General features: G+C 34.7%; 3 protein-coding genes and 1 long non-coding RNA gene across 9 annotated transcripts; 2 read left to right on the top strand and 2 right to left on the bottom strand.

The window, feature by feature from the left end:
- Positions 1-2,736: 2,736 nt before the first annotated feature.
- Positions 2,737-9,878, top strand: LOC127864530 (uncharacterized). 4 transcript variants are annotated; one of them, XM_052404192.1, is made up of 4 exons: positions 2,737-2,891; positions 5,764-5,863; positions 6,372-6,485; positions 7,577-9,878. In XM_052404192.1, the coding sequence occupies exons 1-4, from the start codon at positions 2,887-2,889 to the stop codon at positions 9,683-9,685; spliced, it is 2,328 nt and encodes a 775-aa protein (XP_052260152.1). In that variant the 5' UTR covers positions 2,737-2,886; the 3' UTR covers positions 9,686-9,878. The 4 variants fall into 4 exon arrangements, with proteins under 4 accessions (XP_052260152.1, XP_052260153.1, XP_052260154.1 ...); XM_052404193.1 differs by having other exon boundaries at positions 2,737-2,899; XM_052404194.1 differs by having other exon boundaries at positions 2,758-2,802.
- Positions 9,879-37,315: 27,437 nt separating this feature from the next.
- LOC127864529 (uncharacterized) lies at positions 37,316-98,135 on the top strand. 3 transcript variants are annotated; one of them, XM_052404188.1, is made up of 7 exons: positions 37,316-37,608; positions 42,511-42,627; positions 84,447-85,168; positions 89,003-89,217; positions 89,530-89,750; positions 91,081-91,340; positions 91,594-98,135. In XM_052404188.1, the coding sequence occupies exons 2-7, from the start codon at positions 42,578-42,580 to the stop codon at positions 93,324-93,326; spliced, it is 3,201 nt and encodes a 1,066-aa protein (XP_052260148.1). In that variant the 5' UTR covers positions 37,316-37,608; positions 42,511-42,577; the 3' UTR covers positions 93,327-98,135. The 3 variants fall into 3 exon arrangements, with proteins under 3 accessions (XP_052260148.1, XP_052260147.1, XP_052260149.1); XM_052404187.1 differs by lacking the exons at positions 37,316-37,608; positions 42,511-42,627 and adding an exon at positions 69,936-70,219; XM_052404189.1 differs by lacking the exons at positions 37,316-37,608; positions 42,511-42,627 and adding an exon at positions 81,544-81,614.
- Positions 98,136-105,998: 7,863 nt separating this feature from the next.
- On the bottom strand, positions 105,999-121,022 carry LOC127864524 (zinc finger and BTB domain-containing protein 24-like). The gene is made up of 4 exons (XM_052404183.1): positions 120,992-121,022; positions 116,046-116,514; positions 110,136-110,261; positions 105,999-108,766 (listed from the first exon to the last, which is right to left on the bottom strand). The coding sequence occupies exons 2-4, from the start codon at positions 116,494-116,496 to the stop codon at positions 107,982-107,984; spliced, it is 1,362 nt and encodes a 453-aa protein (XP_052260143.1). The 5' UTR covers positions 116,497-116,514; positions 120,992-121,022; the 3' UTR covers positions 105,999-107,981.
- A 6,869-nt stretch (positions 121,023-127,891) lies between these two features.
- LOC127864526 (uncharacterized) lies at positions 127,892-140,842 on the bottom strand. Its single transcript, XR_008042068.1, has 4 exons — positions 140,682-140,842; positions 136,258-136,357; positions 133,396-133,509; positions 127,892-131,731 (listed from the first exon to the last, which is right to left on the bottom strand). It is a non-coding gene; the product is annotated as an uncharacterized LOC127864526 (long non-coding RNA).
- Between the last annotated feature and the right edge of the window lie 3,337 nt (positions 140,843-144,179).

The following is a 144,179-nucleotide window of genomic DNA, read 5'->3' as shown; positions in this document are numbered from 1 at the left end:
AACGTTTTAAGGCCGAGCTACGCCTCTGCATTTAAACTCGAGAATTAAAAAAAATGTCGGGTAGACTTATCCTTCCCGCAACAACCGTTTGAATTAAGTCAATGGAAATAATAATAAATAGTCCTATAGACTAATAAACACCAGCAGTTGAATTTTTAATGATTATTATCATAATGATTGGCATTTACAAATCAAATGTAGCAAATTTTACTAAGCGTTAACTTTATTTTTTTTCACAAAAAAAATCTACAATTCGCATGTTTCGAACCAAAACAATCACATATATGTGATACAATTTTCTAAATAAAGATTAATAACGTACGCTTTGTAAAAATATGCCATAATGTCCAACATATGTGAATGACCGAACATATAAAAATGGATGAAACTATTGGAGAGAATTTAAAGATACGTGTACATTACAATTTAATGTTTCTATTTTCGTTAACAATATAAATAGTAACTTGTATTTAGGCCGAGCTACGCCTCTGCATTGAAACTAAAACCAAACCAAATCGATTTTTAGTTGTTCGCTTGCGAGCAACTTAGTTTAGTACTACGCCTTGTAAGTCGGTTTGCTCTTAACTACGCTAAGAGCGATAAGCACCTCATCTGCATAATCTGAAGCTATTCATAGATGCGGGAAAATTAACACTTTTGCTGATAAACAAGTATAGTGTGATGTTTCGTAACCTCGTTCATATTGCATGCTTTTACAGCGGGTTAAATATGATATTTCTGGGATCCGTTCTTTTGTTCTCAACCGATAGCGGCGATGTTTTGTATTTACGGGTGTTAACAACGCAATAGTAGATGGTTAAGCTTGTTTATATTCACAGTTCTCAATTTATAAAACGTTGAAAATGAGTTCACCAATTACCTGACGTATAATACAGACAACCACAAAAATGCTTTATAATCGCTAAAGCCTGAATATGAAAACACAACTAAATGTAACAAGAAATATCTTTTTAAAAGGTAGTAAATGCTGACTTTGAAATAAAGTTTGCAATTTACGTTTCAAAAAAAATAAATTGAAAACAAACGTTTACCTATTGTGTGTTTTACTTGTAAGTCGCATATTCACCGCATGAAATGTGTGTTACCATTGTCAAACCACACATTAGTGTAAGTCGATAAAAATTATACTACGGGAGTGCACATCATATGTGTCCTCACATGTCTTATTATAAGCATATTTCTTCACCATCGAAATATATCGAATGTAAATATTTTATTTACATGCATTTTTCTTTCGACACATTATAATCACACTTTCATAGCCGCGTCATGCGAAAATGGGTATTATGCGTTTCGGACCAGCGTATCTTAAGCCCAACATGTGCATTTGCGCAGTCTGGTTAGAGGCGATGCTGTTAGCTATAAAATCACTCTATCTGTTATGGTCTCATTATATATCTACTGACCAGACTGAGAGATGCGCAGGCTGAGTAGGCTATATATATATGATGGGCGCATATGGAATAAGACCCATTTTCGCATGACGAGGGATCAATAAAAATCTCATTGCGAATTGTAAATGGCACATTTTAGCACAATGCTTTTCGACACAAAATTGAATTCAAAATAGCAAATTTGTAAATAAGGGCAGCCTATCAAGGCGTTCAGGAACGAATTTCCAGACGTGCTGACATAGTACGGCAAACATTTGTGGTTGGATAAGTAAACGATTTTCCTCTTATAGTGACACTATTCTATTTCGTTTATGTTTGTTTTCTCATCTTGAAAGCAAAACTTTGTTTATCGATAGTTATTTATATATTCCCTGTATGATTTAGCGAACGAGTGCTTACCCTCAGATTCTGCGAGATGGATTTTAACGCGTTATTGTTACTGGGCCACAATTTGTGTCGTTTGAACAATCAGAGAGAAGACCGGAATTCCTTACAATGAACAGTGCTACATCATTTGCGCTAGGCACAGACACAGTGATGTAGCCAAAGTTCAGAAGTTTTATCTCGAATCAGTCTATGAAATATTCGAAAATATTCATGCGTGTCTGATGGCGTTATGTAAAAGTCATTTGAGGTGAAAAGCTGGGTAAAACAGCTAAGCCGAAAAAGCGCATTAGTGCTCTTTACCTATTTTTAGGTCAGAGTTGTTGAAACCGCGTGAACTGCTCGGGTAACAAAAATGCATAAACAACAAATTACGGGTCAATGTGGCTGTCTTTATGACTACCTAATTCGTGAGTAAAAGGTATTGCTCGCAGATTTTTTTCTTATTTATTTTCATCAATGATCTTATTGTGTTTATTGTATTTGTATATGGTGTCAAAAATTAAATGTTTTGTACAGGAAATTTTCATCATGAAATTATATTCTTAGTGAGATAGGTATTCGATATTTCAACAATATTCATTTAATATGATGGTGATTGCAAATTGTGTTTATATTCAGTTCTCATTACCATTTTCATCATACTTTTTTTGCTTTCAGAACGTCAAAAAAGGGCCATGGTTTTGTTATTTTGTCTAAGTGATCTCTATGAAATAAATAGGACGATAAAAAGTGCTCACAAATCTCGATCCGTGCGTTATGAAACACTCTTCATAAATTTGAGGCGTGTGTTCATTTCAAACTTGCGATTAATTTTGAATAATGAGTTGCGTCTTAAATTATGCAATAGCGAACAACTTCAGTGCCTTCAGCGCTTTGATTAATTTAAATTCATGACGTATAAATTACGTCAATGGAAATACCCGCAACAATTTATAACAAATTACTTTCGATTTCGCTTTAGTTCACATAAATTGTCAAGTTACACTGAAGCCAATGAAAGGTTATCGTTTTTATTATAGTAAAAATATTATTGTTATTTAATTACTTGAAGACAAATACAATCAGGCATCATAACGTAGACGACATGTGGTAAAGTGGTAATTTTTTTATTATGAAACTTCTTGTGTTATCCTTGGTTTAAACATATTTTGTGTTATCCTTTACACGACAGTTAATCTAATCGTTATTAAAGCTTCTATATGTTATATGAGTATATTGTGTCCTCGATGTATATGAATAATCATTAAATCAGAATACATGTTGTAACCGTTGTTATTTGTTAATAATCAAATTTAGTTTGTTGCTTCTAAGCATGTTTATAGTGAGATTTGATCGCGTGTTTAAGTGTGTTTATTTATAACTATTCAAAATGAATTAACATTTAGATATCGTCTGTATTTATGACATTTGGTTTTGCATAATCTTCAACTTTATCATTGTCGTTTTCATTTCCATCGTCATCACCATAATCATCATTTATTCATTAAAATTGATGTTCCAAGCCAATATCAAAATTTAAATTTTATAAGATAAATCAGTTTCAAAAACCCATATCTTTAATCCATTTAAGAATATCTGACATTTAAATAATGAAATAAATTGTAAAACTATGTATCTTGAAACACCCCGGTTTAAATAGAAGAAAGCTAGGAAAAGCCATCATAATCATAACTAGAAGTGGCGCGGCAGAGGCCGACGTGTATCCCCACGCCGCAAAGATGTCATATTAAAAGTAAATTTTGGGTGGAAAAAAACAACGAAAAAAATTTGGGTACGAAAAAAATTTGGGGAACTTATAACAAAAATTTGACTAGATCAACAAATTTGGGTACGAAAAAAATGCGGGTACGAAAAAAATTTGGTACGAAAAAAATGGGTACGAAAAAAAATGGGGTACGAAGAAAATTTTGTTACGAAAAAAAATGTGGGTACGAACAATTTTGGGTACGATAAAAAATTGGGAAAAAAATTGGGTACGAAATAAAAACGGTGTACGAAACAAATTTGGAAACGAAAAAAAAAAATTTGGTACAAACAAAAAATTTGGGTACGAACACAAATGTGGGTACGAAAAAAAAATGAGTACTACGAAAAAAAATTGGGTACGAAAAAAATGTGGGTACTACGAAAAAAAATTTGGAACGAAACACAATCTGGGTACGAAAAAATGATTGGGTACGAAACAAAAATTTGGTACGAAAAAAAATTGGTAAGACAAATTTAGTGAACGAAAACAAATTGGGCGTACGGGGAAGTAGTTCCTCTCGATAAATTTGAACGAGGACGGGAACCAAGCTGCCTTTACCTTTATCGATGGCCCTGGGGTGGGTAATGTGGACATGTATGGTCGAGGCAGACCGTGTTTTCATAAGAGATGTTCAGTATTAATTTTCAGTCAATTGGTGAATACATGAAGAGGTTATGTTAAAACAAAATTGTGGGTGGGCGTGGTTGTCTACTATCTCCTCCTACACTATTAGCACTAGAACCTTGAAACTTACACATATTGTAGCTATGGGCATATGTGCGACGGTGCACTACTTGGGATTTTGATCTGACTCCTGGGTCAAAAGTTATTATCATGTGCGTCGCATGTTGTTAGTAAAATGAGTTTTTTACCCATTTTACCGATTTATTTACCCATAACTTTTGACCCAGGGGTCAGATCAAAAATCCAAATAGTGCACCGTCGCACATATGCTCAAAGCTACCATGTGTGTAAGTTTCAAGGTCCTAGTGCTAATAGTATAGGAGCAAATAGTGGCCAGGACAGACGGGCAGAAAGCGGAGATCAATGCAATATCCCCATGCTTTTAAAAGCATGGGAATAACTATATCTAGGGTCGTCGCGAATTTAGGTGAGTCGACGATACAATTATTAAAATAGTTAACACGTTGTCTTCTTCTCCTCTGTTTTATATAACATGAGTAATCTGAGCTCATGTGGTGCATTTGTAATTGTCTTTTTCCGGCGTTTTTCGTTCTAAGAGCGTCCTCCGTTCATACTTCGTGCGTCTTCAATATTCTCCCAGGAAACACTCTATTGCCCGCATTTATAGATCAGATCTTAATGACACTTGACAAGAACAATAGTCCCTTCAACTAGCTCACTAGTTGATTGTGAAACATTGTTAACAGAACATTTAATGATGATTGTGGTCTAAGTAGGAGATATCGTATCATGTGTTGTTTGTATTTTAACTATTACATTTCTTTAATGTTCCATCGCTGAGCTGTTTGTGGAACGGAGAAAACACGTTATGACACTTTGCCTTTATTGAAAGAGAATCGCTCGAACGTTTGAAAAATATGTTGATGAAAAGAATGATTAACAAAAAGTATCAATGGCACTATCAACAAATGTTGTGGCTGATTTTATAAAGTAACTAGAAAGTTATTTTCCACCGGCTCGTATTTATTAATACCGAACGTGAAAAACGTAGTTTTGAAAAGTTCTGAAGCGAACACAAGATATCAAGTATCAAAATCTATTGTGTATTTTCAGTTTGCGTAAACTGTATTTTAATATTAATATAAAATTGCATTAATATAAAAGTAAACGTCGATGTTCCCCAGTTAGGCTCTGTATGGCACAAACTCGAAACATTTAGCAGCAGGATAAGTTAAACTTGAAACTTGAAACTTGCTAATTTGATGAAACGCCTATTTATATAATTATATTCAATGGCGCTGTGCAAAGTATATATATGTACATAACACTGATAAAAAATAAGAGTGATTGATACTATTATGAAGCATTAATTAAAGGATTAATAATCTAAAATCGTGTGATATAAATACAAATGCTGTGAGAAACTTAAGCAATAAAACAATGCTGGCTACAATATTGAAACAGTTAGAAACAAAAACATGTACATTATATCTCAGTTCAATGCCATCGGTGCTTTATTTAAAGCGTTCGAACAATACAATATGCAAAAGTCATTATTGATATATTCAGGCTGGATAACATGGAGGAAGAACCAGATGCTATCAACAGGACAGTCAATTGTCTGGCGCCTATGCCGGCATTTCCTCAGGAAACAGGCACAAAGAACAAGGTTTGTGTTTTGTGATGGATACATACAAACCTGGTTCCTTTCTTAAAGACATATGGCTATTTTTACTTCTATAAAAGAAATGAATTATCATGTAATTTGTTGTGCAACATACTATGAACATAGCCGGTTTATGTTGACCATTTGGTTTGGAAAACAGTATACCAGTGCTTTAAATGTTAAGTAAATACATTAATTTCTAATAATGTGGCCAATTGAAACTTTACTTGACATTGATTATTAACAAATGTCTACGTTTGGTGAACGTGTTTTATAAATTTTTGAATTGAAAATGGATGCCATGTTTTAGAAAACAATAGGTCGTCATTTCGAATTGCTATGTTTAATGACCCCATTGAATCGAACAGACTCTATTTGCGGATTATACATTACAGTATATTACTTGGTTTGAATGGTTAACGTAGATTACAAAACATCATCCCTTTTATAGTATACTGATATGTTTCTTTATACTTCTTTACTTTTACATATACTGATATGTTTCTTTAAGGTACGTGTTCCCAATTCGAAACTCAATCTTGATGCTAGGAGATTTTGTATCAAAGTGGATCCACCGAGGTCGTCAAACAACAAACGTGGTCAACATCTTGTGATAAACTTGCTGGTAAAACACGATGGTTTTATATCGCTCAATTATAAAGCGTTTCAATTGCACTTATTACAGCGATACGAACTTTTGTATTTGATATTTATTACAAAGGTGTGCCCCTATACTTGAGTCGTCATATTTATTTTAAGGAAGACGTATTTGTGCATTTATCAGTAGTTGTTTTCAAAAATAAAAGTTTACCACATATGATGATTTTGAAGACAGGAACGGACTGACATACACACATGCAAGTTGTGAATCATATACGCTTTAGTGTGTTATTTTTGCAATAAAGACAACTTATGTAAAATTAAATTTTTGTTGTGTTGTAAATGACGCGAAATATGTTGACAGTGCTTTTTAGTGCAAAAATTGAAGGGCGTTGAGTACAAATTATTGGCATATTTGAAGTTTGTCATGAAATGCATTTTCTAGATAGATAAAGCGAAATACATTTAAGATCTCTCGATAACAAAACAGCAAACGCATTTAACCTAAAGAACGATTTTCAATGAAATGTGTACCTTCAGCAAGATTCGAACAATTTTCGTCCGAATTCCGAGTCCTTTCACTTGTCTATCCCTATTGTCTAGCTGCTACATGATTATTTTATTTAGTGTTAGTGATCCTAATGCAGCAAAACATAAAAAACAAAACCGAAACAACCTTAATTGTTCTATCGTTAAAGCATTATAATTTTAATGATTTGAAATGATGCTTAGCCATTAACAAACATGTGTTTTACGCATATGGCTATCATGTAGTGGTATTGTGCTCTTTGTACTCTGTTCTTGCTTCTTTTTAATATGTTACAAAAAGTTGGAGCATAGCCAATTCGTCAAATCGTTCAAAAAGGCCTTAACTCGTTTTAAGACATGCATAAGTTTGTATTTCGTTGTATTCATTTAAATCTCTGATGCATAAGTAAAATATTACGTTTAACGACCATGATTACTTTGTTTCAAAATATTAAAAAAAACAATATTTTATTCCGTGTATGATTGTTTAAATAATAACAACTGAATATTGATTGCGTATTTTTATAATGTTGATGATGATTTAATAATATTGACCTACAGAATGCTAATGTAATAGTTTACATCCAGATTCCAGAGCACTTCCTAGCATTGTCTATCCGGTTATCGGATCTTCTTGATGAGATTGGAGCCGGAAAATGCACTGTCATGGAGCGGAGAGAAACATATTTGCGGAGAGAGCGTATGATGACGACAGCAGCACAAATAACGGGAGGCACTGAGACATGTTTTCATTTCGGTAGCCAATCTGAAGGCACCACAACTCCCGGTCTCAATTCTGATATTGATTTCCTACATAGTGCCATACGTGTGAACATCATGACAGACTGGAGAGATTGGGAGTCTGGGATGAATAACCTTCTGATGCTTCGTGACGACATCACTCCACCTCAACAGTACTTGCTACAGGTCATACACAAATACACACCTGAACCGATGACCAGTATTGCCAATGACTTGCTTGTAAGGAAAGATTCTGGGCAAGTACTATTCAGCTCAGAAAGATGCAAGCAGGAATTAGAGTATAAAGCATCACACTTAGGGGTAACCAAAAATGGACCTTCTGTGAGTTTTATTCCCAACTGGGATATGGTATCGGCATTTCATGTCTGCAAACCTCTTCCTGAAATACATCACTGGATTGACAGATGTAGAGGTAGACATTGGCCGCCTGCCAAATTACTAGAGGCTGCACGACGATCTCCGTCTTTCCTGGTGCCTGCAGGACATCCAGACAGTGATTACAAGCGTGAAGAATGGCGCCTGTCTCCGAACCTTATTGAACGAATGTTGATGTTTAGTTTCAATATGACACAAATTAAATGTTACATTAGTCTAAAAATAATTAAAAAAGCCTTACTTAATAAAATAGTTGGGGATTCTATAACAAGTTTTCATTGTAAAACTTTAATGTTCTACACAATAGAGCGAACACACCCTTCTCTGTGGAAGGAGCATAACCTCATGTTTCTACTTTTACTTTGTTTACAAGTATTAAGAAAATGGCTGCGACTGGGAATCCTCCCTCATTATATCATAGAAGGAGTGAACTTGTTCGATGGGAAACTGTCTGTTGTGCAACAGAGACGCCTTTTACAGTACGTGAACTACTTGATAAAGAATGACTTGCAAGATTTATTTCATATAGATATAGATGAATTCGGATGTCGGTTACGAGCATGTGGAATACTGCGAATCGGACAAGCAGGAGCAAGAGAATTGGACCCTGTGAGGTTACGTTACGGTATCAGGTGTTTGCTTAAGTTCGAGTACTTTGAAAATTGTAGTTCAGTCTTAACAGAGAAAGTATATGCAATGCAGAGTTCGAATACAAACTTCCAGCAAGATATTCAATATAAATTACGAGCTGTTGTTGAAAACTCAACGAATGGCAAATTGACAACCGTTGCTTTCGACTTAATATATCACCTGTTTGCATTACTCAATTCAGTGCAGTCATCAACGAGTTCGCGACTACCGAATCCTGCTTTTATCGAAATAATACGCCGCTTCCGATATTCTTTAAAAACGGATGTCGTTTCTAGCGGCTTAAAGTTGGCGTCTGTGCTATACTGCTTTGGACATCTTCACGCGGCAATCAGAGTGTTAGAGGACGTGGAAAAGAAAGATCACATCAAGGTCAAGTCTGTGTGTGGAATGACAGAAATATATGGAGAAAGAGATCTCCAGGTATTTGCTAACATGATGTCAGATAGTTGTGACAACGTTCACAGTGAACCATCATTCGCATTCTGTGTCAGCTTTATTAGACAAGAAGCGCACTGCGCCCCATACATATTGCTGTTCGAAATGAATCGCGGTATGACTGAGGAGGAAGTGGCACAGAGACACCATCAAGAGAAACGATGGATGGACAGCGCTGAGGTGGATGCTCGTCCTTTCCTCCACTATCTACAGTTTCTAACGTATGGAGGGCTCGGTGAACGCAACAAACAGCTTCATGAATTTAAAAAACTCTGGTCTTGTATATTTGATCAAAGAAATTCAATCAACATGTATCACTTAGAGACAGCGCTTAATTTACTTGGTCACTGCTGTGAAATGGAAGGCGACTATCAAGGGGCGTTACTTTACTACGAGATGTCGTTGCGTGAAAGGCATACGAACAATGCTGCAAACTGGCACGTACAGCGTGCGCAGCGCATAATAAGCAATTAACAATGAATATGACAACTTTGAAGAGTGCAAACTGATAGCTAGACGTATGTGCTTACAAACACTCTGTTTTATCAGTTACTTCTTTTAGTTTAACATTGTTTTGTATGTAAAATTATGCAGCTCGTTTAACCAGCAAAGATGAAGTTCATGATTATTGTAAAGTAATTAAGTAAAGTATTAAAATTATACACTATACACGTTTTACTGCTTTGTTTACATTACAATATGAATTTATCATTTTTTTATGTTGATAAAGACAATTCTAAGTGAATGAATATTAAATTTGTTTAGAAAGAAAACCTGCACCACAACTTTCGTGTTTTGTTTAAAGCAATTATTGATCTAACCTGAATGTAACAAGTTCCAGATAATCTAGTCACTCCGTCATTTTCTCAACAATGTCGGTCTTACTAAAAAAACAACATTAAAATGACTTCATTCATGCATATAAACACATAAACCTCATTGTTACGCAAGTGACAGCTATATCTCGACACATAATACTCATGGTGACCTCATTTGTCCCTACACAACCAATTGGTGAATTATCAAGAGTTGTTCGACAGGACGTACTGTTTCATTTTGCGTGAACTCGTGCATACTCCCACCAAACATGTGCATAAATTTCGATTATTTTGCATATGACGTAACATCGTACATTCTTTCAGTATGTGTTCATCATTTCTACATTTTAGCTATTCACCGAACAGTCCGAGCATAATGTCGGCGTCTGCGTTTGCGGCTGCGTTATTCTCTGGAAAAGGTAAAGAAGCAACATCTCTATATCACCAATTCTTCCACAGGCATACAGTTATAGCGTCATAGATGTTTTCGCAAAAAATCTATTTGTATTTCATTATATAGCAAAGGCACATTGGACAGTATTTTTATGCAAACCTGTGAACAGATTTCAACATTATTTAACATATTTGAAAGCAAGATCGTAAATAAGAACCATGAAATTATGATGACACGGCATAATTCATTTTCCAGCCGAATGAATCAAACAATAAAGTTTCTAAAAAAATTCAGCTCATTTGTGTAATTCATATTGAATAGAAATAGGAAATTAAAATGTCAATATGATCAAAGGGACACAACTATACCAAACCAAAACACACATTTAAGCGAATGATTCAACGCAAACTGTAGTAAAAACGTATGTTATACCTCGGTCACACTGTCACGAACCAGAGCTACGAATGAGCTACAATTCAATCGTCTACGAATGACTACGAAATTGTCAAAATTCGTAGGCCGCTACGATTTTAGTACGCCGCTACGATTTTAGTACGGAGCACAACGAATCTACCATCAAAATGTTGGAAAACGAACAAGGACAGGTACGGACTGCTACTGAAAGACGCGATTTAGTAAGGAGCGCCACGAATCGGTACGATCAAACTACGAATCCGCTACGGTCTGGTACGATTAAGTACGATGCTTCGCGAATCAGTACGATCTAACAACGATCCGCTACTATCTAGTACGGGTAAGTACGAACTAGAACGGTCCGCTACGAAGCAGTGGGAATTGCGACGGACTGGTAAGGACAGGTAGGAACTAACTACGATTGAAAATTGCGCCCACAGCCTCTTGTATTGCCATACACAGAATGCCTCCCAAAAAGAGAACATGCCAGCGGCAGCAACAGCGCGTAACAGAAATAATGGAATCAGCCATGTCTGGGGAAGAGTCTACCTCCTCCATCCAAAACCAAGAGCCGGTTCGTCTTAAAAGCCAGTCTCTTATCCACCACCTCCTTTTTCTTCTCTGATCTGATAAAGTATGTAATTATTGATGTTCAAACATAGATTATGCTAAGGAAAGTATAATTAATTTTGTTTTTATTATGTCGGCTATTAATTTAGTAATTATTAAATCACGTAAAAGTAAGAGCAAGATTCAAAAGGCATATGAGGCAGACACTTACCTGCAAATAAAAAAAAATAAAAAAATGTATTACTAGTAAGTTCAAATTCTTATGTTTTCAAAATACGTAACCTTTAGCACAAAGCTATACTAGTTATACGATATTGAATCATTTTTACCTCTGTGATTATCGTCAAGCAGCTTGACTACGGCCTCTGCATTTTGTGCCACATCAATATCCAAGTTTAAAATTTTTATTGCAAACGCAATTTGCTGGCGGTTCATGATTGTGAACTCAACAAATGCAAGTACGGTTGCTTTATAATTTAAATGATGTATTTCAGTATTGTAGTGGACCATACATGTCCGTATTATTTCGTGCTGTAATGTAGTACATCGTACAAGATCGTGCAAATTCCTGCCTTTCCATACTGCAACGTACTAGAACCGTAGCTTTCCGTAGTATATCCGTGGAATAATCGTAGCTAATACGTAGCGTAACCGTACCGCTCCGTAGTTTTTCGTATCAATCCGTAGAAGTCCTTGAAAATCTCCGGGCCATCGAAAAGGTACGGACGACTTCGGTGTCGTAACGAACTAGTACAGATCAGTACGGTTTAGTACGGACGGCTACGGATACGCTACGATCGATAAATTCGTAGCAATTTTTTGAACATAATAACAATTTGTCAAGAGTCGCTACTGACATCCAAAAACTACTACGACTGATCACGGATCAAGTACGGAGAGACACGGTCCAGTAAGGATAGCTACGAACTGTGCCGAAAAGTATTCGTAGGTTATTCGTAGCTCTGATTCGTGACAGTGTGATCGAGGCATTATCAAATAAAATCAAATCAAATCAAATTCACACTAAAGGTTAAAAGCCAAACATGTGCAATGTGGATCTTATTAAAAATTACCGGCGATATTGACAATTGGCTCGACATGTTGCAAAAAAGCAGCATGTATTTGCTTTTACTTTTTACGATTGAATTTCAATGTGCGTGTCTGCTTGCAAGACAAGTACAATGTGTTCATCCGCTAAAAACCCAAGTTCGCTGTGTTCATCCGCTAGAAACCCAAGTACAATGTGTTCATCCGCTAGAAACCCAAGTACAATGTGTTCATCCGCTAAAAACCCAAGTGCAATGTGTTTATCCGCTAGAAACCCAAGTACAATGTGTTCATCCGCCAGAAACCCAAGTACAATGTGTTCATCCGCTAGAAACCCAAGTACAATGTGTTCATCCGCTAAAAACCCAAGTACAATGTGTTCATCCGCTAGGAACCCAAGTACAATGTGTTCATCCGCTAGAAACCCAAGTACAATGTGTTCATCCGCTAGAAACCCAGGTACATTGTGTTCATCCGCTAGATACCGAAGTACACTGTGCTAATCCGCCAGAAACACAAATACACTATGTTTGTTTTCTAGAAACTCAATGGCTATTTGTTATTCCACAAGAACAACAAGAACAGTGTCTTTATGCGCTATTAACACAGGTACAATTTTCATCCGCTAGAAAAACAAGTACAGTTTAGTATCAACTAGAAACACAAATACACTTTGTTCATGTTGAAGAAACACGATTATAATGTTTTATGCGCTGACAAAACACGTACAGTTTGTGTATCCGCTCCAAACACAAGAACAGATTCTTATGTGCTTGAAACACAAATAGAGTTTATTGGTTCGCTAAAAACATAAATATAATTTCTCTGCTACACAATAATGTGAACAATCTATTTAAAATAGTTTTATGAGTTATTCACATTTATAAAATACAAAAGTTTAGAGGGAAATAAGACCAATTTGACTATGCTTGGTACCAATCTAAAAGTGTAGATACATATTAACTGAACCTATCCTTGGAGTAAAAGTCTAAAGCTTAGACCGCTCGGCCATCCGTGCTCATACGATGAAAGACAATTTATACTTTATATAAGCAATCCTCGTAGTGTCACAAAATATTACGACAACAGAACTCTCCAAATTATTAAATCGTTTTGTGTTGCAACGCGTTATAATTTTCTGGTTTTTAAATCGTCAAAAGATGCATATAATGGGTATTTTAGAGCATGGCAAATGTTCAGTATTATAGGGGAGTGATTTTTCGTGGACTTCAAAACATCTTTTAGTTCATACCGCGCTGCACCGCCTCGTTACTACCTGGTCTTCCAAGTTCAAGGAGACAGTTGAAGAAGAGGTCCGACTATAAAGTACAGAGTACACGTTGGTATTTGCAGAGCCATCCGCAGAAGTTCCCATTTCCATCATTTCTTCAATGACTACTTTTGCTGATGATTTTCATCATTACATTTTAAAGAAAGGTAATTCTTATTCTGCCAGGTTGTATCGATACTCGTAGTTATATCCCTTGCCAGATAAGCTTCATTTGAGAAACAAGCGATTGGATCCGCAATAAATATAGCATGTGAAGACATTTGCTTTTATGTTTTCGGACACCTTTACCCAAGATAAGATATTTCATTCCCCTCGTTCAAATGTGTTTCATAAACCGAAGATTGTATGAGCAAATAAAACAGGAAAAACTGCGATAACGGCAAAAAAAAACTTCCCTCGCTGATCACGTTTGAAATACGATTTTAACATGTCACTCGCTGATCGTGCTGTAAACAAATAACGCAATTTGAGCCGACATTTTGGTAACGGGGTTTAATTAATGTGCGTGAAGGATCGTCCCAGATTAGCCTGTACAGTCAGCACAGGCTTATAAAGGGACGAGCCTTCCCGCCTTAAATGAATTTTCGGTTAGAACAGCGAAAAGTGTAGTCCGGGATTTTAAATTCGTGTTACTACCCGGAAAACTGGATGGAATGCTTGATAATACCATTTCATAAAAAAGGCGACAAAAGCGATGTTAATAATCATCGTGGTATTACACTTGTAAGCTGCTTGTCAAAGCTCTTTACTACAGTCATAAATTAACGCATCGATAAGTTTTGCAAGGAAAAAAACAGTATTTCGGACGCACAATTCGGATTTCGTAAAGGGCGTTCCACAGTAGATCCAATTTTTATTTAACATTCTCTTGTCCAGAAATATCTCAATGAAAATAAGAGGCTCTACGTCATATACGTGGACATGATGAAATGTTTTGATTCTATTTATAGAAATGCACTTTGGTTAAAAATGTTGAAAACAGGTATTGATGGAAAACTGCTAAGAATTGTTAAAGACATGTATCAAAATGTTAAATCTTGTGTCAAGGCATGTTCTACTTATTCTGAATATTTTAACTACGCTGTTGGTTTGAGAATGTCACCTCTTTTGTTTTCATTATTTGTCGAAGATTTAGAGCTTTATTTGCAGTGTAATATTGATGCAGGCTTAAGTATTGATGATTTAACTTTGATTTTGTTATTGTTCGCTGATGATATGGCTATTATAGGTAAAACTCCTGGAGAAACTCAGAGGCACTTAGATCTTTTGTTTTCATACTGTTGTTCATGGGGTTTGACTGTAAATACTACAAAAACAAAAATAATGTTTTTTTCGAAAACGCGGGGCACTATTTGCAAATGAAAAATGGACCTATAATAGCCAACCAATCGAAGCAGTTGATGATTTTAACTATCTAGGTACTGTTTTGAACTACACTGGGTACTTTTGTAAAAACATTGAACATCTTAATGGAAAGGCCTTGAAATACTTAAATGTTCTATTTTGTTAATGCAACCATTTTGATCTTTCGCTCAAAACATTTTGTCAACTATTCGATGCATTCGCATCGCCAATTTTTAATTGTTCATGTGAAGTTTGGGGTTAGACCAAATCCAAAGAATTAGAAAGACTACACCTTAAATTTTGTAAAAGATTATTAAGCGTTAGAAGTAATGCGTGTTCTGCTGCAGTGTACGGCGAACTGGGCAGATACCCACTGTATATTCACAGATACATAAGAATAATAAAATATTGGTTAAAATCAGAGACAGTGATAATATTATATTGAGAGTTGTGTATAGCGAGGCTCTAAAAGAATGTAGTAGTCGGAAGAAAAATTGGGTCACGAATGTAAAAACTCTCCTGAACGAATATGGATTTGCGTACATTTTTGAAAATTACCATTACCTTAATAATAATGCTTTTCTCTCTGAGTTTAAATGCAGAGTCAACATTGGTTTAACACACTTGAAAGTCAAGTTTTATTTTTGTACAAAGAATTTAAAATTTCATTTGAATATGAAAAATATTTAGATATCTTACCCAAAAGTCTCCGATTTTACTTTTGTATATTAAGAATGGCATGTCATTCATTTGGAATTTAAACGGGTAGGTTTAGCTAGGGAAATAAGATATTGTATTTGTTGTAACTCACGTGATATTGAAGATCAAGATCATTTTATTATAATCTGCCCATGTTATACAGATATGAGGAAAAATACATCAAATCTTATTATCTCAAACGGCCATCAGTATTTAAAACCTTAAGCCTTATGAGCACATGTAATAGGTGTTCTCATTAAGTTGTCTGTTTTTGTGAAAGAAGCTCTGATAACTAGGAAATCCATATTGAATGTTGTTTAAATATCAGCTGAAATGTTATGTTCCACGGGTTCGGTTGTGTGTTTGTTTATCTGATTGCTTGTTTGTTTTATGTATATAATCCTCTTAATGCAGTACCAGTACCTCCAACATCATGAGGTGCAATATAAATGCCTGCTTGTGTTTACACATTTAACGCATATGTGTTTGTATTATTATAATGATCCGTATCGTCTCTACTTTATTATTCACCTTTCACATTTCTCTATACGACTAAAGAAATTATTAATATTTACTCGTATACAGATGTGAAATATACGGGCCTGATTGTTTAATTTGTTGCCATAGTATAATTAATGTTATTTTAGCTTGTTGTAGACATTAAAAAAATGTGCACTGTCTATCAATATCAATATTATTAGCATATTCATCCACTTTATATGCGTAAGATAATCCACTCTCCATTTTGGTTAATTTTATATAAATATAAACAGCATGATAATCGATTGCCACCTGTCACAATATGTTTTAACATTGCGAGTGTTTCCAACCACTGTCATGTATTATGTAATACGTTATGTACACTAATAATTATTGTACACCCACTTTCTTTTTCACGTGACCTTTTGACATGTATAATATAACATGGCTAAGACAGACAATGTAGGCCTACAATGTACAAGTCGAAATAAAATTATGTTCTGTTCGGATAAGCCTGCGCGGACTGCATTAAGCCACGTTATCCCACGTTATCCCACGTTATCCCACGTTATTTTGTTCAACTTGATGTACACATAAACAACACTAAATTATATACCGAAAATGAGTTTAGCATAATGAATAAATAGAGGATATTTGTTGTTCCGATAGATTATCGGGATATTTGTTGTTTCCGATAGATTATCGGGATAATTGTAGTTTCCGATAGATTATCGGTATATTTGTATGTTTCCGATAGATTATCGGGATATTTGATTGTTTCCGATAGATTCTCGGTTTTTATATCATGAGTGATAAGACACATTAATATTTTCATGGGTGACGAAGCCACAAATTATTTTTTTCTACGATTACGAATGAGATAAAAACAGACACATGTTATATACCGTTAATGCCTTTTCCATCGTTTAACGGGTTATTTACATTTGTAAATAGTTAAACTGGAGCGTTTCATTGGACGTCATTTAAAAGTAAAAAAGTGAAACCTATTTAAACGTTTCACTCTTTTTATCATTGTTTAAAACGGTGAATGATCGCTATAAAATCACTGAAAATTACATTCCCACATAAAATCATTAATTGAAGAAGGTTTTATTTTTCGGTGTATTTTCATTAAAGGTCATATATATCTTTCTTTTATATTACCACAATTTAAATGGTAACACGATGTTATATAAAATCAACAAACTGTCTATTTGTAGAAAATGATTTATAGCATGTGCGACTATCGCTTGTGCGCCAGAACATTTCGGGCACATTAAAGGACCTTTTCACAGATTTTGGCATGTTTTGAAGTTTGTCATTAAATGTTTTATATAGATAAATGTTGACATTGGATATAAAAAGTTCCAGTAAAAAATCAAGAATAAAATTAAAAAAAGAAAAAAAAGGTAACCCTTAACAAAGCTCGAACTACTGACCCCTGGAATCCTGGAGTAAAAAGTCAACGACTTAGACCACTCGACCGTCCTTGCAGATACGATGTCTCATGTATTTTATACTTTACACAAGCAATCCTCTTAGTTTCACAAAATATAACGACAACAACAGAACTCTCGAAATTATTACTTCGTTTCGCGTTGCAACGCTTTTTAATTTTCGGGTTTTAAAATCGTCAAAAGATGCATATAATGGCTATTTTAGAGCATGGTAAATGTTTAGTATTCCTGTTTCCTCACAAATATCATGGCTAAAACGAAAATTTGCGAATCTGATTTTTTTTTTCATTTTTGTCAATTTACACAAACGTGAAAAGGCCCCTTTAAAGTTATAAAAATTACATGACATAATTACAAAAAAAGAAGAAATATTAATTTGTCAAAACGAAGCTCAGCGCTGTTGTTACAAATCAGTTATTTATAACTGCATCGTTGTCGCTAACACATTTTGATTATTCAATCTAACTTATTGTTTGTATTATATTTCAGATCGAATGTTTGAAGAAGTTAATTAAATTACAACTTCACCCCCGGAAACCCGATATGCTGCGAGAAGTTGGATGTTCTAGGAGAAGTTGCCGATAGATTTCGATGAATTTCGGTAGGGTAAATAAATCCAGTTCTATAATTGTTGAAAGGCATTTTTGAATTAAAATATATTTTGGTGTATGCGGAGGAGGTATTACCATGTACGTTGGAAAAATCCTGGTCATTAACATTCAGGATTTATTGAAATATGGCGATTTAAAGTCGATGATGCAGGGATTCGTCACATATTTAGCACTTCATTTACAAATATCTTTAAAGTCAACTTGAAGTCATGTATAATAGATCCAAATTTAGTTCACATTTATGAAAGTCTACCCATAATTGGAACTCTAGGCAGAAAATATTATTATAAATGTTTAGACGTATATGTATACCTGTTTGAATCAATTGCTTTTCATTTACAATGATTTTCAAACAATAAAAAAAAGATAACAATAAGCTGGAAATAAACTTAGCTCCAGAACGGATATAATTATAAAACCTCAAAGTTCAATGAAAATGATCTACAATGCATCAGAGTGGGCATAAATCAGCTGTAATAGTGAGCGTTTAAGTTAATAAATGAACTGCACTCATGTCATATCTGGACATCTTTGTACAGCACCATGTCATATCATTTTTTCATCAGCATGTTGAATGTAAAGTCGAATTTTTCCACCAATACTAATTTTTTTAAGAAACCCAGGCGGACATTGTTTAATGTAATTGTCGGTGCAAATTGTTTTTCACTGGCATGCATTTAAAGAAATTTGTAAATAAAGTGCTAAATATGGGACAAATCCCTGCATTGTCGACTTAAAATAGCCATATTACAATGAATCCTGAATATTAATAACCAGGAATTTTTGTAACATACATGGTAATACCTCCTTTGCATACACCAAAATATATTTTAATTCAAAAATGCCTTTAAACAATTATAGAACTGGATTTACTTACCCTACCATAATTTATCGAAATCTATAGGCAACTTCTCCTAGCACATCCAACTTATCACAGCATATCGAGTTTCCGGGGGTGTACTTGGCACTTAGCCAGTGGGAAATGTTTAAACATTCTGAGTGAAATGTTCAAACCCTATCGTGACATTCGAGCTAGGTTACACACGCGAAGTTGTGATACATATATATCTGCTAATAAACAACTCTTTGTTCTCATGCGTGACTTCATGCGCATAAGTATTATTACATCATTATCAATACAATAAACCAAACATTATTTTTTGACGATAAATAACGCTCACTCGAACAGCATGTAATATTTTACACTTCACATATCAGACATTAGGTAAGCATTAATTAAAACACTCAGTTTAACGAGAAATATTCTTAAATAATATCAATAGAATAATAACTTTAATATATAACGTTGATGAATATACCATATTGCCTACAAACTTTTGATCATCCATATAGTTCATTTACATTCTTTAAGATAATTGTTGATTTCGCAAATAAAAAACGAATCGATTATTTCTGAAATAAAGTAATTCAATCTGATTTTGAGCCGAGTATGTACAGTTGATCATGTTATTCACCACATGGATCGCTTTCTTTATACGTTTGCTTTCCTTATATCAATATGTTATGCACGTATGTATTCTGAAATTTAAATAGATATCCATATGCCCGGTTTATATTAAGTGCGTGTAGTTGTGTGCTTTTTTGTTCGTTCGTCATGTTGTTGGCTTTTCCGTGAGAGTGACTATTAGAGAACATGTACCGTACCTACAATTTTATAATACTGATGTTGTCAAGGGCAAACAATAACTTACACGCTTTTAGACACACACATTTAAGAACAGCTGATTTCTTTTGAGTTAACATTGTTTTAAAAAAGTGAAAGTTTGAAAGGTGAACCTGCTTACAAAAGTCGCTAACATAATGTATTACAACGCGAGACAAATGAGCATTCAGTCATTATGGAAATTAGTTAGCGTGCCGCCTGGTCAAACTGCCCGCAAGGAAAACCTCGATACTATTATTATTTATCTAAACATCCAATATCAGTTACCATTAATTCCGTCCATTTTGCATAAAGCAATTAAGCAATGCCGTAACGAATTCATATGAATTTTTTATTCGTTTAGATTTTATTCCGTATCTCCTCTGGGATGACGCGATCGTATTCCGCGATGTTTTTATTCGTGCGCTTTGTCAACTTGTCATAATGGCGGACGTAATCAATCTTTATCGCTAAAGTCAAAAGTTCAGGGTTATGTAAGATGTTATTCCTGAAAGAGATTACATTAATGGAATACATTATCGACGATAGCTGTTTCCCCAAATGATGATCCGAGGCATTTTAGATATGGAATAAATAAACGGAAAAATGGCTTTCCGGGGAATAATCGCGATATATTGACAAGATGGTTCACGCAATGCTGTGGACGAGAATGGTGTATTGCTCGATAAAATAATGAATCCCAATTATATGAACAGAAAAACAGGAACGCCTTTTAAAGCACTAACGCGTCATATTTATTGTTGTTGTTTTTTACACGCAGCCTCTTGACTTAAATTATAGTTGTTAAAATTACTGAAGGTGTTCATTTAATAACCGTTTGCCGTACTATCTCTTCTGTACTCGTATGCGCCAATTGGTAATAATTTGCAAAGAATCCAAAAATATATATATACTACTTGTACAGCTCATAAGCTAATAAATCCCAGTAATAAAAAAAGCATGCATAGACATATGAATATTGAATACAAGGATCTTATGTATTTTGGCTCGTTTTACATCTAACACGCGGATAAAAAATGGCGACAACGAGTAATTTGTTGTTTAATAGTTTCAATCATACATTTACTGGCAATTTTATTATATTTGTTTGTTTATTTTTTATTGTTTCGCCTAATTTGCAGCGATTTTTTTTGCCGAATTGAGAAAAGTACCGGTGTCCCCCAACTGGGAACCATTTAAATTAGGAAATCGGTGTATTTGATAGTTTGCTCACAAATACTTTGAACTTGCTAATTAAATGTTGGCAAGTCATCAATAGTATAAGAACTTAGGTTCAAGGCATAGAGCTATATAGGGATACTAACTAAATGTTGCATTTTATTAAAAAAAAAAAATTTGATTTTTTCGAAAACCTTCCATTGGGACTGTTAAACATACATTGGGATTTTTTTTCCAATTGAGAAAGGGCCGTTTTCCGGAACTTTAAAAAAATGCTGATTTGATTAAAGAGTGTAACACCGCCGTTTATATAGACCCCGTCATGTGCAACAGATATTTAATTGTGTTGATTGTATTTTCCTAATACCCGGAGTGTCCGATAAACATGCGTGTCCGAAATAATTGGCCATAAATTAATTACATGCACGATAAAACGTGCATAAGAATAACTTTGGCTGCCAAAATAATAGATCGTTAGCTGCTAATAACTGTTTGAACGGTGAAGAATTACATTATCCAATTGTTTTGCATAAATACCAAACTCGTTAGTGTCAAAATTGATGCATGGCGGCACATGTGCTGGAAACATTTCTTGTGGTCATTAAATTTTAGCCTGTATGCACTGGGTCGTCTGGCAAGCCTAGCTTATGTAAGACATCGCCAGCCCGTATGTTGCAGGGCAAGTTGGGATCTTTTTCTAACATTTCAGAGCGTTCATTTTCGTCATTAATATACGATTGATGGCCGATAAACATTGCCGACTGATCATCTACAGATGCGGACTCTCGTTTCTGCATACAAATGAAAGACTTTCGAACGAGCGTCTCGGTTATGATAAGTTGATAACAAGAAAAGCACGAACACCACTAAATAAGTGCATGATATGTACCTAATCAATGATTCGTTTCATATAACTTAATAAAATAAGAAAAAAAGTCTGATTACAGTTACTTTGATTTGAAATATGAGCCGTGCTCTGTGAAAAGGGGGTTAAATGCATATGCGTCAAGTGTCATCCCAGACTAGCCTGTTCAGTCCGCACAGGCTTATCAGGGACGACACTTTCCTCCTGAACTTGATTTTTGCTCAGAAGAGACTTTCTTGAAACGAAAAATATCATACAAGCGGAAAGTGACGTCACTGACTGGCCTGTGCGGACATTACATCAAACTCTGGGATGGCACTTCACGCAAATTTATTAAACCCCATTTTCACAGAGCACGGCCCATATGTTTTCATTGCAATAGTTCATCCAAGCCACAAATAAATAAGTTTGGAGTTATAAAAGTCTCGCAAAATAAAACACGTTGAACTGCAGGCATCACAATTACACCAACATTAGCATTTAATTCAAATGGACCTTTTCACGTTTTGGTAAATTTAAAAAATTGGAAAACAATGTTTCAGATTCGCAAGTTTTCGTTGTAGTTATGATATTTGCGATGATAGTAATAATGAACATTAACCATGCACTTTAATATTTGTTATATGCATCTGTTTACTAGTTTAAAGCCTGAAATTTATAAAGCGTTACAAACGCGAAACGATTAAATTATTTGGAGGGTTCTGTTGTAATCGGTATATTTTGTGACACTACGAGGATTGCTTGTATAAATACAACACACCCAGTGGCCGAGAAGTATATGTGAAAGTATTTTACTACAAGGGTCAGTGGTTCGATCCCCGATAATAATTACGTTTTTTTCTTTCATTAATTATAGTTATAGTTTTTTACTGAAGCTATTTTGTTCCAATGTTTTGCATTTATCAATTTATATCATTTACTTACAAAATTCAATACATGCCAGAATCTGTGAAAAGCTCTATAAAAAAGCAACGTTACTTTCACAAATAGACACTATTTGTCCCATGCGAATGATTAATTGCATTCATATAACGTTGCTCTTTTAAAAGGTAGATATTTTCGCAATGCGTTCATGTGTCGACGACATTTCTGGTAATAACGCTATCATATTATACATGGACTGAGACTTTAAATCAAATGTGCACTTTTTGACATATTTTTCCCCACAATTTCAAGTCTCTACATGTCAAATGTGACTATTCTCGCGTATTACTATTGGACAACGATTTTAAATATTGGCTTGCGTGAACGACAATGGCTTTATTAATGTTTCCCTTGCCACTAATCATTGCCTACAGAAATTAATTCGAGCTGTTTATCTGATTCTATAAATCAATGCCATTCGTTGGTAGAAAACAAAGGAAAATGTTTATCAAAACACTAATCAATGATTCGGACATTGAGTATCCGATGACCGGTGCAGTTTTACTTGTAACGCGGTTCGTTCATTAATTATTCATTTTAAATTGCATAATTTCGACATTTGATCGTTTAGGCGTAATCATGGATGTCCATTAGAGTCCAATATACTTTGCAACGGCTAAAGTGTGTTGGGAGTAACAATTCAAGTCGAGTTTTATCAGGGGAATTACAACTTAATGGTTAAAATAAATTGATCGGGAGGGCAAAGTGGTTACTTTTCTGCCTTGAATAATTGCCCAATAATTACTACAAAATCAAAATTGTCATGGCAAATAAGACTAACATGCTATTTGTTTTATCGCGTGTCGGATGAGAAAAAGTTGTAATTGTATGCATATCTTGTATTTGAGACGGAAAACAAAGTAGATTTAAAGATCTAATAGCTAGCATATCGTTGATATATCCCAATATATGTTGCATATTTTAAACCGAAACATTTGAAATCCACATTGATTACATTTTAATTGATAATGAATATAACAATATTCAATATTAAAATGGCTTTGTATTTCAATGTAAAAAGGATGTAATGCGTGTAACAGAAATACGAGCGGTCACGATGTATTAAGCGTCTTTATCTACAATATAAAACTTAGTTACTGTCATAAAGAATAAGATTTTAAAAAACATTAACACAGTATTATGAATATCTTTTACCACCTTAAATAATATAATAATTTTCTTATGTTTAATGCATGATTTGATTGAATTTACAAATCTACATAATGATGTTAGAGTTCTTTTCCAGTTTCATGAATTTAAACTTAAAAGGCGATGAAGCCAGTTTGCTTTTTATAAACAATATCTTTTAGTTCAATTTTATCAATGAACGATCGTTTTAATCCATATTCAGCTGGTATATGGATTCAAGAGGAGAGCTGCCCAATTTAATTTTTAGCGTTTAAATTAATGTATTATCATTTTACAATAAAACATGTGTAATTCGTGTAAATCTTTCTGTAAACAATGTTAGTTTAACAAACAAATGTTATGGTAAACTTATATCTTTTTTAGCAAAAAACTTATTCGATCAATTTTCAAACCACGTCCAACTTTGAAGCGCATCTCTACTGACGCCGTGTCGCGGAGGAACACAGGGTTACATTCGCCCCGCGCGCTATTTTGCGAGACAGCTGCTTTTCGGATGATAACTGCGCCATATGGTTAATGTTTTAAGATGCGTCAAGCAAAGTATAACTAACGTTCAATAATGATGAGTTGAACTTTTGCCCCTCGGGTCAGAAAACACCATGACCTTTGTAAAATATTAATAACAGCTCTTTTTCTTGTAATTTGAAGCGCGTTGTCTGGTCAGTGTGCCCTGCCGGGTGAAAAACTTCAGCTTTTGTGAGCGCTTTAGTGTTTTATTGCTATTCCACAGGGACTCGGGGAAGCGTGGTTTCTCTGGTGGTAGAACGGTATCAAAGAAAACGAAATGACATTTATTAGCCAAAGAGACTTGCCTTACAATGAGTCCATGGGTTATGAAAGTGTGACTTATTTTGTTCAATTGTATATAATTAAGCGTTGACGGTGTACAGGCGATACGTAAATAGATGACTATTTGAGTCGTGTTCTGAGAAAACTGGGCGCAATGCATATGCGTAAAGTGTCGTCCCAGATTAGCCTGTGCAGTCCGCACAGGCTAATCAGGGACGACACTTTCCGCCTATGAAGAGACTTCATTTTAACGAAAAATGTAATAAAAGCGGAACGTGTCGTCCCTGATTAGCCTGTGCGGACTGCACTTTAAGCAAATGCATTATGCACAGTTTTTTCAGAACACGACTCATTTTAAAACACATAACCCATTAAACCTTCTCAGCGTATAGGTCAGTTTCGAGAAACATTATGTTTAAGATCCATTAAGCAGTGCGCATGCTGAATTTAAATGATCATTCAAACATCTTACAAATTAAGTTTGTTTGTGAAGAAACGGCGATATTTTTCATGACTGCTTGAAATTCGAATCACTCTTTTATATTTGTACTATGCATGCCTATGGTATTACATGTTTCCTTTTAAATTTTCTGGGATTCTCCAAAACAACACACCATAGATTTGTATATGCAAAACCCTTCTAAAACTGTTTTGCTAAACTATTTTAGCCTCGCTTTAGGAAAACGGGGCCCGCAGGGGTCCATCAAGGGACGGTACGTAAAGCCTAAACAGGATTTTATTTATAAGAAAGACTTCCTTTTTTAAATCATTAAAAGCGGAAAGTCTCTGATAAGTCCTTTGTGGACAACACATGCTAATCTGGGACAACACATTACGCATATGCATTAAACCCCCATTTTCACAAAGCGACACTCAGTTATTTGACACAAATATGATGGTGAGAAACATATGTCCATAATCAATTAAATTGGCCAAACAGGCAGAGCTCTTTTATCATACCATAACATTACGATTATGATGGCCGCCAGTGGAAAAATCGATTCTTCGGAACACACCTTTGAAACCGCAAGCAACTGTGTTAATAAAAAAATCTCAAAACATGTTAAATTTCTATTGAAAAATGTATACCTTATACGACGACATTGTACGAACATGTATATCTGTATACTGCTTCAAAATATGTTCATACATTCATCGAAATATTTCGAATCTGATCGAAAAGTGGAACTGTTTCATTAACTGTATGTGTGTTAATTGTTTTATTATGTATAATAACCGAAATGCCTTTTTTAAAAGTTTTAAACAGTTTTTGGTCCAAAAAAAATTCATTATTTGATCTGCATCTTCTCGTAGATCATTGTTTTATACCAGCACTGCGAGTATTTGCATATAGTTCACCTATGAAACATGCAATATTTAATATTATGCACAAGACTATTGCCAAGCAATATATGTCCCCTACCCTTGTCAGAATATTTGTTTGTTTGTTGCCATAGCAACCAGAACATTTTTGACGTAGGGACGAAATTAAAGGACGTGCATAGAGTCAATATTGCCATCTATTCATGATTCAAGTTTCATGAAAAAAAATATTAAGAACTTTAAAATTTATCGCAGGACACACGGACTGACGGACACACAGAGCGCAAACCATAAGTCCCCTCCGGTGAAACCGGTAGGGGACAATAAATTTAATTGACATATTACCGCTTATGTTCATAACTTTATGAAACAACGCAAGTTTTTCCCCTAATAAATCGCCAGCCATGTTCAGCTAAATCGCCCGCATTTTAGTGCTTCCCGTTTTCAAACCTCTTCCCGGAAATCGCCATGCCCCTGTGAACTTCAAGGGATTTGGGAAGACGAGTACGCACGCGATCTCGCTATAATCGCCTTTGACTGGTTGCGATGTTTCGATAAATTCGAAGACTAATGCCGCTGAAAACGCGATGCCAGCTGGTGGAAATTGCGTAACCGCTCTGAACATGTGTCGTCAGAGGTCACATTGATGTCAGAAAAAAATGCTGTATGTTTTCGCCGGGAATCATGAAGCCATTGCGAAATAACTGATGCCGATATAAAAAATGATAATACTGCTGATAAAATAATGGTAGTAGTAAAAGGTGGTGGTGGTGGTGGTGGTGGTGGTGGTGGTGGTGGTGGTGGTGGTGGTGGTGGTGGTGGTGGTGGTGGTGGTGGTGGTGGAAGTTGTGGTGGTGGTGGTGGTGGTGGTGGTGGTGGTGGTGGTGGTGGTGGTGGTGGTGGTGGTGATGGTGATGGTGGTTGTGGTGGTGGTGGTGGTGGTTGTAGTGGTGGTGGTGGTGATGGCAGCAGCAGCAGCAGCAGTAGTAGAAGTAGCAGCAGCAGAGCAGTAGAAGTAGAGTTAGTTGCTGATGTACATCTTTAACAAATACAAGGCTATTTCATATTTGTATTTGTATAACGTTATTTTTTCGTTATCATTTGATAAAATGTCATCCAGCGGGCTTCAATAACATTGGTAGTAGCAGTAGCAGCAGCAGCAGTAGTGGTGGTGGTGTTTGTTCCTGATATACATTTTAATACAATGCTATTTCAAATTTGTATAACATAATTTCGTACTCATTTGACAAAATGTCATTCCAGCAAATTTCAATAACAGTGTTCATTTAATCAGCCACAAATGAGATGTTTCTTTATTTCTTAGTTTCTGTATTTGTTAGTTAGCGAAATGGCGGGTATGATTTGATTATTGATGGTCATAAAACAAGCTACGAGATATGATATTATACATAAAACAGAGATGACAAGAGAACATCGATAATGAACGTATGTCGCTTCATTAAATACAGTTTTGATTTCGCAAAACTAATTAGAGACTGAACAAATACATGTACTTTCGATGAGAATTAAGCTTCGAGAAATAGTAAATTGTCAGGGGTATTTTACCTATTGCCATTTGGTTTCTGCATGATTTTTTTCGGAATTTACGATTGATTTAATTGTGTTATCCTACAAGGGCCGTCGGAAGCTGCCAATTCTTGGGGCCGCCGCTTGTTGCATCACTTCAGACGTTTCAGAGATAAGTTCATGTATAACGTACCTCTTGAAAAATATTGAACTATAATTGAATTATTGAAATAAAGACATACGTTTTACAATTTGACAATACTATAGGTGTATATCTTTCATAACTCGGGATACAAATTAGATTAAATAGCTGTAAAAATTTAACTTAGCAAATGTGTTTGAACCTTTTGTATGTGGTCCTCTAAATTGTGCCTCTTAATAAAGTCAATGAATAACGGCTTTTAATTTCTTACTGTATATGGTGTTCGCCTAGCCCCCATGTTCGAGAGATCGCGGATTCAAGAAACATCCCAGGTTCGATTCCCATCCTGGAAGAGTGTTCAAGATTTTCTAAAAGAAAACGACTAGTTTTAATAGGCAACATATTCGAATTTTTGGATGGTGTCCCGGTGCTTAAGACCTCTTTACTTAGATGACACTGGTTCTGTTTTCGCACCCATCCTCTCCTTTTCGATAACAAAAGACCACGCTTACATTGTAAAATATCACTAATTATCTAGGATTCGTTGGTAAGAGTTCTCCCAGATCTCCGGCACGAAAGAACTTCAAAAAAGTAAATGACAATTATTTTTGATTGACGTTTCGGCACACACACACTGGAGCAACTGTGTGTATTCAGACGTGTATGAGGTCCTTTCAGGAGTGCCGGGACACACTTCGTTCACGTAATGACGCATCCGGCGCGGAGGGACCATACACATCTTGAAATACACACACACACACAACGTACTCTCGTAGAACGGATAATGCTAAAAATAGTGGGCCGCGGCTCCTGTCGTTACTATTGCTCGATTGGTCTTTGTCGGCTCGGGTACTACTTAAATGAACTTCGGGAACGGATAATAATATATTTGAACGTACCCGGGAATTCTAACGCTTAATTTGTCGTTGTCGGCTTAACAAAATAATTATGTTCATATGTATGTCAATATTTTGTAAAATAACCTCAATATTATTGAAACTCATACCCAAAACGCATATTAAGGCAGGTTTTGTTCAAAGATAATTTTGTGTTCGTATTCCGTAGCGCGATTTACGACATCGGATTTAGGGCGAGAATATAACTCGGGTACAGTCTAATTGGCCAGGCACGTTGTAGTATATTTTCCGTAAGCGGGGTACATTAAAGTATACTTTAGAGTACCTGTGGTACTTTTAAATAGTACCCGAGACGAAAATGATCAATCGAGCGTCACTCATCTCACACGATATTTTACGCACATGCATTAAGCCCAGTTTTCCCAGAACAAGGCTCATATTTATATTGATCTTTATTTTCAATTAAAGCCATGCCTTCGCTTGAATGAATTTAAGTGTATGCAACGGCTTTTCAAACTGGACAAAGCGCATTACTCATAGTTTTACCTCTAGTTGATAAACGGTAATTCGTATATTAAATCAGAAATGTATGCAAACTATAAATTACATGCCGTCTAATCCTGTAAGAAAGAAGCCGACAAAGTTTAAGTATTGCCTAACCTTTAAAGGAACCTTTTCACAGATTTTGGAATGTATCGAAGTTTGTCATTTAATGCTTTATATTGAATAATGAAAACATAAGATCTAAAAAGCTCCAGTAAAAAAACGAGAATAAAATTAAAGAAAGAAAAAAAAGTAAAGAAAAAAATCCACTGGGCTCGAACGACTGTACCCTGGAGTAAAAGTCTAACGCTTAGGCCACTCGGCAATCCGTGTTCATATAATGAATGATGTATTTTATATTTTATATAAGCAATACTCGTAGTGTCACAAAATATAACGACAACAACAGAACTCGCCAAAGTTTTTAATCGTTTCGCGTTGGAACGCTTTATAATGTTTGGGTTTTTTAATCGACAAAAGATGCATATAATGGATATTTTAGAGCATAGTAAATGTTCAGTATAACTGTTTATCACAAATATCATTAATTAAACGAAAATTTGCGAATCTGTAACATTTTTTTAATTTTGACAATTTGCGAAAACGTGAAAAAGGTCTCTTTAAAATAAAAAAGTAGTTCGTGTGATTGCGCGAAGAGACATAAATTACAAACGTTAGAATACCCCAGCAAGTCTAAAACACCAAATTACAATGCGTATGGATACATGTTTTAGATAAACTATATCGAAATGTCATAAATCAATGCTTGAAAGATTCTTAATTTGAATCAAATCGATTTTCGGCCCTTATCAACGTTCCATTAGCCAAACAAATAGCATGCAGAGGTCACGACGTTAAAAATAACGCAAAACATATTGGTTGTTGTGTTTTCGCTGATAAGGACGGCTATATTTTATGTCAACTGACACGTTGCCGATACGGCCTCGACTCAATTATGAGCGTCAACTGACCGGTCCACACTGTGGTCACTGAAAGTTTGTAGTCAACTTCTCTGCTATTTTCGATATTTTAAGATCTTAGGTCGCACACCATGGCAAAAACATATACTTCATATATAGAGTACCCCACCGTGGAAGTGGTGAACATATACTTCATATATAGAGTACCCCACCGTGGAAGTGGTGCATGATATACTTCATATATAGAGAACCCCACCATGGAAGTGGTGAACATATACTACATATATAGAGAACCCCACCGTGGAAGTGGTGCAAACATATTCTTCATATATAGAGTACCCACCGTGTATACTTCATATATAGAGTACCCCACCGTGAAAGTGGTGCATGATATACTTCATATATAGAGTACCCCACCGTGGAAGTGGTGAACATATACTTCATATATAGAGTACCCCACCGTGGAAGTTGTGCATGATATACTTCATATATAGAGTACCCCACCGTGGAAGTGGTGCATGACATATACTTCATATATAGAGTACCCCACCGTGGAAGTGGTGCATGATATACTTCATATATAGAGTACCCCACCGTGGAAATGGTGCATGATCACGGTTTTTGCAGTTTACTTTAAAAAATATATGTCTGTGCATTCTATTCCCATGACTCTAAAATAAAGTCTTATTTTGTGAACTATAACTCGAAAAAAATATCCTAAACAATTCACTATCATGTACCGTAGGTTGTACTAAAATACGCAAAACTTCTTTTGCTATCACGATAGATATTGGTTTCATGGTAATTAATTTAAAAATGGAAATTGATCATAAATTAATAAAAACAATTATATATGCTGTTTATACACAAATAATGTGCGGACATGGACACCGGCTCTGCAGATAAATATGTCGTTTTGAGTGACGCCGACCTAATGTAGTGTGCAGTATTCCACGGCATGGAATACATTTTCCACGTCAGTGAACATTGGAAGAGCGAGCCTGTCTTTGGCAGAAACTATTACTGGTTCTTTCAACAAGCTAACAAGAAAATACATTTTATGCTCGATTCTAACATAAACCTAAACATGGTTTCGCTTAAAAACGGGACCTTTTCACGTTTTGGTAAATTGACAAAATTGAAAAAAAAAAGAGTTTCAGATTTGCAAATTTTCGTTGTAGCTATGGTATTTGCGACAAAACCGCAATACTGAACGTTTACCATGCTCTAAAATATCCATTATATACATCTTTTAACGATGTACAAAGCTGAAAATTATAAAGCGTTACAAACGCGAAACGATATAATAATTAGGAGAGTTCTGTTGTTATCGTTATAGTTTGTGATATTACGAGGATTTCTTAAATAGTTTATAAAATACACCAATAATTGTATGAGTACAGTTGGCCGAGTGGTTAAAGTGTTTGACTTACTCCAATGGTCAGTGGTTTGAACTCATTTGTGGGTAACTTTTTTCTTCCTTTACTTTTATTCACGTTTTTACTGAGCTGTTTAGTTCAAAGGTTTACATTTATCAAAGTCAAAGCATTTAATAAAGCAAATTTCAATACATGCCAATATCTGTGAAAATGTCCCTTTACATTAAGAGCTATACTTCACAATGGTTTGTTGCTGCTCGGTTCTTTTGTTCCGTTGGTAGCTTAAAGCAACAGTTGTAGTCTTATGAGCCTCGCTCTGGGAACACTGGACTTAATGCATGAGCGGTAAGTGTCGTCCCAGATTAGCAAGTGCAGTCCACCTGGACTTAATGCATGAGCGGTAAGTGTCGTCCCAGATTAGCACGTGCAGTCCGCCTGGACTTAATGCATGAGCGGTAAGTGTCGTCCCAGATTAGCACGTGCAGTCCGCTCAGCGGTAAGTGTCGTCCCAGATTAGCACGTGCAGTCCGCTCAGAATATTCAGGGACGACACTATCGCCTTAATCGGATATTCGCTAAGAAAAGACTACCTGTAAGGGGAGCATATCATAAAAGCGTTAAATGCACAGTCCATTACGACTGCACAGGCTAATCCGGGATGACATTTAAGCACATGCATTAAGCCGAAATTTTCCACTTCGGGGCTTTTTTAAATACAGAAAGATCAGCGAGTCACTTGTTAGAATCTGAAGAAAAATCCTTAGCCTGCGGACTGCACAGGCTAATCTGGGACGACACTTAACTAACATGCATTAAACCCCATTTTCACAGAGCGCGGCCCATATAAAGTATGTTTTCACATAGTATAGCGGTTGAATCCAGTTGTGAACTATGTTTGCCAATTGGTGACCATTTACTTTGAGTGTCTCGTGGAATACATTTGTCACATCTGCAATGAAGCGCGGCACAAAAACCGGCCACTCGAACAATTAATGTGTTTGATGGAATAACTCAGTATTTATTGCTAAAACAAAGACATCCTCAATGATAATAGGGCTATTAATACTCGCTCTTTGCACTTTTCAACTTTTCAACTGAATCTGCAATTCAATTGAGTTCAAATCTTTACATGATAAAGCATATTCGAAGGTCACCGATTTGTACGCAAAATGCGGCCTACACGTGCGAAATGTAACGTCGGTGCGTCGTTCATTTTTCTGTTCTGTTTGATAAAAAGCATTTTAATTAATTTTTTTTACATACTTAACTACCTTTTTATTGAACTTCCTTTGACCCGACAAAATGTTCACGGTGATGATGATGATGATGATTGATGATGATGATTATGATTGATGATAATAATAATGATGACAACGAGGAAGAATATGATTTGGGATGAAAAAAATGATGATGATTATGATAAGGAGGAGGATCGATGAAGAAGAAGAAGAGGAAGAAGAAGAGGAAGAGGAAGAATAAGAAGAAGAAGAAGAAGAAGAAGATGATGATGATGATGAGGAGGAGGAGGATGATTATGATGATGATGATGATGATGATGATGATGATGATGATGATGATGATGATGATGACGACGAAGAAGAAGAAGAAGAAGAAGAAGAAGAAGAAGACGAAGAAGAAGAAGAAGAAGAAGAAGAAGAAGAAGAAGAAGAAGATGATGATGATGATTATGATGATCTGCATCGAATAAATTCCACAATCTTATAACCATGTACTTATGCCGCCCTCTGAGGAAAACGGGGCTTAGTGCATGTGCATATAGAGTTATCCCAGATGAGCTTGTACAATCATCACAGGCTAATCAGGGCCGACACTTTCCGATTTTTATGAAATTTTTCATTTAAAGGAAGTCGCTTTTACACGAAAATCCAGTCTGTGTGGACTGCACAGGCTTATCTGGTACGACCATTTTTGAACATGCATTAAGTCCTGTTTTCCCAGAGCGAGGCTCATTTTAATGCTAGGTCTACTTTTGCGCGTAAGTTGAAATGACGTCCTTTCATTTTGTTTTCCTTAAACCAGGTTTTTCTAGAACATATGAAGCCAGTGTGTGTTTGTAGCACCACTTTTGCAAACATTAAGGTTATAAATCTGGACACCAACGTGTTCGCCCACACAAAATGACAAGCCCAATTAAAAAACAGGCTAAACGTTCTTTAACAGTGCACAACCACAAATTCTACAAATGAGCCGCGTTCTGGGAAAACTGGGCTTAATGCATGTGCATTAAATTGTCGTTACTGAGGAGCCTGTGTGGACTGCACAGGCTTATCTGGTACGACAGTTTATGCACATGCATTAAACCCAGTTTTCACAGAAGGCGGTTCATTAGCAGAGGCTTGTCAGGGACGACACTGGACGCTTGCAAGGAATATTCCGTTATAAGGAAGTGTCGTCACGCATTTGCCTGCGCGTTTAGTATACATTCTACGACATTTTTCATGTTTCATGAGACAACCTTCTTAAAACGATAAACAGGAGTTTATTGTTCTTAAGACATCATATAAAAATTCTGAATGACAAAGGTCATCGTCTTTTATAAAAAACAAAGAGGATGGTATTTTTATTGCAAAAAAAAATCATATGATAGCTGTAAACAGAAAATGGGATCAACTGTTTTACTGTCTACGATGCCTACGCATATTGATAGCTGTAAACAGAAAATGGGATCAACTGTTTTACTGCCTACGTTGCCTACGCATATTATCACATGTTCCATAAATATCTTCTTGCATAATCAATCTACTTCTTGACCGACCTTCAAAATAAAACATTAATTTTAGGTACCATGCTCGAAACATAAGGTTCGGTATAAAATGGTGGATTTGTCTTTATTTTACAAATGCTTTTGTTCTATAGTGATGTGTCTATTTGAAGATTGTTATTTTGAATGTTTTATTAAAATAAAACATAAGTAATAAATAAGTAAATGATAGTTTTTAGCCGATGCTTCTAAAACAAACACGTATTAAGAAAGACGCACATATATTTTAACAGTTCAAAAAGATGTCAGATGGGGCGACTTTAAGGATTAAGATATTATTTTATATACGACGTTCCTTGAGACACAGCAAATAAAGATATCCCTAAAGTAGAATGTGTACACATACAACATATATTTTAATGACAAGCCATGCACGACTGTATTAAACAACAACGAGGCTTCTTGTCTCCCAGATTGAGATCCCAGAGGTATGTTAACAAAATAATCACCCTTTAATAGTCAGGGGTGAAAAGGGGTCAACTACACAGCCCCTTTTTGCGCTTTTCCATCAACTGCGAAGCAGGTGGGACCCCTAGATGTCAGTTTGATATCATAACTCGTCGGGGTCACAGGGATCTAGGGGTCATCCCCTTATAACAGCTTTTTGCACAAAAGGGGCACGCGACGTTTTTTTATATTTCCCCACTTCTAATTGGTGCGCAAAACACCATCGAGTCGTTGGGAATGCACTGACACCGCAACGCGGGGTCAAATCAATAAAAAGGTCACACTGGCCCCTTGAGGGTCCGATGGGGCGTGGTAAGTCATGAAAGGGATGATGCATTGCGTTTTGTAAGGGCCAGAAGTTGGGCCGAAGTGTTCTCAATTGAGCGGAGAGTTATAATTATCATATCGGTTTCAAATCGGGGTTTCACTGATTCCCCAATACTAGGACTAGATATCGCGAATTATGTGATTATCTGTGGCTATGACAAGTTGGCATGTTTGCTGGTTGATCTGTGGAAAAAACAACAACAATATTAGTAGTGGAAAAGCAACCCGAAAATTTTTTAATTAATAAAAAAGATATCGTCGATTGTTTTTTTTTTCAATATCAAATATTTTAGCGAGTTTCTGTTGTTGTTTTACAAATAAATGTGTACACACATTTCGTTTGGCATGCCATGTTAACGATATAAAATATATGTGTGTTTTCTGTCGAATGTCGATTTGTTTGTATTGTGAACTATTTCCTATAATATATCATTACCGTTATACCGTTATACATATTCGGCATTGTTGCGTTTTTATAGGTCTTTTTCATATTTGTTTCGAAAATTCGTATACATGTAGTTCTCTCCTGGTGTTCATGATTTATTATTATTATTTAACATTCATTCATTAAACAGAAGTAATAATCATTCACTGCTCACTATTCTTAAAATGGACGATTTCTAAATATTCCACAGTATGCGAAATTCACACTAGCCCTAAGGGTTTTGGCTAGTGAAAATCCATTCGAGCTAGTGGTAATTAAAATTTTTATATTGTAGGGCTAGTAAGAAATTTAACTTTTTATATATGTGTATAAGAATTTGGGCTATTACTTGAAAATCTGAATTTCGAACACTGATTCCACAAAGTTTACACATATTTTAAAATTGTCCATGGGAGGTTAAAGGGATTGTCTTATTTTTTTAATGTTGGGAGAAATCAAGCTTCGCTTGCAGAAGAAAGCTTTACTGTCAAGTCATTCCCTTACTTGGCTAATAATAATTATTTTAAGATGAAAAAAATAAAAGCAATACCTTTTAAAAAACAGTTCTCAACCTAAGTGTTAACACCGTTAATCAGTGACTTAAAAACATGTTAGTGATATAAAAATATTAGACAGTGCATGCCGCATGTTGATTGTCAAATCCGGCCCCCAAATTCCCTATGAAAGGGGCGTCAAGATGAAGGGCTGTATCTGAGATTAAAGCCACGCTTACGTGTCGCCCTCTGACCCCACCCCTGACCCCTAACTGACCAGCGGGGTCGCATATACTCACTTGTGAGTAGACACCCGTGATTGCGATAGACGCAAGGAGTAACCCCCCGCCCCCCGTACAACAAGCTTCATTATCAGTTTCATCCTACTACTACTACTACAACTACTACAACAACAACAACAGCAACAACAACAACAACAACAACAACAACTACTACTACTACTACTACTACTTCTACTTCTACTACAACTACTACTACTACTACTACTACTACTACTACTACTACTACTAATAATAATAATCATCATCATCATCATCAAAACGTCTTTAAAAAAAAGATAGTTCGACTATGTGTACATAGATCTATGTCACAATCTATGTACATAGTCGAACTATCTTTTTTTTAAGAAGACGTTTTGTTAGAAGATTTTTATTGATTTAGTATGTGTATGCATTATAATAAACAACGGGTAACAAAAAATAAATAAATAAATAAAACATTGCCATCGAGCGCCTATGTAAGCACGCGCCAGTGTTAACCATGTAAATATCACAAATGCCCGTGTTTTCACGGTGAAATATGTGTAAGAGCCGCGCACATGGAAAACAGGGCTTAATGCATGTGCGTAAAGTAATGTGGAAAAATAACCGAACCCATTTATGATTAATACGTATATGATGATCATTACTACGACGAAGGCAAAATACAAATCATTCACAGAGAGTAGAGCGTAGTTTTATGAAGTATGATTTTTTTTATAGACTAATTTATAAGTAGAAATACACGAAAACTACGCCATCTTGGAAGTAAGTTCCAACTGACCTCACTTAAACATATTAAGCATGTTAAAGACAAGTGATTGTCACCAAAAATGTCCATACTGATAAATTGACACTCATAATTCCATTGTTTGTACAGTTTCAGTTTGATTCTATCACGTCATATACTTTAATAAGTTACGCCCCTTAGTTGTCGATATGCCTTTGCGGGAATGTGGCCATAAAAAAATGGAACGACCAAAAGAAGGAATGGCGAATACCGTTGCATATTCTGCTATGTCCATGGGCGTCCGCACATAGGGGCAAATGGGGTCAACTGACCCCCCTGGAAAATTGATGAGCGAAAAAGATAGTTGAATATGGAAAAATCTATACGTGTACAATTATGATTCCTGAATTGAACAATAACAGTAGGGTTAGCTGAAATAATTCGCGTTCAGAATAAATCTGAACCAAGAGTCTGCCAAAGAAAAAATCATCAAAAGACTTAAGGCGGCAATTTATATTGACTACAGTAGGGTAAGAATGACCCCTGGTTAGTTTCACACGAACATCAACTCTCATGTATATGTAAACAAGTCATGGATGCGGTTATTGCACAATTTATTATTATTAACTCTCAAAACATTGTTTCAAACATGATTCATGTTTCAAACATGATTCATTCGTGCGGAGAAGTCAATTTATTAACAATCAACATTTATTCAATCCCTAAATAGGAAGTGAAGGCGATGTGGGTCTCTGCTGAATTTCTCGATTATTTTCTTAATAAAAATACTCCTGTCAGTGTTGATCCGATCCCTTTGAACTTCATCATGCATAATCCTGAGAGCCTGTCGTCGGACATGGTGGATCTTAGCCATGTCTTGACTCGTCTCAACGTGCTAAATGATCGTTCCACCGTACAAGTGGTGGGGGCAGGGTTAATAATATGATCATCACCTAACGCACGCCGGAAACAAATCCGTTTTTTGACATAGTCAACAAAATCTTACTCATTCTGTTTGATGGATATCTTCTTGTTCCTGTTGTACCATGACAAAGCGTCTTGTTCAAAATTATTGATTTGATAAAATTCGTCGATGGTTAGGACTGAATCTTTATAGTCTGATCAATTGAAATTTTGATGCGGTACGGATGGAGTTGATATAACATGAACGCAGTCATATTAGATTATGAAAATCTGCTTCCTTGAGACTGGATCAGTGAGTCCATGTACGGAATATAAATCGTGCGTCTATATTATTCTTCACTGGTTCCACCAACATTTTCTCGGTCACTTGACGGCCACATTGCCGTGGTATTGTCATTATAACACCAATATCCTTGGCTGTTTTTAATGCCGGACCGAATATATCCTCCGCGAAAATCGAATCCGCATTTTCTAGATGATCGGTAAACATCGATGTCAGGTTTTCAACGTGTTTTTTTACACAGATTATGTCTTATTGAACAGCCTGAAGTACTTGCGTTATGGGCTCTAAAATGGACGAATATTTGGCTATTATGTGGAGCGTTATCACAAATGTCACTGTTCCACTTGCCGTCCATAGCTGATGTGTAGTCTGTCGTCCTTTTGTATTCTGTTCGTTTTGCGTTATATATTTTAACTGACGACGTATTTCGATGAAATGGTTAGCAAAGATTCGTATGCTTTTTTACTTTGCAGTCCACCTTGTTTCGCTCTACAATGGTGTGTTCGGAACTAGCCGTCTTCTCTTAGAGTTCTCTCTGAAATACTTAATGTTTGCTGTCACAGTCCCTATGTGCGTCAGAAATTGTATTTAGATTCTACATGAGAAAAGTCACTATGATCAAAGGAGAGAAAAATAGGTATCACCTACGCCAATACAGTCAATTTATCAATTCCAAATACTAACTTGTAACCTTCCAGATATACTTCATGATGCACCATTATCTGGCCTTATTCTCAAAATTTTCTACGCCTACGGCTGCACAAAGGGGGAGAAAACCCCCCTTTACCCCCCCTAGGAAAATTCCTGCGGACGCCCATGGCTATGTCGAGACTGTAACTTTGTTTTTCCTAATGATATTTTAAAATGTCTTCTCTTTTCAATGGGAAGAAGGTCTTCGTGTATATATTTTGGGAAGAAATAACTCTTAAATAGTTGATTTGTGAATTTGAAAAGTTGTAAGTTTTACTGTAGAGAAAAACTGCCTGGTTTTGCAGATTTTTTTTTATCAGGAAGAGGCCTTTAATTCCCTGCTAATGGCCACCATTAGGAGATGGAATTGTTTGTGTAAAATCAGCCTCTCTGTCTCAGAGGTCAAGGTCACTCAAAGGTTAAATTTTACCTTAAAACTGTGAGCTTTGCCGGGCTGAAACTTTCTCATTCATCATTCAATTTAAAAACAACTTAACTCAAATAACTACCATGAGAAGACTGAAGCATGTATTATCAATCTCATTACCTCGAAGGTCAAGGTCACACTTGGAGGTCAACAGTCAAAGTTTGCCATAAAGAACCTTTTTGTGACAATAGTGGTGGTTGGAATGTTGGGCTATTTGTCTCCGCTACCGACACATGTTTAGTTTCTTTCTTTATGTGTGTCTTTTCCAGAACATGCCATGTATTGTATCGTTAAACACTGTTTGCGGCTTGACATTTTCTAGTTGCTCATATACTTCTCATAGGTACAGGATTGTCATCTAGAGTGCACATTGTTTGTGCAAAAATGTGTAAGCTTTTTGAAAGCAAGATTATGGAAGGGCATGCAATGTAGAGGCCATCTTAACTTGAAATTCTATGATTAATGATGGGCTTATGAGATATGTCCCTCTTTGTAGTGTGATTTCTTGGCATATTTTTTTCCAAAGGGCTATGATGAAGTTATGTCCGTTTTTCCAAGCAGGGGGGAATCATGACAAGGGATTGACATTCATGTCTTTTTTTCAGGCTATGTATGAGGGATTGACTTTCATGAGTTTAACAAACTGATGTTTCTAAGTGTTGAAGTTCTCAGTTTTTTTTAAACCTTCCTAACCCCACAAAAGCAATCTTTTCATTGAATGTCCTTTGGCCAGCCCAGCATAGGCCCACAGAGTAATCAGTCCAACTGACCACTGCAGTTTATACTCTAACTGACCAATGGTCAAGCAACAACATCTTAATGCCTCATAAAAGTGACCATCAATGAAAATAAAGAAATCTGAGAAGTGAATTGAACCAGGATTGGGAATTAGATAAGCAGATCTGAATGATGACTGTTAAAATGTTCATTATGTAAAATAAAATTAATAAATCAAGAATCAAGCTGCGATTTATTTATAATATTTCAATTACATCCATTTTAATAAAAACATTGGGACAATATGTGTTCTCTTTTTTGTTGGATGTATATTTGATACCAAATAAGATAATCAATATGTAAGTATCATTCTGTTATTTTATATTTCAATTAAAAAGTACATAAAAAAACAACAACAGCAAAACAATTTGTAAATCAATTAAATTATATTGTGATAAACATATATAAAGTAAATCTTTTTTTAAATGCCCAAATTGCTGTTTTTTGTAATATATGCCATTACTGAAGAAAATATTTAAAAAAATCATGTTATTTCTTCTTATTATAATAATTATACAATAATTGCACTATTTGGTTATTTAATTATATATTTATAAAGACAAAACTACAATTTTGCCTAAAATGTTCTAATATCAATTATGCAGAAGGGTAGTGGCTGAATTGATTTACTGATGCCAGTAAAATGTAAAGATCTTTTATTGAAATGCAAAAACTTTTATTTTTAATTATTCTTATTGAAATTAAGGTATATTTAATATATTTTGCATTGTCAATTTAGTCTTGCATTTCAATAATTTGCAATTCTCAATTATAAATTTGCAAATTTGAGAATTAAAAAAAATGTGTTTGTGAAATTGCTATATATTAAATGTTTATAAAACACTGTATTATGTGAATTTGGAATACAACATTTAATTTCATGTTCTGGAATGGATATATTTTTTGTAGTATTATGTCTATAATTTTGGTATAATAAGCAATTTTATTGATTTATTTATGAACAGGGATGGTATTTTTTTTATAATTTTGACTATTTTAAAACTATGTTCATGCACGCAGTGACTCGGTTTCATTTTTTGAGGATTTTATAAAAGATCAAATTAAACATAAAGTTTTTAACTAAAATCAATTTAATACTATGCATATATATATTATGCAAGTGTCTATTTATACTTAAAATTTGTCCAAATTGATAAATACAATAGATACAACTGCATATGATGCTGTTTATAAAAAACAACAGTTTATTCCAAGATTGATCTCTTATTCATCATCACAAAAGTGTTTTACAAGAAGTTTCCTCACTCACTTCAGTTAAATACATTTGAAATGTGAATCAAATTAAAGGTCAAGAATTAACTTAATTTGATATAGATTTAACCATTTACCACTTAGATACCTACTTTTACGCATTTGTAGTCCCTAAGAAAGATAAATTTAATTAAAGACCTTTCTTACTAGATAAATGTTTTAAAGCCTTCATATCCAACCCTGAGATATTTAGGAGCAGCAAACAGCATAAAACCTGAACAGAATGCGAGTTACTCACAGGCTGTTCTGGTTTTATGCTGTTTGCCATTTTCACTTCGCTTCTGAGAGGGAAAGGGTTAAACCCCAAGAAAATTTATCTAAGTTGTAGACTATTGCAAACGCATTCATAGACAAACCTCTTTGGACCTTTTGGAGAAAAGACAATAAAACAATTAATATATAATATGAATACACAAGATATGCAAACAAGCTAAATAACATATATACTTACAAATATAAAAGAAAATCAAATATTGTTTCATTCAATTAAAACAGTTAATATTATGAAGCAGTTGAAACTGCACTATTATGGATTGGTTTAAATAAAAAATACACAGCCACCAATTATGGAAGTCTGAACTGCCAAATAGATCTATTAAGCTCAAAAGATTTTGTGTCTCAAAGACCTTGCCACCGTTCAAATCCCTGGGAACGCAACCTACTATATAATCATTTTAAAATTGTATATATAAATTGTTCCAAATACTGTATATACAGTAAAGACATATTTTTCCTTTTTTTCCTCAAAAAATATCAAAAATCTGTGAACAAAATCCTTTTAAGGCTTTACCACTAAGATACGTCTTTTCACGCATTTGTAGTCCCTTATAGAAAGCAATATTTAACTTAATACCTTTCTTACTAGATTCAAGTTTTTGAGGCTTCATCTCCAAACCTTCGGTACTGATGAGCAGCAAACAGCAATAAAACCTGAACAGACTGCGAGTTACTCGCAGGCTGTTCTGGTTTTATGCTGTTTGCACATAGCCATTTTGACTTTGCTTCTAAGTGGGAAAGGGTTAAGGCATTAAGACATGGTTGCATTCCAATGTGTTGCAGATTCCTGTTTGCCGTCTTGCCAGTTGTGGTTGCAGCCTCAGTGGAGAGGTGACCGGTTCAAGCAGCCATGTGTTCCGTGGACTACGCCCCACACTACAGACCCTTCCAACGCAGCAGGTGAGAATAGTTTAAAACGATTTGAACTTTGCTTTGGGAAAATAGAGCTTAATGCATATAAGTGTCATCCCAGATTAGCCTGTGCAGTGTCATCCCAGATTAGCCTGTGCAGTGTCATCCCAGATTAGCCTGTGCAGTGTCATCCCAGATTAGCCTGTGCAGTGTCATCCCAGATTAGCCTGTGCAGTGTCATCCCAGATTAGCCTGTGCAATGTCATCCCAGATTAGCCTGTGCAGTGTCATCCCAGATTAGCCTGTGCAGTGTCATCCCAGATTAGCCTGTGCAGTGTCATCCCAGATTAGCCTGTGCAGTGTCATCCCAGAATAGCCTGTGCAGTGTCATCCCAGATTAGCCTGTGCAGTGTCATCCCAGATTAGCCTGTGCAGTCTGCCCAGGCTCATCAGATATGACACTTTCTCCTTTTTTTGGTTTAAACAAGGTCTTTCTTAAGCAAGTTTAATCAGAACGTTATGTCCCTGATTAGCCTGTTGGGACAGCAGAGGCTAATCTAGGACGGCACTTTATGCACATACTTTAAGCCCTGTTTTCCCAGACCGCGGTACATTTGTTTTAACTAGATTGCATCTATAACTTCTTCCCTTAGTGAGACATAACAGTTAATTTGCAGAGTAAGATCAATAGCTGGTGTTTTTAGGGAGGGTCATGAAGACGCTATTATAGAGGGGCTTTAACCTGGGACATCCTGTTGCTAGGCAAATACCATATCCAGTAAACTACTGTGCAAGTTCTGGCACACTTGACTTGTTAGATTACTGGTACACATTACTTGTGAGATCTCTGGTACACTTTACTTGTGAGATAACTGATAAACTTTACTTGTGAGATAACTGGTACACTTAATGTGTAAGATAACTGATACACTTTACCTGTGAGACTACTAGTACACTTTACTTGTGAGATAACTGATAAACTTTACTTGTGAGATAACTGGTACACTTAATGTGTAAGATAACTGATACACTTTACTTGTGAGATTACTAGTACACTTTACTTGTGAGATAACTGGTACACTTAACATGTGAGATAACTTATACACTTTACTTGTGAGATCTCTGGTACACTTTATTTGTGAGATAACTGATACACTTTACTTGTGAGATAACTGATACACTTTACTTGTGAGATTACTAGTACACTTTACTTGTGAGATAACTGGTTCACTTATTGTGTGAGATAACTGATACACTTTACTTGTGAGATAACTGGTACACTTTATTTGTGAGATAACTGGTACACTTTACTTGTGAGATCTCTGGTACACTTTACTTGTGAGATTGCACTGAACTTTGCAATTGTACTTTGTTTAACATTCTTAGCTCGACTATTATATATGAAATATATATAGCAGAGCTCTCCTACTCACCCCGGCATCTGCGTGCAAATGTTAAAGTTTTCGTACTACCCCAAATATTTTCTTTGTCCCTTGACATATTGCTTTCATATTTTTCATACTTGTTTACCAACATGACCCCAACCTATGAACAAGAGCCGACAACTCTATCAAGCATTTTGTCATAATTATGGACCCTTTTCCACTTGGAATATGCAGCAAATGTTAAAGTTTTCGTACAACCCCATTTATTTTCGTTTTCCCTTGAGATATTGCTTTCATATTTTGCAAACTTGTTTACCAACATCACCCCAACCTATACACAAGAGCAGACAACTCTATCAAGCATTTTGTCATAATTTTTGCCCCTTTTATGCTTAGAATATGCATATTATTGACAAATCTATGTTAAAGTTTGCGTACTACCCCAAATATTTCCTATATCCTTTGACATATTGCTTTTATATGTTGCATACTTGTTAACCAACATGACCTCAACCTATAAACAAGAGCAGACCACTGTATCAAGCATTTTTACATAATTATGGCCCCTTTTACACTCAGATTATTGAACATTTTGCTTAAATTGCCATAATTTATTTATTTATGATCACATTTTATTATTACTTTGACAAAACAGCATTTACCTGAATACCACAATGGATTCCACCCAAACAATACCCCACGCCCCTACCCAGACTCCCTTCCCCCCCCTCCCCCCGCAACCTCCCCCCCATTTTTTTTAAACATCATCTAATAAATTACCCCACCCCACATTATACCCCCCTCACCCCACCCCTTCCCCCCCATCCCTCCCTACCCCCCCCCATTTTTTTTAAACATCATCTAATAAATTACCACACCCCACATTATTACCCCCTCTCACTCCCCCCCCCACCGCCCCCCCCGCCCCCCCCCCCCCCCCCAAAAAAAAATAAAATAAAATATTTTTGAAAGATCGTCTCATAAATTATTGAATATGAACAATTTCCCCATGATGGCTTACGTTATAATGTCAACCACTCGAATAGTCGAGTGCGCTGTCCTCTGACAGCTTTTGTTTCTTTAAGACTAAATAATGATAAAGGTACGATTCACCTATTGTGACAGACACTGCTCATACATAATATAATCACAGGAAATGATTTCCAGTTCCAATTCACAAGCGGTTTACCAATTCACACAGACTGTTAAGGGACAACCCTTTCCACCCAGACTGGATTTTCGCTAAAAGACTTCCTTTTAACAAAAGATTCCTAAAAAGCACATGCATTAAGCCCCATTTTCCAAGAACAAGGCTTGTATTGCTATAATTAACACTCCTTGGGTATTGTAACATTTGTTATGGTGATGACTGCGATTATTTGTGTTCTTTAAAGTTGAACTTTTAAAACAGTTTTTTCTTAGATTGAAATCTGGATTTTTCTCTCTTATAATGGATTGATTTACTATAACTGTCAAGGACACTGCTTATACATAATTTAATCGCAGGATATGATTTTGAATTCCAAGTGACAAGTGGTTTTCCGCAAGACAATTTGAACAAATAGGGGCACAAAAATGTTTCCAATCCAAGTGCCCCCCCCCTCCCGGTCCCATTCCTGAAATGGTGGAGAAAAAACACCACTCTGACAATCTGGTCAACTGATCCATTCTTTGGGTGATCACTATCTGTTTTACTCCATGATTGCATTCCCGGACATTTAAAGAATTTAATCAATCTTTTTTCCCAGCCCCTCGTCTTCAATCAGGAAAACTAATTTTGTTTAATTGCTGCACATCAGTCAGGCTGCTGGTTGCACTGGTCAGTAGATTGGTCAAAGTGACCCCTTGACCCTTGGACATTCAAAGACTGACCACTAAAAATTAATATCTGGCCCTTTTATTCCTGGACAGATGATACATTAGCTGTTTTAGTCTTGTCCTGGTCCTTTTGTTGGCCACTGTGCATATTGAGATTGGACAGATGTATTGATCAGTGCCCGATTTTTATTTGTATTCAATGGAGCATCCCATGTTACAATTTTTTAACAAGATCAAGATGCAAACAAAGCCAGAATTCTCCAGTTACATTTTCGGACTGCAATTTACGATGAATCACATATATTTTGTTGAAATTGTTTAAAAAATCATTAATATTGTTATGAACTAAATTTTCCATTGCTCATGCCCAGAATTCAGACTCTGAGTTTCTAAATTGTTTTTCCACGTGAACATTAGTAATAAAGGATTGATAATTATCTTGTTCGCGTATTCTTTGCGTATAAAAATATTTGTGTACTTTAGGACAAGTTTTATCGACTGGCCTCTTGAACATAATGCTGACACTAAATTTATTTTTATAATAACAGAAAACATGTATCTTATAATAATAATAATAAATAATAATAATAATAATAATAAATTATAATAATAATAATGATATTTAGATTATTATTAAATAATTGCTTTTAAATGATAAACTAAATTTATTTTGTTGCAGTTTAAAGCCACACACCTTGAAATGAAATACATGGCATAGTAAATTCAAGTATAAATAGGAAACAAATTTTAACTATGCCAATAAGAATATATCTGGTGGTAACAAGGTAGAAATCCGTCTCTTTTGCGCTTTTAAACTTAAAAACAATCGCGTTTGTCGAAAATGGACGTATACGTCTAGAAATCCTACTTTCGGTTTTTATAAACTTACCGTTTGAAAAATCATAAATTACTTGCTAACTAGGCTATAGATTTAATTTTATATATCTCAATTAGAAAATATCTTGTGGTTACACGGTAGAAATCCGTCTTTTTTGGTCTGTATAACTTAAAAATAATCACGTTTGTCGAAATGGACAAATACGTATAGAAATCCTACTTTCGATTTTATAATTTAAAACAAATAATAAATTACTTGCTAACTAGGCTATAGATTTAATGACAATTTTGCACACTTTCACATTGCATCTATATGTATTGATTAACATGCACTTCATTTCAAGGTGTGTGGTCTTAGATGTGACCACGAGCCCCTGCTCCATTCCCAAACAATTTGATAAAAAAAGAAAAAATAATGACTTAGTTTTTATTAAGAGATTAGACTTATTGGTGCACCTTTATGAATAGGTCACTGAGGTGGATGAGAATTGATCCCCAAAACAATAAATAAGCGTCCATTTTTATTGAATAATTAATGGTCAGTTGCAACTTCACTGTAAATTGTTGCTCTTTTGGCTCCACTGTCAATTGGCTCTGGACAAACAAAACAGTTGGGTTGGCTGAAGAACAAAAAGATATTGATAATCAGAAATCAATAAGAAGTGCCCCGAAGTAGATTGTTGTAATTTTGCTCTCAACACCAGTTGCAGTTTTGTAATTAGTTACTAGGATGGCAGGATGGTTTAATTGTTTGTGATGAGGGAATATGATTTAATTAGCCCTTACCTAGCTAGACCAGCTTACCTATCGGGGACATCTGTCCTCGGCCTGCTGTCAATCTTAAAGGGACTTGTTCACAGACTTTTGTGTATTGGAAAAAATATTTGATTATTTTACTAACAAAACTGTAATGTTTGGGAAAGTTTACTCTCGTTTTATTTTAAAAGTATTAAATTATTTTACTAACAAAACTGTAATTTTTGGGACAATTTTGAATGATTATTATATTGCGGAAAAGATAAAGTAAACAAATGTGGCTGGCCAAGACCATGAACCTATGATCTCTCAAAGTAAAAACAAAATGCATTTCCACTACACCGCGTAGGCTTACACCTTGAAGGGCAGTTAAAACCCAGCGTGGGAAATACTCTTTTTTTTCAACATTATCATTATCATTAAACAAAGGCTTTATTATTTTTTAAAATTACAATTGATGACACATTAAAATCAATAAACAAACGTATATTAAAAACATTTTTTTGTAAACAGTGTTTTTTTACTGGTTTAAAAAAATGTATACAATCTTGTTTGAATTGATTACAATGTTTTTGAAAATAGTAATTTGGCCAAACTGTGAACAAGTACCTTTAAAGATAAGTCAGGATGGTTCAAGAGCCAAGATCAATATATTTTCTGCAATGACACAAAATAGCTTTACCAGTCGATTTGCAGCTTTTGTGACACAACCCCACTTCAAAGAGCGGCGATCAATTTTCATCAAATTTATAGATAAACAGTGAAAAGTGGACATTAAAACATGACCTAAGGGTGTTTTTTAAAACGAAAACTTGGTGTACAAACATGTTATGTCTGTTTAATTATATGACAGCTGTTTTGCCCATTCATACTTGCCGATAGGTTGGTCAATATGTTTGCAGTGTTTAATAGTGTTTGCCTCAAGAATGAATGAGCTTTAACGTCATACACATCAGAAAAAACTTTGCCCTTGGTTGAGTCATTGATGAAAAGTCAGGTTTAAGTTTACGTTGAATTTTTTGATGGTTTGGAAAATATTCATGTAAATAAATGTTATAAATATAAAAAATTATGTACACATTTTACATGATGGTTGTTGAAAATTAATTTGGACAGAGAACAAAATATAAAGCATTTTAGGAAAACGACCCAAATGTTTCCCATTTGCTTAATATGACTACGCCCTGCCCCCCCCCCCACCCCCCAACTTTTATTGATACACGTACCTGTTGAACAGTGAGTTAATATATGCTTGTATGGTATCTCTGTTTTGTAATAATTTTATGACAGTAATAGCCTCTATGTCAGAGCTGCCTTATGGTACCTCAGCTCTTGAAAGACAATGATATCACATAATGCCCTTTACCCAAAAAACTGACACCCCAACATGAGAAGAACATGATAAAATAGAGTTCTTCAATATTTAAATTGAACAAATATTTACAACACATATTTTTTTATTGTTGTTATTAATTGTCAATAAACAGTTGTTGCTTATTTAGTACCGTAATTAATAATGATTATCTAAAAATATCTTTTTAATTCATGTGGAATACATGATTAGTGCATGTAAGCCTGAGCGACCATTGCAAACTCTGTTAACTCTTTCAGTGCGGGAACCGAATTTTGAAGGCCTTTGCAAACAGTTTGGATCCAGATGAGACGCCACAGAACGTGGCGTCTCATCTGGGTCCAAACTGTTTGCTATTCTGATAGTATTCTTTGAAAAAAAATCGAAGAAAATGCTAATTTTAGAAATTCAGCAGACGACATTTAAGCAGACGACAAATTTCCCAGCATGCAAAGGGTTAAAAATGGCGCTTCATACATTTGCATACAGGCTAATCTGGGAATACTTTACTCCACAAATGCATTAAGCCCTGTTTTGCCACAGTGCCTTTTATATCCATGGTGATTCATGCACACTGGACAAATGCTTGCATGTCGATATCTAATACCAGGCCTTAAAACAGCATCAGTGCATCATAATTAATTACGATGACATCCAGTCCATCTTTTACCCACCAAAGTGGCTTGAAGGCTTTGTGGTAATAGGAGCGGAATCACCAAAGGGACCCAAAGAGACGAGTCTGGAGGAAAGAAGAAATGAGCATCACTTCACTGTAATTGATTACATTGATTTGAAGAACCCTCTTTTTTTTAATTGTTGCTATGGAAACAAAACTGACCAGTGTCCACTGTAATTAGCAGAAAACATTCTGTTTGGGCTTTGCACACCAAGTTAGACAGGAAAATAAATGAAGTTGTGACCAGAAAAATAAATTAACTAAATCAACCCCTGGGTCTCTCTATTGATTGCGCTGGTTGGGCAGGATTATAAAGATGTTGTTTTTCACAGGCTGGTCATTATCATGTCTGGTGGTCAGTGAATAAATGGTGGCTTCTGAAGGGAAAGTACTGTAACATATAGTTTGCTTTCTTTTCTGTAATTAACATGTTTTATTAAGAAATTGTGGGATTGTGCTGGTGGTTGTATTTTCATTATAGACATAAATATACAAGTATTCATAGAATCACTGAGTTATGCGCTATTTAAAGTAGATCAAGCCATGAAAATACTCAAAATCAACAAATATTTTGTAAAATATTTCGTAAAATAAAGTTAATCCATACAAAATCAGTGTTCCATATAGCAATAACCAAAATTTAAACGCTAGATGTGGTATGGTAATATAGATTAAATGACATACAAAATGTTCCTTTCTATTTTCTAGCTCACCTGAGCACAACGTGCTCATGGTGAGCTTTCGTGATCACCTTTTGTCCGTCGTGCGTCGTCCATCTTCCAGCATCAACATTTGCTTTGTTAACACTCTAGAGGCCACATTTATTGTCCAATCTTCATGAAATTTGGTCAGAAGATTGGTCTCAATTATATTTTGAATGAGTTCGAAAATGGTTACGTTTGCTTGAAAAACATGGCTTTCAAGGGGCGGGGCATTTTTTTCTTATATGGCTCTATTTGGCTATAGTAAAATCTCGTTAACACTCTAGAGGCCACATTAATAGTCCGATCTTCATGAAACTCAGTCAGAAGATTCATCCCATTAATATCTTGGACGAATTCAAAATGATACTGAATGGGTGAAAAACATGGCCACCACAGGGGCGGGGCATTTTTTCTAATATGGCTTTAATAAAACCTTGTTAACACTCTAGAGGTCACATTTATTTTCCGATCATCATGTAATTTGGTCAGAAGATTTGTCCCAATGATATCTTGGATGAGTTCAAAAACGGTCTTGGTTGCTTTAAAAACATGGCCACCAGGGGGCGGAGCATTTTTCCTTATATGGCTATATATGGCTATAGTAAAACCTTGTTAACACTCTAGAGGCCACATTATTGTCCAATGTTCATGAAATTTGGTCAGAAGATTGGTCTCATTGATATCTTGGATGAGTTTGAAAATAATTATGTTTGCTTGAAAAACATAGCTTCCAAGGGGCGGGGCATTTTTCCTTATATGGTTATAGTAAAATCTTGTTAACACTCTAGAGGCCACATTTACTGTTCGATCTTCATGAAACTTGGTCAGAAGATTCATCACGATAATATCTTGAATGAGTTAAAAAATGATGCCAAATGGTTGAAAAACATGGCCACCACGGGGGCGGGGCATTTTTTCTTATGTGGCTTTAGTAAAACCTTGTTAGCACTTTAGAGGTCACATTTATTTTCCAATCATCATGAAACTTGGTCAGAAGATTTGTCCCCATGATATCTTGGATGAGTTCGAAAATGGTCTTGGTTGCTTTAAAAACATGGCCACCAGGGGGCAGGGCATTTTTCCTTATATGGCTATATGTGGCTATAGTAAAACCTTTTTAACATTCTAGAGGCCACATTTATTGTCCAATGTTCATGAAATTTGGTCAGAAGATTGTTCTCAATGATATCTTCGATGAGTTTGAAAATAATTATGTTTGCTTGAAAAACATGGCTTCTATGGGGCGGGGCATTTTTCCTTATATGGCTTTAGTAAAATCTTGTTAACACTCTAGAGGCCACATTTACTATCCGATCTTCATGAAACTTGGTCAGAAGATTCATCCCGATAATATCTTGGAAAATTTTAAAAAAAGATGCCGGTTGGTTGAAAAACATGGCTGCCAGGGGACGGGGGATGTTTCCTTATATGGCTATTGTAAAACCTTGTTTAAACAGTCTAGAGGTTACATTTATTTTCTGATCTTCATGAAACTTGGTCAGAAGATTTGTCCCAATAATATCTTGTCTAGGTGAGCGTCTTTGGGCTTTTCAGGCCCTCTTGTTTGTGTATTTATGTAGATTTAAAGTACTAGATTTAGATTAAAATGTTTTTATCCATAAAGAGGGGTTTTATTAAAATAATTTATTTTGTGTGATTTTCCATGCAATATTGTTTATAATTCAGTCATTTCAAGCATTATTTGAAACAAATTAAAACCTGTGAAACAAAGAGTTCAATTGCAGCAGAAAGAAGAAAACATTAAAAGAAGAATAAAATGTTGCTCCCTTGGATGTCCCTACCTCCTACCTAAAAGTGACGCTTCCACATTCTGGGAAAACTGTGCATAATGCATGTGCATAAAATGTCATCCCTGATGAGCCTGTGCAATTTGCACAGGCTATTAAGGGACAACACTTTTCGCATTAATTGAATTTTTGCTAAGAAGAGACTTCATTTAAATGAAAAATGTCATAAAAGCGGAAAGTGTCATCCCTGATTAGCCTGCCTGGATTGCACAGGCTAATCTGGGACGACACTTTACGCACATGCATTATGCTCGGTTTTTCAGAACATAACTCATAATTATGTCAATAATATTTTTGCCTTGCTCTGGGAAAATGGGGCTTAATGAATGTGCGAACTGCGCAGGCTAATCTGAGACGACCCTTTACACGCATGCATGAAATACCCTTTTCACAAATTTAAATGCCTCTCATTTAAATTTATTCATTTCAATAATTATCATAAACAAAGCGCTCTTTACATTTATTCATACCACGATATTGATGTCTGTCTGATGCAATCCATATATATTTTTTTTTTATCACGTCAACAGGAAGTTGGTTAACCTTGCCCATCTTTTATTCTAAGTCTCACCTTTTTTTATACATAACAATTGGGCAGTAACCTGTTATTCTTAACATATATCTGTATCAGAAGAGTAATTTTAGCTCGCTTACATAACCTTTGTTTGAAAGGGAACTTTTGACGAAATTAAAAAAAAAAAATTCAGATTTGAAATGTTTTGTCGCAGTTATGTTTTGTGCAAGGAAAAAAGCAAAACTGTCTGAACATTTACCATGCTCTAAAATATGTGCGTCTTTTAATGATCTAAAAACCTGAAAATAATAAAGTGTTACGAACGCGAAACGATTGTATAATTTGGAAAGTTCTGTTATTATCGTTGTATTTTGTGACATTACGAGAATTGTATATATAAAGTATAAAATACATTATGTACCATGTCAGCACAAATTCCCAAGTGGTTTGAGCACTAGACTTTTACTTCAAAGGTCAGTGGTATGAGCCCAGGTGTGGAGTACTTTTTTTTTTTTTTTTTAAATTTAATTTTTCTTTTATACTGGAACTCTTTAGTTCTGATATTTACATTTATCAATATAAAGCATTTAATGACAACTTTCAAAATGCAAAATCTGTGAAAAGATGCCTTTAAGAGTTTGTGACAAGACGTTCTGCTTGTCCCGGGACATTCGTGTGACTCATGTCCCTTGTAAACACTTTACCACTTACAAACCTACTTTTACGCATTTGTAGTCCTTTATAAAGTCTAATTTAATTAAATACCTTTCTTACAAAATTCAAGTTTTAATGGCTTCATTTTCAACTCTTAGATACTGATGAGCAGCAAACAGCACAAAACCTGGACAGACTGCGAGTAATGCGCATGCTGTTCTGGTTTTATGCTGTTTGCACATAGCCATTTTCACTTTGCTTCTGAGTGGGAAAGGGTTAAAGGCTATAAATACATGTAGTAATCTTTAATAGCAATATACCACATCTTGTTGTGTTCACATTTTCTCCACACAATTTTTCATTACCCAACTGTTTCTCTGGTAAAGTAACTATATTATCAGGAGTAAGGCAGGTTTTTTTATATTCATGGTCTATAAAAAAGTAGTTCCTACAGAAGCACAGGGTTTGAGGCAGCCAATAAAAACACATCATGGTGTAATGTTGTGTTTTGTTATTGGATAGAAATACAGCAGAGCCTTCTGTCATTTGTGGAAACTCTCACATCACTCTTACTGTGTGAATTTGGAATGAGACACAAAACTTGGAATGGACCTCATTGTGGTGATTTCCTCAAACAAAACTATTCATTCCTTTTTCTGAATGTATTTTTGTAATATTGTTTCCATAATTTAAGTAAAGAAAGCATTTTTCCACAAAGGTATCACACCAGTAATTATATGGTATCACACCAGTAATTATATGGTATCACACCAGTAATTATATGGTATCACACCAGTAATTATATGGTATCACACCAGTAATTATATGTGTTATCATTTTAACTGTAATTTTAAACTGTGGTCATGCATGCATGAAAATCATGTTTTAATTTTTGTGTATTTTCAAATAAATCCAATATACCATCCAGTTTTGTAGTAAAATCAATTAAAACGATGCAATTATATATGCAAGTGTCTATTTTATGTATTTTTTGTCAAAATAAGTAAATACAAAAGGTAAAACTGCATTCATTGCATTGATGAAATCAAAGCGCTGAAGGCACTGAAGATGTTCGCTATTGCATAATTTAACACGCAATTCATTTTTCAAAATCAATCGCAAGTTTGAAATGAACACACGCCATTCAACTTAAAAAAGTGTGTGTCATAGCGCACGGGTGAGTTTTGTGTGAACTTTTTATCATCCTTATTATTTCATAGAAATAACTAAGACAAAATAAAAACAGCATGCTTTTTTGGAAGTTCTGAAAGCAAAGAAAGTATGATGAAAATGGTAATGAGAACTTAATATAAAGAAAATTTGCAGTCACCATCATATTAAAGGAATATTTTTTCTAATATCAAATGACTATCTCACCAAGAATATAAATTCATAATGAAAGTTCCGTGTACAAAACTTTTGATTTTGACACCATATACAAATTCAAAATATACAATAATCTTCGTATCTTGTATATGGAGGAATAAAAGTATATAAACATTGCTGTTTATGCTTTACTTGTTACCCGAGCAGTTCACACGGTGTCAACAACGCTAACATAAACATAGGTATAGAGCACTAATGCGCTTTTAGGCGAAGCTGTTTCAGTTTTCATCTTAGTGACTTTAACATAACGCCAACAGACACGCATGAATATTTTCGAATATTTAATAAGCTGATTCGAGATACAACCTCTGAATTTTTGCTACATCACTGCGTATGTGCTCAATTCAAAGGATGTAGCACTGTTCAGTGTAAGAAATTCCGGACTACTCTCTGTATGCTCAAACGACACAAATTGTGGCCCTGTTACAATTACGCGTTACAATCCATCTCGCAGAATTTCAATTTCGCCTCCAAGATGAGAAAACAATCATTAGCGAAATAGTATAGTGTCACAATAAGAGAAAATCGTTTAATTATCATACCACAATGTTTGCCGTACTTGGTCAGCACGTCTGGAAATCATTCCTTAATGCGTCGATAGGCTGCCATTATTAACAAGTTTGCTATTTTGAATTCAATTTTGTATCAAAAAGCATTGTTTTTAAAGGTGGGATTTTCAATTCGCAATGAGATTTGTTATGACCCTCGTCATGCGAAAATGGGTCTTATTCCATATGCGCCCTTCATATAAATAGCCCACTCAGCTATCCCTCCTTCTGGTAAGGAGAAACATAACATATTGAGTGATTTTAAAGCGAACAGCGTCGCCTATGGCCTGACTGCGCAAGAGCACATGTTGGGTTTAACAAACGCTTGCCGAAACGCATAAGACCCATTTTCGCATGACGGCGCTATTGACGTGTGATTTAAATGTGACGAAAGAAAACTGCGTTTAAATCAAATATAAACATACGATATATTTCGATAATGAAGAAAGATACTCATAACAAGGTATATGAGGACACATATGAAGTGCTCTCCCGTAGTATATTTTTTATTTACTCACACTAATGTGTGGTTTGACAATGCTAACACACATTTCATGCGGTGAATATGCAGTTTACAAGTGAAAAACACAACACAATAGTTTAACTTTTGTTTAATTGTATTCAATTATTTAGAAAAGTAAATTGCTAACTTTATTTCAAAGTCGGCGTATACGCCGACTACATTTTTAAAAGACATGTATTGTTATAAATATATTTAATATAATATATTTAGTTGTTTTCGGTTTTAGCGATTATAAAGCATTTTCGAGGTTGCCTATAGTATGCCTGAGTAATTGATGAGCTCATATCCAACTGTCAATGTATTGAGAACTGTGAATATAAACAAGCTAACCCTTCTACTAAGCTTCTACTATTGCGTTGCTAGCACCCGTAAATACAAAAGATCGCCGCTATGTGTTGAGAACCAAGAACGCTTTCCAGAAATACCCGATGTAGTAGCTTCAACGAGGTTATGAAACAGGTCATTCGTATTATTATTATAAATTATTTGTTATATTCGGGTTAAGCGATTATGATTTTTTTTAGTCTATCATATCGCTGAAGTTATTGTTGAACTTATGTTCAACGTTTTATAAATTGAGAATATAAATAAGCGTCAACTTTTTCCCAAATCTCTCAATTTACGACCTGTACTACGTCATTGAGTTGTATGTGAGAGCGTAACCTATTGCGTTGTTATCGCCCGTAAACTTTCCTTTGTTTATTGACAGGCGCATCTATTAATAGCCTCATATCATGAATGCCAAAACACCCCGCGAAAAAGAACCACGTGACCAAATAGGACGCTAAACGCAAATACCATGCGACTACGACTTTAATTATGTAAGAACGCTCCGCAATTCCTCTGAAGCCGGGGCCTTGTGATTGCTTTTACGTAAAGAATTGACCTCTAACTGAAGTAAGCAAAGGAAACGCAGCACCTAATTGACCCATTCCTTCTATGTGCGAAGGCAGATTGAATTTTACTAATGTATGGTTTGCCTATTATAACACACATTATAATGCGGTAAATATGCGACTAAAAGTAAAAAACACTATAATTAAACTTTTGTTTTTAATTAAGTTATTTAGAAACCAAAATTCCAAACCTTATTTCAAAACAGCAAGACTACATTTTTTAGAGAATATTCTTGTTATATTTAAATGTTTTTTAACAGTTTCAGCGATAATGAATAATTTTTATGTTGTCTATCGTATCCCGGTAATAGTTGTTGAACTCGTGGTCAACGTGTTATTAATTGAGACCTGTGAATATAAACAAGCGTAACCTTATACTAGTGCGTAATTCTCACCCGGACTCCCCTTTGTTTATCGCCAGCCTCAGATTTATGAATGAGATGAGCGAAAATACTACGTCATGCAGACGCAGCAGAAAGTGGACTATTTTAATCATTCATAAACAATCTCCTCCGCGACACGTGCAATACGATCATTGTTTTTTTTATTCTTTTCTATAAAACACCATTCGAAACTATTGCATTTAACACGATATTAATATAATGTTTCCATTTGTGAATAAACATAATTGGAGAACTCAAACCTCTTGCATAAATTATACAACTCTTTCTTCGCGCGTAGTGTAAGCGGGAATTGGGCTAATCATACCCAGGCCGTATCGACCTGAATTTTACATCAAGCACATTAGACGGTCGCTAAAGCGACCATCTAAAAACACAAGAATGATTGATGTCTTATTCCAACGTCACATAATGTATTTCTCGCCAGCAATAAGTGAATGAGTTGGATGGGTACATTCACAACAAAAAACAACAGCAAGGATGCAACAATTTATATTACAATATAAAGGAATATTAAAACAACATTATTAAAAGTGTAATGTTTGACATTACAGATTATATTGTAAGTTTTCCTTATTGTAAACAACAAATTAAAAGTTTAAGTATAATAACTTATTGTTGTACAACAAATAGTTCAAGGCAGAATTTCATGTAAAATGTTCAACTTCATGTGTTGAATATGTGTATAATGTGTGATTTATTGGTCAAACGTCAATCCAATAAGAGGATAGGCTTTAAAAACGTACAATAACCCCCCAAAATATGCGGACCTACAAAACATGTCCATTTTGCCAAGGCCAATTTAGATATGATCACAAAAACGCAAGGAAATCACTTTTTTGTTACAGTTTTTTGTTGGTAATTCATTTTGCACCGATTTTTTACCCCCTAGGCTACGAAAATAGTAATATACTAATACAGACATGATGGTTTCGAGTTACAGAACAAATGACCAGGAGTATTGAGCACATAATTGCTGGGCTGATAAGGAAATTGACAAATTATTTGGATGGAGATCAGATAATGAAAAAGAGCTTTTGTTACTTTGTGAATGATGTAACTTTTTGATAAAAACATCAGACGGTGGAGATTCAGACAAATTGACTGAGCATTGATCTGACAGCTAATTAGAGCTGGAAACAGGTGTGAACTTTTTGCATGCTGTCGTCTGCTAAAATGTCGTCTGCTAAATTTCTAAAATTAGCATTTTCTTCAATTTTTTCAAAGAATACTATAAGAATAGCAAACAGTTTGGATCCTGATGAGATGCCACGTTCTGTTGCGTCTCATCTGGATCCAAACTGTTTGCAAAGGCCTTCAAAATTCGGTTGCAGCACTGAAAGAGTTAGCACTGAATAGACTTGAGGAGCGCTCTGGGAAAATGGGGCTTAATGCACGTGTTTAACCCTTTACCACACTTGGATACGTATTTTGACACATTTTTAGTCCCTTAGAAAGTTATATTTAATTTAAGACCTTTCTTACTAGATTCAAATTTTTAAGGCTTCAATTCCAACATTTAGATACTGATGAGCAGAAAACAGCAAAAAACCTGAACAGACTTCAAGTTACTCTCAGGCTGTTGTTCTGGCTTTATGCTGTTTGCACATAGCCATTTTCACTTTGATTCTACGTGGGAAAGGGTTAAAGTCTAAGTGTCCCAGAATAGCCTGTTCAGTCTGCACAGGCTTACCAGGGTAGACACTTTGTAGACACTTTTCTGCATAAACTGCATTCTCCCAAAGAAGAGACTTCCTTTAACCCTTTGCATGCTGGGAAATTTGTGGTCTGCTAAAATGTCGTCTGCTGAATTTCTAAAATTAGCATTTTCTTCAGTTTTTTTTTCAAAGAATACTATCAGAATAGCAATCAGTTTTGATCCTGATGAGACGCCACGTTTTGTGGCGTCTCATCTGGATCCAAACTGTTTGCAAAGGCCTTTAAAATTTGGATCCCGCACTGAAAGGGACAACAAAAAATGAACTAAAAGCAGAAAGTCTGGTCCCTGATTAGCCTGTGTGCCTGCACATGCTTATCTATGCTGAAATTTAACGCATATTCCATTTTCCCAGAGCAAAAATGAGAAAGAATTGCCTGTTACAAATGAGAGTGAATGATTGCCTGTTACAAATGAGAGTGAATGATTGCCTGTTACAAATGAGAGTGAATGATTGCCTGTTACAAATGAGAGTGAATGATTGCCTGTTACAAATGAGAGTGAATGATTACCTGTTACAATGAGAGTGAATGATTGCCTGTTACAAAAGATTGTTTTAAGACTTTGTACTTAACAGACTAATCAATGAACATTTCTTGTTAATAATTCTTATTATTTTGTATTATTCTTCTCCAGGAAACAATGGAATCATATGAAAATGGTTTTTCAGTGGGTTTTTTATGCCCCCAGTTGGGTGGCATATAGCAGTTGAACTGTCTGTCAGTCCGTCAGTCTGTCCTTTGGTCTGAAAACTTTAACATTGCCCATAACTTTTGCAATATGGAAGATTATGAGCAACTTGATATTTGGCATGCATGTGTATCTCACGGAGCTACACATTTTGAGTGGTGAAAGGTCAAGGTCATTCTTCAAGGTCAAAGGTCAAATATATGGCTTCAAAGTGGCAGCCAGTAGGGGGCATTGTGTTTCTGACAAACACATCTCTTGTTTCGTTCAAAATCAGGTCCGGTAGGGAGACCCATTCCTGATGAAAAAAGTATATATTTTTCCCAAATAGGATCCAAAAATTCCCAATTGCAAATTTCCCCAAATATTTTTTTTTAAGTATGTCTCAATATTTAAATCATCTCAAATCCAGCTCTATAAGTTGAACCTTACTAAATATAATATTTAAATCACATTTATTCTCAATTTAAAGTCTGTTTACAAAAATTCTTTAATTTCCCAATTTTAGTGGAAATGACGTGATTGTTCCGCAATGCCAAGGGACCCGGCCCCATTCACAAAATGGTGAAAACAAAAACACTGGTTCTTGCATACTAATGCCGCCTAACAACTTATGTGTGAGGCAATGAAGCTTGCATATCTGTATGACTGGTGGCTGCAGCCATTATTATGTTCTATTAGTGCTGATAATCATAATTCAAGGTTGCATAATGATCAAACGCAATAAAGCTCGTGTTTTTCATCATTTAGGTGCTTTATCCCTAAAATTACAACTTCAAAGAGTTGCCCATAAAATTGTTATCTTTGTTCTGAGTAGCCAACAATACCACATACATTTATAAACTTAGTGACCACTTTATCAGCGACTAAAAACCAGCTAAAAACGTGAGAGGTTAACTCAGCACTCAGAATCAATATCAGTATTATGTCAAGTTATGTAAATGTTTTATGGTCCAAACCAAAGTGATGTTTAATGAGACCTATTTGATTTAGACAAGAGCTAGTGGTTTATTATCTAAACAGCTTTATTTTAATGCTTTTGTGTGCACGGCTATCAATTAAGTGTTAAATAACATGTAATTGCAACTTTATTATAAGCAGAAAACAAATTTAGCTCTCAAAAGTAACAAATCATTGGTTTAGTTGTAATGCAATTACTTCACAGTCCTGTGCCTGGTTTGTTACACCACTACATCTAACATACTTACTTGTATTTTGAATGAGATAATTTAACCGTTATGTTTTTCATAATGGGCACTTAAGGCAACCTGTGTCGCTGTAAACGAACTGACCCCCTTTAATTTTTTTTTGGGGGGGGGAGGGAGGCTGGAGTTGAATACCTTGTTATAGAATTACAAAATTATATATTTGATATTTAAAACACTTATTTCAAGGAAATTTGTTTATGCATCATTTCTTGAGTATTTTGCATTAAAAATTGTGTTTCACTTACTATTTACAAAGTAACACTAACACCACTTATGCAAAAGAGTTTCTAATTTGTTTTTCCATAAAATTAGACATATTAAGTTCTCGTAATAAAAACTAGATTTAAATTATTGCTAATCTCTTCATTGACTGTATGATACAAATGTGTCAAAATACGTACCTTAGTGGTTAAGGGTTAAACACTACCAATACTTCAATACTAATACTTGCCTATGCATACTTAAAGATAGTGGCTTGGTTCTAAGAAGGTTAATTTGATACAACTTTTAAATTTAAGATTGTATTTATTCATCCTATGACATTTATGTAGAAAAAAAATGTTTTCACAGTAAAATGTGGCAGCACTCAAATTGCCCTAAACAATGATACACTTCATATATTTGAACTAAAATGGAAACACATTAAACTTTTATAAACAAGTCCAGTATGCTTTCTACCCACTATAATATGCAACTCATTCATATTCAACACTATTCTGTTTATTTTATAAACAACCAAAAAGAAAATAATACATATTAACCTTTTTTTAATCAAAAGGAAACCACAAGAACAAAAAAGTATATATTAGCATAACATTGTATAACATGTTTGAACATTATTGCTGCTACATGGTATCACTTTGTTTTATGATCATATACATGTATACATTGTATGTCTTTTATTGAATAAAAAAAAAGCACTAAAATGTTTTCACACCCTGTCCAATGTAGCAATTAAAGCCTTGCACCCTTTTCATTAGGGATTTAACCTTGTCTTGACCTTCATAAAAATGGTGGGCTCTCTTGTGAAAAATATCTGAAATTCTATTGCTCCAAAGTGTTCGCCAACAAAACCAAATTTGGCATAATTTATCGTGACAGGCCTTCATGAAAAACGAGTCCTACAAAAATTCATCATAAAATTTATCTTGTGTCCATAGAACTTATGTCTATTTAGGTTGCATAACTGCCATGATAACAGACTGACCAAAAACACTGGGCAAATAAGTCGGCTAACAAAGAGATTTTCAAAACCTAATATACTTGGCTTCAGTTATGTAAAAACTGATAAAGTGAAGTTGTAATGTCACTGGGCTGACAGTGTTGTTTATGGTTTTGTGGAAAGATAAAGTGCAAGATTGAACACGCTCAAATACTGACTTACTTTTTCTGAAAGTTGAACATTTGTGTACAGTTTCATCCGTATACCCTAAAACCTTGTTTTTAAAATACATAAGCTAATATAAAAATAAGAAGAACAAAAAACAATGTAAATCTGAGGACAAAAACCAAAAACCTTAGCAACAAGACTTTAATTTGTTTAAACTCGCTTTTTTCACTTCCACTTTAATTTATTAAATTTACTAAAACATATTGCATCTATTGGAATTTCAACAGCACACAATTAACGTGACTAACATATATAAAATCTGTGACAATATTTGACATGTTTGTAACAAACATAAGTAAAATGGTAAGCATAGAAATCACTTATGAAACAGATTATTGCAAAATTACTTGAAATGATACAAACTAAAGCAAAATTCATGTCATAAAAACAGAAGCACAATATACAGCAACCATGCTAAATGTCATTGCAGGGATTTAGTGTTTTAGTATAGAAAGTCATTATTGCAATTTTATTTTTTTTTTCATAATTTTTTTCAAATTATTACAATTTTTAATAAATAATTTTTCCAATGTATTTGTATTATACCGTCATTTGCTGTAAAACTTGAAATGTAAGTATGTTAAATGCATTTCCTTTAATTAGACCACTACAGTGTGCACTGTATGTGAAGTTAAATACTAAAGACTTCAAAGACGTTTAAAATTTTAGTGCACACAAAAAAGGGCATTTTATGTCTCCCCCCGAAAAACTTATTATGTATTTGATTTTTTTTTCAAGAAAAATTGGTACTTCCACACAAGTTTACAGTTTTGTGGTAGCAATAGCAATTAATGTTAACATTATCTATTACATTTAGATTGGTTTTAACATGCATTTTTACAAATGATAAATCAGTATACAGATCTGAAACATTAGTCTATACAAACCATTAATACAAAGTTTTATGTGTTCTTACGTCACATAATAATGTATTCAGTACCAGTAAGTGGTAAAGCATAATTGCTTTGAGCAACATTTTATGTTTTTTCAGTGCCTTTCCAATTATAGGATTTTAAGTTATTTCAATGCGTCACAGCACGATGGTATGTTTAAACAATAAAACAGGGGTTAATGTGACATGGCTTTTAGATTACAATGGACTTGCGTATATTTTTATCGTTTTTATCTTAGTTTTAAACAACTTTTATTGCTGATGCCATTTGTTGACTGAGACCTTGTCTATTTTGAAATTCATTTTCTTTGTGTACCGAACAAAAAACTACTTTAAAGTAAGACAGATTTGTTAGGTTTTATAAATTTGCAAAATTATATTAAAGGGACTGGCAACCACAAATTACGAAAAAAGAAAAGTTCTAAAATACCGTATGTTTTTACAAGTGTTAGTTTATATTGATTAAAATATCACGACTGGTATATTACATTACTTGAATAACTGAATAACTAATCAACACTTTCATAAATTAAGAAAACAACACATTGTAAGAAGAACGAAATGAAAAACGAATACACAATACAAATAAAAATATACAAATAAATAACAACATCTGAACAGAGTTTGTTGTTACTTATATCTGCAGTTTATGATACAACTTTAATGTTGTTGCTATTGTTTCCACAACAAGATCAACATATAATTAATGCAAAATATGGTATAATTTATGCATAAATTGCAAACAATGTTGATTTACTAACTTAAAAAGTAAATAATGATTTTAAGTGAATAAAGTAGATTGACAGTAAACACAAATGAAAGTGTTCCAATATTTCTGAAATAGTTATAATAAACATATTCATATTTTCAGCAACATCCGAAATTGTATTGTACATTTACAGATTATGTGGCTTTACAATAAAGCCCATTAATATATTTTAATTTGTACCTATGGAGCTTTACATCACTGCCCATTAATATATTGGTTTGCTGGCCTTTAGGTAAATAAACTGACCAATAGGAGGTGTCTTGCAGCATTGGTCAGTTAGCTGGTCAGTTTCACTGTGTGTTGGTCAGTGGTTAGCTAATATCCAGCTCTGCCTTTAGATGTGGTCAAGTGGCAAAAGTGACCATCGCTGGACAGTGTTTTTAGGACTGAACAACAGTTGTGAACTTTGTGATTGTTTTGAAGTAGAAAAGTTGATATGATTTAGACAGGGAAACAAAAGTTTAAAAAAGATTGTGGACTAGTTAATATTAAATGTAACATAAAAAGTTGTACTGTATATTTTCACATTATAATTTAGCATTAAGTACCATAACTTTTTGACACTCTTCAAACAGGACTGTATGTGCTTACATTAAAAATACCAAAATAGTCTGGAAAAAAAACGATTCCTTCTTCATTAATAAAAAACCTTACAAACATTTTTAATTATTCATGCCAATTGTGCACACTTGATTTCTCATGCTAATTACAATGGTGTAGTGTGCACACATAAGTATTTTTGGACCATTAATGTTCAAGTGTTGGGTTCGATACCACTGCGCCAATGGTTGTTAACCTACGAGTAGAAGACACAAACATGATGGACCACAGGTAAATGGTTATTCCAGGACACTTTCCTCAACCCATTTATGCTGGATGGACTCTCCCATCCTTCTAAATTTGATCAATTTATTTCCAAAATAGTGATGTTTGGTATATTTATTTCTATTTTTAGAATATTTCTCACAGAAATTCCTTTAAGCAAACAGCGTAGATCCTGATGAGACGCCGCATTATGAGGCGTCTCATCTGGGTCTACGCTGTTTGCCTAGGCCTTTTTTCCAGACGCTAGGCATAAATGGGTTAAACTGTAACTTTCAGTTTTTGTTTCAAAATTATACACTGATCATTTAACTTTTCTTTTTTTGACAGTTAAATTTGAGGCCTTGTTCTGTGAACACTGAGCTGAATGCATGTGCGTTAAGTGTCTGCTGCAGACTGCGCAGGCTAATCTATGACTACACTTTGCACACAGGCATTGTACTCCATTTTCCAAGATGGTGGCTCATTTATTTTTAATTGCATGTTACAAAGTGACCACATTTGGAAATGGCCAAAACAAATGCCAATTTGTAATTCAAGCCAAGAAAAAATATGGTATATAGAGCATAATTCAGAATGTTCTTTTGGTAATATTGTCCCCTTTCATATCAATACAAAATATATTATTAATTTATATGTGTTTGAAGATACCTTTCAGAAAAATGTCAAACATTATAATATTTCAAAGTGCTTGCATCAGAAAGCAGAATTCTGCCTTAATTAAAATCCCTGGCCTACAAATGTCTTACAGTAAAGAACTGGAAAGCAATGAAATTTGCAAATTTGACTGTGTATATGATGAGAATTAGTAAGTGCTTGATTCTAAAATCGAACATTTATATAAAAAAAACTCCATAAAATATATGTAGGGGACATAATTATATACATATATGCATATATTAACAATTTGCCAATATGAACAAGAACATTGTGATCATCATATTGTTTTATAGTATTGTTGTTGTATAATTTTGTATATCAATGTTCAATTGTTTTAGGTTTAATTATATATATATCAGTATTGCTTTTTATTGGTAGTGAAATTGACTCAAAATGTGTTTGCATTACAATGTAGTGAATTCAACAATTAAAATTGTAAAAATCAGATAAAATGAATGTTTTTTAATTTTCAAGTTGAATTAAACTCACACTCTGTTTTTAATGCAATTCAGGTAGTATTACTAGTAACATGATATGGTTTTAACACAATGATACATTTTCCACAAATACAGTAGAACTGAAGCTTATGATTATCTCTATTACTTATTGCTTGTCATTTACAGAATATTATACACGTATTTATTCACAGAATCAAATAACAATTGAGCCCCACTCTTCGAAATCGTGGTGTGATGCAGCAACTTAAAAGTTTTCGCAGATAAGCCAGTGCAGGCGGCTAATCAGGGACAACAATTTTGCCTTAAGTGGATGTTCGCTAAGAAGAGACTTCCTTTAAAGGAAAAATTCCTTTAAAGCTGAAAGTGTTGTCCCTGATTAGCCTGTGTAGACAGCACAGGCTTAACTGTGACTACACTTTACGCCTTAAGCCTTGTTTTCCCAGAGTGAGACCTAATTTTAATAAGCCTACGTAAGCTGTCCATAAATAGAATTTAATTACTGTGCTTCACCCGGCACTCCTTGCTAAAAACTTACAAATGGTGTGCGCCTGGCGCCTAGGTAGTTATGGGTTTTATCCGGAGAGTGGGAGGGTTGTTTAGATCTCCCTCAAAGACATCAAGTACTGGTTCTTCCCAGGAAATGGACTCAAGAGTGTTTTGATAAGCCTAAGGCTTTCCATGCAATTGAGCTAAATAGATGAGGTTAAATTATGAAAAAGGAGTTTAAATCAACATCACAAAATAATAATTTAAAGTGAAGGCATTGTTGTATTGTTGGCTACAAGAATTTAGTGTTGCAAATGTTGTCAAGTGAGTCCTTCAGTTAATACTAGAAAAACACCACTGTCCACTCCTAATTTGACCGCTGGGGTGTTGTATGTACATGTATACATGCACTCCTTCAAAGTAGCTATTTTACTAATTTGCCAATAAGAATGTTCAAATATGAACATATTTGGACATAAAGAGGAAATAGTTGATAGTAAATAAGTGGTCAGTTTTAATGTACTAGGTCAAGCTGTCACAGGAAAATTAATTTTGCGAAAATATATCATGAAAGTGTCAGTTAGTGATAGATTGAATTTCACCTTGGTGTATTTATGAAATGGGTTATGTGAAAAAGATGTAGTAAATATGGGGCATTCTTTTGTATAATTTCAAAACTATTTTTTTTATTATCCAGAACAAAAATATCGAACAAATGTGTGTATTTTTTTCCACGGAAGCAATAAATAACTTTCAAATAAAAAAATGATAATTATATATCTCAGTGTTTATCACACTTATGCACACTTATGTTTAAAGTACAGAACTCCATCAATGGGTCACAATTGTCTTCTGTATTCAAATGTTTACATAACAGAATTCTATTCATTGGAAACATGACTTATATACATGTATACTATGTTTTGAGTACATAATTCCTGTCACCTCTGTACTGTATTCTAAAGCAATCATGATTTGAATTTGATTTTTAAAATTTCTAATTATGATTCATTATGAAAAAAATGCAATATTCAGAAAATGTAGTTTGTATTTGTAACAAGATGTTTTTAAAACATGTCCTTTGAATCCATGTAAATTATAGTTGTTATAATCATAAAATTAACTACTTGCATGAAAAACATTTATAAAAGAACGAACTTCTTTAGTTTTTAGTTCACCTCATGGTGAGCTTTTGTGATCACCTTTTGTCTGTCGTGCATCGTCAACATTTGCCTTGTTACCACTCTAGAGGCCACATTTATTGTCCAATCTTCATGAAACTTGGTCGGAGAATTTGTCCCAATGATATCATGGACGAGTTTGTAAATGGTTCCAGTTGGTTCCATTTGGGTTAAGAACATGGCTGCCAGGAGAATGAGCATTTTTCCTTAAATGGCAATAGTATAACCTTATTAACACTTTTAGAAGTCATATTTATGGTCCAACTTGGTCAGATCATTTGTTCTTATGATTTTTTGGATGAGTTCGAAAATATGGCTGCCAGGGGGCGGGGCATTTTTCCTTGTTAACACTCCAGAAGTCATTTTTTAGTCCAATCTTCATGAAACTTCGTTCTAATGATATCTTGGCTGAGTTTGTCCGGTCTGTTGCAAAACATTGCCGCCAGGGGGCTGGGCATATTTCTTTATATGGCTATAGTAAAACCTTGGTATTAAAATAACTCTCTTATTGATATTTTGACCAAGTTTGAAAATCGTTTCACAAACATCTCAAAAGTTAGTGACAGCAGTTCAGTTCTCAGAAGTCTCAGGTGTGGGCCTCTGGCCATCTTGTTGTTTTTACTACTGATGAAGGCTATGGCTGAAACATGTTTAATATTTAAGAAATTTTAATAGATGAAAGTAATTTGTTGGTACAGTATATTTTATTTAATCATGAAAAAAATATTTCAGGAATACTAACATTCTTCTTTTAACAAACTTAAAATAAACAAAGATTGGAGGGTTTCTGGGAGGTTATGTTTTTTAAAATGTGCATTTTATGGGAAAGCATTTTTGAGTTATAGTTGCTCATAATACATTTTTGAGTTATAGTTGCTCATAATACATTTTTGAGTTATAGTTGCTCATAATACATTTTTGAGGAAAGCTACACATTTAAGAAAGCCTAAAAACTTGAATTGAATTCCTAAATAAAGGTTTTGAGAAATAATGTACCAGTATTCAGTGATTATTGGGAAATGTGTTGTCAAATTTGCCGGTCAGTTTGTCGGTCAGTTTCAAGTACTCCGGTCAGTTTTCATTGACATTGTGTGTTTTGCAAAATGTCAAGAGTCAGTGCTGTTTTTGTGAAAAATACATACGTGATGTAATTACAAAAGAATGAATTTAAACAAGGATTGGTTTGCTTTGTTGACCCTTGACAAACAACAACCATTGAAAAATTAAGTGCATTGTGAAAAATCAAATATTTGATGATTCTTTTGTGAAGTACTGAATGACCTACGAAATTAATTGCTTTTTACGAAAAAAATACACAAAACATTATTGGAAAACTGGTTATTTCTTCGGTGTTGACCACACAAGTTTTTGTTGCAATAGAAAGTTGGCAAACAATTTTTTTAATTGACATTTGAATTGAAATGGTGTAGGTACAGATTTGTATAATGTTATTCAACTTATTGCACACTTATAATTTATACAAAAGTATTCAAATTGAGTGTTATGTGTTTTGTTTAGAAAACTAAGAATAGATATTGAACAGGTTTTGATGACGATAGTAGTAATAGCATGGTAGTAGTTAAGTAGAAGGGTTAGTGGCGGCATAATATAAGTAGTAAGAGTAGTAGAAGTCCTGGCAATAGTTGTGGTGGTGATGATGATGGCGATGGTGTATAGATAACATCACTGAAGACTTTTTGTTGTTATTAAACTAATATATACCTAGAAATGGTGTGAGGGCTGTTGGCGCAGTTTATTGACCTTTGGTTTTATGATTGCATTAAGCATTTCAATGTCAACGGAGGAAGTAGTTTACATTATACTAGGACCCATCTTGTTAAACTTGGCAGAGTTAATATTTACATTAAATACAATTCATTTTTAAACAAGCATTAATACTTTGGGTTTACAATCTATGATTCTTACTTTCTGCTTAGGTAACTACTGTTACATACCATGCATTGCTTGAACTCAAGGTACTGATAATAAACATGTGAGTTTTATAACAAAATTCAGTCTAACTTAAGACTCTCCTAAGATCTTTACGAATTCAAGGCCAAGGTCATATTGTGTATCTTTCATGTCACTCCTTTATCTCACCTTGGTGGCAAATTGTTATTGAAATTACAACTTTTTTAGGTTATAAATGATTCAGCCTTTGATCTTTCAAAGTATTGAAAAGTGGTGATATCTGCTGTGGGACAGGTTTAAAAGTAAGTTGTGGTCAATATGAGTAAACAGCTGAATTGAATCACTATATGCTTTAATTTTTCTGCGGAAAAGCAAACAGTCGATAACAGTGTCCATTTTGATTATGTTTACAAATGATGTTAAAGGTTTATTAAATTACATTTTGAAAAACATATTGATTTAACAAAAACTTTTAGCACTTTCAAATAAAAACAAATAAGAGTTAACAAAACAAGCAAGAGCAAACGAATAACTGATGGCTACAATAATTCCTTCTTAACAACACTTTTAACAAATTTAAACAAATCACTTTAAGATAACTGTTAATTTCATAAAAAGGTAGGGCAAGTATTTAAGTAAGAGAAATTTAAGTGCCATATTTCAGTTGTTTTATATTATAAAATATTTAATTTTTTAAAAAGAAAGAAAAATGTTCTTGATTCCACAATGTTGTTCAGTTTTCCTGATTTTTAAGTTTCTTCCATCATGTACTAATGTGTTCTATTTTAATTATCACTCACAATTTGAAAAGAGTCAAATTTTCATTTCAGTGTTATAGATAATAAGTACACGTATCACGGCGGAAAAGATTAGATAAAAATTCAATGTTAAATTCAAAATTCAAACATATGTATGAGAGACACAACAGATGTGTTTTTGGCCATTTCAAGATTGCAACAGAAAACTTTTATTAAGAACAAACATGGGACATTTTAACATAAAAACATCACGTTATCTGTGGACATTGAGAACTTGGGGACTCTTTGAAATTGTATCAGCCAGGTATTGATAGAAACTTATTTATAATATTGTCTTCAATCGTGATCATAAAGAATGAAGACAAAAACGAAATCACAGCTCCGATTAAAGTACATTATCAACCGCTTAAACAGCAGCCACACCTCATCTGTCACCCAAAAAAGGTACGAACAGTTTTATTCTTTTTGATATCGGTAATTATTTTTATGTCAAGGTGCCACTTGCAAAGGTTGAGTTCAATATTTGCGTGGAGATAATTTACAACAATGGAACTTGATAAAACAATGTGAAAGAATTGATAGGGTGGTATGTAAATTGTTCATATTGTTAAACATATCTTTTTTATTTATTATATAGTTTATGGGCTTATAAAATTGAATCAGAGATAGATGTTGCCATTATTGGTTTTACAAATAGGACTTGGTTTTGTGAATGATATTAATTGGGGTTTAGATATTGATGAAGCATATAGGATGGGGTTTAGATATTGATGAAGCATAAATGATGGGGTTTAGATAATTGATGAATAAAAAAGGATGGGGATTAGATAATGGATGTAGTATATAGGATGAGGTTTAGATATTGATGAAGCATATTGGATTTTTTTTTACATATTGATGAAGCATAAAGGATGGGTTTAAGATATTGATTAGGCATAAAGGATGGGGTTTTCATATTGATGAAGCATAAAGGATGGGGTTTACATATTGATGAAGCATATAGGATGGGTTTTGGATATTGATGAAGCATAAAGGATGGGGTTTACATATTGATGAAGCATATAGGATGGGTTTTGGATATTGATGAAGCATAAAGGATGGGGTTTACATATTGATGAAGCATATAGGATGGGTTTTAAATATTGATTAAGCATATAGGATATGATTTAGATATTGATGTAGTATATATATGATGGGCTTTAGATATCGATGAAGCATAAAGGATGGGGTTTAGATATTAATGAAGCATATAGTATGGGGTTTAGATATTAATGAAGCATAAAGGATGGGGTTTAGATATTGATGAAGCATATAGTATGGGGTTTAGATATTAATGGAGCATAAAGGATGGGGTTTAGATATTGATGAAGCATATAGTATGGGGTTTAGATATTAATGAAGCATAAAGGATGGGGTTTAGATATTGATGTAGTATATATATGATGGGTTTTAGATATTGATTAAGCATATAGGATATGGTTTAGATATTGATGTAGTATATAGTATGGGGTTTAGATATTAATGAAGCATAAAGGATGGGGTTTAGATATTGATGAAGCATATAGTATGGGGTTTAGATATTTATGGAGCATATCGGCTGGGGTTTAGATATTGATGAAGCATAAAGGATGGGGTTTAGATAATGGATAAAGCATATAGTATGTGGTTTAGATATTGATGAAGCATATAGTATGGGGTTTAGATATTGATGAAGCTTTAAAGGCTGCGGTTTAGATATTCATGAAGTATAAAGGATGGGGTTTAGATGATTGATGCAGTATAAAGGATGGGGATTATATAATTGATGTAGTATATAGGATGATGTTTAGAGATTTATTATTCCGTATAGGATAGGTCTTACATGCAGATATGAGTGTATTATATAAGATATAGTTTCAATGTTGGTTCATCATAAAATGGGTTTTGTTCCATATTTGCAAAAATAGACATGCATTTTATTTAGGTTATTAAAATGGTTGAGAGCCAAATTGAAAAGAACAGCTTCCTCTATAAATAATTTAAACATAATTGTTCAATTAAAGTTTAAGTATTTAGCAACAGTTGTTTTAGAATTTGTTATAATTGGATATTGCATTAGAGGCTAAGATATTTAGCACAAGTGATGTAAGAATTTGCTATAATTTGATATTGTAATATAGAGGCTAAGATATTTAGCACAAGCGATGCAAGAAGTTATTATTTTAAAATATATATGAGCCATGTTATGAGAAAACTGGGCTTACTACATGTGCTTAAAGTGTCATCCAAGATTAGCCGACGCAGTCTGCACAGGCTAATTTGGGATGGCACTTTCTGCTTAAACTGAATTTTTGTTAAGAAGAGACTTTCTAAAGTCAAAAAGTGTCGTCCCTCACTGCTCTGTGCAGACTGCACAGGCTAATCAGTGATGACACGTTACACACATGCATTTAGTTTTCTTTTTCCATAGAGACTCATACATATGTGAGATATAAAACTAATAAAAGATGAACCGTAATTGTTGAAACTGGGTACATGTTTCAGCCAGGATAAACCCCTCATCAGGGTTTATCTTTTAATTTTAACTTTGATCTTATCATGTGGATGTAGCAAAGTAGAAATTAAAGTTTAAGAGTTTCATTGAAGATAACATCAACAAAAACAAGATAAAACATTGTATAATATTTTTACATCCAGTGATAAAATGTCTGAATGGGATATGACTTTTTTGCAAGTCAAATCTTGTATTTAGACAACATGGGTTAAAGTACAGTGTGAAATAAGTTGGTTATCCGAATTATGAATGGAATTTGTTTTTAGTTTGAATGACATTTTATGTCTCAATTCAGCAGTTGTTGTCATTTCAATTTTGTTCAGTACACTTGCAGATAACTAAATACTGGTATAGCTTGAGCAATGCGCAAGCTATGATCAGCAGTCTTTATGCATGCTTCTGTCCTAGCTAGTGTTCATCCTAGCTGGTCCAGACTGCAATCTCATCATTTATCCTGCAACTGTACACAAACTTTCCACAAATGATTGCCAAGCATGTAGTGCATTCAGTTACAGCGAACGTTCGCCAATGATCGTTCGTTGCCGATTCGGTCTTATTGAACGATTGGTTTTGCTAGCGAACTACCTGCCAAGAGGGTTCGCTTCTGTTGGCGAACATTCGCAGCAAACCGAGCGTTCAATAGGGAACGTTCACGAACTATAGCGAACGTTCCCTGTAACTGAACCCACTAGACTTTGGTTTTGCTAGCGAACTACCTCTTGAGATGGTTCGCTTCGGTTCGCCGCAAACCGAGTGTTCAATAGCGAACGTTCGCAAACAATAGTGAATGTTCGCTGTAACTGAACGCACAGATGATGTGGTTAGTACCTTTGAATGTAATAACCAGTGCAACTTTCCAAATCTCAAAGAGTATTTTTAAAATCCAAATGACTGCCTAAAAGTCCAAATTGAAGATTTAACCCTTTCCCACTTAGAAGCCAAGTGAAAATGGCTACGTGCAAACAGCATAAAACCAGAACAGCTTGCAAGTTACTCGCAGTCTGACGTGCAAACAGCATAAAACAAGAACAGCCTGCAAGTTACTCACAGTCTGTTGAGATTTTATTGATCTGCTTGCTGCTTATCAGTATCTAATGGTTGGAAATGCAGCCTTTAAAACTTGAATCTAGTAAGAAAGGTCTTTAATTTAATTTAACTTTCTTAGGCCACGACTTTTTTTTTTATTGGTTTACAAAAATTATTTTGAAAATGGTCCATCGGGCGGTCGAAAAAAAAAACAAAAAAAAACAGCATTGGAAAAAAAAGTTAATACTAATAACATCAGAACAAAGACAACATATCTTTTATAACCTTAACACAGAGACAAAAAAATCAAATTATGCAATGAAACACATCTATATCTTCAAATGAAATGAGTCCTAAAAGCACCTTTTGTAACATCAGGCAATTTTAAACACTCCATTACATGACATGCGTTCTTCTCCCATTAAAACAAAAAACTGCGCTTCATTTCCATAATTCGATGCGCACCATTACGCAATGCAATGCCCGTTGCATAAACCTTATATTAGATAAACTACTCATACACAAATTACCCGGTATGCGTTTGCTCTTACTCGACTTATGAGATCGTACATGAAAAAAAAATCGAGGTAGATCGATCCATGCGTCGTCGCGGTAATGTTTGTCAAAGTTATTGTTGTCATGAAAACTCGTTGATTTACAACGCAAAACGTCTTATTTGAACTGATGCGAATTAATTTAATCATGTTTGTCAACTTCGCTTTTGCTTTATTTTGATAATTTAATCCAAAGTTTAATGTTAGCAAGTGTTTTTTTTACCGGAATTGTAAACAAGGAGTCAGTTAAAGTCTTCCGAAAATGTGCAGTCTGTGTGAATTGACAGTTTGACGTCATCAAAGGAAAGCCGCTTTCTGTCGGAAGCAATAAAGCGACAAATTTCGCGCTGAAAAAATTGGCTTCCATTGTCTAGCAATCAACATGCCGAACCAATCTTGTGTTTGTTTCTCAATTGCAATCCTCCAATTTAATAAAAGCACATGCATAGCTCCGCCTTCGAATCTTTTGCAGAGAACGGAGGCGGAGTTTAATGGTTAATTGAGCTAGTGTTTTACGCAAGTTGAGTTCCGATTTGCCGAAATTACTCGGCCCTAAGCATTGAAACAACAAATACATTTATCAATGATTTTCCGAGATATACCGATTTGTTCCGATTTCCAAACTTTCTGTACAGTTCCTATAAACTATGGCGGACGTGTTTACAAAATTTCTAAACACATATATCGTAAATAATGGCAGTGTTTTATTGGATTATTTATACTAATTATCAAATACTTTTTTATCTACTATAATATCGGGTTGTTTAATATAATTAACATGTTAAACAATATAGTTGCTTCACAGACTCGGAAATAAATTTTGATGGGGTCGACATTTTACTGACGCTGATTTTTTTATTGTCTGAAATTTTTACCCGAAATAAATTTTGAGAAGTGCCCATAAAAGGACTGGTACATAATGTGTCACATTGAAAAATATCCCGATCTCTGCAATATATGTGAACCAATCGTTGATTGTACTTACTTGATTTTATTCGCAACCGTACTCAAACCGGATCATTTTTTTTTTCTCGTTTCGCTCGTTTTGCAGTGCGGTCGGGAATAAAATATTTGAAAAAAAAGACGATTTTCCGATTTTATTTTTTTTCTCATTTTCCAAAAATTAGGGTCGGCGGTTTTGTAAACCAAGAAATATAAAAGTAGTGGCCTTAGGGAGTACACATGTGTCAAAATATGTGTCAAAGTGGTAAATGGTTAAAAAATAAGAAATAAATAAATTGTTTTAAAGAAATTTCAGTATTTAGTTCATCCACCTTTCCAGCTCTATTAGTTGGATCTCAGTAAATATAATATTGCCAAAACTTGTATTCTCAATTTTTAAAGTGTTGGTAAGAAAACAACAACAAATTCCCAATTTAAGTCAAAGCAACACAAATTTTCTCAGGCCCATAGGGCACGGGCTTACCAAAATGGTGAAAAAAATGACTGGTCTGTTAAAAAAATATCTATATTCCTCCTTTGAACTATAATTTCACTCATTGCGTGGGGTATGGCAGGTCAGGTTAACCTAGTTACAATACCTGACAGGTGCTCAATAAAGATTGCAATCTACATCTGTATCTCAAACTGCTCTTTTCCCCCAAAAAATGTCCCTGTAGCCCAGGGCTATGTCCAGGTAAATGAACTAGGATAATTGGGCATGATAGCTTCAACATCAAACAAGAAACAGTTTTCTAGGTCACTGTTGATGATGAATCACTTTTCATTAATAAACATGAAATTGAAAAATGTAGGAATGTCGATGCATGTGTAATAGTTATAAAGGCTTTAGAATCAGCTTTTATGTATTTGGGTAAACAGGGCTTCATGCATTTTGTACAGTGTTTTCCCAGATTAGCCTGTGCAGTCTGCACAGGCTAATCAGGGACATTATACACTGTCCGCAGACTGCACAGGAAAATCAGAGACACTTTTTCTCTTTTACTCTTTTATTTAATGTTGAAAGCAAGTCTCTTTTTACCCAAAAACCAGTTTGAGCTTAGAGTGACGTCCCTGATTAGCCTGTGCAGACTGCACCAGGAGAAACTTTATTGCCTCTTTACTATGCACATGCATGAAACCCCTTTTTCACAGATATATCAAGATTAGGTGTAATAAATGTCTGTACTGAGAAAATGGGAAATTAATGTTTTCCTCATTACTTTTGGTCAGGGGCCCCCAGGACAAACAAAGCGTGACCAATGTAAACTAAAGGTGTGTTGATAGTGTAATTATTTTCTAGTTGTAAGCCTGATAAAATACTTGTACCATCTGCCAAAACATTTTCTGCTGACCTGTTATGCAATTCTGCTGAAATCTGCCAGGGTCAGTTTTGAGGGTCAGAATAACCACAGCTGGGATGTTTATTTTTGCAAAGCCTTTTTTCTGAGTTTTTCGTGCCTGTTTTGCCCATACTTTGCTCATTTTATTTGGTTTGCTTTGCTGGGATTTATTTATTTTTTTGTGAAGAAAATTAGTTTAGAATGATCAAACATTTAAGTTTTTGTCTGTTCTTGGCAAACCCTGATATTCAAATTTATTTTTATGTCTTACATATTTATGCTTTTTCAGTTGCATATATATTTTACACGAAAATTTGTTCTTCAAATATTCTCTTTAAAGCATAAAAGTTAAAAAAGAGCTAAACCAAATTTTGTTTTTCATATGTTCTCTTTAAAGCATAGAAGTTAAAATACAGCTCAACAGGTAAAATTCAACTCTTGAAACAAGAGCAATATTTGTTCTTTTGATTATATTTTTTTTACAGAAAAGGGACGTTTCGATACTGTTTAAAGATAATGGCAGTTTGCATAATTTTATCGGATTATCAAAGTCTAAATCTTATTTCCATTGAACTACTATTGTGTTTATCGCAATAACGCACTGCAGCAAGTTTTTATTGATGTTTCTGTCATAAAATTTGTGTGTGTTTTTTTTTGTTTTATTGGAGTTTATAAGTCAATTGTGTTTTTATAATAATTCAAAATACAATAAATAAAAATAAAAAAAACATTAATTAAATGCTTTTTGCTGGTTTTGCTAGTTATTACATTATATTTATCATATATGAAAAACTTTTTGTAAATTTAAAAATTAATTTATTTCCCAAAACAATATTTTATTTGCAGTTAATATTTTTATATTCTTTCAGATAAAAGTTGGCATTTATATAATGCACTTGTTAGAGATAATCAACTTGGTTATACAGCCATTCAAGTAATAAACTTACAATATTTTATTTGCTTTGGGTCCCACTGCGGGTCTTTGTCTTGTTTAAACTTGTTTTCACAGGGAGATGGCTTTAGTGTTTTATTTGACCACAGTCTGACAAATTACCAACATTATGCAACTCTTATCAGCATTATAAAATGGCACCAACAACAGCTAATGCCCTGTTATGCAATCCCTGGGCAGTGTGTAAACATACTTCATCCTTCAAGCTTTATTAGATTTCACATTTAGTATTAAAGTTGTTGGGGTAGAATCTAGTTTTTCCATAAGGTTCTTGTAGGGAAACTTTTTAGAGAGTTTATTTAAGACTTGTGAAAACTGGGCTAAATGAATAAGCATTTACCCTTTCAGTGTTGGAACCAAATTTTAAAGGCCTTTGCAAGCAGTTTGGATCCAGATGAGACGCCACGTTCTCGCCACAGAACGTGATGTCTCATCAGGATCCAAACTGTTTGCTATTCTGATAGTATTCTTTGAAAAAAAATCGAAGAAAATGCTAATTTTAGAAATTCAGCAGACGACATTTTTGGAGACGACAAATTTCCCAGCATGCAAAGGGTTAAGATCTGTTCGAGATTAGCCTGTGCAGTTTGCACAGGATAATCTGGGAAGATACCAGTCCTCCTAAACTGGATTTTCATTCAGAAGAGGCTTACATCTAACGAAAAATTTCTCAAAATAGGTTAGATTCATCCCTGATGAGACTGTGTAGATGTCACAGGCTAATCTGTGACGACACTTTACGCACATGCAGTAAGCCCAGTTTTACCAGAATGAGGCTTATAGTATGAAATTGACCAGTTTCAGGTTGTCTATCAAATATTGGGTTGACCATCGTGGTTTGTATTCAAGTTGTAATTAAAAGTATATTATTATTGCATAATCAGATTCATACATAATTAACACAGGCTAATCAGGGATGACACCTTCTGATTTTATGGTATTCCTTATTTAAAGGAAATTTTAAATTTTATTAAAAATCCACTTAAGGTGTGAAGTGTCATCCTTGATTAGCCAATGTGGACAGCGCAGGCTAATCTGAGATTACACTTTACACACATGTACATTAGGCACCAGTTTTACCAGAATCTGGCACATTTGAGAACATTCAAAAAACTTGTGCGAGCAACTTTAAGTTTGACCAAAACAGCTCTGGCATGATCAAGTTTTTGTTTCTAACTGGGCCATCCTACGTATTGACCAAATAGATAACAAAACACTTTAAACCAATAGACCTTTACTTTGAACTGACCAATGCTTAGTGACAGAACTGTTTTAGTAGGTTCTATCTTAAGTCCGTGTTTGAACTCTTACATAACGTGGAAAATAGATCAGTGGAAAATGGACATTGGTCAAATAACTGCGGGACCAGTGTCAATATTTGCTCAAATATCGTGTAAACCTTTTTAGCTAAGGTTTTGTCGACCTTCAAAACAACGAAGAATTTGTGCCATAATATAGCTTCAATCACAGTGTGGAAAATTGATTTGAAAAATTATTGAACATTTTTATCGTTGATTCATGAAATTATTGAACATTTTTATCGTTGATTCATGAGCCATAGTGTGTGTTCTGTTGTTTACTTAGTATTCAATAATTTAGTACATATAATATTATATAATTGGTAAATTAAATTGAAGAAATATTACATTCAACTTATATTCAAAAATTAATTTGATTTACTTTTAATATTGTACTAAAGTATTCAGTGAATTAAAACCATTTTTAATAAGAGAATTTCGGTTTAAAAGTATTAATTTTTTTAAGAAACTTGGCTTTTTCATTTTACTTTTGCTTTGCTTGCTATGAATATTTATGATACTTTTTTATGAAAGAGCAGTATGGTGCTATTATGTTGCCACAGTTGAGTTCACAAAATAATGTTGTATTTGGAGAAATTAAGACAATGTTATATCTTTTTGACGGGTAAATCAATTCACGCACTAATGAAAGCCTAAATTGAAATAAAAGTCAAAACAACCCCTGTCTGACCCATGCCAAACTGAAGAAAGAATGCACTCCCAATACACAAAAGAGATGTTGGCAGATGCTTCTAACTTTACTGTTGAGATATGCTCTTATGTAAGTGTAGAAAAAGTAACCTGTAACTCAAGAGTTTGTTTTGTTTTTTTTTTGGGGGGGGGGGGTAAGTGGGGGAGGAGGTTGAAGGGGTTGGAGGATGCCCCGCCCCCTCATCAACAACATGATACAGAATACAACAGTGTTAAAATGTTGCCGTTTTGAGTATCAATTTTTAATTTGATTAATTCCTAAACAGCGATCAGGATGTTGTAATGATAAAATGATTGCAGAATTTACACCAAAATGGTCTTTTTTAAGCTGTGACATTAAAGTCAATATAAGAATGTCAGAAAGATTGCGAATATGTAAATGGCTAAATTAATAACATTCAGGATAGGTCAAAGTAGCGGCATTATTTTTTCATTAATGAGACAGATTCAAATTGTTCAAATACTGTATTGCTTGTAAGAAAGAAAATAGATATTTGGTCTGTAATAAAATGTGCTTTGCACGAGATTCAAGTTATTTTTATGTTTCCAAATCAAACACTTTTTTGGAATGCCTTTCCCTTCTATAGCTTTTACAGTTTGTTGGGAGTTCTTTGATCACTGATCAGAGAATGGGAGGCTACTCCAGAAGAAAATGCTCTTTTACATGGAGTTAAGTGTTCAAGCTGATAGAAATGTACAGTATTGGAAATCAGATATTTCTGAGCTTCTAATTAAATATTGGGGATATAACACAGAAATAGTTGATAAGTTAATCTTTCGGTAAAAATATTATGAAAACAGAATGCTGAATTTTAATGTCAGTACTATATTGAACTTTATTGATGTGTTTAATTGTTGAATTATTATAAATTAAATTTAAAAAAAAATCATCAATTATATAAAAGAACAACTATCAAAGACATCAAATTCTCCTCTGCAAAAATATATAATAAAGCAAAAAATATTATTTCAAAATGTTATATAAAGGATTGAATAAATGTTTGTTTACACATATCACGAAGTTAACTGTTCAATAATTAAATTGAGGTTCTTCATAGCTACAATCATGAATATTTATCTGCTAATGACATTAGTGTCAAAACTTGGTTACCAAGCAGCATGTATTATATATATGTATTGCTTATGGGTAGGCCTACACACAAACAACAGCTATGTAGTTAATGCACGGACAATTTCATATCAAATTATAATTGAACTTTTTAGTGCTTTTCTAAAAGCTACTGGTGATAATTTGTTCCCAGTTTAAACAGTATTTTCTGTGCATTGCTATTTGATTAAAATATATATTAAAATAAATGTAAAATATAAATTAAACATTGTTTTTATTTTTAAATATTTTTTATGATGCACTGTTAACCAGACAACATTTAATAATCTGGCTTTTGCTCTGCTTTTGTGGCTATTTGATACAATGTAATTGCAAGTAAAGCTTTGGATATTTTTGGATTTCATGTACATATTGAATAAAAAATGTTTAATCCATGGCAGAAGATTGGCCATTTCCTGTGCACTGAGGTATTACCAAAAACAATTAAAGAAAAACAATTAGCAAATTATAAGATAGGATTATCAAATTAACTCTTTGCATGCTGGGAAATTTGTAGTCTGCTAAAATGTTGTCTGCTGAATTTCTAAAATTAGCATTTTCTTAAAAAAAATTCTAAGAATACTATCAAAATAGCAAACAGTTTGGATCCTGATGAGATGCCACGTTCTGTGGCGTCTCATCTGGATCCAAACTGTTTGCAAAGGCCTTTAAAATTCGGTTCCAGCGCTGAAAGGGTTAATACATGTAATGTTGAATCTACATAATTATACAATTGGCAGAAAATTCGCATTTCCCCTTTTTCCACCATATTATGACCAACAATGAAACAAGAACTTATTTTTACAAAGTATTGTTTATGAATTGTATTGGATCAGGCATATGAATCATTTGCTTAATTAGTTAATTAGTTAATGATAGATCGATACATATTCCATGCCAATGGATAAGTTATTCTAGGCTATAAACCAGTCAAAACATCTTGCATAATGTTACATCATAATGAGGCTGCCAAACAATTTTGAAGATTTTTGGCACCTGCCATAGGAGTTATTGCCCTTGATAAAAATGGTAAAACAGCATTTTCATTGTTTTACAACTCAGTCACGTAAAAATAGTTTTATTTTAATGCTGGGATGTTGGGAGGGTTCAGTCAGTGTTTTGCAACCTTTAAAGATGTCTCTTTTGGCGAGATAGAATATATTAAATACAAAATTAATCAGAATCTTATGATAAAGAGATAGGATTAGGAGCTGATAGTGCAAGACCATTTAAAGGATTGGACCTATTTCTGAAGATAAAACGCTAGATGATGATTTTTGATTAAGATTATCTGGGTCCAAAGTGAGATATTTGTTGACTTGTTTTAATTTGTTACAAAACTATCGCATTTTCTGACAAGGATGGACTTACACAGGTATTTGGTGTTTTCTTTTGTGCAGTTTCTTTTTACTTGATTGTTTGAAAATATATCAATAATTTGCATTTTTTTCACAGGGATAAAATGTACCATGACAAAAACACATGACAATACTTGTAATAGAAGAAATCAATTGGAATAGTTATTATTGTAGAAAACAATTTATTTCAGTTTAAAAATGAGTAAAAGATTACAAATTAAGTATTAAATTGTTAAAAAATGAATATAAAAAGGCAGTAAGTTAGAAAGCTCAAACAATGTGTATTTATATTATATTAAAGTGCATATGGTAATACAATAATTTGTGTTGATGTCATTTTAAGAGTCAGGTACACATCTATAGCTCAATTTCATGCATGCTTGTGAGGCTTATTTCGGTATTGAGAAGACTATCTTATAGTTGTTCAATAGAATCAATAGCAAAGCAATAACACACAATAACAACATAAATTAAAAACAATAAAAAAACAATCACAACACAAATCAATAAAACAATAACAATGCACATCAATAAAAACAATAAAAAAACAATAAAACACAATAACAAACAATATCACTACAGACCAAATAAAAAATAACAAATAAACATAAAACAGACAAGAATAATCTTAAAGTCTCATTCAAAATAAATGATATAATATTGGAAAAAAAAATAATTTAGATAAATCTTTAAGCATTTGTTACAAAAGTATAAAAGATACTGTGAACAAATGATTGTGCATTTTAGATATTATCTAACAATCCTTGAAGGTACTAAGTGAAACAATTAAATTCTCTAGTATAAAGAAGGACTGATTGATTGAGGGCTCTTGAAAAATTTGAAGTCAGTTTCTATTTTTACAATTTTTCCTGTAATGTGTGAAAAGACATCCAGGATACGAACATTAAAACATGAATGTCTCTACTTGTAAATGTTTTTATCAGTTAATTATAATTCCCAGTATCAGTTCTATAAGTTGTCTAAGTACCGTTAACAATCTCGTTAAATAACTATGGAGGCAGTCTGTGATAAAATCAGTTTTCAAAAATAACTTTGTTCAAGGGGAAATTAAAGAATTCAAGGACGTTTACTGAAAATAATTAATATTTTATTTTAACTATATGTTAATGTATGTCATTATTAATCAATTTAAATGCATTTTGTTTGATGATAAATATTTCATGTATAGGATCTGGAGAATATTGAGTCTGTAGTAAAGCTGTGTCAATCATCATCATCATCAGCAGCAGCAGCAGCTGTAGCATCATTACCATCAGCAACAGCAACCTTTATATCACCATCATCATCGTCATTATCATTATCAGCCATGACTAAAATGCAACGATTTTGCTATAATTATAAAATTCTTTATTTCATTTTTTTTCTATTCATGAAAAGATATCATGTTTAAACCTACCCCTCTTGATATTGACTTTATAACTTGGCCTCTTTATGTTCTTTATTGTTATGTTTTGGTTTATTTACACATAGGCTTTGACAATTCATCTTTTGTTCTTTTTTTAACTGCAAATATTTCTTTTTGTATTGTGTAGTTGTTTTTTGTAGGATTAATGATTTTATTACATTTTATATTGAGTACAATGCTGCCCTTCATTTAACAAAGGTTTTATTGAAATGCTTTGACCTGTGTTAAAAAAAAAACACATGAAAATAGATTTGGTGCTGTGTTTGAAAGATTTTATATAAATGTTTTATAAATCCTTTGTGGAATGTTTTGTTGATACGTTGTGTGAGGAGGAATTAAGTTTAATATTTTAGTTTTTTAAATTTCCAAAGGTATATTTAGTTTATATTCTTTTATAAGATTAGTAAATATTTCATACACTTGTGAACCATGGTTGTGTGAATTTATGTATGGGAAGAAATTGTTAGTGAGTTAGTGAACACAAACTGAATTATTACATTTTTAATACATTGAGTATTACAAAATGTTTGTTATAAAATAAAAATATTGGAAAACTGGGGACAAATAAATGAAATAGTTTTTTTTATAAATGTGTTCATTTTATTATTTCATCTTTTAGATGGGTGAAATTTTTGAACTTCAAGGTTGTTTAATTTCAACCAGATCACCTTAACAGAACTAGTGTGACACAATTATTGAATATGAGCTAGGTGTAATTTATTTGGGCCATACTCTGTGAAAAGGGGGTTTAATGCATGTACGTAAAGTGTCGCCCCAGATAAGCCTGTGCAGTCTGCTTATACGGTATTTATCTTTTACAGAATGTCTCTTCTTTGCAAAAATCCTGTTAAGGCGGAAATGGTTGTCCCTGATTAGCCTGTGCGGACTGCACAGGCTAATCTGGGATGACACTTTACACACATGCATTAAACCCCCTTTTCAGAGAGTATGGCTCATTTATTTCTTCTTATTCATGCTTTTCAATGTTATCTTTTTATTTATAATGAACAATAATATTCTTACAAGTTATATGCACAATTTTAACTATGAGCCGTGCTATGGCTTATTGCATTTGCCTAAAGTGTCGTTCCAGATAAGCCTGTGCAGTCCACACAGGCTAATTAGGGACAACATTTTCCACCTTAACTAGATTTTTATTAAGAAGAGACTGTAAACAAAAAATACCATAGATTTATATACATGCATTAAACCCCATTTTCCCAGAGCAAGGCACATATATTTTGTTTAATTCCATTGATGAATATCTTTGAGTGAAAGAAGACGGTTTAAGCGAGGCAGGTTACAGTCCCATGTATTGCTCTCTTCCTGTTTTTGACCTGTTAATGTTGTAGCTTTAGTTGATCTGTGGTATCTTTATGTTTTAGTAGCTTTACTTGATCTGTGCTGTCTTTTCTGTTTCTAGGAGCGAGGCGTTACCTCCCCAGGCAGCAGACATCGTCCAGAGTGGTCAAAACGGCAGAGAAAGAGATGTCGATGGGAAGACCCACCTTGAGAATCCGACCTTAAACGCTTTCAGAACCGGGAATGGAAATGATGCAGAAAGCGACGCAAATGAATCCAGATACAGCTCTGGTAAGCTCAACGAGGAGCTCTTGCGAGCCAAGTACAAAGGTTTGATTGAACCGTCATCGCCACTGCAAGATTCAGATGATGAACGTGAGTCAAACAGTCCCGTCGATTACGACGCAAACAGGAGGAGTGACCACTTCCAGAAGCAACACTTACCAAGCAACATAAATCTCTATTCCCCATACGGTCTAGACAGATCCCGTTTACCGTACCCTCTGGACCCCTCATCCGTCTTTGGTAAGGACAGACACAGTCTCGGCGACACAGGAGGCCCAGGTTTGCAGGCTCAGTTTGAAGAGGAGTTTTTGCGACGTCGTTTTTCCCTGCAGGAGCCTCGGGCTGACCTACAGCGAGACTCGAAACTTTCCCCTGGCAGCACAGGAAGCCCCAGTCACCCCGCCAGCCCCTCCAGCTCCCTACAGGGGTCGTCTCCCTTCACGAGTCCATGTCATCAGAGGTCCATGCACAATATCTCCTTCGACGAACAGGACAGCAATAACTTTTTGCCACGTATTAAGGAAGGGCTCTACTTCTGCCATTTGTGCAGCTTTTCAGGTAAGTGTACATTCGTTATGTTTTATTATCGACTTGAATGCATAGTGCATGCTTTGCAAGACTAAGTAACCCACATGAAGATATATTTAATATTTTAAGCCTAAATGCAATCAGCTTATTAAATGCTGACATTTAATACTTATAACTGTATCATAAATAAATAAACAAATGTAAAATATGTAAACTGAACCAAAATAAATAGAAAAAACTCAGCTTTGTAAAAATCGGATGCAGGATGAAATCGACCATGTGGGCGCAATCAAATTTTTTTATTTAAATTTTACACATTTTATGTGTGGCAAATCCGACAAACTTCTGATTTATTTGTTGTGGCCTTATAGATAATAAAGATAGATGCCCTGAAATATATCTGGAATATTAACACTCAATTTAATGTGACTCTGCTTTAAATATGTTAACAGGACCATATATATAAATACAAGCCTGTCTTGACAGAACAATTAATTACTTGTGTTTTATGTCACAAAAAGGTGGCAAAATGACCCTAAGGTAACTAAATGATACAAAAGCAATGGTCAAAATGACAGAAAAGTGTGTTGCTGACCATTATCTTATTTTTTATCGCCTGTGTGACATGATAATAATTTTTGTTATGACAGGACTGTGAAAACTAATTTCTCATGCCTCAATTTTTGTCCATTATGTTGCTAACTAGATCAGAATGTGTTAGGGACATATTGCTGTCAGTGTTTTTTTTTCATTCAAAATTGGGTCAGTTAATCGGCCCCAATCCCAAAGGAAAAAGGTATATATATTTTTCCAAAATGGGAGCTAAATATTCCAAATGGAAGGTTTGGATTTTTTTTTTAAGAATTCAATATTTTGTTCAACTCGCATTCATATAAGTTCAACCTTAGTAAATATAATACTGAAATCACTTGTATTCTCAAATTTGAAGCATTTCTTAGCAAACAACAACGACAACACTAATTTCCCAATTTCAGTTAAAACGCCACAAATTTTCGCAACCCAAAGGGACCCGGCCCCATTCCCAAAATGGTAAAAAAAAAAAACTGGCTGTATTATTCGCGACCTTCGGCCATATTGCTCTCAAAAGAAAAGTTATGCAACTGTAGTAAAGTGATAAAAGAAAAAACGTCAACCCCCCCCCTCCCCCCGCCCCCCGACCCAGAATTCATATCTCTCATAAAAGTATGATTGTTTGCTGCCTTGATATAATGAAATTAAAATTAAATGACCAACATTATTGTGCAATAAATCTATTATGGGTACAGAGATTAGAGAAACAATAATGGGTTTCAGCTGATTCATGAAATATTGTTTATATAATTATGTAAAGCAATAACAGCTATATTTGGCATTAGTTCAGAGTTTTCTAGGTTAAGGGACTTGATGATATGCCCTTTTAAAGTAAAACATTGCAAGATCTTTTTCTCCAACATTTGAGCCACACTTTTGGAAAATGGGACTTAAAGCATGTGTGTGAAGTTTCATCCCAGATTAGCCTGTGCAGTTTTCACAGGCTAATCAGAGACAACAATGTCAGCCTAAACTGGTTTAAATACACAGTGCTCCAGCTAGGCTTAAATTGAAGGGCACCCGCCCTGCCCTCCAGAACCTCCGCCCTGCCCTTCCTTTGGCCCCCTCCTGCCCTTAAAAAATACAAAAAAAACATATGATGATTAATAAATCTCTTATTACAATACATTGCAATAATGTATTCCCTTATTGTAGACATTATATTTGAATTGTTGAATAATAGTGGGAATAATATATTCTAACAATTATTAATAACATATAAATTAACATATAAGAGGAAGCATTCCAGAAACGCCCGCGCGCTCGAAAGTGCCCTTTGAAAAAAATACTGCGTGTCCAAAAGTGCCCTTTTGACAATTTAGCCCCCTGCCCTTTTCAAATCCTAGCTGGAGCTCTGAATACATGTGCATAAAGTTTAATACCCAAAAAGCCTCAAGCAGCGCAGTGAGCGCACGCTAATTAGGGACGACACTTTCCACATAGACTGGATTTTTGATAAGAAGAGACTTCCTTTAAAAAAAAAATGCATACAAGCTGAATGAAATTGAATGCACATGCAGGAAGCATTGTTTTCAAAAAGCATTAGCACAATATGACTTGTATGTAGGTTCCATATATTTCACAGTTTTGTGTGAAAAATAAAATAATTCATAGGCGAAATAAACCTGGTAAGTTTGATGTCTTATTTTAACTTATTTTAATACATATTTGATGTTTTTGTTGTTGACACTTAAAAGTGCCAGTGTAGTTAAGCACTTTTATGAATCCTAAGGAAATTAAGCAAAATTAAAAACAATTTTTATCTTTTTCTCAGAGCCAAGCCCTTTGGCACTCGCTGACCGCTGAGAAATAAATTGTGAAAACATTTTTTGGTAACTTGTTTATGAAAGGTTTTTTGATAAGCGTCTGAAGTTTCAGCCCTTTTATGTTGAACATTTATTATTCAGCAAAAGTGGAGATATTTATAGCCTCACATACCTCTAATGGCCATTTTTTATTTATCTTGTAAAAATGTAAACACCCTGTAAAAAGATAAAGTGGACACGTTAGGTCACGGGGTTTAGAAATTGATTTCTGACGGGTAATTTATTACTGGCTCTCTTCAGTGCATGGGTTTTTTGTTTTACAAGTGCTAGAACTTGTTTGCTATAAACCTGAGTTGTTTTGTTTGTTTAGAAAGTTTAAGTGTCGAAGATATCTTAAAAAAGTTCACAAATTACTTGAGATGCAAGGGCGTCCTTAAATGTTTGTTGATATAAGCAATGATGGAGTTTCTGCCTGAATGTCATTTACAAACAACAATTATGGAATACTGCAGCTTTAACTAAAGGTTATTTTTGTTTGTTTTCATACATTTAATTAATATGTTTCTTATTTATGCACTGCAATTTCATTTTATGCATCAGTGTACTTTTAAAGGTGAAAAATAGGTAAAAAATGAGAAACTTTAATTTTTCATACAATTTTGGCAAACTTAAAAAAAATTGATGATGATTTATAGCTTGCTATTTTAAGTGACACTATTTTTCTTCATGCTATTTTGTGCTAAACAATGTTTTATTAACACTGTTTCTTTATATGTAAATAGTGTTATTTTATAAAAAAACAGTCATTGTGATGGAAAAGAAAATTGTGTAAACCATTGTGATAGTCTTTTTATTCATGATAATTAGTTTTTCAACAGGGCTACGGTACTTAAAAGTGATTTTATCTATCATAAGACACTGCATAGGAAATCTATTAATTATTATAGTTGGAGTGAAGTAATTCAGATTGGTTGATTATTTGTATGTCCTGATGTAATTGCTGGAACAGAAGTGCTTGATGTAACATTTTTTGTCAGTGTTGAGTGAGCAAAGAGTTAAACACAATATTTGGAATTATTATAATTTCATTGTAGACAATTTTATTTAGAGTTAAATAATAAATTGGTGCTTTTTTGTCACATTTGATATACATTTATTTCAATAAAGAATTTTTCACCAAAGAATACGAGGAATTGTGCTTCGAATAAAGCTGATATTGAGGTAATTTGTTTGTTTGTTTTGTCATGTATGTAACCTGTTTGATATGTACACTGATAATGAATCCATCCTTGGAATATTTATTCAACACAAAGAAAAAATTAAGGGAGAGCATGCACTTTATCAATAAACAGGCGAATTGTTGCCCCCAGGGTTGTTTTTTTGGTTACATAGGAGCATATAAAGAATGATCTTTTCAAACAACACACACTGAAGTTATTACTAAAACTGAAAAAATAGAAAGAAAAGTAACAAAGATGAAGTGTTCAACTTGATTTCCCGATTGCAGGGTCGACGCAGGAGGAGTTTGATGGTCACATGTCGGTTCATTTCGAGCACATCTGCCCGCACTGTGACTACAAGTCCCGGACAGAGGGAAGACTCAAGCGGCACATCAAGGACTTTCACACAGACGACTCTGACGGTGGTTACGGGGCCCGCACGATGCCCGGACGACCCAAAGTGTTCCGTTGCAAGCAGTGTGAATTCTCATCCACTGATAAGGTATGAGCATCATTTTGTACCATACTTATCCATATATTAGTCTCGGTTTAAAACCCAATTTAACAACTGGGCGTGTGTTATACATTGATACAAAGCTATTCTGAGTGTTTATTTGCGAAATAATTATTGTGCTATTCTTAATATTCATCATAGATGCCACGTTATCCGTAATTATTGGGGAGATACTGATGAGCAGCAAACGGCATAAAACCTGAACAGTCTTTTTCCATGCTGGTTCAATATTCATTAACATTTTGTTTCTGAGAGGGAAAGGGTCAAACCATGCAGCCATTTTCGTTGTTGTTGTTCCAGATCGAGTTTTGGACGCACTCGCGCAGCCATATCAAAGAGGACAAAATCCTTCAGTGCCCGCGTTGTCCATTTGTTACCGAGTACAAGCACCATCTTGAGTACCACCTTCGCAACCACTTCGGCTCGAAACCTTTCAAGTGCCCCAAGTGCAACTATGCCTGCGTCAACAAGTCCATGCTGAACTCTCATATGAAGTCCCACACGAACGTCTATCAGTACAGGTAAGTTAATTTAATTAGTTATTCAATGTTTGATATCTTTATAGATATACATGTAGTCTGCAATAACTTGTCTGCAATCGCTGTTTAAAAGGTCATCGTGGCGCAATTGATATGGTGTCCACCTAGCAATCAGGGAGGTCACGGGTTCGATCCCCACTAAGGGAGCATTCTTGAGATATCCCCCAAAGACACCAAGTACTGGTTCTAGGCCCAGGAAACAAACTTGAGAGCGTTTCAAAAAGCCTCAGGCTTTGTATCCAATCGAGCTAAAATAAATAGCTTTAAACTAAACTAATCTCCGTTTTATAGCTGATATGGTGGTCACAGCTTTGATCCCTACAGCGGGAGTTTCACAAGATCTCCCAGAAAGACACCAAGAACTGGTTCTACCCAGGAAGCAGACTTGAGGGCCTTTCAATAGGCCTTCTGTGATGCAATTGAGCTGAAATAAATAGGTTTTAACTAATTAAATATCTATTAAATAAATGTATTATTTGTTTATTGCTTTCCCATAAAATTGCTTTGGACCACTTCACTTTAATTATTGACAGACATGTCGTTGTTATGACGATTGATTGAGAGGTAGCAAGTTCCTTTTTCTAATCTGCCATTTACTGCAGGAATGTTGGCCATTGTTTCCTCTATCAAATGTTTTCTGTACGACTGCAGAATTTTGTACATCTGACTGCTGCTGATTCTGCTATTCCTAACAAGTGTCAGCCCCTAAACAATGTATGGTCTCAAACAATTGTTACTTGTCCAAACACAATCCTAGAATAATTACTAATTTTTTTAGTTACTAAATGAAAAACAAAAACCTGAAATTAAAAAAATTCTCATTGAGCATTACAACACTGCAACTTCAAATAATTGTTTATCCCTGTCCTGCACAGAAGCAAAGTAAAAACAGCTACATGTAACCAACATAAAACCAGAACAGCCTGCGAGTAACTCACACTTTGTTTAGGTTTTATGCTTTTTGTTGTTCATGATTACCGTAGGATTGATGAATTAGCCTAAAGGCTTGAATCTATTAAGAAACATCTTAATTCACCTTTGTAAGTGACTACAAACTGGTAAAAAGCGTATCTCAGAGGTTAAGGATTAATTGCCTATTTACAATGACAAAACCGAGAACTTCCGACCACATCTCCCTCCCTTTTCTCTCTCTACTTAAAATGCGATGACTTACGTCGATATCTCGCTCACTGTTCTCTAACTACCTCAGATGTGCTGACTTATGTCAATATCTCGCTAATTTTTCTCTCTCTACATCAGATGCGCTGACTTACGTCAATATCTCGCTCACTTTTGTCTCTCTTTTCTTCAGATGCGCTGACTGCACATATGCCACCAAGTACTGTCACAGCTTGAAGCTCCATCTTCGCAAGTACAATCACAAACCCGCCGCAGTCCTCAACTCTGACGGTTCTCTACCCCAGGGAGTGGACGCTACGGCCTCAGGGCTCTCCCTTCTGGCCAAAAGGGGCCCACCAAGGGGACCTAGGGGACCCAGGAAGGATAAAATGGATCAATCGCCACCCACTGGTTACCTGCCCCTGCCACCCTCGCCATTGGGCCACATGCCAGGTATCAATCAACACAAATAGATCCAGGATTTTCCACAAAAAGTTTAAATTATAACTCCCCAGATGTTGATAAAAAATTAAATTGAATTCATACAAAATTGCAAAAATCACCCTGTGCTCATTAAATATAACAAACAAAAGTCACCTGCTCCTTTGTATACATTTGTTGAACCTGTTAGAAATGGAGAGTAGAGAAAATGTTTATCTTTACTGGATAAATAAATCAATAAATATATCTTACTATTCTTTTTCAGGAATGTCAGGTATGCCAGGCATGATGAACCCTTTCTGGCCCATGATGCAAATGCAGGGCAGGTTACCTCTTCCACTCGCTTTCCCACCTCGATTCAACCCGCATTTGTCAGGCTTACCGCCCATGGGCATTAAATTAGAAGACGGTGGCCTGAAATCAACACCGACAAGCAATGCTGGTCCAATGCCGTCCGGCATGTTCAAGTGCAATTTCTGCAGTTTTGTTGCTTCTAGTCAGGAATTTCTTACCAGTCACATTAGGACATTACACGCGACGGACAACAAAGACTTGTTCTCCATGTTTGGATTCTCATCTGAAATGCTGCTCGGAGAAAACAAGAAACGACTGTTCACGCCTGACGAAGACGAAGCTTCACCTTCCAAAGTACAAAAACTAGACCGTCGGTTTTTGCCCAATGTTCGAGTGAAGAAGGAAGAAGATAACGGTTTTCATGTCAGCAAATCCGACAAAGCTCGTAATGGCAAGGAGGCAATAGATCTATCATTGTATTCCTTCATGAACGGAAAGTACCCTGGCATCAGCAGCATGAAAGATGAGAGCGTAGATATCCTAAAGCAGATGACTCTGAAATTTGGTTCCGGTCCAGTGGACATGCAGAGAAAGTACCCTACGTCCACTGCTCCTGTATTGTCCAGTTCCCCGGTGGTCAGTTCGCCAATGGTCAGCTCAGCTGTACACTCCATGGACAGCCCTCTGGACCTGACCAAGCCAAGAAGTCCTGACTCCATACCCAGCATGCAGCAGTACCCAGCAGCTCTTCAGAGGTTCAAAAAGGAGGAAAAAAAGCTCTATGCTGTGGAGGAGGAAGAGCACTCAAGTGGAGAGAATTCTACATACTCTTCCCATTCCAATCCTGGAGTAGCCTCCCCTCAGCAGAGGAAAAGGTCTCGCAAGGGAAAAGCATTCAAGCTTGATACGTTTTGTATGAAGTTACACGAGAAGCATGGAAATCAGTATATAAGCGATGATAACTCAGATGTAGAGTTGGAAGGAATGTACACCCCTGAGCTGATTAATGAACCCACTTATGTAAAGATTGAACCAAAAGAGAAATTTGGGGAAAAAGTGGAAATTGATTGCAAAGAAAATGTTGGAGAAATGAGAATAGGGGGCAAGGCAAAAGAGCAAGATGGCGAAAAAAGTGATAAGAATGAAAAATCTAACGGTGATCAACAGGAACTGTCCGCTAACGAAGAAAAGCTTACAGAAATAAGGGACAAAAATGAGAATAACTTAGTAGATACACAGGAAGAATTGGAAGATAAATATGTAAAAGACATGCACATTAAGAAAGATGGAGATGAGGTTAAGCCATTAGCCTCGCAGGGTTTGATAACCCAGAACCGCAGGAAAGCAGTTCCAGCTGCCATACAGAGGGGTGCAGATATTGCATGGAAAATGCTGAACGATCCAGAAATCACAGATCCATCACAGATCATAGGGAATGGCAGAAACAGCCCCAAAATTGAGATGACAGCTTTGGATAAAAAACTTCTATTTGAGGCTCCAGAGTGTACCAAGACGTTACAAGGCTCCCAACCGGGGGAATTTGAATGCCCACACTGTCGTATTGCTTTCGGAGACCTGGTTATGTATACGATGCACATGGGTTACCACGGGTTCAGGGATCCGTATAAGTGTAATATGTGTGGCGACACGTGTAAAGATCGGGTGGAATTCTTCCTGCATATAGCACGGGCAGCACACAACTGATGTTTTAACGAACTAAGCAATCTTTATGAAAAACTTCACGCATTGCCACAGACAGCGTTTACCTTTTGATGTTGAGTGTAAATGCTGCTGTTGGAACCTAAGTTGACACTTTTATTGTTATATTACTGTTTGTTAACATTGATATTGTTGTTGTTATACTAGTATTATATTTGAATTCCCGATTTGCCTTCTTTTAATCAGTGTGTAAATCTTGAAAATATGTACATATGTTACAATAATTTTGTTGGGTGTGTTATTTGGTTGATGTTATAATTTTCTATTTATGCAGCTTTGATATTCAGAAGGCACTGAAAAGCTAGTGCTCAATGACTTGCAGCTATTTTAGTAAACATTTAAATGTTGCTTACAAAAGTGATAATTGAAATCCTCTGACATTGTGAAATGACAAATATGTAATCATGAATTTTGTGTTTTATTTTCGGAGACTGTTTGTGTAAGTTGGATAGAATATCACAATGTCATTCTGCACATTGTGCTGTTCAGCACATAGCTTTTCGATTATCACCATTTTTTTAAACTTAATAAGTGCATTGAAATTTCTTTGAGACAACATTAAATATATAAAACCTTGCTTCCTAATGGCATGTGAGGAATAACCCTTTAACATTTAGAGGACATTAAAAACACAATGAATGCAATAAAATCAAAAGTGTTGAGAATAAAAATTATGGTTTATAGATGGTATTGCAAATATGCTTCAAGTAAATTAGATCACATCAATGAAAATGCACACATATTCTGTTCAGTTTAAAGTAAATGCTGTTTGGAATATATTAGTTTGTTAATGTATTATCCGGAATACTTTTGCACATGCTGCCGATATTCAAAGCATGTTTTGCCCAACACTGGTTTAGAATAAGGCTATGCTGTTATCATCCATTATGTCTATATTTGTATTTATGTGCTATGTTTTAACTTAGAATTCCCTAGTCACATGATATTTTTGTTTTGTGTATGATTTTACGTATTATTTAATTGTTTCTATGTTTTTGTTACAAGTTATACACATATCCTTGTACACATTTTGTAAGATTCATCGACAAAATTAAAACGTATTCCTTCAAAGATTCTAGATTTTTCCTTTGTCATTTGGAAGTTTCGCAATGTCAGGCTTTTATGTGTTACAGACGAAATTGTTGATATTTTTTTTATGTCATCAACATTTATCACATTCCAATAATATGTAACATTATATCATGATTCCTGATTGATTTTCATTATTGGATTCATTATAAAATTATTACACATAAAGCCCATCATCTCGCCAACATTTCAGAAATAATGCCTTTTTGGTGTAAATCTTGTTACAAGTATGTCCAAATAATGTTAAAAGGCTAACCTACAATAGAAGAACACACAATTGTTGATTTGTAAGACTACATTCAAAAGCAATAATTGATAGATAATTGACATTATATGTCAATATAATGATAATATGTTTCCAGGGTACTGTTTAACAATGATACACATTCCTGCCCAATTCTAACGCACAATTATGAGTCAGGTTTTCAAAGCATTGTCAGACAAACTAATGTTTATGCAGGTACTAGCCCTGCAATTTAAATATGTGATGTTTTTTATAAATCATGTATCTCAGTATTTTGTTACAGCATTATCGTTTTAACTCTTTTTGCACTCATTAGTTAGTTCACTTTTGCAGCTCATTGTAAATCCATTTAAAGTATTTTGAAATAGCTTGCCATCTTTACTGCATTTGAAAGCTCAGGGATGAAATATTGTATTTCTTTATTTATATCATTATTTAAATGAGCCACTGGGAAAACAGGGCTTAATGCATGTGTGTAAAGTGTCATGCCAGATTAGCCTGTCAGTCTGCACAGGCTAATCAGGGACAACACTTACCGCTTTAATGATATTTTCTCTTGAAAGAAAGTCTCTTCTTAGCAAAAATCTAATTAAGGTGGAAAGTGTTTTTCCTGATTAGCCTGTGCAGACTGCACAGGCTAATCTGGGACGACACTTTACGCACATGCATTAAGCCCCCTTTTACCCAAATCATGGCTTATCATTGTAACAGCATTACATCGTAGTCTAGTGTTAGCACAGTGTAGTACACGTACTGTAGAAATAAGGTTTATACTAAGATTTTGGTATTTATATACATGAATGAAATCAAGACAAAAAAGTTTTTCAATTTATCAAAATGTCTTTGAATAAATATGATGTTACAAGTTCCTGGAAATGTACAATTTATAAGTTCTCAGTAAAAATATTCAGTACTCTTTTATATATCTCTCAAGATATTATCTTTAAACTTAATGCAAAGGAATACATTTGTTCACTGCATGAAGCAAATAAGTATTTTTCCTGATGGTTTGAGGATAGTCAGTTTTGACCTGTTAACCCTTTACCCTTTAGATAGGTATTTTGACGCATTTGCAGTCCCTTAGAAAGTTACATTCAATTAAACACCTTTCTTACTGGATTCAAGTTTTAAAGGCTTCATGTCCAACCCTTAGATACTAGTGAGAACCAAACAGCATAAAACCTGAACAGACTGCAAGTTACTCGCAGGCTGTTCTGGTTTTATGCTGTTTGCACATAGCCATTTTCACTTTGCTTCTGAGTGGGAAAGGGTTTAATCAAGTTGGCATTTATAAATGTCTGTTAATATCACAGTGTTTTTGAACTAAAGTGTTCCTAAGGTCAAGTAACCTTTAACATGTCTGAGGTGATTGGATTTTATTCAGTAGCTAGTTAGTACTTGTTTCGTTGGTTGATATGTATTGAAGCTACACAAACCTGCTAGACATAAAACTGCATTTGAAATGTGTTGAGACATTGGCACGTCGGCAGTTTAAAGTTGGAAGTTAATAATGATGGCTCCAATTTTGAATATAAGATTTTTTTGTCTAATTTGAAAAGTACACATGTATTGTTGAGAATAATCAGAAACGGTCAAATCCAGTTATTATTAAAATGCATCCCAGTTTTGTAAACGCATTAGAATTATTAAAATATATGTATATTTTTTAAAACTATTTATTGTCATATATTTTTGCAATACTTTAATGTATATTAATTTTGTAGGATATCTGTAGTCGTAATTATATTTATGATGATTTGTTGATTGACGATGATATTAATTTCTAGCCACTTGCAATACTTGATGTTGTCATTTTTGTGTTAAACTTATTTTGTCTTTAATTTAAAAATATATGTGTGTAACTTTCCAAAATGTATACTCCCATTTTTTCCTTCATGCAAAATATATTCTAGTATTTTTCAAATGTTTCATTCCCCGGTAAAGACGTTCCTCAGAAAAGATATGAGCCACATTTTGGGAAAACAGGGCTTAATGCACGTGTATAGTGTCATCACAGATTAGCCTGTGCAGTTCGCTTAGGCTAATCAGGGACAACACTTTTTACTTATATGGAATTTTTCCTTTATAGGAAGTCTCTTATTAAGTTAAATTCTATTAAAGTGGCAAGTGTTGTCCCTATTAAGCCTGTTAAGACAGCACAGGCTAATCTGGTAGGACACTTTAAACACATGCATTAAGTCTTTTATTCCCAGCACCCAGCTCATATTAACATGGCATGTCTGATTACTGACATGGTCTCCTAAAAAAGCCTTCGTAAGTGTGCTAAACTTAGGTTAATTCCTTATATTGTTAAGTCATTGGCAGTGCCAGTGTTATTCTTCACATAAATTGTTTACACATTTAAATGTTGCTAATTACATGTTCATTATCATTGTATTATTATATACCTTTGACATCATTGGAGGCAATGTACAGAATTAAATTTGAATTTTAACTAAAGTATGTTTCAATTTAATAAAAAGCTTATCCCATAGGAGCTTTTTAATGGTGACCACACATCAGTGAAAATAAACGATAATAATGCCTAACTTTGTACAGGCCACTGATACTCAAATATATCTACCTCCTAACTTGAAAATACTTGACCCTTTTAAAAGATGATAATTATGTGTATTGACGTCTTTCTCTTTGTGAGAGTAACTTAAAATGTTCATGATTTAGAATTTTTAAATATAATACCTCAAAGTAATACCCTTCATCAAGTACTGCTTCTACAAGTAACAGGTAAATATAACACCTCAAAGTAATACACTTCATCAAGTACTGCTTCTACAAGTAACACTCAAAGTAATACACTTCATCTAGTACTGCTTCTACAAGTAACAGTTAAATACAAGGATCTCCAATTGTATCAAAGAACCTTTTTTCCTGAACTGGCCTAAAGTGAGTTAAAACAATGTTTTCAAAACGATTAATTATTTGTGATCATTACATATTTTAAACTTTTGAATGTACTAAAATATATTGTACGAACTTAACCCATTTATGCCTAGCGTCCATAAAAAAGCCTTAGCAAACAGCATAGATCCAGATGAGACGCCGCATCTCTGAGCTGGGTCTGCGCTGCTTGCTTGAAGGCATTTCTGTAAGAAATATTCTAAATATAGAAAGAAATATTCTAGACATCCCTAATTTTGGAAATAAATTGATCCAATTTAGAAGGATGGAAGAGTCCACTAGGCATAAATGGGTTAATTTTTTGCATTACTTGTAATGACTTGGCAGCTTCTAGTATACTGTTAACTGATTTTGCATTAATTGATAGATAATAAAATGTTTTTCATAAATTACAACGTACTATTTAGAAGACACTTTCTATCATTTTTATTATCACACATGATAAGTAACTGCAATACTTGCGTTATCTTCTGTAGTGTGTTGTATTCCTTTTGTTTCTTTCAATGTGCTTTTATTGTAATAAACCTGTACTCTTAAAATGTCTTGCCTGGTTATTATTGCCTTTATTCCCATGATCAGAATTATTTTACTGACTGATGGATATAATTGACTGTTTTGTGATGGTAGAGTTCCTTAATTTATTTGGGATTTTGCAATTTTTCAACAGTATTTCAGTATTATCACAGCCAGTTACCTTAGGCAATGTAAAATGTCAATAGAAACTATTTCATGACTAATCCCACAAACATTTACTTTTTGGATTTTTTAAGGCGAAATGTTCAAAGAAATCTACAGGGCCTAAAGAAAGCAACGCCACTGCTTAGTACCGGTTTTCCTGCACGCTTCTATTAGCAACACCTTGGCCTACTGACCGATAGTTTTTACACACAGACTTCGCTTTAACCCTTTACCTATTTTCACGCATTTGTAGTGCCTTAGAAAGTTATATTTAATTTAAGACCTTTCTTACTACATTCAAGTTTAAGGCTATATCTCCAAACCTTAAATACTCTTTAAAAAATGCTAGGTGAAGGGGTCTGGGATCTAATTGTTAAGCGCATGAAGTTGTTTTTGGAGAAAACAGGGGGGATTGTATTATTGTATTTTAAATGTACAATATTGATGACCAACTTAAAATACAAAAAGTGGGAAGAGATTTTCAAATCAACTGTTGTAATGTAGTCTATAGACCACTATTTAAACATGGTCAACATCACACGCCAACATCCACTTTTCTGCATATGCGCTTCGTTAATACAAAATCAATTTACTGAGAGCTAATTTATTTCTCGAGTGCTTTATTATATCCCTTTACATCAGTATAGTAACATATTAAAGCAGAAAATAGGCTCGTATCAAGAATGCTACTTTAAGACATTGCTGTAATTTTACAACTGCATGGCCTTCATTTTTTTGATTAAGTTACTTTTACCATAAATGTACTGTAGTTCCAAGTTGTGGACACTTAAATATAATATATTTTGTTTCCATGTCCAAAGGTTTACATGCACAAACATCACAAAATATAATTAAAGTGTCCGAAAATTTAGAGACAAAATGACATTTTACTGATTGCATTGACATTTGTATATTCTTGTGCATAACATCACCTTCCTGCATTAGCATTTTGAAAACTGAGGGTGTCCAAAAACTGAGGGTGTCTGACAACTTAGAGTGTCAGAAAACTTAAGTTATTACGACAGATGTAATGGAACACACAGAAAAACAACAAATTCCAACATGATTTAATTGCTTACAATTTTTAGCTCATCTATTTTTTGAAAAAAAATTATGAGCTATTGTCATCACCTTGGCGTCGGCGTCCGGTTAAGTTTTGCGTTTAGGTCCACTTTTCTCATAAAGTATCAATGCTATTGTATTCAAACTTGGTACACTTACTTACTATCATGAGGGGACTGGGCAGGCATAGTTAGATAACTCTGGCTTGCATTTTGACAGAATTATGTGCCCTTTTTATACTTAGAAAATTGAAAATATGGTTAAGTTTCGTGTTTAGGTCCACTTTTTGACGATGCTGGAACAGCAGCATCCAAGGTTTGATAACCAGTAAAAAAAATCTTCACAATTGCGACCTATGTAAAAGACCGAGCCAGTCCGATTGAGATAACTCGAATTTTCAGTTACTTCCCTTGGCATTCGCCACTGCGTAGGAGATTGCTCGTTTGTTTTCATTGATAACATTCTCCTGGCAGAGTTGTCGTTCGTGTTGATAAAGGTAAATATTAATAGAACAGCATATCCTGGGGAAACAGATTCAATAAGTATATCAGAACGTTAATTTCAAATTAGTAATTTTACATCCATTTTATTTTTATAGACCAATAAAACAACTATATATTTTCTCTATTTTGTTTGATATTTGTTCTCGATTTAGTAAATAAATTGCGAATAAAAACATGTAAAATTAACTTTTTACGTGATCTCAAAACTAAAGAATGCGAACGATTTCGAACCTGCAAATTGTAAATGCTGCACTGCTATGATATATATATAGATAAAACAACATTTCTTTGCGTAAATGTTCGTCCCGCTAGCGCAGTGGAAAGAACGTTCGCTGTTTCACCTTTACAACACCGGTTCGATTCCCGCTCCCTGCGCATTGTTATATTTTGTATGTTTTGTGGTCAACATTCCTGACAGTTGTTTTTTTTTCCGGAAAATCTCATCCCCCACCCGGCAGCATTTGACCATATAAAAAATTAAAAAGTATTTCAGTACAAAACAAATAGCTGGAAATTGCAGCTATCATTCAAAATTGGTCCCAACTGTCGTCAATCTAATCTTATTAGGTAGGAGTGCTGGACACACTCCGGGTCCCAACATTATGCAGCCTCAGCGCAGAGGTAACTCATTTCCTTGGAAAAACACGAATACACACACTGGGTGCAGCCTAGGCGCGTATAGACTCAAACAAGGCAACAAACTCAAGTGCGGGCACAATCATTTAAAATTTACATATTGAATACGATATTCTAACAGAATTTACACAACCACCTAAGTGTACATACCATGTTTGATATTTCGTTCGATTGTTAGATTTCAGCATATACATGTATAAGGTCATTTCGCTATTAGTTAACTTATCCATATGTTCGTGGGCAAACTCGGATAGTCAAGTGCTCATACGATTGAGCTCACATGATCCGGCTATGTGCTCATACCTACTTTCGAGAATCATCATGAATGTATTGCCATACTTAATGAACAAGAATGTGACCCGCCTCCCAGTTTCGCTCAATGGGTCAAGTTACCCACGGGTACTACTTCCCCGTACCCTAAACTTTTTTTCGTACCAAAAATGTTTCGTACGCAATTTTTTTTCGTACCAAATTTTTTTTCGTTCCCAAAATTTTCGTACCCAAGTTTTTTATCGTACCCAAATGTTCGTATCAACATGCACAATTGTGGTGATATAGATAAACTTAAATTGATGTTTTATATCCATCCACTTCAAAAGCATCGTCACACCAGTACTGCCAGTACTTTGATTTCCTAAAGAATCAAAGCTATTGCTTTCATACTTGCAACACTTACTAACTATCGTAAGGGGACTGTGCAAGCAAAGTTATGTAACTCTGACTGGCATTTTGACAGAATTATGGGCTGGCGGTAGGGTGGCATATAGCAGTTGAACTGTCCGTCAGTATGTCAGTCAGTCTGTCCTTCCGTCCGAAAAAACAACAACATTGGCCATAACTTTTTCACTTTTGAAGATAGCAACTTGATATTTGGCATGCATGTGTATCTCATGGAGCTGCACATTTTGAGTGGTGAAAGGTCAAGGTCAACGTCATCCTTCAAGGTCAAATGTCAAATTTATGGTGTATGTTCGTCCGAAAACTTAAACATTGGCCATAACTTTTTCAATATTGAAGATAGCACCTTGATATTTGGCATGCATGTGTATCTCATAGAGCTGAACATTTTGAGTGGTGAAAGGTGAAGGTCATCCTTCAAGGTCAAATGTCAAATATATGGCGTCTGTCCGTCCGGAAACTCTAACATTGGCCATAACTTTTTTAACATTGAAGATAGCAACTTGATATTTGGCATGCATGTGTATCTCATGAAGCTGCACATTTTGAGTGGTGGAAATTCAAGGTCAAGGTCATCCTTCAAGGTCAATTTTTTTTTTAATCAAAGCGGCGTTCTCATGAAGCTGCACATTTTGAGTGGTGGAAGTTCAAGGTCAAGGTCATCCTTCAAGGTCAAGGTCATCCTTCAAGGTCAAAGGTCTTTTTTTTTCAAAGCGGTTTTATCATGAAGCTGCACATTTTGAGTCGTGGAAGTTCAAGGTCATTCTTCAAGGTCAAGGTCATCCTTCAAGGTCAAAGGTCAAAAAAAATATTTTTCAAAGCGGCGTTATCATGAAGCTGCACTTTTTGAGTGGTGGAAGTTCAAGGTCATCCTTCAAAGTCAAGGTCATCCTTCAAGGTTAAAAAAAAAAATCAAAAAAAATCATAGCGGCGTTCTCATGAAGCTGCACATTTTGAGTTGTGGAAGTTCAAGTTCAAGGTCATCCTTCAAGGTCAAGGTCATCCTTCAAGGTCAAAGGTCAAAAAAATATTAAACAATTTCAAAGCAGTGTTCTCATGAAGCTGCACATTTTGAGTGGTGGAAGTTCAAGGTCAAGGTCATTCTTCAAGGTCAAGGTCATCCTTCAAGGTCGAAAGTAATTTTTTTTTAATTCAAAGCAGCGTTATCATGAAGCTGCACATCTTGAGTGGTGGAAGTTCAAGGTCATCATTCAAGGTCAAGGTCATCCTTCAAGGTCAAAGAAATATATTTCAAAGCGGCGTTCTCATAAAGCTGCACATTTTGAGTGGTGGAAGTTCAAGGTCAAGGTCATCCTTCAAGGTCACAGGTAAAAAAAAAAAAATCAAAGCGACGCATTAGGGGGCATTGTATTTCTGACAAACACATCTCTTGTTTTTTTTTCAAACATTGTTAAAAAACACAAATATTTATTTTTATTATTTTATTTTTGAAATACCATCCAACTATCCCACCCAAGAATTCCCCCCCCCTCAGCCAAAAAAATAAATTTTTTTTTTTTTGCATTTTTCTTGCATTTTTGGAAGATAATGTAATAAATGACCACACCCCCACACTATACACCCCTCTCCACTCCACCCCTCCATCCTTTGTGATTGAAATTGAGATAGGTCCCTACACCTTTAAAAAGAAAAATAGATGAGCGATCTGCACCCACAAGGCGGTGCTCTTGTTATCACATCTGTACAATCCTTATACTTATAATTATGTTTAATTTTGCCACTGTACCCAAATAAATACTTTGGAAAAGTTATAGTCTTGAACAAAACAAGACTATTGCCAAGCAATAAAAGTCCCCTACCAGGTCCACCATTGTCAGAAATTTCACCATTTTCAGAATATTTTTTGTTTGTTTCCATAGCAACCACAATTTTTGACATAGGCACAAAATGAAATGACGTGCATAATGTCCATATTGCCATCCATGTTGCAAGTTTCATGAAAAAATATTAAGAACTTTTAAAGTTATCGCAGGAACCAGAGAAAAACACCATTTTCAGCACTATTTCTAGTCTATTTGTTGCCATAGCAACCACAATTTTTGACGTAGGAACAAAATGAAATGACGTACATAATGTCCATATTGCCATCTATCCATCTTGCAAGTTTCATGAAAAAATATTAAGAACTTTTTAAGTTATCGCAGGATCCAGAAAAAACACCATTATCAGCACTTTTTCTAGTCTATTTGTTGCCAAAGCATCACAATTTTTGACGTAGGAACAAAATGAAATGACGTGCATAATGTCAACATTGCCATCTATCCATGTTCCAAGTTTCATGAAAAAATATTAAGAACTTTAAAAGTTATCGCCGGATCCAGAAAAAAACACCATTTTCAGCACTATTTCTAGTCTATTTGTTGCCATAGCAACCACAATTTTCGACGTAGGAACTAAATGAAATGACGTGCATAATGTCCATATTGCCATCTATCCATGTTCCAAGTTTCATGAAAAAATATTCAGAACTTTTAAAGTTATTGCAGGATCCAGAAAAGTGTTACGGACGGAGACAAAACCATAAGTCCCCTCCGGTGAAACCGGTAGGGGACTAATAACAAATAAATTTGAATATCAAACAAGATGCAGTACGCGTAGCCTAGACATGCTTTCACTATGATAAATTCATATCTGTTACTTATATACAATAATGAATGCAGTTAAGTGAAATTATTACATATTCTATAAACACATTTGTGGGAATATAGACTTTTAATTAGAATGCATATTAAAAGTAAATTGGTAAAAGTGGAATTATTACAAATCATATTAACATAATTGTAGCAACAGACAATTCAATGATATGCATATTAACAGTGAATTGGTAAACGTTATATATTTCATATCTTATTTGCATAATTGAAGGAATATAGACTATACAATGAGAATTCATATTAAAAATAAATTGGTTTAAGTGGTATTATTACATATCATAGCAACATAGTTGTAGTGATATAGACTATTCAATGAGGCATTTCTAGTCATTGACCTTTTCTTTCTTAGAAGTCTTTCTATTCCCAAATACACAGGTAGATAACACAATACCACATCGATAACTGCCTACGCACGACGTTTCCCGACCATCCATTTTACGATAACCCTTTATATTCCTGACTTCTTTTTTTTAAGACAAAAATCTGTAAAAGAATTTAACTAACTTAAAGTTTTTTCCATTTTCCAGAAGAATGGATGAATTTGGCATTAAAAGATTTGATGTAATTGACATTAATTAAGGAAGGGGTTTTCTCACTGCAAAAAATATATGACATTAAAATTAAAAGTAACATGTACAAAACGCAATTTAATTATTAAAAGATTTCACGCAACGTGAACTAATTATTTAATGAAAATCGGACAAAAGTTTATTTTTTATTTTTTGAACATTAACCGACTTTTGCTTGAGTTTCAATCCTCAGATAATTTCTATTTAACTTGGCCAGTGTTTTTAGACTTTTCACGTGCATTTTAGCCATATTTATAGTTCCATCACTAATGTTATTTCAAATTTTTTTAAAGTTCTTGTTTCCGAGATAAGCTACTAGATTTAATTGCATAGCTTATTTGGCTTGTGTACTGACCTACAAAATCATGGTTTTGACAAATGACATCAGCTTACCTAAACTTCAGGGGTTATGATGCATAATATTCTTGAGAGCTTGATTAGGCAACAAAACAAAGATGCAGTCTGCTTTCGTCAGTAGCCATGTTTCCAAAAATATCATTTTACTGATGGGATATTTCCACATGTCTAAATTTATTTAGCTGGACAGGCACAGTTAAAGGCGTGTGTTATATAAGGTTAAACTCCCTTGTTTTGACAGGTGTTCCTACATGTACGTGGAAACTGAGGCTACAAGAAAAATAGTATAGTAAGAAGTGCTTTGGGACATTTCTATGAAAACAATAAACAAAATTCCAAAACTGCAATGTTTTGTTGCATCATGTGAACAAAACAAGTTTTGCAATATGGTTTTTTGAGGCCATTAAACTCTTCGTCTATGCGCTACGTGCCTATTGAAGCATTCAGGCAAACACAACGATTCATATCCATAAGAAAATGCAAACTTGTGTTTACATGTATAAACATACATTAAACATTCTTGTACAAGATATTGTGATATTTCGATAAGGAACCATTTCAACACTGATAAATTTTACTAAACAATAAAAAATGAAGTAGAAAACTTATTTCCATGATCCAACTAATGGAGAGGATTTTATTAATGCTGGTGGGAATATGTACTATTAAATGCAGGGGGGAATATGTACTATTAAAAGCAGGGAGAATATGTACTATTAAAAGCAAGGGGGAATATGTACTATTAAATGCAGGGAGAATATGTACTATTTAAAGCAAAGGTGAATATGTACTATTTAATGCAGGAAGAATATGTACTATTTAAAGCAAGGGGGAATATGTACTTTTTAATGCAGGGTGGAATATGTACTATTAAATGCAGGGGGAATATGTACTATTTAATGCAGGGGGGATAAGTACATCTACTACTAGACAACTAGTATTTAGTGCAAGGGGGAATATGTACTTTTGTAATGCAAGGGGGAATATGTAGTATTTAATTAAATGAGGAACATGAACTATTTTTAATGCAGGGGGGAATATGCACTTTTTAATGCAAGAGGGAATATATACTATTTAATGCAGGGGGATATGTACTATGTAATGCAAGTGAGAATATATTCTATTTAATGCAGGAGGAATATGTACTATTTAATGCCGGGGAAAAACATACTAATTAATGCAGGTGGATATGTACTAATTAATTCGATGGTGAATGTGTACTACTTTTAATGCAGGGGGGTATGTACTTTTTACTGCAATGGTGAATACTGTTATGTACTATTTAATGCAAGGGGGGATATATACTATTTCATGTAGGGGGATATGTACTATGTAATGCAAGGGGGAATATATACTATTTAATGCACGGGGAATATGTACTATTTAATGCAGGGGGAATACATACCATTTAATGCAGGGGGGGGGGATATGTACTTTTTAATTAAATGGTGAAAGTGTACTACTTTTAATGCAGGGGGTGTATGTACTTTTTAATGCAAGGGTCAATATGTACTATTTAATGCAAGGGGGAATATATACTATTTAATGCAGGGGTGATATGTACAATATAATTCAAGGGGGAATATGTACTACTTTTAATGCAAAGGGGGAATATGTACTATTAAATGCAGGGGGGATATGAACAATTTAATGCCATGGGTACATGCACTATCTATTATTTAATTCAATGGAGAATATGTACTATTTAATGCAAGGGGAATATGTACTATTTAATGCAAGGGGAATATGTACTGCTTAATGCAAAGGGAATATGTACTGCTTAATGCAAAGGGAATATGTACTGCTTAATGCAAAGGGAATATGTACTGCTTAATGCAAAGGGAATATGTACTGCTTAATGCAAAGGGAATATGTACTGCTTAATGCAAAGGGAATATGTACTGCTTAATGCAAAGGGAATATGTACTGCTTAATGCAAAGGGAATATGTACTGCTTAATGCAAAGGGAATATGTACTATTTGCATGGGAGAATATGTAGTTTCTTAGGAGCTCAGTGAATAAATCAACTAAAAAAAACAAAATAAGCACACCTAAAAAGTGTCTGAGAGTTTCCTGGAGAAAAAAGAAAACATTTGCATGAAATGTAACACATAATAGTGTATCATTTAATTTATTGACTCCCTTATCATCAAGTACTACCAATACAGTAAAGTATACAAACACCTTTAAATCTACCTGCATATACATGTAGATAATTCATTTAAAGCCAACCAATAAATGTATTGTCATTTATCAAAGTGTCATTGATAGTTTTAATGAAAAACTTAAGCAAAAAACAACAACAAAACAATCAATAAATTATGTACAAACTCTAAGTTCATCAATCACTCTACCCACTCAGACTTATGTTTTAAACACTATTTAATGTTGTTTTTTTGTAAATATCAATGAAAAGTGTCAAAAATAACTTTAATGATTTTCTAAAGTGAATGTTTTTGTAACTAACACAATGCTGACTTTGTCTAGTACATTCTCTTGCCATTTGTGTTGATTTTGTAAAAAAATTGTGAATGTATTGTTCAGTTTTCAACAACAAATCTAATCAAACTCGCTGCTAATTTGCCCATCATTGTATCTCCTCAATAAACACACTGTGCAAACAGCTTCCTTTGATTACCAGTCTAAACTAAATTTCTTTCTTTCACAGAACAAACCATATGTTTACTGTCTTCATACTATGACATCATTGTGTATACACCATCATTCACTGTTCACTATTTTTACCCAATGCACTGACAGCTTACCCAAAATGCATTAAACGTTTACCCACGACTGTACAATTACACATTATACCTTTATTGGTTACGACTATGCATTCACTATTTATAAACTGTTTACAAATAATGCATTCACAGTTTACAGTTACAAACCATATGTTCACTGTTTACATACAATGTGTTCACTGTTTACACACCATGTGTTCACTGTATACACGCCATGCCTTCACTGTTTACACACCATGTGTTCACTGTTTACACACCATGCATTCACTGTTTACACACCATGTGCTCACTGTTTACACACCATGTGGTCACTGTTTACACACCATGTGTTCACTGTTTACACGCCATGTGGTCTCTGTTCACACACCTGCCATTCACTGTTTTACACACCGTCCCTTCTCTGTTTACATACCATGTGTTCACTGTTTACACTCCACATGTTCACTGTTTACACACAGTGTGTTCACTGTTTACACACCATGTGTTCACTGTTTACACACCATACGTGCATCCAACATCTGTGCAATACGTTTCTGATCGATGCTTTGCCCCTTCTTCATGATCAACAATACTGTGTTTCTGGCACCGGTACTTGGGTTCCTGAGGCTCACAGCGACCTTGACATGCCCAGCCGGTACAGAATTGCCGCTCAATGCATCGTTGGGGCCAGCAGTTGCCATAGCAGCACTCGGGTCAGGCTCCGGTACACACTCTGTACCGTCCAGTTTTGAAATCGAGGAAATGCTCTCATATTCCGTGGACACTTCAGCATGATCAGGATCAGGCTTTATTCCATTAATATGTTCACTTACTGAGCTCACTAGCTGGCTGACGTTCGAGTTACCAAACCTAGGTTCCGATTTACTCAACACTACCGTCGCGCACTCACCGAGAATATTCAAATTGTCACTGGCATAGTTGCAATCCAAATACATTCCCTGATTATCTAATGTAGAGTCATTTTGTATCTCGACGTGTTCCGCGACTTCCTCAATCATTGGTTCCACCTCCCGTATCTGATTGGCTGCGTTCTCCTCCTCATTTTTCATCAAGAGAAGCTGTGGGTCCCGCCCCTTTTTGCCAGACTTTTTAGGTTTTGCATCGAAATGTCTCCTCACGTGCTTGTCGAGGTTCCCTTTCAGCGTAAACTCGGCGCTGCAATATTCGCAGCGGAAGAACTTGGTCTCTGTGTGCGTGAGAATGTGTTGATGAAGGTTGCCCTTCAAGGCAAACTTCTTGTTACAGACCTGGCATTCAAACTTTCTCACGCCTGGAATGAACAAGCAATTGCTGTACACTAACATAACCCTTTGAATGCTGGGAAATTTGTCATCTGCTAAAATGTTGTCTGCTGAATTTCTAAAATTAGCATTTTCGTTCATTTTTTTTTCAAAGAATATCACAGAATAGCAAACAGTTTGAATCCTGGTGAGACGCCACGTTCTGTGGCGTCTCATCTGGATCCAAACTGTTTGCAAAGGCCTTCAAAATTCGGTCCTAGCAGTGAAAGAGTTAACATCTACTATTCTGTCTTGAACTGCAGATTGCTAACCAGTCTGTGAAATAATGACGAGGGGTAAATGAACTGCATCACTGTTTATTCAATGGAATATTAAAAACTGGTGACTGCGATGACCTGGGCCTGTAATGCGATGACCTGGGCCTGTAATGCGATGACCTGGGCCTGTAATGCGATGACCTGAGCCTGTAATGCGATGACCTGGGCCTGTAATGCGATGACCTGGGCCTGTATTCATCAACCCATTCTTAGACTTAACTTATAATAAACAATTGAATTAGACCCAATAAAAGTGCTTCAGGGTTTACATATTTGAAAGGTACCACAGGTGATAATGTCATTGATAAATTGTTCTAAATGAAGCACGGGGTACTAGTAATTAGATTTTTTTATCAACAAATTTGACTCAAAATTCAAGCAATTTTTCAATATATCAATGTAAAGATTATTTTTTTATCTTAGTCACCAAATAAGCTAAAGGCTACAAGCTGACCCATCCAGCTCCAAATAATGTTATTTCTCAACAAAGTTTTCTTCATAAAACCTCCAAAGATAAAGTACGACAAACATTTTCCATAGAAAAGCAAATTGGTGTAAAGAAAATGTTAAACCAAGGAAAACACTGGAAGTCTATCAACTCTTTGTATTCAATGAGAGAGCAACAGTTCAAGATTTAACTACAACAAGCCATCACCCATAATGTCATCAACTCTTTGTATTCATGTATGAGGCCATGAATATCACTTACCTTCATGTATGAGGGCATGTGTATCACTTACCTTCATGTATGAGGGCATGTTTATCACTTACCTTCATGTATGGGGCCATGTGTATCACTTACCTTCATGTATGAAGGCATGTTTATCACTTACCTTTATGTATGGGGGCATGTGTATCACTTACCTTCATGTATGAGGGCATGTTTATCACTTACCTTCATGTATGAGGTCATGTGTATCACTTACCTTCATGTATGAGGGCATGTTTATCACTTACCTTCATGTATAAGGGCATGTTTATCACTTACCTTCATGTATGGGGCCATGTGTATCACTTTCCTTCATGTATGGGGCCATGTGTATCACTTACCTTCATGTATGAGGGCATGTTTATCACTTACCTTCATGTATGAGGGCATGTTTATCACGGTTCCCTTTGAGGGAGAAGCACTTGCCACAGACGTCACATGACCAGGGCTTCACCCCGCTGTGCAGAAACATGTGCTTCTGAAGGTTGCCACGACTCGCTGAAACATGATACAACGTACATATTAGCTTCTGAAGGTTGCCACGGCTCGCTGAAACATGATACAACGTACATATTAGCTTCTGAAGGTTGCCAAGGCTCGCTGAAATATGATGCAACGTACATGTGAACATTGCTGCAGCTACGAAATTTTTCATATGGCAAAAGGGAAGTGCCTTTTATGGGTACTTTTCAATGAATAAAACAACAAGATGTGTTTGTGAAACACAATGTCCCCCTATATGACGTTTGACCTTGAAGGATGACCTTGACTTTGACCCTTCACCACTCAAAATATGCAACTCCATGAGATACACATGCATTTCAAATATAAAATTGCTAGCTTCAATATTGCAGAAGTGACATTTCATGAGCAATTTTGACCCATATATTTGACCTTGAAGGATAACCTTGACCTTTCACCACTCAAAATGTGCAGCTCTATGAGATACACATGCATGCCAAATATCAAGTTGCTATCTTCAATATTGCAAAAGTATTCATAAAATAAGCGATTTGGGCCACATATATTTGACCTATGACCTTGAAGGATGATCTTGACCTTTCACCACTCAAAATGTGCAGATCCATTAGATACACATGCATGCCAAATATCAGTTGCTATCTTCAATATTGCAAAAGTATTCATAAAATAAGCGATTTGGGCCACATATATTTGACCTCTGACCTTGAAGGATGATCTTTACCCTGACCTTTCACCACTCAAAATGTGCAGCTCCATGAGATACACATGCATGCAAAATATCAAGTTGCTATCTTCAATATTGCAAAAGTATTCATAAAATGAGCGATTTTGGCCACATATATTTGACCTCTGACCTTGAAGGATGACCTTGACCTTTCACCACTCAAAATGTGCAGCTCCATGAGATACACATGCATGCCAAATATCAAGTTGCTATATTCAATATAGCAAAAGTTATTGCAAAATGTTAAAGTTGGCGCAAACATACCAACAGACCAACCAACCAACCAACAGACAGACAGGGCAAAAACAATATGTCCCCCACTACTATAGTGGGGGACATAAAAATGGCCCAGTTCGGAGACAAGCTTTTACCCTGACTTATCATCTTATGAGGGAATGCAGTTGTGTCAATTTCAAGACCTATCAATATATGGCAACTTTATGGCAAAGACAGGAATTTTCAAGCTGTTTTATGGCCCAAACTGACTTTTGACCTCGACCTGTGAGGTAGGTAGACAGTTATTAAAAATTATTTAAAGGGGCCTTTTCACGTTTTGGTAAATTGACAAAATTAAAATAAGTTGTTTCACATTCGCAAATTTTTTTTTTAGTTAGAAGAAACAGTAATACTGAGCATTTACCATGCTCTAAATGGCCATTATATGCATCTTTTGACGATTTAAAAACCTGAAAATTATAAAGCGTTGCAACGCGAAACAATTGAAAAATTGTGAAAGTTCTGTTCTTGTCATTATATTTTGTCAAACTACGAGGATTGCTTATATAAAGTATACAATACATGCTTCTTTATATACGCACGGATGGCCTAGTGGTCTAAGTGGGTAGACTTTTACTCCAGGACTCCAGGGGTCAGTGGTTTGAGCCCTGTTAAAGGATAATGTTTTTCTTTCTTTTTTTATTGTATTCTTGATGTTTTACTGGAGCTTTTTAGATCCAATGTTTACATTTATCAATATAAAGCATTTAAAGACAAACTTCAATACATGCCAAAATCTGTGAAAAGGCCCCTTTAAACATTACATGTCGGCTTTTAAATGTTTTCTTTTGTGCCAAGTTGTTTCAAAATCCCTCAATAAATTAATGGCCATATTTGACACAAGTAAACTGATCTATCATTAATGGGGTTGCAGTCAAAGGTCAGTAACTGTGGCAATCCTATATTCAATACGAATATGAGTATTGTCACATGTTACATAAGCTTAATTCATACCTAAAGCCGTTACAAAGTTATTCTAAGATTTAGTTTAGTTTAAACCTATTTATTTTAGCTCAATTGCATCTAAAGTCTAAGGCTTATTTGATACTCTCTCATGAGTCAGTTTCCTAGGACTAGAACCAGTACTTGGTGGCTTTGGGGTAAATCTAAAGAAGGCTCCCATGATAGTGATTGAACCCGTTACCTCCTGATCGCTAGGCAGACATCATATCCACTACCCAACAGCGACCTAAGATTTAGCCTGGTGACCCAGGTTTGAATGCACAGGACCCAGGTTCCAACTTGTCCTAGGTATTTTCAAAATAAACATTTTCATCGAGATTAAGTCAAAAAAATGTGGCCTCAAGAGTGGTAAGAAGGTTTTATTAAGATTTGACCTGGTGAACTTGTTTTGCGGACTACCAACTTTGGAAAACCTGAAATAGGGTTATACTCGCCGATTTGTTAACCTGCTTTTGATGGGTCCATAATCATCTTGGCGAAAATCAGGATTAGCCAACTGTGTTCGATGCAGAATTTTCTGTGGTATTGAATTTTGTGAGCCTAATGTGCTTCTCCTAATCAATATAATTTACAATTAAATGATGATTAAACAATCTATCTTTATTTTGTTATGTTTTTCTCTTTTTTTCACATTTCAGGAAATTTCGTTTGTCTGACGGAATAACCTAAGGTCTGACAGACAACCCTGACCAGTCAGGCCAAATGTCTGACAAAAGGCTCTTGAGTTTTGGGAAGTCTGTCTAGAGTAGTGACAAGGTGTTTCTAATGTCCTGGTAAAATGCATTTTTGGAAAACAAGACCCAGATTCATACTTAGCCTAAATATTGCCCAGATAAATGTTCTGAGAAAATCTTATCAAGATTTGATGAGAAATGTTGCCTCTAGGGTAGTAACAATCTGAAAGTTGAGCATTCTCATCATGCATGGCTTAAAGACTGACACTGTACATAGGATGAGCACAATAACTCACCTTCAATAACTGACACTGTACATAGGATGATCACTATAACTCCCCATCAATAACTGACACTGTACATAGGATGAGCACAATAACTCACCTTCAATAACTGACACTGTACATAGGATGATCACTATAACTCACCTTCAATAACTGACACTGTACATAGGATGATCACAATAACTTACCTTTAAGACTGACACTGTACATAGGATGATCACAATAACTCACCTTCAAAGACTGACACTGTACATAGGATGATCACTATAACTCCCCATCAATAACTGACACTGTACATAGGATGATCACAATAACTCACCTTCAGCTTAAAGACTGACACTGTACATAGGATGATCACAATAACTCACCTTAAAGACTGACACTGTACATAGGATGATCACTATAACTGACACTGTACATAGGATGATCACAATAACTGACACTGTACATAGGATGATCACAATAACTCACCTTCAGCTTAAAGACTGACACTGTACATAGGATGATCACTATAACTCACCTTAAAGACTGACACTGTACATAGGATGAGCACAATAACTCACCTTTAATAACTGACACTGTACATAGGATGATCACTATAACTCACCTTCAGCTTAAAGACTGACACTGTACATAGAATGATCACAATAACTCACCTTCAATAACTGACACTGTACATAGGATGAGCACAATAACTCACCTTCAATAACTGACACTGTACATAGGATGATCACAATAACTCACCTTCAGCTTAAAGACTGACACTGTACATAGGATGATCACAATAACTCACCTTAAGCTTAAAGACTGACACTGTACATAGGATGAGCACAATAACTGACACTGTACATAGGATGATCACAATAACTGACACTGTACATAGGATGATCACAATAACTCACCTTAAAGACTGACACTGTTCATAGGATGATCACAATAACTCACCTTAAAGACTGACACTGTACATAGGATGATCACTTTAACTGACACTGTACATAGGATGATCACAATAACTGACACTGTACATAGGATGAGCACAATAACTCACCTTCAATAACTGACACTGTACATAGGATGATCACTATAACTCACCTTCAATAACTGACACTGTACATAGGATGATCACAATAACTCACCTTAAAGACTGACACTGTACATAGGATGATCACAATAACTCACCTTAAAGACTGACACTGTACATAGGATGATCACAATAACTCACCTTCAAAGACTGACACTGTACATAGGATGATCACTATAACTGACACTGTACATAGGATGATCACAATAACTGACACTGTACATAGGATGATCACAATAACTCACCTTCAGCTTAAAGACTGACACTGTACATAGGATGATCACTATAACTCACCTTAAAGACTGACACTGTACATAGGATGAGCACAATAACTCACCTTCAATAACTGACACTGTACATAGGATGATCACAATAACTCACCTTCAGCTTAAAGACTGACACTGTACATAGGATGAGCACAATAACTCACCTTCAATAACTGACACTGTACATAGGATGATCACTATAACTCACCTTCAGCTTAAAGACTGACACTGTACATAGGATGATCACAATAACTCACCTTCAATAACTGACACTGTACATAGGATGAGCACAATAACTCACCTTTAATAACTGACACTGTACATAGGATGATCACAATAACTCACCTTCAATAACTGACACTGTACATAGGATGATCACAATAACTCACCTTCAGCTTAAAGACTGACAGTGTACATAGGATGATCACAATAACTCACCTTAAGCTTTAAGACTGACACTGTACATAGGATGAGCACAATAACTCACCATTAATAACTGACACTGTACATAGGATGATCACAATAACTCACCTTAAAGACTGACACTGTACATAGGATGATCACAATAACTCACATTCACCTTACAGACTGACACTGTACATAGGATGATCACAATAACTCACCTTAAAGACTGACACTGTACATAGGATGATCACAATAACTCACCTTCAATAACTGACACTGTACATAGGATGATCACTATAACTCACCATCAATAACTGACACTGTACATAGGATGATCACAATAACTCACCTTAAAGACTGACACTGTACATAGGATGATCACAATAACTCACCTTAAAGACTGACACTGTACATAGGATGATCATAATAACTCACCTTCAGCTTTAAGACTGACACTGTACATAGGATGATCACAATAACTCACCTTAAAGACTGACACTGTACATAGGATGATCATAATAACTCACCTTCACCTTACAGACTGACACTGTACATAGGATGATCACAATAACTCACCTTAAAGACTGACACTGTACATAGGATGATCACAACAGCTCACCTTCAAAGACTGACACTGTACATAGGATGATCACAATAACTCACCTTCAGCACTTTGTGCTAAGCTGAGCTAAAATACATAAAATTTAACAGTTACTTGAGCAATTTTATGTTAGATATTTTTTGGATAATGGTAGCCCTACTTTAACCCCACCCCACTTTAGTAAATCATGCACTCCAATTTGTCCCATTGTGGATGCTGCAAATGCAACAATGAATAATTGAGCAGTGCTCTAGGAAAACAGGGTTTAATGCATGTGTGTAAAGTGTCGCCCCAGGTTAGTCTGTGCTTTCAGCCTAGAATGGATTTTAACTTATAAGAGGTTTCCTTTTAACTAAACATTCCATTAAAGCAGAAAGAGTTGTCCCTGATTAGTCTTAAACTGCACAGGCTAATCTGAGATGACACATTACGCACATGCATTAAGCCCCAATTTCCCATAGCGCAGTAAATAAGTTAAAAAGCCAATTTACCTAGCGCAGTAAATAAGTTAAAAAGCCAATTTACCTAACACCTTGTTGCAGACAGGGCAGGGCAGCTTGCCCTCGGCCCTTTCAACTATCCTCAGCGCATGCTTATAGTCAGCCGACTCGGTATCAGACGCATGCTTCATGTTCATGTGAAACTCCAGGTCCTCCACCGAGTGGAATGGTAGCCGACACTTCTTGCAGTCCAGGGCCCGCGACTTCGTGTTGATCACTTCAGACTTGGGCTCGTTTACGGTGTCCTTGTGCGTGTCTAGATGCCGCATCAGCGATTTCTTGTTGTCAAAGCACTTTGTGCAATGGCTGCATATGAAGTACACGTCTTTTGCCTCCATTTCTGCCTCTCCCTCGCCCTCTGACTGACCGGTGGTCCCTTCGCTGACCATTGGCTGGTTTTCTATGGCCGAGAAGGTGGGCACTACAATTGTCTTTAAGGTGAACTGACCGAACCCTTCAGTGTTTGTATCCTCCATGGCTCCTATAGTGAGGCACTGAAAGTACACATGACCCTATCTTTAGTCAGATAATGAATGCATGTGTATTATAAGTTACACTGTTAGTAACTGATGGATATGAGATATACACCCTCAGTAATTTCATACCATATGAGAGCAAAGCTGAAAACAAATATACATCTGAAAGTATAAATAGCAGTTGTCAGTTCAATATTCATATGATATTATTGTAATTGCAAAATTGTTTGGTTTGGTTCATCTCAGACAACAGGGTGTTTATAAACAAAGGATTTTGAAAGCTGTTAATTTGCTAAATCTTTGAGTAAACGGCGCAAAATTCATATACTTTAAATAGTCTTTAAAACTTGACATTAAACAAGACTTTTTTTGATAGACTGTTACACTGGAAGGCTTTCACTTCCTCTGACTACCAAATACCTATTATAGAGGGGGACTTAATATCGACAATTTCATCTACATTAACAGGGATCGACAAATTGTTTTTCAGCAACTTGCCCTGCAGGGCGAGTAGCTAAGAATTTCCACTTGCCCTGCTGAAATATGTACTTGCCCTGCAATTTATTGAAAAAAAATCAGTAACTAATATGTTTTATTGTGATTTTCTATTGGTTATTATATAGAACTGTTAGTGTTAAGTCATGAACTTCAATACAATTAATAAACTTTTTTAACACACTTTTACCTTGTTTGTTTTTCATTTAGTGCAGTGTGCAATAATTAACATCCGGTTAATTTTTAATCGCTGATTAAACGTTGTTTGGTTGGGCAAAAATGTTTTAAAACTTGAAATTTTAATCTTTTCGACCAAAAATGCCACTTGTCCTGCAGGACGAGCGCTGCCGGAATATTCACTCATTCGGAGCTGATTTCTACTCGCAATTACGGGCGGGCGAGTGGATTTGTCGATCCCTGATTAAGAACAGGTGATGACATCACAGGCATGTGCTCTGAGTATTTTTTTCACTTACATTACTATGCTTTAAAATAAATACAAACACAAACAAAATGAGAAAAAAAACAGGTATAATTACATTTTAAAATCTTACTTTAACTTCAACATTTCAAATGTATCCATATTCCATACATCTTCATTAAATTCCCACACAAATTGCCTATGTTGTCATTCCAGCAAATACAGATCAGTTTTGCAAGGAGGAATTTGATTAGTGTTATTTCGATATTGTCATATTTTGGAAACCTACCCAATAAAACTGTCAACAATTCTGACATTAGTTACACATTTGAAATTAAGTCTTTAAAAAAAATATCTTTTATTATTTACAATTTCAATAAAAACATTTTAATCATGAGAATGGAATTATGCTATTTTATTTTTAGTGACTGAAATGTAAACTATTGTTAGGCTAAATATAATTATGGACAACGATTTGCTCAAACTTGTTCTAAGCAACCAAATTTGTGGCAACAACTTTTTTGACCCGGTAAAACCCCTAGTTTGTTGTTGCAGATTTCCAGAAATTCTGTCACTTGTTTTTTTTAATAACCAGTCATGGGATTAGTTCTTCAGAGCTTTTATAAGTACAAAAGACATGTATAGCTCAAAGTTCTTCTTGATAAACCAAATTCCATGTCAAAAACTAAAGTCTCAGGATTGTCTTCAAAATCCAATTCAATCAACCTAAAACATAATAACAAACACAATACCTGTTTTAATATACCATCTAAATCAATTTGCATTTTGTTTATGGATAAATGTTTTAAAAAAAGGATAATTCTACGACTACATTGGTCATTGTCTGCTATATTTTTCAAAATAATTATGTTTATATTTATGTCAATATTCAGTGCAGCAGATATTCATTTGGGAAATAGGGTTTTCACCCATTGATTTAAAAATAAGGTGATTTCATTCTTGAAATAAGGTGAAATGAGTTATAAAAATGCATAAAGTAAAATCATTGCTGCATTACTTCTGTTGAAGCAGCACACTTGTTTTGATTCAATAAAACTGTATTATTAAGCATCGTAATAGAAACTGAAAGTACAGAAGCTTTTCAAATACATGCACACTGATCGACGGATTAAGTCAGATTGAAAATGCATGTATGTCGTCTTAAATAATTTAGTCAGACACTTTATTTAACTATGAAATCTAGTCCGCAGAGCGTTTGAATAACTTTGACTGTTTTAAAGCTCCGTCATATAAGCGAATGAAACCATCGCCGCATTACGAAAACAAGGGACAAAATTGTCACAAAACCAGGTTTTCATTGTGAAAAAAAATCTGATAAAGGGAGAAAACTCAAACTGAACTTTTGAAATGAACAAACAAAATTAACCCCTTTGTAAGTTTGTTTTTAAAAAAAATCTATTTTTAGTCGTGGTGACCTTGACATTGGAGATATTGACGTGATTCTTTCGTGCGACACACTGTCCCATGATGGTGAACAAATGTGCCAAATGATTTTAAAATCTCACAATGAATGACATAGTTATGGCCAGGACAAGCTCATTTATGGCCATTTTTGACCTTTGAACTCAAAGTGTGACCTTGACCTTGGAGATATCGACGTAATTATTTCGCGTGACACACCGTCCAATGATGGTGAACAAATGTGCCAAATGATCTTTAAATCTGACAATGAACGACATAGTTATGGCCCGGACAAGCTTGTTCCACCCGCCAGCCAGCCAGCCCGCATTCGCCAATCTAATAACCAGTTTTTTCCTTCGGAAAACCTGGTTAATAATTCCAAAGAGAAAATACCAAAAAAAAGCAATGCATTTTCGTTCGAAGCTATTGAATCGTATGCATTAAATTTGATGAATTTGGTTAAATGTCAAATTGGTTGCGTTCAGAGCTCCAGATAAAAATTTGGTCAAATTCTTATTTACTCCCTATTTTAAAAATTAATTCTTATTTTACCCCCTATTTATAAAATTAATTCTTAACACTATATTACCAAATAATTTTTATTCATTGTTTTTAACACAGCAACAATCCAACATTTTGGTTTATAGTCTTGGAAAAGCCTGGCTTCCCACCCCGTTTCTTGCTTTCCCATAATCGGACAGCTTTTTCTGGCTCAAATGACCCCACATCTTGCTCATCTTGCTTTTTTTGCCTTCCACGCTTCGATACACCGCTTCGGTCGGCCATTTTGATTTTTTTATTTAAAACGGTAACTGAGGTAAAGGTCATAAAGGCATTTTTGGTCGCCGTTAAAGTCATATCAAAAATAAATATTTAACATTAAATTTTAATGACATTTTGAATAGGTATATTGTATATTACTTGTGTATAAAAATTAGTGTAAATAAAAAGGTACAATCAACAGTAATGACTCGCCTGCAATACCAGGAGAACAGAATCGAGACCGTTTGGCCTTAGACCGTTCTTAGGTGTGGCCCTTTCTCACAGCAAACGCTGGAGTGACGTTGACTTAAAGTTGCATTGTGTCACACCGGTCTTACTGACAATAACGTAGTGACGTCACCATCTATGTATAGAATGCTTAAAGTTGTAGTTTAAATTGAGCGCCTAGACGAGTCAGAACCGGGAGGAAATGTTAACCGTATATAATTTGCTACTGGAAGTTTTACGCACGTTCGAAAATGTCGAATTCGTGTTTCATTTTTTCAATGCGTAACTTTACGCAAAGATTTTAAATCTTAATCGTTATTTAAGAAATTTAATTTGTTTTTACGTCTTTACGCATGTTATCTGGAGCACTGGTTGCGTTTACAATACGCAATGATATTGTATTTCTTTGCGTTCTCAAATATTTTAATAGGGTGAAAGACGCAGATACGCAGCTTATCTGGGGCACTGAATATTTCCTAAAATGGCCTTATATTATTACAACTCCTACTCAATAATGAACGTTGAGGCAGGTTTTTGTTCAAAGAGAATTTTCGTTTTGAATTCCATGGAGCTTTTTGTGACATTGGCTTTTGGATGGGAATAAAACTCAGGTTCAGTCATTTTTGTCTGGTGCGTTATTATATTTTCCATACCCGGGTACAGTCTAATATTGAACAGGTACGATTAAGTATATTTACTGTACCCAAGGTACATTTAAGTATACTTATTAGTACCTGACTTGCGAGGTACATTTAAGTAGTAACTGAGCCGACAAAGACCAATCAAGAATTAGTGTTGTTTTTTTTAATTTAAATGCCAGAAAATAGTTTATCTTGCTCATTTTAACTATTAAAGTGCTATACATGAAACATGCTGATTACCAGTTGCGACTCCCAGCAACCTGAAGGGTCAATAGCTGGGTTTGGATTTTCATTATTGCAACTAAGCGGAGGATAATTATCTTAACATGCTAAAAATGCCCAAATGTGTTCCGTGCTGACCCTGTTTCCACTTTCAGTGAAATGAAACCACCCTCTTTTATTCGGTTGAACATTTCTTACTTTAAAAATAAAACATAATGAACAACAAGAAATTTTGCCACAAATAAAGAATTCTTATTGTATGCAGTCGGCAAAAGAAACGAAGACAACAACAAATGTCTTCAACCTGCTGTTGTTGTAACCTTGCGATTTGTGAAACTCTTTGTTGTGAAAGTCACAAAGTAACTAAGGCTATACTGCACTGAGTGTTTGCCCTCAGAACAATTCGTCACACAGTTCAAAGTTTAAACAATTTACGCTACAGATAATAATAAATTTCAATTTAAATGGACCTTTTTATCATAACCTGCTCATAATATTATTCAACCAATATGGTCTGATTATATGCAATATTGAATATAAGAAAGCTAGTCTGACCAAAGATCTATCAAGAAACTGGTATTATTAAATTTTTGGTCGTCTGAAATTCGCCTTCTTCTTCTTCCCATTAATTGCAGGGCTCATCTGGAGCATCGACGCAATTTGGCTATCCAATGAGTCTTGGACCCTGGTAGATTCAGTATTTGGTGTCTTACCGGTAAGGGGAGATCGAAAGAACGCTCACACAGTTTCCTCAAATGTCAAAATTTAAATGTTTTGCCATAATTTTTGACCGTATCGTAGAATCAGTTTTTTTCCTACTTATGCAACTGCAGTTTCATTATTTGCAACGGCATATCGTTAGGGTTATCGTGATTACACATTAAAACCCAGAGGGCGACAATGCGATCGTGCGATAGTACGATAGCGACAATGCGATAGTACGATGGCCACAATGCGATAGTACGATGGCGACAATGCGACAACGCGATAGCATGATGACGACAATACGACAAAGCGACAAAACGATGGCAACAGTGCGATAGTGCAATTGCGACAATGCGAAGGTCATATCGTTTTGTCGCCATCGTATCATCGCATTGTCGCCATCGTACTATCGCACTGTCGCCATCGTATTGTCGCACTGTCGTCATCGTACTATCGCATTGTCGCCATCGTACTATCGCATTGTCGCCCTCTAGATTTTAATGTATAATTACGATGGCCCTTACGGTAATCCGTAATTTTCACGTCATAACTACATCAATATGATGTGTGCAGTGGGGATGCAGTAGTTTGTTTGCCCGTAAATAGCATCAATCTTGTCATTTGTCCAGTCTTCAGAAGGCTGTCAAAGGTAGAGCGACGTCTTAATGTTTGATCGAAACCTGTGTAAGGCGTCTCACTGTTTGGCATTTAGTTCCTTACCATGTTTAAAGAACGCATTGTATGATAAGGGGTTTCTCTTCTTCCGGTGCAACTGAAGTTCAACTTCCAGTATTTTTTTTATTTTAGAAATTTTAGAAATTACTTTTTGCATTTGTAAGACAGTTTACGAGCGACAATTTCCTTATTTTTCTTTGACTAAGGATTTCTGAGTTACGTGTAAAATGTCTTTTTTTGGGTGACAAAGTCAGATGATTAGTTCCTGTGCTTACTGGAGCTGGGCGACAAGAAATATATGAGCCGTGTTCTGTGAAAAGGGGGTTTAATGCATGAACGTAAAGTGTCTTCCAAAAGTAATCTGTGCGGACTGCACAGACTAATCAGGGACGACACTTTCCGCTTTTATGATATTTTCTTAGCAAAAATCTAGTTTAGGCGGAAAGTGTTGTCCCTGATTAGCCTGTGTGGACTACACAGGCTAATCTGGGACGACACTTTACGCACATGCGTTAAAACCTCTTTTCACAGAGCACGGCTCATATGCATCTCTACCAAATAAGGATGCTGCATATGAATGTGTATAAATTCTTATCAGTAGTGTCCGAGATCTAACGCTAAAAGTTATTATAACTAGTATTTAAAAGGCAATAACTCAACGAAAAGTTAACGGAGCGAAAAAACCTGAAAATAAGTAAATGTCTGCTCTAAAAGAAAGGTCTGCAGACAGTTTTATTAAATTTTGATCAATACTCCATGGGATATCGCAAAGAAAAAATCATGATAAAATGACATATTTATAACAAATGGGCGACAACTTCTTGGAAAAGGATTGGACCTGAACGACCTGACACGCATGTCTATAGTATAACCCTATAGAGATGCTGTACATCAGGGACCTTATAGAATGCATTAAAGTTTGTCATTAAATGCTTTTAAGGGGCCGTACAACAGATTTTTGGATGTATTGAAGCTTGTCATTCAATGCTTTATATTGATAAATTTAAACATTTAAACTAAAAATCTCAAGTAAAAAAACAACAAGAATACAATTTAAACAAGAGCTTGTCACAGTAGTGCCAAATCCCCGCCGAAATGTGTTTGCTTGTATGACAGCATTTGTTTAAGAGAGTAGAATAATATTTGTAAAAACAAATTATGAAAGATAATTCATTATGCTCCGGACAAAAATTTTCTTTGAAATTAAATACACGTGTAAAGGGATATAATTCAAGCACTAAGGTAGATAGAGTTATGGTTCTTAGTCACTGCACTTCTCCCACTTGCCAACTGTTTAAGTTTGAAGTTTCAAGTAAATCCCTTCAGTAGATTTAGAGACTCCGGACAAAATTATTTTAAAATTATATAAAAGGGGAGATAATTCAAAAACTAAGGTAGACAGCGTTATGGTTCGTGGTCACTACTGGTTGCCATATGTTTATATTTCAAGTTTCAAGTAAATCCATTGAATAAATTTGGAGTTATGCTCCGGACAAAGTTTCAGCATGACGGACGGACGGACGGACAGAACCAATTACTATATCCCCTCCGAAAAAAATTTCGACGGTGATAAACAAGGGAAAAAAGGAACCCTCAACAAGACTCGAACCACTGACCCCTGGAGTCCTGGAGTAAAAAGTCTCCCGCCTAGACTACTCGACCATCCATGCTCGTACTTAGAATGGATGTACTTTTTCGGCGTAAGCTGTATTAAGCCAGCTTTTCACCTTACCTGACCTTTGTTAGTGCCCAATAAAATTCAAATAAAATTTCCCGCGGCTAGGTACGAATGAATACACTTCATTTATTCCATTTGCTGATTTGAGTATACCACCAGAACATTGGAAACATATCCGCGTCTTTGTAACACTGTTTTACTGCATGAAACAATTTTATTTCTAATGAAAAGGCTTACTTGTTTGTTGAATTTAATGGTAAAATATTTAAACAAATTATTGGCGTTCCTATGGGTACTAATTGTGCGCCACTTATAGCTGACCTTTTTTTATATTGTTATGAAACGAATTTATGTTAGAATTATCTAAAACTAAGCAAGTATATTTGTTTTAACCTTACTAGTAGGTACATTGATGACATACTTAATTTAGATAATCCATTATTTGAACAATATATTCACAAAATCTACCCAAAAGAACTAGTCTTAAATAGATCGTGTATATCCAATACAGACGCTGCGTATTTAGACTTACATTAAACTATTAATAATAATTTGATCAAAACTAGTTTATACGACAAACGGGACGATTTTAACTTTGAAATTGTGAATTTTCCGTTTCTAGATGGCAACATCCCTAAAGGACCTTCCTATGGTATTTACATTTCACAGTTGGTACGTTATGCCAGAGCATGTTCGTGTATTAAAGATTTTAACGATCGTAATCTAATATTAACTAAAAAATTGCTAAAACAAGGCTTTTTATATCATAACCTAAGAAATAAATTTGCTAGATTTTACTCTAAGTATAGTGATTTAATTTCAAAATATAATGTTTCTTTAAAATGGCATTTAAATAATGGAATCTCCCATCCATCATTTTACGGAGATGTTTTGAAGCGTGTCCGCAAATTAAAATATGTTAAACCAAATGTTCATATTAAACTTTTCAATTTAATTAACTTGTTTTATCAAAAGGATACGATGCTTATGTACTTAAGAACACGTGTTTGATGGTTTTCGATTCACTATATCTTTCTTCCCTTAAAATTTGGAATCATTAGTGATATTATAGGCATTTTTCACTGTTGAATAAAATTGTGTCATTGTGTCGTATGAACAAATCTGCATTAAAACTACATTATAGGCATTTTTCACTGTTTAATTAAATTGTGTCATTGTTTCGTATGAACAAATCTGCATGAAAACTACATTTGGACTCAAATCGTACATCAAATCATTTCTGTCTTCAGTTGTCAAAACACCTATATACTGTTTGATTCCAATAATGTCGCTTTAATGGAATTACCATTTTTATTCATTTGCTTCTTAATATTAAATCACCTAAACTTGTTTTATTAGTAGCACAGCCCCATTAATATTTCTATTTACTACTGCCCCTGGAATTTGTTCACGTCATTGTGTCATTATGGATTTTTGTGACGTCATACGACCGACTTTCCCAGTTGTAATCTACATGCATAGGTCATTGGGTTTATAACGTTCCATTTTATTTATATTTTCTCTCTGATAGGCGTTTCTTGTTTGATTTAATTATTTTTATTTTTTTAGCAGTCACATAAACAACCAAGCTATGTAATATGGAATTTTTACACCCATTATTGCATCTTCTTCCTGTATTTGCGCGATGATTATCTGAGATATTAACTCCATGAGTCTATATTCTCAAATCTTTTTCTATAAAGAAGGAATGTAGTTGACAATTGTTAATAGTTTTATTTGATCGTTCGTCAAAAAGTTGTAACTCTGTTACTCTTGTATCTTCAATGCAATTGAGTAATTAAATAGTAATTAAATTGAATGCGTTTTAATTCCCTTTTTTTATTGTTTAATTTGAGTTATAATGCTATGACGTTAAATTTTATTTACACTTAAAGCGGGTATATACGATTTTGTTAAATATTTATGAATTTATATAAAATGTGTAAACAATTATTATATATAAATTTCACTATAAATTAAAATAAAAGTTAAGAAGAACATGTTTCGAAAAATGCAAAATAAGCCAGATATTTAATTCTGAAATTGAAAACGGCTGTACAGCCGAATTCGCCAGCATGTACACCATACATGTACGATGTGAATCTTAAAGGGATCTTTTCACGCTTTGGTAAATTGACAAAATTGAAAAAAGTTGTTTCAGATTCGTAATTTTTCGTTTTAGTTATGATATTTGTGAGGAAACAGTAATACTGAACATTAACCATGCTCTAATATAGCCATTATATGCATCTTTTGACGATTTTAAAACCTAAAAATTATAAAGCGTTGCAACGCGAAACGATTGAATAATTTGGAGAGTTCTGTTTTTGTCGTTAAATTTTGTGAAACTACGAAGATTGCTTATATAAGGTATAAAATACATCAACGATGTGTAATCGGCGGAATAGCTCAGTAGGCTAGAGCGTTTTTACTTCAGGACTCTGGCAGGACTCCAGGGGTCACTGGTTCGAAACCTGCTCCGGGCAATGTTCTTTTCCTTTTTAAAATTTTTTTCTTGATTTTTTAATGGAGCTTTTACGATCCAATGTTTACATTTATCAATATGAAGCATTTAATGAATAAGTTAAAAAAATGCCAAAATCTGTGAAAAGGCCCCTTTAACTTAGTTTAACGGTTTATTTAAATTCCCGCAACGATATCTATTCATACGACACTCGAACAGTAACTCCGATCCTAATACAAAGACGAATGCTTCGGTTATTGTAGGAAAATATGTACGTCACAATCGGCTCGGGGCGCTAATTTGTCTTTGCTGCATTTTATGAAATTCGGCTTTAATGTATAATTTTTCTTTCCCATTTTATGTTATTGTAACATATTTTATCAATATATTACAATTTAACACATATAAAAAATCGTATATACCCGCTTTAAATGTATTATGAATATTGCTGGGCCAAGTGTGAGGTTGAGCGCTCTATAACCAGGTTTAAACCCCCAATGCTTTGCATTGACCGTTCCAAGGCGGTGACCCCAGCTTTATTCATATTTTGTGTTTATGTTGGTTTGTATTGTGCTGTATTGTGCTGTTTTGTACTGTTTGGGCAATCGGTCACTTGCCTTAAATAAAGGACCAACTAATTGTTTTTAATGAAAATTCAATACTGCTCCAGCAGCTGGAGTTTCACTTCTTTATATTAATAGAAAGAACAGTTTTACACTCAATTCTCGACATCAATACAGTTTGTGCGTGCACCTTTTATTTTCAGAGAATTACCAGCGCAGCGCGTTTATACTTAAAGGCTATGTTCTCATATTTAGTACTTACTTCCATATTCTTGTCAACATGTTAACATGTAAATGTATAAAGAGCAGTGGAAGCGAGGCCTCACTTTAATACATTGCATTTCAACCCGCGAGGTATCGGGTCAATTCGCGGCCAGTGTATAAATGTCAGAGTTTATATACAGGTCATCACCGGAGTTCGCGGTCAGTAAAATAATAGTTATATAATAAATACGCTATCCGTGAACTAGGTGACCTGGAATTTTCTTTAGACCAGAAATATGTAGATTCTTAATGTGTTTTCAACAATACAATGATAAATAGTATTTTTGATTAATTTTAACAATAATTATTCCACCATATTGACCAATATATTAAGCATGAGCGCGATGATTATCGATACTGTTAATAATCGAATCAAATAGCAATGCCCGACAAACCACTAAAACAGGTTTGTTCGAAGAACGCGCCTATAAATATGGATACTTCTCGTGTGGCCGGTTGACTCATATGTTTTAATTTCACTTCCATTATTCTTTTGGTTTTCTGTTTTGTATCTATAGGTTTATGACCAGCAATATGTAATAATGTAAAATAAGCCGCGAAAACTCCGCGTAACATCCCGTACTGCGTGTGATGCAGCTAAGAACTGCACAGAAAAAAGACATTCGCTATACTTGATCTCATTCATTGAACTATCAACGCCATATATCTTTACATTTTACAGGCTACCTTTCCCACTTGCTAAAACGTCCGATCGTCACGGATGAATGATTTTATTGTTAGCTTGCACATACTGTAGTCAAATGATCACATGTGCAATTTAAAAAAAAAATATTTACTCATTAATGAGATATGTAAGTTTTAAAAGTGTTGCGTTAGAAAAATCACCAAGTGTAGTAAAAGGCGATATACATTTTATTCCAATTTAATTTCAATTTCATAATTCTAGGTAAGTTTTTACACAAGAACAACATAACATTACTTTAAGAAAAACATTATGGCTCGTATGAATATTCACGAGCGAAATGGCTCAATCGGCATGTTGCAAGCCGGTCAGTTATTAAGACGTGTACGTTTATGCGTTTTATTTTCTCATTGTTATTATTTAACGTTGTACGAGTTTGCGAATTTGACTTTTGAAGTGACGCTTTTAATTTGTTAAGTTTTACATACATGTATTGTTGTTTTTCAATTTCAATTAAATTTTCAGGAGTTATCAGATATGTGTTGAATTATTCTTGGTCCAAATTTCAACACAATCCGATCAAAAATAAGGGAGCTATATTGATATGATTAAGTGATGCGTTAGAAGTGTCTCCAAGTGTATTTCCTCAAAAATGTCATAACGAAAACGAAAATTAGCGAATCTGAAACAATTTTTTTTATTTTGTCAATTTACCAAAACGTACAATCTTTTGGAGGGTCCCTTAAAATTGATAACCGTAAACATGGGAACTATATACATGTACATGTACATGTAGCTCCAGTACAAAAAATAGTTAAGAAAGAGAAACAGTAATGCTTCATTTTGTTCGAACCACAGTCTCTTAGGGTAAACGTCTAATACTTAAACCACTCGGCCATCCGTGCTCATGTTAAGAATAGCGTATTTTATAAATTATATCAGCTATTCTTGTAATGTCACAAACTATAATGATAACAACAGATCCCGACTCTCCAAATTATTTGATCGCTTCGCGTTTGTAACGCTTTATAATTTTCAGGTTTTTAAATCGTCAAAAGATGCATGTCATTGATTATTTAGAGTATGGTAAATGTTCAGTATTACTGTTTCCTCGCAAATATAACTGCAACGAAAATTTGAAACCTTTTGTTTTCAATTTTGTCAATTTACCAAAACGTCAAAATGTCCCATTGATGGTGTTCTAGAAATTTTGAGAGTTCTGTTGTTGTCGTCACATTTTGTGAGACTACGAGTATTGCTTATATATAGTATAAAATAAAACGCACATTGTACTAGCATGGATGACCGAGTGGTATAAATGGTATATATTTATTTAATCTTTTTACTCCAGGACTCCAGGGGTCAGTGGTTCGAGCCCTGTTTAGGGTTACTTTTTTCGTTTTTGCATTTTATTCTTGTTTTTTTAACTCGAGATTTTTAGATCCAATGTTTTAATTTATCAATATAAAGCGCTTAAAGACGGTATTTTAGAACTTTTCTTTTTTCGTCAATCTGGTTGACTGCCCCTTTAATGTTTAGCGTGTTTTTTTACAAACTCAAATATTTTCTTTGAAAGTTAGACCGACGATGTTGAGAAAATGACGTAGTGACTAGAGAACCAGTTACTTGCTTAGATCTGATCAGAACAATTGCTCGAAACGAACAGACGAAGGCTCGTGGTTCATGTTTTCGTTCTAAATAAACGTAATATTCACTTACTTGGAATTTGCTTAATCAACATCGCAATTGATATTTCCTATTGAAATGCAAACAAAAAAAGTATAACGTCTATACGTTTTGATTGGTAAATATGCTTCTTATTTTTACATTCAAACAATGAATGTTAAACTCAAAGAACTAACTGATGAAACAGATTATATGTTAACACATACGTCTAGCTATCATTTTGCACATTTCAAAGTTGTAATGTTCATTATGAACTACTTATAAGACGCTGCACACGCTGTACGTGCCAGTTAGCGGCATTGTTCGTATTCTCACACTGCAACGATATCTCGTAGTAATATAATGCTCTTTGATAGTCGCCTTCCATTTCATAGCAGTGACCAAGCAAATTAAGCGCCGTCTCTAAGTGATGCATGTTGATTAAATTTCTTGGGTCAAATATACAAGAAGACCTGAGTTTTTCAAATGCATGAAGCTGTTTGTTGCGTTCACCGAGTCCTCCATATGTGAGATACTGTAGATAATGAAGGAAAGGACGAGCATCCACCTCAGCGTTGACCATCCATAGTTTCTCCGTGCTATTTCTCTGTGCAACTTTCTCTTCAGTCATACCGCGATTCATTTCAAACCACAATATGTATGGAGCGCAGTGCGCTTCTTGTCTAATAAACCTGACACATAATGCGAATGGTTGTTCACTGAGTATGTTGTCACAGTTATCTGAGATCATGTTAGCAAATACCTGGAGATCTCTTTCTCCATTTATATATATTTCTCCACACACAGACTTGACCTTGCTGTGATACCTCTTCTCTACACCCTCCAACACTCTTACTGCTGCGTAAAGATGTCCAAAGCAGTATAGCAAAGAAGCCAACTTTAAACGGCTTGAAACGACATCCGTTTTTAAAGAATATTGGAAGCGGCGTATAATTTTGATAAAAGCAGGGTTTGGTAGTCGCAAACACGTTGATGATTGCACTTAATTGTGTAATGCAAACAGGTGATTTATATAGTCGAAAGAAACGATTGTCAAATTGCCATACGTTGAGTTTTCAACAACAGCTCGTAATGCATTGTGTATACCTTGTTGGAAGTTTGTATTCGAAGTCTGTATCTCATATATTATCTTTGTTAATTCTGTATTAAATCTTTCCAAGTACTCGAACTTCAGAAACAAACTTATACCGTAACGTAACCGTACAGATCTCAGTTCTCCCTCTACAGCCTTTCCGATCCTCCGTCTACCACACGCTTGTAACCGACATCCTAATTGATCTATATCTATATGAAATAAATCTTGCAAGTCGCTCTTTATCAAGTAGTTCACGTACTGTAAAAGGCGTCTCTGTTGCCCCATAGACAGTTTCCCATCGAACAAGTTTACTCCTTCTATGATGTAATGAGGCAAGCTTCCCAATCGCAGCCATTTTCTTAATATTTGTAAACAAAGTAAAAGTAGAAACATGAGATTATGCTCCTTCCACAGAGAAGGATGTGCTCTTTCTATGGTGTAGAACATTAATGTTTACAATGAAAACTTGTGGTACAATCCCCAACCATTTTATTAAGTAAGGCATTTTTAATTATTTTTAGACTAATGTAACATTTAATTTGTGTCATATTCAAACTAAACATCAACATTCGTTCAATAAGATTCGGAGACAGGCGCCATTCTTCGCGCTTGTAATCACTGTCTGGGTGTCCTGCAGGTACCAGGAAAGACGGAGATCGTCGTGAAGCCTCCAGTAATTTGGCAGGCGGCCAATGTCTCCCTCTACATCTGTCTATCCAGTGCTGTATTTCAGGAAGAGGTTTGCAGACATGATATGCCGATACAATATCCCAGTTGGGAAGATTACTCACAGAAGGTCCATTTTTGGTTACCTCTCCTTCATGTGCTACCGCTACCGTCCGCTCAATTTCCTGTTTGTATCTTTCTGAGCTGAATAGTACTTGCCCAGAATCTTTCCTCATACACCTGTCATCGTCAATACTGGTCACCGGTTCCGGTGTGTATTTCTTTATGACCTGTAGCAAGTACTGTTGAGGTGGAGTGGTGTCGTCACGAAACAGCAGAAGGTTAACCATCCCAGACTCCCAGTCGTTCCAGTCTGTCATGATGTTCACACATTTGTTACTATGTAGGTAATCAATATCAGAATTGAGACCGGGAGTGGTGGTGCCTTCAGATTGGCTCCCGAAATGGAAAGATTCTGCGATTTCTACTCCTAATAGTTGCCATGCTATCATCTACATACGCTCTCTTCGCAAATATGTGTCTCTCCGCTCCATTACAGTGCATTTTCCGGCTCCAATCTCATCCAGCAGATCCGATAACCGGACAGACAATGCTAGGAAGTGCTCTGGAATATGGATGTATAATTATTACATCAGCATTATGTAGGCTATTATTATTAAATCATCATCAACATTATAAATATAAGTAAACAACATTCAGTTGTTATTATTTAAACAATTATACACGAAATGATATATTTTCATTTTTTTAAATGTTTTGAAACAAATTAATCATGGTCGTGAAACGTTATATTTTACTAATTCCGCAGAGATTTAAATGATTAAAACGAAATGCAAACTTATGTACTAGTATTTCTTAAATCGATTTAAGGCCTTTTGAACGATTTGACGAATTGACCATGTTTCAACTTTCTGTAACATGTTAAAAAGAAGCAAGAACAGAGGACATAGAGCGAACTAATACTACATAATAGCCATATACGTAAAATACATGTTTGTTAATGGCTAAGCATCATTTAAAGGGGCCTTTTCACAGATTTTGGCATTTTTTAACTTATTCATTAAATGCTTTATATCGATAAATGTAAACATTTGATCGTAAAAGCTCCAGTAAAAAATCAAGAATAAAATTTAAAAAAGGAAAAGAACATTGCCCGGACCAGGTTTCGAACCAGTGACCCCTGGAGTCCTGCCAGTGTCCTGAAGTAAAAACGCTCTAGCCTACTGAGCTATTCCGCCGAGTACATATACTTGAAGTATTTTATACCTTATATAAGCAATCTTCGTAGTTTCACAAAATTTAACGACAAAAACAGAACTCTCCAAATTATTCAATCGTTTCGCGTTGCAACGCTTTATAATTTTTAGGTTTTAAAATCGTCAAAAGATGCATATAATGGCTATATTAGACCATGGTAAATGTTCAGTATTACTGTTTCCTCACAAATATCATAACTAAAACGAAAATTTGCGAATCTGAAACAACTTTTTTCAATTTTGTCAATTTACCAAAGCGTGAAAAGATCCCTTTAAAATCATTTAAATATTAATGCTTTACAAATACAAAACGATAGAACAAATTGGGTTGTTTCGATTGTGTTTTTTATGTTTGGCTTTATTAGGATCACTTATACTGACGAAAATAATAATGTAGCAGTTAGACGATCGGGATAGTCAAGGGAAAGGACTCGGAACTCGGACGGGAATGGTTCGAATCATCCTGAAGGTACCATTTAATTAAAAATCGTTCTTCAGGTTAAATGTGTTCGCTGTTTGGTTATCGTGAGGTTCTTTAATTTATTTCATTCAATCTATCAAGATTAGGCATTTCATGACAAACTTCAATAGTACCAATAATTTGATAAAAACGCCCTTAAATTGTTTCCACTAAAAAAACACTTTTAACATATTTCGCGTCATTGACAGCACAACATAAACATAATTTTATAGAAGTTGTCTTAATCGCAAAAATTACACACAAGAAAGCGTATATGATTTAATTCACAACTTGTATGTGTGTCTGTCAGTCCGTCCGTGTCTTCAAAATCATCATCTGTTAAATTTTATTTTTGAAAACAAAAACTGATAAATGCACAAAGACATCTTCCTTAAAATAAATACGACGACTCAAGTCTAAGTTTAGGGACACACCTTTGTTATAAATATCGAATACAAAAGTTCTTCTCGCTCTAATAAAGGCATTTGAAACGCTTTATAATTGAGATGGATAATTCATTTTTTAATGAAAATTAAAACCATCACGTTTTACCAGCAAGTTTGTCACGAGATGTTGACCCCGTCTGTTGTTTGACCTCCTCGGTGGATCCACATTGATACAAACTCTTCTAGCACCAAGATTGAGTTTCGAACTGTGTGCATATACCTTGAAGAACATATCACTCAATGTTAAAAGTAACGAAGTATGAAGAAACATCTCAGTATACATGAACTGTAAAAGTGGTGATGTTGTTTAACCTACGCTAACCATTCATACCACCTGATATAATGTAATGTATAATCCGCCAATACAGTTTGTTCGTCTAAATGGTGTGTGTCATTAAACATAACAATTCCAAATGACTACGTATTATTTTCCAAAACAAAACAACCATTTTCAATTCAATTAAAAGGCAATTTTGGGTGGGCGTGGTCTATGGGGGCGGGGCGCCCCAGGGTTGGTAATGGGATCATGCATAGTTGACATTGACCGAATTGTCATAGGAGAAGGTCAGTATCAATTAGAAGTAAATCGGTGTAGAAATGAATAAGTTAATGTAAAATAACCACATAATCCCCCCGCTCCAATTTAAAGCGTGGGGATAATCAATGACAAATAAGAATCAAAGTACTGACAGTACTGATATGACGCTTTTGAAGAGGATTGATATAAAAGCATCAATTTAAGTTTATCTACATCACCACAATTGTGAATATGGGTACACAAATTTTGGGTACGAAAAACAATTTGGGTACGAACATTTTGGGTAGGAAAAAATTATGCCAAAAAAATTTGGGTACGAACAACATTTTGGGTACCAAACGAATTTGGGTACGAACATAAAATCTGGGTACGAACAAAAATTTGGGTTTGAACAAAAAACGGGTACGAAAAATGTTGGGTGCGAAAAAAAATGGGGGTACGGGAAGATTTGGAGTACGAAACAAAATTGGGTACGAAAATGATGTGGGTACACAAAAAAAAATTGGATACGAAAAATTTTGGGTACGACAAAAAAGTTGGGGGTACGGGGAAGTGATACCAGTGGACTTCTCGATAAATTTGAAAGAGGACTGGAACCAAGCTGCCTGTACCTTTATCAATTGCCTTGGGGTTGGTAATGTAACATGGAAGGTCGATATAGACCTTGTTGTCATAAGAGATGTTCGGTATTAAAGGGGCCTTTTCACAGATTTTGGCATTTTTTTAACTTATTCATTAAATGCTTTATATTGATAAATGTAAACATTGGATCGTAAAAGCTCCAGTAAAAAATCAAGAAAAAAAATTAAAAAAAGGAAAAGAACATTGCCCGGAGCAGGTTTCGAACCAGTGACCCCTGGAGTCCTGCCAGAGTCCTGAAGTAAAAACGCTCTAGCCTACTGAGCTATTCCGCCGACTACACATTCTTGACGTATTTTATACCTTATATAAGCAATCTTCGTAGTTTCACAAAATTTAACGACAAAAACAGAACTCTCCAAATTATTCAATCGTTTCGCGTTGCAACGCTTTATAATTTTTAGGTTTTAAAATCGTCAAAAGATGCATATAATGGCAATATTAGAGCATGGTTAATGTTCAGTATTACTGTTTCCTCACAAATATCATAACTAAAACGAAAAATTACGAATCTGAGACAACTTTTTTCAATTTTGTCAATTTACCAAAGCGTGAAAAGATCCCTTTAATATGAAGTGAATTGATGAATAAATGAAGATGTTATGTTAAAGGGATCTTTTCACGCTTTGGTTAATTGACAAAATTGAAAAAAGTTGTTTCAGATTCGCAAATTTTCGTTTTAGTTATGATATTTGTGTGGAATCAGTAATACTGAACATTTACCATGGTCTAATATAGCCATTATATGCATCTTTTGACGATTTTAAAACCTAAAAATTATAAAGCGTTGCAACGCGAAACGATTGAATAATTTGGAGAGTTCTGTTTTTGTCGTTACATTTTGTGAAACTACGAAGATTGCTTATATAAGGTATAAAATACGCTAAGTAAGCGTACTCGGCGGAATAGCTCAATAGGCTAAAGCGTTTTTACTTCAGGACTCTGGCAGGACTCCAGGGGTCACTGGTTCGAAACCTGGTCTGGGCAATGTTCTTTTCCTTTTTTTAATTTTATTCTTGATTTTTTACTGGAGCTTTTACGATCCAATGTTTACATTTATCGATATAAAGCATTTAATGAATATGTTAAAAAATGCCAAAATCTGTGAAAAGGCACCTTTAAAATAAAGTTTGTGCCCAACCCCAACACCCATTCTCTACTATCTCCTCCTACACTTTTAAAACTAGAACCTTAAAACTTACACACATGATAGCTATGAGCATAGTGCGACGGTGCACTGTTTGAAATTTGGATTTGACCCCTGGGTCAAAAGTTATTATCATGTGCGTCGCATGTTGTAAGTAAAAGGAGATTTTTTACCCATTCTACCCATTTATTTACCCATAACTTTTGACCCAGTAGTCAGATCAAAATTCCAAATAGCTCACCGTCGCACATATGCTCATATCTACCATGTGTGTAAGTTTCAAGGTTCTAGTGCTAATAGTGTAGGAGGAGATAGTGGCCAGGACAGACGGACAGACAGCGGAAATAAATACAATATCTCCACGCTTTTAAAAAGGGTGGGAACAAAAATCAATGTAAATTGTGTTTTGCAAGTAAAGTTTCAATGGGCTACATAATTAGATATTTATGTATTTACTTTACATATAAAGCACCGGTATACTGTCTTCGAAACCTGATGGTAACCATAAACCGGCTTCGTTCATAGTGTGTTGCAGAAATAAATAACATGATAATTTAATTCTTTTATAGCAGGAAAAATAGCCGTCTGTCTTGTTTAAAAGGAACCACGTTTGTATGTACATATATCCATCACAAAACACTAACCTTGTTCTTTGTGCCTGTTTCCTGAGGAAATGCCGGCATAGACGGCAGACAATTGACTGTCCTGTTGATAGTATCTGGTTCTGCCTCCATTCTGTCCTGCCTGAATATATCAAGATTGAATTTTTAATATTTTTTCGTTCAAACACTTTAAATAAAGTACCGATGGCATTGAAATGAGAAGATATAGTGTACATGTTTTTATTTCTAACTTATCCCGCTTCTAAATGTTTCGCGTATGCGCTATAGATACAAACACTAAATGGAGAACATCGACGTACACTTTTATCTTAATGCAATTGCACATTAATATTAAAATACAGTTTACGCAAACTGAAAAACTTATAAGCAATTGATAGTTGATCTTTTGTGTTCGCTTCAGAACTTTTAAAAACTAGCTACGTTATTCACTTTCGGTATTAATAAATACGAGCCGATGGAAAATAAGTTTCTAGTTACTATTTATAGTGTATGTTGATAGTGTCATATATACGTTTTGTTAATATCTATTTTTTATCAACATACTTTCCACACGTACGAGCGATTCTCTTTCAATAAAGGCAAAGTCTCATAACGTGTCTTCCCAGTCCTACAAACAGTTCAGCGATGGAACATTGCATGAAGAAATGTAATAGTAAAACATAAAACAACACATGATACGATATCTCCTATTAAGCCCACACTGATCTTAATCTTAAATGTTCTGTTAACAAGGTGTTACAATCAACAAGCGAGCCAGGTGTTAACCTATTGCTAGCAAATTCCGAACTAGGTCTATTAAGGGGACTTTTGTTCTTGAAAAGCTTCATTAAAGGGATCTTTTCACGCTTTGGTAAATTGACAAAATTGAAAAAAGTTGTTTCAGATTCGCAAATTTTCGTTTTAGTTATGATAATTGTGAGGAAACAGTAATACTGAACATTTACCATGGTCTAATATAGCCATTATATGCATCTTTTGACGAATTTAAAACCTAAAAATTATAAAGCGTTGCAACGCGAAACGATTGAATAATTTGGAGAGTTCTGTTTTTGTCGTTAAATTTTGTGAAACTACGAAGATTGCTTATATAAGGTATAAAATACGTCAGGTACGTGCACTCGGCGGAATAGCTCAGTAGGCTAGAGCGTTTTTACTTCAGGACTCTGGCAGGACTCCAGGGGTCACTGGTTCGAAACCTGTTCCGGGCAATGTGCTTTTCCTTTTTTTAATTTTATTCTTGATTTTTTACTGGAGCTTTTACGATCCAATGTTTACATTTATCGATATAAAGCATTAAATGAATAAGTTAAAAAATGCCAAAATCTGTGAAAAGGCACCTTTATGATTGGCCTATAAATGCGGCAACAAAAGTGTTTCCTGTGCGAAGTATTAAAGGAAGACGTACAAGACGGAAAATAGACAATTACAAAGGCACACGATAAAGGTGCGGTTTATAGTCTGCTTCGATAAACATCTTCAGCCGACTTCACAATCAACCCCCCGATCGCTGGGATTTAAGTCGTCCGTTAACATATGGCGCACCAGGCAGCCACGGCACATTGACTCATTTCCCTCACAGGTACCCATTTATACACCTGGGTGGAGAGGAGCAAGCGTGGTATTAATTTTTTGCTCAGAAAAATCAAGTGCCTGGGCGGGATTCGAACCAGGGACCTTTCGATCCCTAGCCCAGCATCTTACCACTAGACCACTGTCCCCACAAAGTTAATTTAATCGTTTTTAACGCTTCTATATGTAAACTGAGTATATTGTTGAATTGATGTATATGAGTAATCACGATAAAACGGAGGAGAAGACGAAAACATGATAACTAATTTAAAAATTGTAATAAAAGTTATGATTATGATGAGGATTACAATGATGTTGGTCAATATGTGGTTACGATGATGATAATTATTGTAATAACGATTATGTTGATATTTAGTGCGACCACACAACGACCAAATTAATGTGAGGTTTTACACCGCGATGTTCTTCAAATCAAAACCGAAACTAAATGTTAAATTCATGTAGGTGGACATTACAAAAGATCTATGAATTACATGCAGTCGCATGGAAATGTAGATTTTGTTTCGTTTTCGAATGCCTAATAATGGGATTTATAACAGCCATATGTTCGATGTACACATAGATGCACTACTACAACTACTGCAGATACAAAACACAACTACGTTCAAAACTACTTCTACTACTACCGCTACTACTACAGGCGCAACGGAAGCTCTTGGGATTTGGGACCGCGGCTGGTGTTGTCAAGGGAGGAATTTATTTAAACACTCGATGCAAAATCACGGCTTTAACTAGCTTTTTTATTTTAAGCGGGGTGTTTCACGATACATAGCTTTACAATTTATTTCATTACTTAAATGTCAGATATTCTTAAATAAAATTAAAAAATGGGTTTTTCAACATGAATGATCTTAGCAAATTTAAATTTTGATATTGGCTTGGAACATCAATTTTAATGAATAAATGATGATTATGGTGATGACGATGATAACGAAAATGACGACGATAAAGCTGATGAAACATGCAAAACCAAATGTCATAAATACAGACGATATCTCAATATTTTGATTAATTATAAATAAGCACACTTTTACACGCAATTACATCTCACTATACACATGTTTAGAAGCAACAAACCAAATTAGATTATTCAACAAATCACAACTGTTACAATATGTATTCTGATTTAGTGATTACTCATATACATCAATTCAACAATATACTAAGTTTACATATAGAAGCGTTAAAAACGATTAAATTAACTTTAAGCGTAAAATATAACACAATACAGTCAAATTACCATTACGGATCATTACCCATATCGGGTCACTTTGATGTTCAAGACTGCGTATCGCGATAAATACTTTACATTTTAAGATGATATTTTGCACACAGCATATTCAAGGCCTGTTCTTTAAAACGCATTGATTGAGTCGTAATCGGAGCTTCTCTTTGTCAAACATTTCGGTATGTTTTTGCTGACATGTATATACGACTGTGTTTACTTACGTCTCGATTCCTAATAGAGATTGAACATTTTTCGCGGCCTAATGCTATAACTCTGTTGAAAAGCAAGAAGTTTACGCATTTATTTAAATGCCATTTAGTAGTCTTTTTGCCTGCAAAAGTCGATTTCAGGTGTTTAAGATTTTGCAACACCTTAAATGAAATGAAGAATTAGGGCAATAACGGATCAACGTGATAATATACGTTTTGATAATATATATTGTTAAATTATATGCAAATCTTGTTGATTGTTACAATAACTAATCTCAATCTTAATGTTTTATTTATTTACCATGTTCAATGTCGATGATTAGATATGATTCAAACAATTTACGTGGCATATTAGATACCCATATCTTTTCGATCTTTTTAGGATTTTCAACAGATAATTCACACAAGAACACCATGCGTAAAGTGTACATACAAGATCACATATAGAAAACAATTAATAACAAAAAAATGAATATAATTTATAACAGGAAATGTAACTTGGTCATTGTAAACAACACAGTTCGTGTTTTGACAGTTCAAATAGCGTGTTAGATGCCCCCTGAGTGGTTTCGATCACGTGATCCGTTATGGCTACAAGTGATCCGTAAATGCATGAAATCTGCGGCATAAAAAAGGTATCACAAATACATTTTGCCAGCGTTTAAAAATAAGACTACGTGCTGAATCAGTAAGCAAAGGTAATATTTAATCAAACTGGTGTAAAAGAAGTCTCAAAACATGTTTGCCTGTTTATCAGAACAACTTTATTACGCAACTGCTCTAATGGTTCCGGGGGGGGGGGGGGATAACTTCCCAATTTTTGGGTAGGGGTGTCCCGCTGAGACTTCCGAAATGTGACCCATTTTTATACCGAAACTCTGATACAGATCTAAGACCCATTTTGATACAAGATTGTTTAAAAAGCAGATCCATTTATATACGACACCATCGAGAAAGTGGACCTATTTCAATACAAGAAATTTGATAAACTTGACCCATTTCAATACTAGAAATTGTTAAAGTGGACACATTTCATACTAGAATTTCAATCTCTATCATATCAATACATTATACTTGATATATTGAATTTGCTATTATATGCTTACGTCTAAATTGCATATATGTATCATACAACTTATAAAACTTTTTATATCCATTTATGTACAAGAATGAAATTTATCATACCAATTGTGATACTGATACATTCAAATCAATATGCATTAAATTGATATACAAGCAAATTTCTGATTTCAATACCCATTTCTATACTTAGATGAATAAAACCATATCCATATCGATAATTTGAATCCAAAAACACACCCCATAAAATCGGCACACCCCTTTATACCCGTATATAGGGAGATACCCCCCCGAGTAATGGTTACTTGACTTTACATTTCATAATAAACAACACTTACCACATTACAACATGTCGTCTACGTTATGCTGCCTGATTGTATTTGGCTTCACCTATCTTTAGAACATTAAATAATTATTTACTATAATTAAAATTATTATTATAATTAAAACGATTATCTTTTATTGACTTCAGTATTACCTGACAATCTATGTGTACTATAGCGAAATCGAAAGTAATGTGTTCTAGATTGTTGCGGGTATTTCCATTGACGTAATTCAAACGTCATGAATTTACATTGTAACCACAGTGCAGAGCGATACATTAAACATCGATTCGGTTTGGTTTTAGTTTTAATGCAAAGGCGTAGCTCAGCCTAAATACGTGTTACTGTATATATTGTTACGAAAATATAAAAAATAAGTTTTAATGTACATGTATCTTTAACGTATTTTCAAAGTGTCCTAAATTCTTATATGTTCGACCACACACATATGTTGGACATTATGACATATTTTTATAAAACGTGCGTTATTTATCTTTATTTACAAAATTGTTGTTGTTTTTGGTTCGAAACATGTGAAGTGAAGATTTTATTTGGGAACAAATTAAGGTTAACATTTATAAAAAATTTGCTACATATATTTTGTAAATGCCAATCATTATGAATGTAATCATTCTAAAATAAAATGCTGGCGTTAATAAGTCTATAGGATTATTTATTATATGGTTTACTAGTATATCAAATTACTTCAAACGTTTAATGAAGTCCTATAAAAATAATAACTAAGCAGATTGGTAGGGGCCGCGGGTGGTGTTGTTGAGGGAAGGTTAAGTCTATCCAACATTATTTTTTTAAACTCTCCATGCAAAATCACGGCTTTTCTCAGTTTATGCGGGGTGTTTCACGATACATAGTTTTACAATTTATTTCATTACTTAAATGTCAGATATTCTTAAATGGAATTAAAGACATGGGGCTTTAAACATGAATGATCTTAGAAAATTTAAATTATGATATTGGCTTGAAACATCAATTTTAATGAATAAATTATGATTAGGGTGATGGCATTGGTCATGAAAATGACGATGATAAAGCTAATTATTGTGCATGAAAATGACGATGATAAAGCTAATTATTGTGCAAACCCAAATGTTATAAAGACATACGATATTTACACGTCTATTAATTTTGAATATAAATAAACACACTTATACATGCGGTTACATCTCACTATAAACAGGCTTAGAAGCAACAAACTAAATTTGATTATTAAACAAATAACAACAATGAATCATGATGATGATGGTGATGACGATGATGGAGATGATGATGATGATGTTATGATGATGATGATGATTATGACGATTATAATGATATTGACGATGATGATATTGACGATGATGCACAATCAAATGTCAAATGATATCTACACGTCTATTCATTTTGAATAATTATAACTAAGCACACTTATACACGGAATTGCATATCACGATGTACATGCTTACACGCACAGAACTAAATATGATAATTCACCCTTTCCCCCATAAGAAGCCAAGTGAAAATGGCTTTGGAACCAGCATAAAACCAGAAAAGCCTGTGAGTAACTCGCAGTCTGTTCAGGTTTTATGCTGTTCGCTGCTCATCGGTACCTAAGGATTGGAAATGAGGCCTTTAAAAATTTTATCTAGGAAGTAAGATGTAATTAAATTTAACTTTGTGACTTAAAATGCGCCAAAATAGGTTTCTAAGTGGTAAAGGGTTAAACTGATAACGGCTGTTGCAATATTTGGTCTGCTTTTATTACTACTAATGTACATGATTGTAACAATATATACTAAGTTATCATACTCATGCGTTAAAAACAACTATATTAACGGTATTCTAAATGATAAGAATATATATTTTATAGATAAAAAATGTATTACAACATGCCGTTTAAGTTATACTTCCTGATTGTAATTTTCTGCATGTATCATTAGACATTTAATAAATATAATGTTTATTCTAATTGGTACGATCACCTTTCATTGACATTCGTATTACTTAACAATCTGTGTGTACTTGAGCAATATCGGAAGTGATGTATTCTAGGATTGTTTGGGTATTTCCACTGACTTACTTTACAAATCATGATGGTACATTGTAACATTCAAAATGGAAACAGTACTTCACGTCATCCATCGCCTGAAAATACACATGTTAGTTGAGAAGCGACGCATGAAGTCGCCATAAGTATGGTGGGAAAAAAGGAATAATGTGTTCATCGTTTAAGCTCTACGATAGTTCTGTTAATGCATTGATGGATTTACGTTTTAATACATGGTTGGGATATTATACATGCTTTTTCAATTATCAAGAAAATTAACGGACATTCGAAAGTTGATATTTTTTTAGAGAAATATGTTGCGGTTTTCATTATTGTGATAATTTGTATAAAAAAAATCTTAAATTTTTTTAACAGGTTTTGGTCTGAACAAAACCAACATCATAGCGTATAATATACACGCGTTATTGTAGAGGTTGCTTATGCATTTTTAACCTCACGTTTATAATATGGATACTATATATTTAACTGATTTATATCAAAGTATAAATCAGTACGCATATGACACATATGTATACGTATATTTGTTATCTCATCATTTCACTTGCATTATCGAGCCCAAGTGTGGATTGCTTTTTAATTGTTTATCCTCGTTTAATACTGGAGCTGTTAGTTAAATATGTCTACACTTACATATTTAAGCATTAAATAAGAATCTGAAAAACAACTAAAGTCTATTAAAAGGTCACTTAAAGAACTATACACTGCATTTATTATGTCCGCCTGGGTGTCCGTCCGGTCGATATGTTTTTCTGATCAGACATTAAATGGAACCTTTATAAGTAGACAGATATTATTAGGGGAAGGAATTTGTCCAATGGCCGAAACTCTTGCTTTCATATTCTTTTATAAGTTTTATTCCTCGTATATATTTATATTAAAATGTTGTCAACTGTACACCTCGACAATTGTAAGAGGTATAAATTTGAAACTGCTTATTCGATTGATCTTATTTGGTGTGTTGTACACACGAACCATATATTTTGATTGATCTTATTTGGGGTGCTGTACACACGAGCCATATATTTTGATTGATCTTATTTGGGGTGTTGTACACACGAACCATATCTTTTGATTGATCTTATTTGGTGTGTTGTACACACGAACCATATCTTTTGATTGATCTTATTTGGTGTGTTGTACACACGAACCATATCTTTTGATTGATCTTATTTGGGGTGTTGTACACACGAACCATATCTTTTGATTGATCTTATTTGGGGTGTTGTACACACGAACCATATCTTTTGATTGATCTTATTTGGGGTGTTGTACACACGAACCATATCTTTTGATTGATCTTATTTGGGGTGTTGTACACACGAACCATATCTTTTGATTGATCTTATTTGGGGTGTTGTACACACGAGTCATATATTTTGATTGATCTTATTTGGGGTGTTGTACACACGAGTCATATATTTTGATTGATCTTATTTGGGGTGTTGTAC

This window comes from Dreissena polymorpha, chromosome 1, assembly GCF_020536995.1.
Source record: "Dreissena polymorpha isolate Duluth1 chromosome 1, UMN_Dpol_1.0, whole genome shotgun sequence".
Classification (NCBI taxonomy): domain Eukaryota; kingdom Metazoa; phylum Mollusca; class Bivalvia; order Myida; family Dreissenidae; genus Dreissena; species Dreissena polymorpha.
The sequence above is the reverse complement of the archived record's forward strand: the minus strand, read 5'-3'. Positions and strand labels throughout refer to the sequence as shown.

Bases quoted from the DNA above. Each gene is read 5' to 3' on its own strand.
- LOC127864530 (XM_052404190.1), top strand. From the start codon at position 5,147: ATGGCACTATCAACAAATGTTGTGGCTGATTTTATAAA. The intron at 5,185-5,763 runs GTAACTAGAAAG...TGATATATTCAG, and splicing joins GTTGTGGCTGATTTTATAAA to GCTGGATAACATGGAGGAAG. The intron at 6,486-7,576 runs GTAAAACACGAT...GTTTACATCCAG, and splicing joins ATCTTGTGATAAACTTGCTG to ATTCCAGAGCACTTCCTAGC.
- LOC127864529 (XM_052404187.1), top strand. From the start codon at position 70,131: ATGAAGACAAAAACGAAATCACAGCTCCGATTAAAGTACATTATCAAC. The intron at 89,218-89,529 runs GTATGAGCATCA...TTGTTGTTCCAG, and splicing joins AATTCTCATCCACTGATAAG to ATCGAGTTTTGGACGCACTC. The intron at 89,751-91,080 runs GTAAGTTAATTT...TCTTTTCTTCAG, and splicing joins ACGAACGTCTATCAGTACAG to ATGCGCTGACTGCACATATG.
- LOC127864524 (XM_052404183.1), bottom strand. From the start codon at position 116,496: ATGGAGGATACAAACACTGAAGGGTTCGGTCAGTTCACCTTAAAGACA. The intron at 110,262-116,045 runs GTAAATTGGCTT...ATCATGTTTCAG, and splicing joins TGTCTGCAACAAGGTGTTAG to CGAGTCGTGGCAACCTTCAG. The intron at 108,767-110,135 runs GTAAGTGATAAA...TGTTCATTCCAG, and splicing joins ACATGCCCTCATACATGAAG to GCGTGAGAAAGTTTGAATGC.